This window comes from Taudactylus pleione, unplaced genomic scaffold (assembly GCF_031769625.1).
Source record: "Taudactylus pleione unplaced genomic scaffold, aTauple2 ptg000556l, whole genome shotgun sequence".
Classification (NCBI taxonomy): domain Eukaryota; kingdom Metazoa; phylum Chordata; class Amphibia; order Anura; family Myobatrachidae; genus Taudactylus; species Taudactylus pleione.
In genome coordinates this window covers 25,982,276-26,084,655 of record NW_028284958.1, presented here as the reverse complement: position 1 = coordinate 26,084,655, position 102,380 = coordinate 25,982,276, and the positions used below count along the sequence as shown (strand labels likewise).

Sequence of the window (102,380 nt, the reverse complement as noted above, 5' to 3'; positions counted from 1 at the left end):
TCTACAGGACAACGAATAGAGGTGGCCTCCGGCTTCCCAATATTCGGGGTATTACCACGCATGCTTCCTGACTAGAATACTGGTCTAGAACTGATACTCTGAAGCAATGGGTTTAACTATCCCCATTTCCATAGTTCCATGGCTACCTTCCCTCCCCAACTCCTCCCATCCTGCCATTGGCCCTACGCTATCTTGTTGGAGGTCCCTCCATCTTGTCTGTGACTTCCCCAAGTGGGGGCAAGATTGTGTCATTTGCTGATTTGCAGAGCAAATGGACCCTACCTCAGGGAGAATACTGGCGATATCTTCAGGTACACCACTTTCTCCATTCTCTGGACTCCTCCAACACCCCTCATTCCACTCCAATGCCTTTTCGAACTCCTATGTGCTGGTCCCTCTGCTCCCTCTCATACTATTTCACTGATATACAGTTTTCTCTCAGAAGATGCGAGTCTCCTCCCACATTTCACTAGAACTTGGGATCTGGAGTTGGCTGGGGACCTGGGGGGGAAGCCAACTGGGCTAAAATTATTTAATTTGGCACATGTTTGCTCACCCAGTGTTGGTGTTCGGAAGACCCAGTACAAGTTAATATCCCGTTGGTATAGGTGTCCGGATACTCTTTCCAGGATGGGGATTGGGATGCCCAACATTTGCTGGCGGTGCTCCAACGCCCCTGGCAACCCATTTCACATATGGTGGCAATGCATCCTTCTCCACCCATTTTGGTCAGAGGTTCTTAGACTTTCCGCTATTATTATAGGAGAACCGGTTCCTTCTGACCCGTTGTTTTGGTTATTCCATCTGTCCCCTGACCCTACCTCCAGATATAAAAAAAATCCCTGTTATGCCACCTAAACAACGCTGCTAAGTCAGTTGTACCGGTAAGGTGGCGCTCCTCCTCTCCTCCAACAGTTAAGGACTGGTTTACCAAAATTGACTTCTACATGGACATGGAAGATATTGTATCTTCTGCGGATGGGAACTATCCTGTTTTCAGGGATACTTGGTTCCGCTGGTTGGTTTTCAAGGACTCAGGGACCTATGGGGGTATTATCGCATCTCACCCCTCCTAATTCATTACCTCCTTATGGTATGTGGATCCTTCTGGTCCTCGGCCAATGGGTTTGGGCATTGATTTGGTCCTCTTGTACTTGGCGGGCTGCATTTTCTTTCTCTTTTGTTGTTTTTGGGATTCTGAGCTGATTTCCCCTTTTTTCTTCCTATTTTCTATCTATTTTTTTCTTTTCCTTTTTTGCTTTGGTTTTGTTTTGATTAAATTAGAGACTATTTTGTATGATTTTGCGGTTTCTATCTTTTTTTTTTTTTGTCTTCTATTTTGATGTTTCTATTTTCTTTCTGTCTGCAGATTGATTGAGATTTATATGTGTATGTGTGTGTAAAAAAAATAAAATATATATATATATATAGCTAAAATTGTTTTTGTTAAATTTGTTTATTATAAACTAATACAAATTTATTTGCACTAAAATCAAAGACTTTTTACTTGATACATTATCCTGATTTATGAAGATTTAAAGAGACTCAAATACACTTCAATTTAAAGTGCTGCCTTTATATCCAAGGTACAGTAACCACTTTATAATTTCCTGAAGATTCTACCAATTGAAAGCCATTTCTTAACACTTCAGATGCAATGTTACAGCAATTAAAGAACTACTTGAAGCTGCCTTGCAGTTTATTACTTCTTATGTTGAGAGGAGAGTCTAAAATGCCCACCTAAATTGATTAAACTTCTGCGTGAATGACTGAATTTCCTGGGACCAGTTCTGCTTTTGGTTGATCACTGGCAAAACAATACCTCAGTTCTCTTAAACAGCTCCTCAAGGAGGTAGACATTCTGGCAGAGTTCAAAGGGAAGGAAAATAACACAATGGAACTTAAGGGGCCTATCCATTAGCAGATAAATTTGAACGATTTATCGTTCAGTCGTTCAATTTATCTGCTAAGGGATAGGCTCTGAACCATAAAAATGCGCACTCCCGCAGCCAACAAATTGGGTCTTTTGTCTCTCCAACATGTTGGTCAAATATCTTAGATATTAGAAATATCTGTCGCGATAAACGACAAACGACTTTTTTATGAAAATGAATATAAACAAAAAGAATCCACTCCCAGAATGTCATGCAATATCGTTCGTCATTCGTCGTTTGCAAAAATCTGTCATGTACATGACAGATATCTGTCACAGCAGCCCCAGGAATTTTCAAAAGATAAATATTTTGTCTTTCAGAAAGATCTGCTAATGGATAGGCCCCTTAACGCAGTGCTTTCAACACTCCTTCTCTGGCATGGAGATAAAGGACACCACAAAAGGCCGTCACAGCCTAAACTCATTTAGTGAAAGAGACAATCAATTTGAGAGATGGGTGTCAGACCTAGATTCCTACTAACACACTGGGGAGGCTAATATATCAGAGATTCTCCAAGCTCACCACTATACAAGATCGACACAAGGGTCTTGACATTCGGCAACAAGAAAGTTACAGATTGAAGGGATTCCAGAGGAAGTATATTCCGTGACTCTTGACATGTACCTGAAAAGAAGAAATTTCAGATCCGTTACTTCCATCTTAAAGCATTTTAGTGCTTGCCACGGGTTAGGTACGAGATCCCGGCTGTCAGAATCCCGGCCGCGTAATCGCAACAGGGGAAATCATAACACATGCTGGTAAGTATTCTAACACCTTTCCTGCAGTCTACCCCCCCCCCCCTTCTTCCGCTCCCTCCTGCAAACCAACCCTAACTCTCCCCGTAGTTCCTAACCTTAACCCGAATACTCATCCTCGGGATTGCAGCCGTTGGGATTCTGAATGCTGTCGGGATTCCGGCGATGGGATTCTGTCCATCGGCATTGAGGGGGGAGGGGGGGGTGATGATTACATCTCATTTGCCACAGATGGAGTTATTGATAGCATCAATGACAGGCCCAGAGTATGATCTGTAATATCAGTTCTTATAATAGAGCACAGGTTCTCAAACTAGGTGCTCAGGACCCCAAACAGTGCATGTTTTCCAGGTCTCACAGAATTATAAGTGAAATAATTGGCTCCACCTGTGAATCTTTTAAAATGTGTCAGCGAATAATGAATACACCTGTGCTCCTGCTGGGTGACCTGGACAATGTGACCTCTGTGTTGTCCTGAGACACAAGTTTGAGAACCACTGTAATAGAGAATCAGCCAAATGCCTTTCTACTTTAAATTCTAATGATGAAATGTTCAAGCTGACCACAGAGGGTGCCAAGAAAAGAGTGGTATTTTGGAGTGATCGAAGAGCTAATTCTTGATCCTGACAGCTGTTTACATATGTCTGTCTTATTGCCAATAAGAGCTGGTTGCTGAGTACAGAGTGCATTAAAAATGCTGGCCAGTTCTGAATGTCGACACTCAGAATGTTGACATGGACAGAAGGTCAACAAGGAAAATGTCACATATCGACATGTTCATAATGTCAACATTTAACATTGTTTGGGGTCAATCTAATTAGTCACAGCCCAATCTTATCCCAGACTCGTGGATTTTCATAGGCTGTGAACAAACCCAGCAAGTCCGGAGGTACCATAAGTGCGGCATATAGCAGCACTTCCTCGCACTGCAATCACGGGCAATTGAATTGAGCCCACGTGGCCCAACCAAGAGAGTAAAGACATTAACATCAAATATATTCGCTTCAGCAGATGGAACATGTATGGCATGTATTATATAAAAAGAGCATTTTCCAAAATTATTTAAATTTGCTTTGCAATATTGACAAAGAAGTGTCACAGATATGTATTGGGAGGGCTTCACATTTTATTAGTGGCGGGTCCTACCTCTATTTCCCTGGGGTCTGCAGGACCGCAAATGTGCGCATGCACAGGATCATGATCCTGCAGATGCGCACAAATCAACAAGCCGACCTCTAGAGACTGCATTGGCTGCTGCCTCTAGAAGCCAGATAGGGCTGCTGTTATAGCAGAGGTGTGGCTTCCCTGCTAATTACAATCTGGACTGTAAAGCTGGGTACACATTAAATGATTTGCAAACGATCAGATATTGTTAACGATTTCCCTTGAACTCCCCGGAACTCCTGGACTAACGATATAGTGCATACACAATGCAATTTACTAACTTTTTCCAAATCGTCAGATCGTTAACTATATATCCTTTGAATGCCCAAAGACCTGTTGACCATCTTTAAGATTTCATAAAAAATTAAATAATGGGCTGTACTATGAGGCACAGATACAGCATGCAGGGGAGGCTTTGTGGGACCTGTAGTTCTACTGCAAAAGGCAATGTTTTTACATCTATTTTCATACTACACTTTACACTATCAACCCAGCACCCACCACCATGGGGTGCTATCAGCCCAGGCCTGGGGTGCTCTGGAGAGGGGGACCCCTTTATTGGGTCCCCACCTCCCCAGGGATCCCCGGCCTGGGCAGACCAGTGGTCAAGCGTAATGTTTTGGCCGGGGGACCTGGTGAAAGGGTTCCCCTGGCTGTGGCATTACACCCCCACTAGAAAGTCTGGTGCTGGTTATGGGAAATACAGGGGACCCTCATTTTGTCCCCTGTATTTCCAAAACAAGGACAGACTTGCTGAGCCCAGTGCTGTTTGTGCTAAATACAGGGGACCCCTACATCTTTTGTCCCCTGTATTTTCATAACCAGAACTGGCCCTGAAAAGTCCAGGGCTGGTTGTGCTTTTAGGGGTGGATTCTACGTCTTTTTTTATTTTTAACACCAATGTATGCGCCGCGTAATAAAAAAAAATCGTCACTTAACCTGCCCGGGGGTCTCCGCGGCTCTCGGTGGCCACCCCTCTATCTTCTCTCTGGAGAGGGGGCTGCTGGGAGATGTAGTTCTCCCAGGGCCCATTCCGGGGGGCCACACTGACACGGGACACACTTACACACACACTGACATACTCACTGCTGCTGCTGGAGTCCGGGTCCCGACGTTGGATGCAGAAGACATCACTTCAGAAGGTGAGTAATTACTGACTAATTAATCTAATTGGAAACTTTCAATTGCTTAATTAGTCATTAGGAGGGGTGCCGCCGGGGACCCAGAGCAAGTCCCACTGATTTTTCCTAAAATTAGAAAAAAATCAAACTTGCTCTGGAGGTGCGAGAATAAAAATCTCTCGGCACGCAAAATAGAAAAAAAAAAATTACTTGCAGGCAAAACCTCGCAGGTGCGGGTTTTTTGCTTTTCTCGCACATACTGTAATTGAATATGCCCCTATGTCTGGCAGCTGGAAGCACACATGTTTGGACCAGATCAATAGAGTGTGGCAGCTGTAATATTTTCCTGTCATTAGGTGTCTGAGCACAATAATATTTGCACAATTGGTAGTGGTTGGTGGTCCATGATGGAACACAAAGACTAGAAGCCACATCATGGGGACGAGATGTAGAGTATGTGACACTATTTGCCCCATTATAACATTTAAAAAAAAAAAAATAGCTGATGGGGAAGTGCAATAAATTAATGAAAAAAACTTATTTGCACAATATATGTAGATTTATGTTGATAAGGTAATAAAGAGAATGTGTATCCATGATCACCATAAGTTATGAGGAAATGGCTAGAGGTACATAAGGGAAATTGAACAAAGCAAAATTATTGTATCATCCAGTGGCGCTGGATATAAAATGTTGCAAAACACAAAGTATTGGGATAGTACTTAATCCTTATCAGAAATTTGAAATCCTGCTGGTCATCCTTTTGTATCTGGAGTTCTCAAAATCTTCATACTTTGTCCATATGATACATGTAACAAAAATAGTAAAGGAATGTCTTAATAGTCTGATGTAATTTTCCTATTAATGTTCATATGCAGAATGACGTTGTTCTTATCAAATAGGCACATATGGTTGATGCGTATCCCACTCACATTAGAAAGTGTGGTTTAACTCCTAAAAAGGTTTCTTTACTCTTCCTTCCTAATTGTTATTCAAAATAAGTCTTTTTATATCGTGACACACAAATGTTATGAGGGGTGAAGTGATGCGTACCCTACTCACATGATGTAAATGCTGTAACCTGCATATAATGGTTTCTTTTCGGATATCTTCCTGGAGTATCCTCGGGGTTAATTCCCATATGATGTTTCCTCCCAAGTCTCCTCCGGTATGGCGGGGGATCCAATGGGGTTCTATATGCTGGCTCCAGGCGTCTGGAGCCGGCCCCACTGACATCCCTAGTGATGTCAGTGGGAGTGCTTTTGGCTCTGATAGCCAAAAGCACTCCTGGGCTTGCGGCAGCGAGACCCTACCGCAGGGTCTCGTCGCAAGCCCGATGGTTGCGATGGTCTTGACCATCGCGACCATCATCATGGATGCTTGCATAAGCTGTGGGTGGTAACCCACAGCTATGCGAGCGTCCAAGAGGCCGCTCCATTTTTAGGTAGGAGGGCCCTGATTCAGAGCGAGCGCTCTGGTCAGAGCGTCCGGCTCTGAATCATGCCCTGTGTGCGGTTTCTTCCTGTTTTAAATGTTCCACAATAGAAATCTGCCATTTCGGGTTTGAATGACTACAGACCAATCACATTGACGTCTGTGGTCATGAAAACTTTTGTACGTCTAGAACTGAACCATCTGGAAGTGATGGCATGCCCTCGCTTGGATCCCTTGCAATTTGCCTATTGGGTGAATAGGTCAGTGGAAGATGCGATCAATATAGGGTTGCATCATGTTCTGCAACATATTGACCTGCCTGGTACCTATGCGAGGGTCTTGTTCGTCGACTTCAGTTCGGCATTCAATACGATTGTCCCAGGGATATTGTACTCAAAATTGTTGCATTTGGGGGTTCCATTATCTACCTGTGAATGGATAGTAGATTTCCTGACAGATAGGAAGCAGTATGTGAAAGCAGGGGGGTCACTTCAAGTGCACGCAGGATCAGCACAGGTGCCCCCCAAGGGTGTGTCCTTTCCCCAATGCTCTTCTCTCTGTATACCAATGACTGTTATGCTGGTGAGCAATCTGTGAAGTTCCCTTTTCAAATTTGCCCTGGGCTCCAAATACCCTAGTTACGCCACTGAGAGTTGCTGATTCTTTTTTACTCTGCTATAATCGAGCCGGTGTTATGTTCCTCGGTTATAGTTTGGTTTGACTCAGCAACCGAAAGAGATAAGCTTTGGCTCCAAAGGGTTGTGAGAACAGTGGAAAGGATTATTGGGGTTGGTCTCCCTTCAGTTCAGGAGCAGTACTTGTCCAGGGCGAGGAAGCGGGCAATTAATATTGTAAGGGATCAGTCGCATCCTGGTTGTTCCCTGTTTAAACTGCTTCCGTCAAGCAGGCGCTATAGAGCACTGCCTACAAAAACTTCTAGGCATCATAATAGTTTCTTTCCGCAGGCTATTTGCTTGTTGAACAATTGGCGGAAGGATCTTCTTAGTTTCGTAGTAGTGTTTTAAGAATAGGACATTTTCCTTTTACTGTCTGTTACAGATTATGTATTGTATTTATGTTCTGTGACTGGATTGTGAACTGTCATTTATGTGAGTTCTTGGTGTGCAGTAAACCGGACCTAAATTCCTGATATACGGTTGTATACTTGGCCAATAAAGATGATTCTGATTCTGTTGTTGAACTACAAATCCCAGCATGACTTGCAACAGTTTTAGCATGGCCAAACAGAGAAAATGTGGCAGGGTATTCTGGGATGTGTAGTTCTACAACAGCTGGGGGGCCGCCTCTTGCCCACCCCTATGCTAGGGCACCTGTTTGGCATCTAGGTGTGAAGGGCTGTAATGCCCCACTTACAGTGCTGCTGGACTTGCACATTTGTGTTCACAGCCCCATAGGGCTGCGAGCAAAGATGTGCGAGTCTGGTGTGAGAGGGGCCGCGAGGGGGGTGAATTGTACGGTTACAACAGTAACTCACCCCCTTCGCACCCAATTGTATCGAGACCAGAGATCCAAAGCAAATAGTTCAACTCAAGACCAGGCCATTGTAGCAGAAAGAGTTAAAAGGTGAATCATGGACCATAGAAAGGCAAATGGGTGGGATGGGTCCCTCTGGAAAGTAGGTAGGAGTTTGAGAAACAAGACTATGGTGTTATACAGTTGCTCTAAATTAGAGGCCGAGGGCCTGATTCACTACAGATCACAATATTGCTTAGCAACGCAGTTCAACTACGATAGTATGCTAATCCAATGTGATTGCAATGCAAACTCAGCACAACATACGGATGCCCAGTTTACCTTACACACATCCGTAATGTTTAGCAGAATAGCAAAACCATCGGTACAATAGAGTACCATCGCAGCCTCACGCACACTTTCACAAGCCCTGACCTTACTCAGGAATTGTGAACAACCACGCACGCTATGAGACCTCACGCTGCGTAGGGCATTGCAGTGGCTAATTTATGCACCAGCGTGCAAACGCAATGGCACGCCTGTGTCTCCCCGACCCCCCCCCCCCCGTCACCACCCACAAACGGTGCTTCCTGTCAATCACTCTGCGAGGGAGCTGCGTAGCCTCTGCGTTCTCAGTCCCGATCGCATGAGACCTCACGCTGCATACGGCATTGCGTGGGGCATTGCAGTGGCTAATTCCTGCAACGGCGTGCAAACGCACTGGCACGCCTGTGTCTCCCCGACCCCCCCCCCCCCTCCCCGTCACCACCCACAAATGGTGCTTCCTGTCAATCACTCTGCGAGGGGTCTGCGTAGCCTCTGCGATCTCAGTCCCGATCGCAATAGCTAGTTCGTGCACGCACGGAACTCAACAATCGCCCAATTGCGTGCGTATTAGCAACTGCGATACTTGCTGAATCAGGCCCCGAATCAGGAATTCTCCAGATTTTGATGCTTTTATATCTAAAACTGTGCCCTAGATCAGTAACCTTTTCATGGAGCGTTAACACCTCCAGTAGAAAGGCTGTAATGTGCATTTATTGATTTATTGTGCAAGGAAACCAGCTCTTCCAATTTAGTCTCAAACTAATCCCTCCAATCTCCAACCTCTGTGATTTCAGCAAATAAACTTTCCTGCTGATACAGGGGCTGATTCAGCAGAAGACGCAGATGGTGATATTCACGCAGATTCCAGATTATCGGGTTTATATGGCCGTAATGGTGATTCCAGGCTGCGACCGCAGATGCTGACAGGAGGCGCCTCTCCACTTCAGATGCCTCCTGCAGCATTTGAATTTTCTCTGGAAGGGAATTGCAAAGCCGCTTGTGTGCAGCTTTGCAATTCCATCCACTGCTGAATCAGCCCCACTGTCACTCTGTGGCCAATGAGCATTTAATGCATGGTTCTCACTGTGAGGAGAGCATCTGTAAACCCAAATCCTTCTGCTGCATGGGCACACCTGGGTTTCCCTTAGATGCACCAAATGGAGCTAAAACCCACTGGAGGAGGCAAGTTTGGTGACTTGTGGAGTATATCAACAGGATAAAGGAACTAAGGTGTGCCAATATAGCGGGGAGAAACTTAGAATGGGTGGTCAAGTCTGGCTGAGAGTCACTAGTATGTTGTAATTGCATGTGTTAGCAATAATAAATTATCCTAAGTGAACCATGGTAAAATGGGCACACGTGGTACTAAACAGGTGGGCAACTATTAGCTGTGACGCTGGGTTTGGAGCTGAAACTGTTGCATTAAAAGAAAAAAAAATGAAGTAACAGCTGGTCATGCTGTGGTACATGAGAACGAAATAGCTTTGTTTTTCAACATTCATAGTTTTGACATGAGAATGTCGACACTGATGAAATGTTGACATGATTAGTATGTCAACAAAACAGTGTGTCCTGGCGGTACGGCAATCACTTCCCTGGTTGCTGCTCCGGGGTTATAGCACTGTCTTCTGGGTATGGCGATCAGCTGATCCAGAGTTTTGTGGTCTGCTGACCCAATGGTGGTGAGTAACGCTAATCCTTAACCTTAATCCTAACCCTCCCATCCTGCAGCCTAACCCAATCCCTCCCATCCTGCAGCCTAACCCTAACCTCTGCTCCTGCAGCCTAACCCTACCATCCCGCAGCTTAGCCCTAACCCTCCACGCCTTCATCTCCTGACCATCTTCTCCTGCACTTTATCCCTAACCCTCCCATCCCTCAGCCTAACCCTAACCTACCCTTCCCGCAGCCTAACCTTCCCATCCCGCAGCCTAAACCTCTGCTCCTGCAGCCTAACCCTAACCCTGCTATCCCGCAACCTAATGCTAACAATCTGCTCCTACAGCCTTACCCTTACCCTACGCTCCTGCAGACTAACCCTCCCATCCTGCAGCCTTACCCTTACCCTACGCTCCTGCAGCCTTACCCTTACCCTACGCTCCTGCAGACTAACCCTAACCCTCCCATCCTGCAGCCTAACCCTAACCTTTTTACTCCTGCAGACTAACCCTAACCTTCCCACACCGCAGAATAACCCTAACCCTCCCATTCTGCAGCCTAGCCCCTCCACTCTTGCATCCCCCTAACAGTCTTCTCCTGCAGTTTATTCCTAACCCATCCCTCAGCCGGGATGCAGTCACTATGCCGGCGGATGGGATCCAGCCTAACCCTCTGCTCCTGCAGCCTAACTCTACCATCCCTCAGCCTAACACTCCCCTTCTGCAGATTAACCCTAACTCTCCACTCCTGCAACCTAAACCTCCCAGCCTGCAGCCTAACCCTAACCCTCCACTCTTGCAGCCCCCTAACCCTCCCATCTCATAGCCTAATCCTAACCTTTCGCTTCTGCAGCCTAACTTTTACACAGTCTAGCCCTAACCCTTCATCTCCTAACATCTTCTCCTGCACCTTATCCCTAACCCTCCCATCCCTCAGCCTAACCCTCCACTTCTGCAGCCTAGCCCTAACTTTCCCTTCCAGCAGCCTAACCCTAATCCTTCCATCCTGCAGCCTAACCCTCCACTACTGCAGCCTGACCTTAACCCTTCCACACTGCAACTTAACCCTGCTATCCCACAACCTAACGCTAACCATCTGCTCCTGCAGCTTCACCTTTACCCTACACTCCTGCCTCCTAACCATAACCCTCCCATCCTGGAACCTAACCCTAACCTTTTACTCCTGCAGCCTAACCCTAACCTTCCCACACCGCAGCCTAATCCTAACCCTCCCATCCTGCAGCCTAGCCCTAACCTTCCACTCCTGCATCCCCCTAATCCTCTTCTCCTGCAGCTTACTCCTAACCCTTCCATCCCTCAGCCTAACCCTCTGCTCCTGAAGCCTAACCCTAATCCTCCCATCCCGCAGCCTAACCCTCTGCTCTGCAGCCTAACCCTCCGCTATTGCAGCCTAACCCTATCCCTCCCATCTCGCAGCCTAACCCTAACCCTAATCCTCCACTATTGCAGCCTAACCCTATCCCTCCCATCTCGTAGCCTAACCCTAACCCTCCACTATTGCAACCTAACCCCAGGGATGGTGCTAGGGTGTTCGGCGCCCTCCTGCATACTATAAATTTGCAGCGTCTTTCCCATTTTTTATAAAGGGACAACAAAAAAGGGTCATGGTCTCACAAGAAAGGGGCGTGGTCACACAATAGTACCCCTAATTCAAATTACACCACACAGTAGCACAATGTTATTAACATTACACCGCGCATAGTGCCCCTGATTCACGTTACATCACATAGTAGTGTCCCTAATTCACGTTACAACACACAATAATGCCCCTTATACACAATGCCTACAGTACTGCTCCTTACACACATATTGCACACAGTAGTAGTGCCCCTTACACATAATGTACACAGTAATAGGTGCATACACACGTAACGATTTTTTTAACGATTTAACTATAACGACGTCGAGTTATAACGATGAACGATTATCGTTCATGTGCATTCCCGTTTGTAGTTCATTCTCACTGACCAATTGAACGATTTTCATTAAGGGAAGTTACAAAAATCATTTGTAGTTCAAAAAATCGTTCATTACACTTAAAAAAATCTGACAGAAAATCGTTGGTAACAAAATCGTTGTGTGTGTGTATGCAGATAATAACACACAGACACACAACACTGTATCTACCCGAAGCCCCGCTACTGCGCAAAATCTCAGCGGGTGCCCATCAAATGGCAAATAGAGAAGGCGACATCGGTGCATCTCCAGCCCGGTGCCTCCCTGCTGTGCAGAGGTGGCTTACCGTATCACACCAGCCCTGCCTAACCCTCTATTCCTGCAGCCCTCTAACCAGAGCCTTTTGGGAAGGGGCCCTCACCCAGCATATCACCCCCTTATCCCAGCACAGCACGTCATCAGCCCCCACCCTCATCCACCGCCCCTATCCCAGCAAAGCACCCCTCTCCCAGCAGTGAGCACCACAGCACCCCCGTCCTCTCCCAGTTCCAAACTTACTTTACTTGAGCGCAGCCTGCAGAGCTGTCCCTCTCAAGGTACTGCAAGCTGTGGGCGGCGGACCCGCTTTTCCCGTCTCAGGCTGGCAGGCGGCAGCTGTGTGTGATGATTGCAGGGGGTGGAGCCCAAGGCACGGAGCCGTAACTACACTTTTTGGTGCCCTGTGCCAGAGAGAGCATTGGCTAAACCCCCCCCCCCGCCAATTTTATTAATTAGGGATATAAGATAGTGCACTTGAAAAAGGGCCATGGCTTCATGGGGAAGGGCCAGGGAAGAGATAGGGTTACTCCTGGGGCAGCCAGGAGATGCTGGGGATAAAACAAGAGGAAGCTACAAGTGTTAATGATACTAAACAGGAAAATTGACAGGCCCTAACAGCGCCCACTCCCCAGTGGTGCCCTGTGCCATAGCACAGGTCACACTACCTTAGTTACGGCCCTGCCAAGGCATGAGGTGTGACTCCTAGCACCACAAAGGCCCATGGTGCAGCGGCCTTCCCGCAACCATTACTTAAAGTCCTGAATGAGCCTCTGCCCAAGCGCAAAAGCTCATTCTGATTGTGTGAAGCCTCCGAGCCGGCCCGGTCCTAACCACTAGTCACCGTCCAGGTGCTCTGCCCCTGCAAACTGCCGCCGGCTGTTCCGCCGCTACCCGCTCACTGTTTGCTGCTGCCAGGCCCGATTGGAGCTGTCAGCTGAGCTCCGATTGTGAATTCTGTGCAGTGGCAATAGCAGCTGCCAGAGGGCCTGATTCAGACCCGGTCGCAAGCGCTGAGCGCTCGCAACCGGGTTGATGGTGGCACAGAGCACATGTGCACGACGGAGCCAGCTCCATCATGCGCATGCGCGAGACCCGGATAGCGACGGGCAATCCGTCGCTCCGGGTCTCGCACCAAAGGGGGCGTGCTGTCGATGTTGAGTGACAGCACGCCCCCTTTGGTGGGCGGGCCGGGGGGGTGGCTGCCCAGACAGAGGTGTTCCCATAATAGATAGAACAAAAAAAGTTTTTAAAATATGATATCAGCCAATAATTGCGCTGTCTAAGCTGCAAAAAGTGATATATATCTCCCTGATGTTACCCTCACCAGACAATATGTAAAAAGAAAAAATAGGAGAATACCACTTTGCGCTTGTAGATATAGTAATATAATATAACTTATCTTATGCGATATCCCAATATATGAGAACCGGAGAACCTCTTCACAATAAATCCTCACTGTGATAGATGGGAGGTATATACTCCGGTAGTAATGGATATGTAAAAATGAAAAACAGAAGAATTCTAGTGCAGACACCTTACAACATATGAAATATAAATGAGACGAGGGTGTTTCTGACCAGACCAAAGGAGGAAGGTGCTGTTTTCATCTGTGAGGTTGGAGGACTACTGCGGGCAGTGAGACCATCCAAAAAAAAAATCTCTACATGCACAATAATCACCGGATTCTGGTAGGAGGCCACCTTCATCATTTTTAAAGTTATTTCTGGATGTACCAGCTATGGAAATTGTTATGTGTACCTGGCATTGAGGATCTCACCATTTGGGGAATACTTATTAAAAATATTCCTTTTTGGAAATTACTTTGAGCCTTATTGTGACATTTTTACTGTTGCGGACATTTATATTTCATATGTTGTAAGGTGTCTGCACTAGAATTCTTCTGTTTTTCATAAGTTATATTATATTACTATATCTACAAGCGCAAAGTGGTATTCTCCTATTTTTTTTTTTTACAGAGGCGTTCCCATGTTTGAGCCGAAAGCTCTCTGGGGCTTGCGGCAACGAGACCCTACCACAAGGGTCTCGTCGCAAGCCCGATGGTGTTGACCATAGCGACCATCATCATGGCCGCTAGCTATAGCTGTGGGTGGTCACCGGCTCTGAATCAGGGCCAGAGTCTCTGCCCAGCCGGCAGCAGGTGCCCCGGCCGTGCCAGCACCAAACTTCCACCGGCCTTAGGCGGGATTGGATGCCCCTAGGCCAGTGGTTCCCAAACTGTGCGCCATGGCACCCTGGGGTGCCTCGGGACACTTGCAGGGGTGCCTCAGGTTGATGGTTCAGCACCAAATCAAATTATTTATGGTCAATGTAATGTAAATATGTGGATGAACAGAAGATCAAACCTGTCCACAACTACATAACTGACCCTGAGGATGACAGGTAAGCACAATTTACTTCACTTTACTACTTTAATAAATTTTTCTGAATTTCTCAATAGCAAACATTTGGCTTAGGGGTGCCGTGAAAACATTGATACTCTAGGGCGTCCGTGATTCAAAAGAGTTTGGGAACCACTGCCCTAGGCATTTGCTTAGTTTGTCTATGCCTAGGGTCAGCTCTGCCTCTAACCTTCTGCTCCCAGCAGAATGTTGACATTTTACAATTCAACATTGTGAACATGTCGACATTGTGGTATTAACATTATTATTGTCAACATTTTGAATATGGACATGGTAACTCCATCCCCAAGAGAACTAAAGCTGGAGTTGCCAGAGTTCGCAGAGTAGTCAGCGTTGCGCTAAACTAGAGCACCTGGTTTGGGTGTGACAGAGAACACTGCAGTACTAATGTTGAGCAAAGCTGAAATAAAAAAATATACTGAATGTGGATACAACTGAAGCAAAGCTTGGATGACTTGGATACAGCTATAGGATTATACAGCAATAATTGACCACCAGATGGCAGCAGATCCACACAACACACAGGAGTAGATGATTAATTCAGCAAACCATTGCAAATAACTAGAAAACTGCTGAAATAACACACAAACTGGAGGAGAACATTTCATTAAGAAATATTGTAAGGAGGAGATTCAATTGTTTTGGGTGCCGCGATAATCAATGGGCACCTAATGTAGCTATTGAATTGTTTAGGGCACCGCCAGCTGTTCGCGCCCAGACAGAGCAACAATTGAATTGCTTCATCAGGCTCCCTGCACTGACAGCACCTGGGTGAAACATTTAGGAATGCCGGCGCTTAGAATACCGGAGACAGAATCCTGACATCTGTCAGAATCCCAGTGCTGACATACCGACCATCGACATTCTGAAGGTAAGTAGCGGGGTTTGGGGGAGGGTTAGGTCCAGGCACTGGGATGGGAGGGGTAGGGTTAGGGCACGGAGAGGGTTAGGATACCAACCGACAGATGTTGGTATCCTAACCCTGTCGGGATGCCGGCATCTGGATTTTGACCACTGGGATCCTGAGCGCCTGCATCCCATACTCATCCCTTTGAATCACCCCCTAAAAGTTTGAGGACCACGTTGAAGCATTCGCTTTTTATGATAGTACTTTATTGTGGGTCATCAGATGACTGTGTTCCTTGTTGGTCAAAGTAAATTGCAAGTGTGGGTTTCAAGTGTCAAATTTGTTGATCGAAACTATGTAACCCTTGCACATCTCCAGGTACTTATTCAAATCAATAAAATTAGTTCCTGTGCCAGCTTTACCACCCTATTTCATGCCCAAAACTTTATTGGCCAAGGCAAAGTGCAAGTTGCTCAGGTGTAAATGTTAAATATGTTGACCAAGACTTTTTAGCCTTTGCACAAACTACAGCTACTTATTCAAGTTTATAAATTCTGGTGCATATGCCCGCTTTACCACCAAAACCTTTTTGGGCAAGGCAAATTCCAAGTGTAAGTGACCCCCCTCTGTGGGTACCAAGTGTCAAATTTGTTGCCCAATGCTATTTAACTCTTGCACAACTACAGCTACTTATTCAAATTTATAAATTCTGGTGCCTGTGCCTGTAAATTGCACGTGGCTCATATGTTAGTGCCCCTGTGGGCAGAGGTGTAGCCATGGTACCCAGAGCATGTCTATGCTATGCTCTCTCACCCCTTACTGAATTTTGCTATAGTGGGGGTGGCCAGCATATGTGGCTAATTTGTCATTTTAAAATGAAAAAAAAATAAAAAAATCATGAATTGTCTACAGAGACCATCTTTTGCTGGATAATAAACACACCCTTTGCGCAATCTGCCCCTGTCCTCCCTGTGGCTTTGTTTACCCCAGCCTTCACCTCCCAGCGTACATTGCAATGTAGGAATGAACATCGGAAGCCATCGATGTTTCAGATTGGATGAAAGTACTTTTTCCATCGAATAGCGGGAATTCCATGGTTGCCAGCCATCGGATGCAGCTTTCTGATGCCCATCCGATGGCTGGCTGTGGGCGGAAACATACATTCTTGCTCTGCATAGCATGGCATCTATTCACAATGTAGGGGGAGCCTGGAGCAGCCCAGCATCTCGGAGAGTGCTCAGCACGCCCCTACAATGATGTGAACGGGGGGTGCTATGAGGCTTCGCACCCTTTTCCAGAGGCTTCATTGGGAGGTATTGCTAAAGTGCGCATGCGTGAAGCTATGACTGCTTCTGCGCATGCACAAAGTATAACAATTGCGATGGTTATTTATTTATTACCAGCTAGTTATATAGCGCACACATATTCCGCAGCGCTTTACAGAGAATATTTGACCATTAACATCAGTCCCTGCCCCAGTGGAGCTTACAATCTATATTACCTATCACATACTCACAAACATACACACTGTGGTTCATTTTTGTGGGGAGCCAATTAACCTACGTTTTTGGAGTGTGGGAAGAAACCGGAGTACCTGTAGGAAACCCACACAAGCATAGGAAGAATATAAAAACTCCACACAGTTAGGGCCGTAGTGGGAATCCAACCCACGACCTCAGTGCTGTGAGACAGTAATGCTAACCATTACATCATTATACCATCAAATGGCTGTGATGCGTTGGCTAGTTGCTATCGCATTGTTGGACTTGATGTCAGAAGCCCGGCAACCATTCAATGCAAAGTTTCCCTACTGCTATATCACCCACGGCTTGTCTCCCTAGTATCTGCCCAGGGGGGAGGGTCCGCTCACCTCACAAATATGTCCAATATAAATGGCACAAATATAAAAATATCCACTCAAAGGTAAATAGAATATATATCATGATTGCAAGAGTAAAGACTATCAAACTAAATATATAATGTTTATAAACCATAAAACACTATGGCCCCCATTTACTAACGAGTTTTATCACCAAAATGAGAGATACATTTCACTGTGTATGATAAATGGTGCTCCAGCCAATCAAACAAATGTTGGCTCATTCCTTGGCTACAAGACACGTGAGTGCCAACGCTTTGTAATATATATATATATATATATATATATATATATATATATATATACACACACATACACACAAACACACACACACACAGTATGTGTGTGTATGTATATATATATATATATATATATATATATATATAACAATCCAGATAAGCTGCACTCACTTGAGAGAGTGTAAAGTCCAGGGTGCTCCATTAGAGACAATAAAGTCCAAAATCCAATAAAGTAAATTGGGCACTCACCGTTCAGTAGAAAAATGCTTTAATAGCTCATAAATATCATACCAAAGCCGACGTTTCGGTCCCAAAAGGACCTTTGTCAAGACAGTTCACCATCACACAGCTACCACCACGCAGACCCAGCATACTGCAAAAGCAACCAAAGAGTTTTTTAAGGCTAAAAAGTGGAATGTTATGCAATGGCCAAGTCAATCCCCTGACCTGAATACGTTTGAGCATGAATTTCACTTGAAGAAGACAAAACTGAAGGGAAAATGCCCCAAGAACAAGCAGGAACTGAAGACATTTGCAGTAGAGGCCTGGCAGAACAGCGTCTGGTGATGTCTATGCGTTCACTTTAATGCCCCCATTCCTCTTTTTTTCTTTTTTTGTGTGTTTGTGATAGCAACTTCGCTGTCCTGTTATTGTTCAGTGACACTGCCGGCCAGACCGCAGTTTATCATCCACGTATTGTGACACTATAAGTCGTAGCACAGTATGTTATTCTTATTCATAAAAAATATTGTGACACTGTAAGTGGTAGCGCAGTGTTTTACTCATAAACATTCTCATGACACTGTAAGTGGTAATGCAGTGTAATATTCAACTTTTCACTTCTTTCCTCAATCGTGAATAAATGACTAGTTTACACACCGACTACAAGACCACAACAAAGTGCTAAATAACATGCGTTATATATAAAACATAATGACATCACTGTAAGTGGTAGCGCAGTGTGTTATTCTTTTCTTATTCATAAAAATTCTTGTGACACTGTAAGTGGTAGCGCAGTGTGTTATTCTTATTCATAAAAAATCTTGTAACTAAGTAGTAGTGCAGTGTGTTATTCTTTTCTTATTCATAAAAAATCTAGTGACACTGTAAGTAGTAGCACAGAGTGTTATTCTTATTCATAAAAAATCTTGTAACTAAGTAGTAGCGCAGTGTGTTATTCTTTTCTTATTCATAAAAAATCTTGTGATACTGTAGGTCATTGATACCGCAATGTAATATTTAAAACTGGTACAAATTGATCAGTTGAGAGGAGAGCAGGAACCATATACTAGTGCTGGAGCTGCTGCCAGTGCCACCAGTCATGACGATACTAGTCCACCTACATAATTTACTAAAGCCGATGCCCAAGGGCATACAGGGCTTAAGTCAGGGCATCTAAAATCAAGAACCAATCTTTTACAGTGGTAAAGAAAAAATCAAAGGTAAAGTTAGCTGCAGAAAGACATAAAATTGGCAATATGCCTTTCACCACAGAAAGTGGCAAGAAAAGGCTAAGGCCTTGGCCTTTATTTATGACTGGTGGTTCTGCCTCTTATGATGATGTAAGCACAAGTGAACATACTGACATAGAAATCGAGGATGCTTCTGTGGAAGTGCAGCAGGATGAGCAGGATATTTGTTTAGCTGACCCTAATAAGGATATTGTTGATGAGGATGTTGTTTGTGTAAATCAGGCACTAGTGGAAGAAACAGTTGTTGCCCATGATGATAAGGAACAGCCCATTGTCATGCCTGGGCACAAGACAAAAAAAATCCACTTCTAATGTGTGGAATTATTTCTACCCAAATCCGGATAATTGTCAACCCAACTGTACCCTTTGTAAAGCCATAGTAAGTAGAGCTCGAAACCTTAACCATCTAGGAATCTCCTCCCTGTTACGTCATCTGCAGCGCATTCATCCAAAAAGTTTTTTCAAAATTCAGAAACTTTGGATAAAAAAGTACCAACAAGCAGTCCAGCATCAATTAGCTCCCTTCTCTCTGCTAGATTCAAGCACCTGCCATCTTCAACACCTTCATCAACAATATCAATCATGAAGTAATTGGTTTGTTTGGGCCCCCACAAAACAAGCTATCAATATTGCTGGCAATGATCTCTATGTGCACAAACTGGCTTTTACAGAGGCAAGGTGTTGTCACCATCATCATCATCCAATTCCTCACCCTCATCAGTGTGTACATCATCTTCACAGAATATTAATTCGTCCCCGCTGAAATCCACCATTACAGGTGCCTCTGTAATTTTTGGATGTAATTGGCATAGAATTTGTAGTTCATTTTGATGGACATTATCTTTTCCACACTTTGAGGAAGTAGCCTCCTACACCGAAAACTCTTTCAGAGTACATACTGGAGGATGGGCAGCTCAAGTAAAGCAAAGCCAGTTTTTGCAAGGGCCTCCAAATTGCCTTTTTTTCTTGCCAGTAGTCAAACGGACTGTCTAACATGCCTATTTGGACTCTATCATTAGAAAATGTAAAATAGTCCTCAACCATTCTTTGAATGGTGACCATATCAGATGGAGTCATGGTAGAGATCTCATTAATTGTAGGCAATTTTTTAGACCCGACCAGGTGTCAAAACTTGGTTGTGTTGACTCATCTGCATCTGCAACTTTGGAAAGTTTAATTTTTTCTCAGCAGATGCACTTGCTGGAGAAGCCATCACTGAGCTGACAATTTGCTTACCAACAGCTCTTTGCATCTCTTCAGTTCTGTGTCCGTTGGGAAGAAAGACACAATGTAGGACTTAAACCTTAAATATTGCATTTGCTCTGTTCTGCTTATCCACATATCTGTGGTTAAGTGGACAGTGGGTACAACAGTATTTTGGAGGCCACTAATTAAGTTTTTTTTTACCGTCCCTGTACAAGTTGGGAATTGCTTTTCTAGTAAAGTGGAACCTAGATGGGATTTGGTAGCGGGGACACAGGACCTCAATTAACTGTAAAACCCATTGCATTATTGTCGGATATTGGAAGGACATCTAATACCAGCATAGATGTTATGACGTCAGTGATCCACTGTGCAACTGGGTGACTGCTGTTATACTTGCTCCCCCTTGCAAAGGATTGTTTAACAGTCAATTGTTTTTTTTTAAAGTACTACTAGTAGGCTTCCTGGTCCCCTTTTGGGATGAAAATCCACTGCCAGCAGCAGGAGCAGGCATGGCACTCCAGGATTCTTCTGGGGCAAGGACTGATGTGTGATGTGAATGATTTAAATATTTTTTTGTAAATGCCTCCCCTCCTCTATCATAAATTTGCTTCGTAATCAAATTTTTTTATTCAATTTACTACTAATCAAATCATCCTTTCCCTGCCTTCAACTACATACATACTCCAACTCCCTCAAGCCTATTGAATAATAAATTCTAGAGAAAGAGAGTACATCTGCACACTCCAATAGATGACGAGTTATGGTCATATATGAGGCCCCATAGTAATTAGCAACCAGTAATGTTCAATTTATGGGGGAGCAGCCCTATTCCAACCAAGTTAGATTATATTAAACAAAACAGGCTAGAGGCTAGGCGCACATGTACAAGATATTGATGGCATTGTCCGAAATCACGTCTTAGATCCGAACTCACTCATCTCTAGTTATTATTAGATATATTGAGTATACATATTTCATATAATTTTTCTCTGGTTCAATATAGTACATTGCTTTCATAATACTGGTAAATTGAAATGGTGGACCCTGCTTTTTTATACACTATTTGTTCACATTTTTTTATTTTTATACACTAATCTATATGTATGTTTATCAATTCAATAAATACATTTTTAACCTCTAATTTTCACTGTACCATTCCCAGTGAATGGAATTTTTAGTATAATAACTAATAAAAGTCAAGTTTTAATGTATTGATTTTGTGAATGTGCGCCCATCTCTAACAACCCCTTTTGTTTACTATTGAATAATAAAATCATTTGTTTCCTGATGTGTCATGTTGGAAGTTGAACTACCACAGCTGCTGCAATCTTTGACATGCGGTTGCTGTTCGGAATAAAAAAAATAAATTAAATTTACTGCCAATCTACCCTTCCTGTCCCTGCCTTCAACTACATACATACTATATCTTCCTCAGGCCTCTTGATTAATGAAAACATAGGTTTCCTTATGTGCCATATTGGAAGTTGAACTGCCACGTGTTTGTGTCGCCCACTACTGCCACTTAGCTTAGTCAACCAGCTAGCTTGGTGCAAAATGAGCTGTGAGGTGGTCAAAATTGACTGGAAATGAGTGGAAATTAATGTTATTGAGGTTAATAATAGTGTAAGCACAAAAAAAACTAAATTATGTGATTTTTAGCAGTTTTTTTTATCAATTCTTGACAAAAAATACAGATCCAACATCAAAACCAAAACACGCAAGGGCGGTTTTGGGAAAACCAATCCAGATCCAAAACAAGAAGGAGATACAGATCCAAAACACAGGGGTCGGCGCACATCCCTAATATATATATATATATATATATATATATATATTTATATATTTATATATATATATATATATATATATATATATAAGAAGGGGTACCTTTGGTGCACTACAACTTTGAGTATTAATTGAATAGAAGAAATTTCCACCACTTAGGGGGATTTATTGCAATATTAGCTGTTGGTCATACACAACCTTCTAGTTAGTCTTCAAATCACCATAAGTTTATGTTTTCGATATTGTTCATAAAATAAAAGCCCTATGGTAGCCCATAATTCTTATACCTGAATATTTTATTCTTGGTATATCAACAGAGGTAAAAATATAAACAATTTACAATACAAATCAATACATAAATAGCATAAAACAACTTTTAGTAAACACCTGCCCCAGTACAGAAGGATAGATGTTATCTGCCACCTACACCTTTACAGGTGTGAGCTCTTAGGTGGACCTCTTATGTGGTAGGTGCAGGTTTTTCAAAGCGATGACCCTACGCTTTTCGTCCACCTACAGGACTTCATCAGGGGTAAACACTTTAAGAAAATAAAACATATGGTGATAAATACAATTGCATATTTACAGTGTATAACAGATATATCCATAATTATGTACTTGTAATCAATTTTGATTAATATTTATACAACATGAAGACAGAAGAGAAGGATATCCGGCGAAATGTGCATCGGCACCTGAGACCGCTGGGTTAGAAGGACACACATGTCCACACTGAAATGCTTTGATTAAAAGCTAAATAATAGACCCCTTATATATTAAAACACAGCACTGATATGAACTCAAGGAGTTAGCTGCAATAAAGCTCTGGCAATCCATGCCGTTTTTTTTTTTATACTCCAGAGATCACCAGTGATTTAGGATAATACGTGCTTGCTTAATACTGTATGAAATAAGCTGCTTAATAGCAATGATTTGCTGATATCTGCACCTCAATGATAGCTTTATATCAATATAGATCTGTTGTGAACCTGTAATTACTCATTAACAGAGAATCGGGAACTAACCAGCACAATGAACGGCTTCACAGACAGACATTAGAAAGGCAGACTCAGCTTCATTCTAATTGTGTAACACTGAGCAGGAATAACTAAGGTATAGTGAAAGCTTTCTGCGGTGCCTATCTAACACCAAGTACAACAGTGATTTAACAGCTCCATATCAAACTGGGTCTGTGACTTGTCTGTATTAATCTATTAACAGAGAAGTCTCTAATCGAATTGCATAAAGAACAGCAGAACAGCAGAACAGACATATGCAAGAGACAGATATAGCCTCATTTTAACCACAATATGATCAATGTGGGATATATATGAATGATTCACACCGTGGAGACAACTATTCTGTAATAAAATATCATTGCCTGGTAATATACTCAACTAATATACCAAACATCACAGCAACTATAGTGGTCTAGTTTAATAATAAAATTATATGCACAATTAATGAATCATAATTAATGAATCATAAGGGATCTATCAACTGTAAATAATGCAAAGCATATTTTCTAACAACAGTGATTAAACACAAGCTAATGCATTTTACACCGGGTTAATTGTGTGTAGTAGCCAACAACAGGGAATAGAATACAGAATAATACACTGTATCAATCAAGAGAGAACTGTGGTGACTGTTTGCAACAATTGTTGCCACTGACTCATGGTAGTCTTCATGCTGCTCTACTAAACAGCAAGAATTAATTTTTAGAATAAATGAGCAGTTACACACACTCTGTGCCTTTATTCAATTTAGAATAATTATTCAGAACAAAGCAAAGGACCCAGCGGTCTTATCAGGATTTTTTAAACACTTTTCCAACTTTATATACCACTTCTTTAAATTTTATTAATGATATGTTACAAGTGTTTATATATTTTTAATGTACTAATAAAATTAAATTTTTAACATAATGATGATTTTTGTGATACAAACATAGATTGGAGTCTAGCTCTTTTTCCCTTATTCGCCCAAGAGTGCACCCATTAGTCTCACACACTTTTTTTCTTTCTTTAATCAGTATATATATATATATAGTGAGAGGGGTAGCACCTCTTCCTGCATTCTTTCCAATTAATAATGGAAAGACAAAATATGATTATGATCTGGTGAATACAAGTCCCCAAAATAGATAAGATAAAGGAAGGGCGAAGAGTTTAAGAAATAATTATTAGGATCAGTGCGGATTCATTTCACATTTTTAAACCCCAAAGCAGTTAGTAAGATCTATTTGTTGATGAAACTGATACTTTTCAGAAAATGCATGTAGCCGTAGGGATCATTGTGCCTTATAACTAGAGGTGTGCGGGTTCGGTTTTACACAGTTCTTTTCGCCAAAATTATTGCAAGTTCGGATTATTTCGGATTTATTTTTATTGGCTATCCAAAACACGCGATAGCCGATAGCCAATAAAATACAGTTTTTGAGATCCGAGTAAATCTGAACCCGCTCATCTCTACTTATAACCAATGCAGGGATATAATACAAATGATCCCATTTGAATGTTTATTTCTCTGGGGTTTTTTTTCTATATAACAACTACACAAAGGGGGTAAGGTGCAATCAGGGAGATTGCTAGGCTCTTCAGGGAGACCAGGAGATTGTTACCATTTCAGGGAGTCTCCCTGACAATGAGGTAGAGTTGGCAAGTATACACACACAGTAATATATTTAGTAATAGTCTTTATCATGCTCTTTGATGCTTGTTGTATACAGTAGCTTTCCCCTCTAGAAATCCTGCATTTGACCCTGTGTATATATAAATAGACTAATAAAAAATAGATCTAGGCAGACAACATTTCATGAAATCTAACTTCTAGGCAGGTTCTAGCATTACAAAGTGTGTTACACTCTAGTGATTTTTCCTGACTTCTAATTAACCAGTCTGTAATTAGAGATTTTCTCACACAATTGACCTTCTTTGTTGCTACAACACTATTTTGTCACCATTCGATACCAGCTGGACTTTTCCTGACAGCAGAAAGAGGCTCCTATTGTACAGTATCTGGGGAACTTCAGGGTCTGTCACAGACTCGGGGTTTTTACTATGTGCATTCTTCAGACCAGAGCCCATCACCTCTATAATCTAATAGTCTTTATTATGTTACAATAATTTCATTTGTATATTGCAATACAATTATTGTCATTTCATCTAAATATTTGTTTAATTCATATATCTCACTTTTTAATAAACATATATATAAAGCGTACGTGTTAAGTTGATGTACAGTTAAATAATTCAAGAAGGTGTAAGACAATCATGAGGACGGGCGGTGGAGGGTGTGTAACTGCAGCCAAAGTACAGTAAGGGTGTGTCCCACAACATGTGTGCCACGCTGAAAACGAGAAAGTTGCCTGTGTACATGTATGGAGGACGATCACTTGGGGGTGCTCTATGCCCTAGTGCAAAATGTGAACTGATGATGATTATCAGCAGCGGCTTCTGATTGGCTGAATACCTCTGAGTTCCACCCACTTGTGCTAATCATGTAATGTGGATGCTGCTTATCATTACAGCAATATTAGCCATCAGTGTGCAGCAATAAAGCATATTTCCATTTGATATTTCAAAGGTGAATTTGACAGATGTGTGTATTTAAACTTAAATAAAACTTTCATTTTGTTTTTGAGTCTTAGTTATTATTACTAACACTGTCCAGTCAAGTACTACAATGTGTATGAATTGTGTACTGTACTTTTAACATTTACTAATATCACTCTGAAGCCAAACCTCTTGGCAGAAACCAGGACTATATACTAATGTACTCTCCAAGTGCAAAGCAGCCGTATACTGTACCCTTGCTAAGGTGGACACATCTTGTGTATATGACCATATCTGCAAGTTACGCTTAGTTCGCCTTTTTCTGGGGAGAAGTCTGCACTTTTGATTCAGATTCGGAAACTTTTTCCAATTCAGCCCGAGCCCTTAACTGTGCAGGAAGCCAGTGTCTTCATTTCACTTGTTTAACTTTGCAACACAAAATAATTGTAGTATTCTCGGGACTCCGGACAGGTAAGTATAATTATGGGTGCAGGGTGTTTGGTGTGGGCCCCCTAGGAAGAGCCAGCCATAGCCAAATTAGCGCCCTAGGCAAGAGTTTGGGTGGTGCCCCCCTCCCTGTAAGATCCTGAATAGGGGTTTGGCCAGCACAGCACGGTATAAGCACCCACCCTCACCCACCACTCCTATCCCAGCAGAGCACCCCTCTCCCAGCAGTTAGCACCACGGCACCCCAGCCCTCTCCCAGTTTCAAATTTACTTTACTTGAGCAGAACCTGCAGAGCCGTCCGACTCAAGGTACAGCAAGTCATGGGCGGTGGAACCGCTTTTCCCATCTCACTGGCAGGCCGCAGCAGTGTGTGATTATTGCTGGAGGTGGACCCCAGAGCCATGAGATATGACTTACTACTCCAAGCTCCGCAAAGGCCCATGGGGCAGCAGCCCTCTTGCAACCACTTTCTTATAGTCCTGAATGAGCCTCTGTCCATGCGTAGAAGCTCATTCTGAAAGTGTGATGCCTCAGAGTCGGCCCGACGCTAACCACTAGCCGCCGTCCAGGTGCTCCGCCCCAGCAAACTACTGCCAGGTGTTCCCTGCTCACTGTTTGCTGCTGCCAGGCCCGATCGGAACTATCAGCTGAGCTCTAATCGTGGATGCTACGCAGATGTAGCAGCTGCCAGAGTTTCTGCCCAGCCTGCGGCAGGTGCCAGGCCGTGCCTGTACCAAACCTCCACCGGCCCTAGGCAGGCTTGGATGCCCCTAGACATTCCAAATGCCCTAGGCATTTGCTTAGTTTGTCTATGCCTAGGGCCGGCTCTGCCCCTAGGACTCAGGGGCCCGTGTGCACAGCACACCCTGCACCTATTATAGATACGCAAGTGGCCTAATCAGGTATAAACTTCATTCACTAAAACACCTGGAATTGCAACCACATACAAAGTGTTTACTACAGGGGTGTTTCTAGACAGGAGGGGGCCCATGTACAGTCTCTGACATGGTCCCCCTCCTCTCCGCCCGGCGGCCAGCAGCGCACTGAGCTGTGTGCGGCCAGCGCGGAGTTATAGACTCTGGGCACTAGAGTGTGCCCAGAGTCTATAATGTATGCACAGGTCACCGGGAAAATGGCAGCAGCGGCCATTTTCCCTGTACTACGCATGCGCAAACAACGGGAAAATGGCCACCGTGGCCATTTTCCAGTCGTTTTACAGCACCGGACCCCTCACGCCGATGTGGGACTCTGGAGAGATGAGTAATATTATGGGTGCAGGGTGTGCATTGCGGGGCCTCCTTGGACCCAGGTGCCCGTGTTCCCCACACACCCTGCACCCATTATAGATACGCCCATGGTTTACTAGCTTAAGATGGGCAAAAGTATCATATATAACTGATTTACAGCATACTTTCCAGACAGTTACTCCACATTCTCACCCATGTTTTAAACCATTTATTCACTATGCATCAGACACATTTGCTTTTATAGCCTACTGTACATAAACTAAAGTTAGAAAACCTCTGTAATATAGCTGAAACAACTCAGGCTCATGTACAAACGTTATGCTTAAACAGGTACAGAAAGCATAATATATTCTGCATATATGCAGAGTTTCTGATTGCCTCCTCCTGGTGGGAGCAGCCAGGTTGGCACTGCAAGGGGCGTGGCGGCACAATGGTGGGCGATGTGAGGGTGTGGCAGCGCAATCGTGTCATTATGGCCCCCACTATACAATGCCAAGATTTCCGGCATTGTAAAGCAGGGGGCGGGGCTATGATGATGTGATTCAGTGCGAATTGCGTCATTCCCCCTGGACAGCCCACTTTCACTCATTGAGGGTGGCACGTGCATGTGCAGTAGATTCTGGCATTAAGCCAGAATCTACCGCGCTCTGTGCGCTGTTAGAGAGGAGGGGGCCCTAACGGAGGCTGCACGCGGGCCCCTTCCTCTCTTAAAACGCCCCTAAGCGATGGGCACCATCATCGTCCACTATTTGCACCAGTCCTTGACCTCCCATAAAGAATACGATTTTCTCAGGCTTATTTGCCTCTTTGTACCAGTCTGTGTATGCAATTGCACAAACTCACCCTTCTGTACACAGCCTACTTAAAAATGAGCTTGTCTCACCTATCTAGCCCTAAGCAGATGTAAGTGTCAGATCATTCTAAGCTGCATGGCCGTATATGTGAGTGCCCACTGTTCTAGGCAAGTGCAAAGAGAAATCACACAAGATATGCTATACTAGGGATGTGCGCTGACCCCCATATTTTGGTTTTGGATCTGTATCTCCTTCAAGGTTTTGGATCTGGATTTGGTTTTACAAAACCACCCTTGAGTGTTTTGGTTTCGGATCTGTATTTTTTTTTAAAATGATATAAACCAGTGGTTCCTAACCTGGGTGCCTTGGCACCCTGGGTACCTCAGGGCAATTGCAGGGGTGCCTCGAATTGGTGGTCCAGTACCAAATAAAATAATTTTTAGACAGTGTGATAGGCAAAACCAGTGCTAATGACTGCCAGTAAAAAATATATGTGGACAAAAAGAAGTGCAGCCCTGTAAACCACCACATAGCTGACCCTAAGGGTGACATACTGTATAAGCACAATATACTGTACTTCATTTTCTCAATAAGAAACTTTTGGCCCAGGGGTGCCTTGGAAAAAATGCTGATACTCTAGGGTGCTGTGATTTGAAAAAGTTTGGGAACCACTGATATAAACAGCTAAAACCACATAATTTGGGCTTGTCTTTGTTCCTACAGTAATATTAACCTTTATAACAATCATTTCCAGGCATTTTTAACCACCTCACAGCTCACAATATTGATTTCATTATTTTTCACCAATAGAGGCCAAAGGCTGCAGCCAGGGGCACAGAGAGGAGGGGGGAGTGGGTACTAATTACTCGGGCCTGGGCTTGCTGGAGGGGCCCAGCGGAGGCTCAGGTCCGGCACCGCTCCCCCATCTTGCATCACAGCAGCCCAGCACACTCTGCTGTGTGCTGGGTTGCACTGGGAGACTGCTCACGGCTGCTAAGAAGCATCCACAGCAGTCTCCTATGCCTGTGGGGGGAGTGATCAAGCTCATCACGCTCCCAACTGGTTATGCACCCGGCTGAGGAGGCTCACTGCGCCCCCCTCGCCCGTACGCAGCGCCTCTTTGCGGCACTGCAAAACTGTTTTGTTTTTTTTAATCTCTGGGGGCGTGGCACTCCTGCTGCAATTAGGCCACGCCTCCTTTTACCTGGCACGGCTCTTGGCGGGCCTGGCTGCTGCGAGCTGGCTGGCTAAAGTAAGCGACAGAGCAGTGGCACAAACGTACAACAGTTTAAAAAAATATAGGACATCTATGAAACATATCATAGAGAAAAGAAAAAAGCTGGCACTACCAATATTAAAACACCAATCAATGCTAAGGAAGATAAACCACTACTGCTGCCCCCACAAGGTGGATCTGGATATCCACCTATTAAAAATGAAAACCCAATGAAAAAGAAAGAAATCTGAGCGCTGACAGTGGCTGCTGGTTTAAAAAATATTAATAATTTTATTGCATATAACACAATTTAAACATTAATTCATCAAACATGAAAATACAGATGGATTTAATTAATTGGGCTTTTATTGTCACAATTTTAATGCACGGATCCGGCTCCACTAAAAATATAAAAATAAATATTAAGATATGGAATTCCCTCGAAAATTAATAAAAATCACTTAAACATACACATTGGAGTGAAACGAAGCGTGAATTAGAGTCATTAATCACAGCCAGCCAGCATGAATTAATTGCTGTTAGTATTGATATCCAGTCATGCCCAGTTAGTATGGAGTTAATGGGTGTAGAGAATAGAACACAGCTATTTCAACGCAGATTAGAGTGTTAGTATTGTAATGGGAAATGGATAATTGCTAAAATGAGTACATTACCATCCATCCATTTAGATAGGAAAAACGGGATGTGCTGCAGCAGTTAACCTCTACCCCAGTCCCAAGGGGAGGAAACTTATGCAATGGTCGTCTGCTCAAGGATTTATGTGGGTAACAACCAGATGCTTATTCCACTGTGTGCACCATGTGGTCTGGAGGTGCTTGTGTCCTCAGGCAGAGGGACCTCTACTCCTGGATCCTGGCACTTCTTGCCGCTTGTTTGGGCCCTCACAAAACATTTTTTGGAAAGACTACCATCAATTATTAAGGAAGAGGTTGATGATGAGGGTGTTGGTGGTGGAGATTGCATGTACTGTCCAAACTGCTGGTAGCTAATACTGGACCGCTTGTTATTAATTTACAAATTATTATAATTTTTTTAAATAAATTGCATGAACTCGCTGCAAATGATGTAACAGGGAGGTGGTGCCTAGATGGTTAACGTCCCTTCCTCTGCTAACTTTGGCTTTACAAATGGAACAGATGCCTTCACAACTGTTGTCAGAGTTTAGATTAAAATAATTCCACACACAAGACGTGGCTTTTCTGGCTTTCTTTTTATCATGAGCAAGAACTGCTGCCACTGCTGGCTGATTTACACAAACAATATCATCATCATTATCATCATCAACAACATCCTCATTAGCGTCAGATAGGACAGAGATTTTCCCCTCATCCTCCTTTTGCACTTCCTCCACACTATCATCCTGATTTGCTATTATTTCACCAACTAATACTAGCACAGCCGTCATGGCATCAGTGATCCGCTGTGCAACTGGGTGACAGCTGTTATACTTACTTCCTCTATCAAAGCATTGTTTAATAGTCAATTGTTTTTTTAAAATTACTACTAGTAGTAGTCTTCTTGGTTCCTTTCTGGGATGAAGATCCACCCCCAACAGCAGCAGCATCAGCAGCAACAGGTGTAGCACTCAAGGATCCTTCTGAGGAATCATGGATAGGAGAATAGTCAGTCATGCTTATGAAACTGGATGCAACAGGACTACTTCTGATCACGATTGAGGATGCTGATGATGCAGGTGTTGGTGGTGGAGATTGCAGCTGCTTGGATCTAACAGAGAGAAGCAGCTAGGTGGCGCTGGACTGATTGTTATGGTTTTAGCCAAAGTTTCTGAATTTTGCAAACACTTTGGAATTTGATGAATACGCTGCAAGTGATGTAACAGGGAGGAGGTTCCTAGATAGTTAAGGTCCTTACGTCTACTCACTTTTGCTTGGCAAACGTTACAGATGATTTGACAACTGTTGTCCGGATTTGGGTGGAAATAATTCCACACATGAGAAGTGGATTTTTTTGTCTTTTGCCCAGGCATGACAATGGGCTTTTTCATACCATGGGCAACAACTGTTGTCTGATGAACACAAACAACATCCTCGGCATCAACATTCTCATCATTAACATCCTCATCATCCTTGTTAGCGCCAACTACAGAAATATCCTTCTCATCCCCCTGGTGCAATTCCACAGCAGCTTTCTTGATTTCTACATCAGCATGTTGACTTGTGTTGCTCATCCCCACATTTGCAGAGGGCACACAAATGGTTGAAGGAGGATCCTCTTCAAGTACAGTATTAGAAAGGTCAGGCCCACACATGGCAACCACTGACACACTTGGACTCTCCTCGGGGATCTGTGACTTTTTTGAGCACACAGTTGGTTCATGTGCCCTAGGGTTTTTTTTATTTACACCTCTACAGGGAGAAGGGCTTACACCATCATAAGATGCAGAACCATAAATAATCATAAATCATAAATAAAGTCCAAGGCCTTATCCTTTCCTTGTCACTTCGTGTAGTAAATGGCATATTGCCAAGTTTTTGTTTCTCTGCAGCTAACTTAGCTTTTAATTTTTTTTCTTTAACACTGTAAAACATTGCTTGGTTGATTTTAAATGCCCTGACTTAAGCCCTTGGGCATCGGCGTTCGTAGATTATGTTGACGGCCTTGCATTGACATCATGACTGCTAGCAGCAGCTGCAAGACTGGTATGTGGTTCATGCTCTCCTCTCATTTGATCGTCCTCCATATCAACAAACTTACACTGTGGTCTGACCGTCAGTGTCACCGAACAACACTGGGGAAGAGCACCCGTGAACAAGGTAGCAGCCCCTTGATGAATAACACAGACAGCACCCTTTATTTATGGACAACAAAGCAACACTGATGAGTGCGGACAGACCACCTGCAGAGTCACAAATACATGGACGATAAATTGCGGTCTGGCCGGCAGTGTCACCAAACAATAATAGCGCAGCTAAGTTGCTAACACACACAAAAAAAAACAATCTTTTTTTATTTTTTGTGGATTGATATTAATTTTATTTCACTTTTATTTTATAACACTGGGGAAGAGCACCCCTGAACGAAGCAGCAGCCCACTGATGAACAACAGACAGCACCCCTTGTTTATGGACAACTAAGCAACCCTGGCGAATGCGGACAGACCACCTGCAGAGTCACAAATACGTGGACGATAAACTGTGGCAGTGTCACCGAACAATAATAGTGCAGCTAAGTTGCTAACGCACACACACACACACACACACACACACAAAAAGGCAAGAAATAAAAAGAGAACTTTTCTTTATTTTTACACTGGGGAAGAGCACCCCTTCTTCATGGACAACAAAGCACCCCTGCTGAGTGTGGACACACCACCTGCAGAGTTAAAAATACCTGGACGATAAACTGCGGCAGTGTCAACGAACAATAATAGTGCAGCTAAGTTGGTAACGCACACACACACACAAAAAAAGAAAGAAAAAGAGCACTTTTATTTTTTTTACACTGGGGACAAAAACACAGCAGCAGCCACAGATAATTGACTGGACAAGTGACAGAGCAGCTGCAGAACCTACTGAAGGAAGCCCCCTTATGGACAACACAGCAGCAGCCTTTAACCCAAGACCCTGAATGGACACACTGAGTGACTGACAGTGACTACACGTCTGCCAGCTTCTCTCTCCACAGACAGAGTGAAAATAGCGCCAATCGCGGGAACCTTTATATAATAAAAAACCTGCGAGAATCCGATAGCGCGAGGATGACGTTTTGCGATCCAAGTTAGGTGGGAGAACCCAAGCCGGTCTTGGATCCGACGCAGAATAGCAATGTTCGGGTGGGTCCGGTTCTCTGAGAACTGGACCCGCTCATCTCTAGCTATACTAACTGGTATAGCATCCGCTCTGCTTCAGCCGTAAGGTTCCTCCAGAACGGCCAGGCGATGGCACATTGTGACCAGTATGTTTGCATATTTTTCTTGTACCCCATAGAGGTGCGCAGAAAAATGAGTGAAGATTGTATAACAGATGGTAATGTGCACAGTCGGGCATCATGGTGTTGTCCAGCGGAACGCAGGCACATCACAGGGCTTAGAGTTCCCCCTATATGCTCACTCACTCTTACCTTCTAACTGCTCTCCATCTCCATATATATGTTTTTCTCCAACAGGAGCAAATATGTTTACTATAACTCTGTAAGAGAACATCTCATTGTGGAGTTACTGTACATAATATTACCCTAATCCAGTAACCTGAACCCAAGTTTCTTCTGGTTAATATGAGCTGAGGAGATAGCTACGTCCTTCAGGTGTCATCTCTTCCAGGCACTTCAAAGTGTATATTATTTATAACCACATAGTGAACAGGAGCTGTTACGACAGAGGGATATCTCCAGATGTATCTGAACCTCTAGCATCTACGGCAGCATGGCTTGACAAAGAAACATGTAATCAGCACCAGTGACAAATCTAGGCTGTCTTGGCAATAAGTGAGTACCCAGAACACTGAGTGATCCAGGGTCACTGGTTGGACTTATATAATTTAATAATAATTGAAATAATTTAGTTACATTAATTAGTATTCTTTCTTGTGAAATATGTATTGTATGTAAATGTACAGTATTTGATACTAGATTGCAGAGGTTAGATGGTAGTAGTAGCAGTAATAAGTACTTTTTGTTGGTGAAATGTTTTGTGGGCTGGAATTAGAGGGATTAAATTATATATATATTTTTTTTTTTTATTATTTTTTTTTATTAAAGTCAGTCATTGGTGAATTGTTAGGGCTATTCCCAAATGTCCCATCTAATTTTCAGGAACAGTCCCATCATTTGATTTGTCCCTATAAGCATTTTCCCTGATTGCTCAGACTGCCCAGCTGCACAGTGCCACTTCTATTCTCTCTTTATACTGGGTGCAGATCTGTAAGTGACTGAAAATATTTATGTTTTATTTTGTTTGTTTTTTTATTATTATTCTTTTTACATGCAAAAAGAAAAACGGGTTTTTCCATTGCTAAAAAATAAATATACCACTGGGTGCCAGAGGAAAGGATGTCATAGTAGGGGCATGGTGCCAGGGAAATGGATAGGGTATGAGAGGACTGTGAGAGGGAGCCAGGCAGGGAACATGGTTCCTGGAAAGAGGGGAAGGGGCAGAGGACAGTGGAGAGAGTGTCAGGGGTCAGGACCCCATGGGAGAGAGGCCCATTTGAGAGTAGATAGAATATAAGGAAATAGGTGTCATCTGTTAGAATGGACGCATCTCCCATTTTCCAGCAGAATGGGCATGCGTCTGAATTGAAAAATATGGTGTGCACAAAATTTTGCCTCTAACTCTCACCTTTACATCAGGTTCCTGCAATTTGTCACACATACCCTGTAATATAGCACACATCTTTGGAAACAGATCCCCTGTAACAGCACACAACCTCTCTAAATGGGGCACACATTTCTAGTAATTCTGCACACTGCCTTAGACACATAGCCCCTGTGATACAAATCACTTCCTTGTGCACACAGCCTCTCATGTAACCAACAGTGTGCTGGAGAGTGTTACCTATTATCCATACTTACTGACTTTGAGGAAGTGCTTTCCGGGAGCAGCCCGGAGAGCTGCTGCAGCAGGCCGGTAAGGGGGCGGAGCCAGACGGTTGCCATTATTATGCCCCACCCCTTTCCTAGAAATGTCTACGATTTGCGCGAAGGGTTAAATAATGCAAACTGTGCCGTTTAGCCCCGCCCCCTCCTTGCGGACCCACAAATTCCTCATTAAATCTCCCCATCCTGCCCGCTTCACTAGGAAGTGGGCAGGATGCAGGAGATCTGCCTTCACTACCGGGGGTGCGGGGGGCTACCCAAAAAATCGGGAGCCTCCACGACTTCCGGAGTGTAGGCAAGTATGTTATTATCTTGTAGCACACATCTTTATACTTCTCTTCCCACTTTTCCTCTATGGTGGGATGAGAGTGATGACATCATCACAGGCTTGCCTACCCTCCCGATTTGGTCGTGAACCTCTCGAATATCGGGTGCCGCTCCCGACCCCCCGGAAAGGCAGGCAAGCTTCCTGGCTGCCGTCTGCACCCCCGTCCACTAATAGAAATCCCTGCAGCGGCGGGGGGCGATGAAGGGATTCGCGCTGAATTCGCGCGTCATCATGGCCCCGCCCCCTGCTTCACAATGCCATTAATTTTGGCATTGTGAAGAGGGGGCGGGGCCACGATGACATGATCGTGCGCCCCCGCCCCCGGCTCCGCCTCCAAACCGGCATCAGTGTCTGGCCACGCCCCCCACCGTATGCAGGCATTCAGCTCCTTCCCGGAAAGAGGGATCTGAATATCGGCAAGTATGCATCATCACTGTGTTATGCTCACCTGGCCCAGACTCAGGGAGAGTGCTATACTCTTCAGGGAGATCACCACTATATCAGGGGGTCTGCCTGACATTCAGGCAGAGTTGGCAAGTATGACTTAAAATTCTGCTTCTTATTTGCAAAGCTCTCTAGAATGCTGCACCTTCCTGCATTTCTAGTCCCTTTATCCCTTCATAATAACTCGCTGAAGTCAAGGCCATGTGCCTGTCATCTTCTCTTCCACCTCCAAGACTTCTCCCTATACACTGGCAGACACACTTTGCTAATTTTTACATGATACCTGAGCATACATTTTCAGTACCCTTTTAATTATCTATTGTCTTTAAAAGGAATTCCCAAAACGGCCAATAAATCAAATGGAGCAAGTGGTGTCCCTACTTCTCCTGGGACTTTTGTCAGGTGAGTACATTTTCTTTCAATCCAAATCTAGTTACCAAAAATAAATATGGGGCGATACAAATACGAAAACAAGTGGGTCTACTTTTTAACAATGCCATCTACACAACAGGTGTAGAGATGATATTATTTACTATTGTAGTTGTACATTTTACCCCCCAGTCTATATCTAACTAGGAAGTGTTGGAACCTGACCAAGTGATTAACCCGCCAATGACCATCCCTATCATGACACTGTATATATAAACTAAGGGGTTGATTCTGGGTTGGGAGCAAAGCAAAAAAAAAAAAAAAGCAACTTTGCACCTTTGTAAAACCAGCAGGTGGGGCAGATATAAAATGCGCAGAGAGATTTAGGGGCAGATTCAATTAGCCGCAGGATTTACCCCGCGACTAATTACCGGCCTAAATTCCCGCGGCGTGGGGAAAAGCTATTCAATTAAATAGCTTTCTTCCCGCACCGTAAAATCGGAACTCACGCGCGGAAACACACCGATTCCGTGTAAACTGCGGAATCAATGTGTTTTTTCCTCGCGCGCGAGGTCGATTGGGTCATTTGGACACGGCTTTTACATCGCACCTAGATGAGGTGCGAGCTAAAAGTCCGACAGCGGGGACTCCCCGCTAATTGAATAGGTCCAGCGCGGCAATTAGCCACGGGGTAAATCCTGCAGCTAATTGAATCTGCTCCTTAGATTTGGGAGGGGTGTTTCCAAACTGAAATCTAAAGTGCAGTGTAAAAATAAAGTTGTCTAGCATTTGTGGGCTACATGCAAAAACAGCCAGTACTTACCCAGCATGCGAAATAAATGTATATACCCCCCCCCCCTTGATTGCAAAATGGTTTGTTCCGGATACAAAGTAACTTGCTTGTTTTGCTTTGCTCCCAACTCAGAACCAGACCCTATTTGCCTGTTTTGTATGTATTTTTTGCAGTATGTAACAGATAGTCCTAAAAGTGAAGCTAATGCACACTAATAAAATAACATGTCCCAAAAATTGAATCTGCGGACATTCAAAAAGATGTGGTCTTTTAGTAATTAACTTTTCCAACTTAGGGCAGGGGCGTATCTATAATGGGTGCAGGGTGTGCTGGGCAAACGGGCCCCTGGGTCCAGGGGGGGCCTGCACCGCACACCCTGCACCCATAGTATTACTTACCTCTCTGGAGTCCCACATCGGAGTGGGGGTCCGGCGCTGTAAAAACGACTGGAAAATGGCCACCGCTGCCATTTTCACGTCTTTTGCGCATGAGCAGTACAGGGAAAATGGCCGCTGCGGGCATTTTCCCAGTAACCTGTGCATACTCTATAGACTCTGGGCGCACTCTAGTGCCCAGAGTCTATAACTCCGGCGCTGGCCGCGCACAACTTAGTGCGCTGCCTGCCGCCGGGCAGAGAGGAGGGGGCCCGTGTCGGAGACTGCACACGGGCCTCCTCCTCTCTAGAAACTCCCCTGACTTAGGGGTATATTCAATTAGCCAAGAAAACTCCAGTACTTTTCGCATGCCAGACTTATCACCGACATCGCTGGTTTTCCATGCGGAAAAGTATTGTGCTTGTCCCCACTTATTCAGTTCCAAATCAGCTGAAACGGAACCCAGCGAATTAGAAACCAGCGAAAAGTCCTGTCAGATTTGGGGAAATCAGCCTGACACCCCCAAAAGATGCACTGAAATTGGGGACCCGCTTATCCCCATATTCAATTAGAAATCGTCGAAAATGGCACCCGGCGAAACGCAAACAGGCGAAAAGTCCTGTCAGATTTGGGGAAATCAGCCTCACCCCCCCCCCAAATGATGCACTAAGATTGGGGATCAATGTAGATGCCCTCGAATAGCCCTGCTGAAGCTATTTGGGGTACTTAAATGCTCTCATTAGCTGCTAATTAGCGTCTTTGCACAAGTGGTGAAGAATAGCATTTCGTTGTTTTTTTTTGCAGAAAATAAGTAGTCTCAGCAAATTTGGGGTACATGACAATGGGTGCTAGCATATTTTGAAGTTGCTAAAGTGAAGTTTAAAAAACGTAAAAAATCCACCTGCCGCAAACACCTGCAATCTTAAAAACACCTGGGCCATACTTGGGGACACCCCTGGAGTTTATTTCGCTAGTTTTTAAGTTCGTCCCCCAACTTTGGGGTTTTTTTCTCCCCCAAAATGAAGTACTTTTTTGGATGTTCTTTAGTTTTTTTTAAACTTTTTTTTGACACAGATTACCTTTGGGGGGCTGTCCCAAGGGTGGGTGGTTTCCGCAAATTTGCACCCCAAAACCCCAATTCTGCACTTTTTTTCGACAGCTTTCATAGGCAAATCTTTTTTGCCTATTCCAATGTATTGACTTTCCGCACTGGCGAAAAGTCTTTGGAATTGAATATGGAGATAAGTTTTCACCTGGCGAATTGACGTCACCGGCGAAAACTTTTCACCGAAAACGGCTTATCGCGGCTAATTGATTATGCCCCTTAGTAAGCAGACGGCTTCACAGTACTTGTTGAAACAGTGTTGTGACTGCCAACGTGAAGACAAGTCAGGGGTGTAGATAAAAAAAATAGCAAATTGTTATAGTAATGCTTGGTACACATTAGGACGATGGATCAGTCAGTAGACCGATCCGTCTTCCGAGCGGCCAATGTGTGAGCTATATACACTTACGGATCGGCCGCTCTATATTTCTGGCCTGATATCACAATTGGGTGGGCATTTAAATTTACCGCCAATATGTGATGTCAGTGTCGGCATGTCGCCTGTACACCCGTGCTGATGCACTGATATATCTACATGATATTTCGGCATCGGTTGTGCTGCCGGTCGACCTGATATGTCTGTGAACTACATCGTTTACAGACATATCGGGTGTACACACCTGCCAGTGCACATGCAATATATCGTTCATCAATGAAAACGAACGATATATCATCAAGTGTGTGCAAAGCATCAGGCTCAGAAGGTTGTATGAATAAAATATAAATACTGACTGGATGTTGGAATAGGTTGCACATGTGTAGCACATGACATTTCCTCTGAGTGGGCAGACACCTGTGCATGCACCAAGCTATAAAAACTGAGCAATTAATCCCCAAACTGCACCCCAACCCCCAACCCTTAGAATTCTCTTCAAATGCAGGAAACTATGGGCCTGATTCAGACCCACTTGCAAGCGGCTGTCCGCTCGCAAGTGGGTCAATGTTGTGCACTGCGCATGCGCACGACGGCGGGAGCTCCGTCGTGCGCATGCGCCAGACGCGACGAGCAAAGGAAAGTCCTTCGCTCGTTGTGTCTGATCAAAGGGGGCGTGCTGTCGATGTTGATTGACAGCACGCCCCCTTTGGTGGGCGTGCCGGGGGCGTGCCTCCCTGACGGGGGCGTTCCCAAGGGAACGCCTACCGTCAGAAGCCGGCCCCACTGACATCACTAGTGATGTCAGTGGGAGTGATTTTGGCTCTGATAGAGCCAAAATCACTCCGGGCCTTGCGGTTGAAAACCTCAACCGCAGGCTCCGGCTCGCAGTTTCGATGGTCGCGATGGTCACGACCATCGCGGCCATCAAACTGCACGCTTGTATAGGCTGTGGGTGGTGACCCACAGCTATACGAGCGTCAAGGAGGACGCTCCAGAATTATGGAGGGCGGCCCTCATTCAGAGCGTGCGCTCTGCTCAGAGCGTACGGCTCTGAATGAGGGCCTATGTCCTAAATATTTCCTTACGTATATTAGCTGATCATGACCAGCTATATATCAATTTCTTGTTTCTCTTTCAAGGTCTCGTCATATACTCAGAGCCATCCTATACAGGTTTTCCATTTGCTTCTGTGGCACCAGCGTGGCCTCCACGTACTGCTAAGGACTTGGTTCTACTCTTACAAGGGGTAGATCCTTCCTGCTCTGGTCAGACAACCACTCCATCTGTAGCACTTGAAAGGTGGCGACACCTTCTTGGGTTCCTGCCCCAGCTCATTGTGGGTGGAAGTTCCAGAGGCCGGCTCATTGGAGCTTTGAAGACATTCTTGAATGCTAGCAGCTCCCAAGGTAAGAAGCTTAGTGAAATGACTGGAGAAGAAGAGACAGTACAACGGGTGGGTAGGACTTATAACAGTTAAAGAGAGACGGTCATTGTCTACAGTGTAATGAAGCATTATATTGGTTATTCATGAGTGAGTCATATGTGCAGGCCTGGATTAACTCCTTCCAATCTACTGGGGCATTGTCTAAGTCACTTCCTCCACCTCGTTGTAACAAAGCTCCATACTGACAAGCATCAGCAAGTTTTACCTTGTATTAAAATAAATATATATATAAAAATAAATATATATATTCCAACTTGAATTAAAGCTGGTAGATTTTATATTGACAATACGAAAACATGATGGGAAAAAAAATTCAACTTGCTTCAATTTGGCCAGGTAAATCCAGGCCTTCCTGTGTAATGGTTGATGTCTAGAGAATGATGATCACACTTCATCTCAAATATCTTGTGTTCCTCTCTTGCAGGAGATCTGAAGCATCTTCTGTTATGGTGAATAACTCTTGTACAATTGTGTGCTTTGTGCAACTTTATCACTCTTTATGATTTCTTCCTGTGATGTCAAATCATACTTCACATAACCTGATTATTAATGTATGTTTTCTCTCTTTCTATCGGCTATATAAATCAACCTAGCTTTTTGCTTGTCATCACTTTGTCTCATTACAGGGGGATTTCTCAGAATCTGAGCTGGGGTTTTCTGGACTTGCCACTGGTTACTCCTCTATCTGCAAATTCCCAGATCCTTAGTGTGTCCCTAAAAGCAGATCTTCCGACTTTCCTACAAACCTGCTCTGGACGCTTGCTTCCTGCATTGAAGAGCACATGTAAATCTGTGTATGACTCCATCAGTGGCAGCCTTCAGTCAGCATGCTTGCTGCTCACATCTGCTACTTGGACAGCCCAAAACAACACCCAGCTCTGTAGCTTTTTATTCTCATTCCTTTCTGATCTTCTAACTGACCCATGCAATGCCAAGGCAGTCAGAACTGTGAGATCTTTGGCTGTCAGCTGTACATATGCCACGTGGTATAATTCAAACACAGTGTCTTCATCTGAAGTGTCCACATGTAGCGAGAGTGACAAACAAGGGTTTATACACTCAGTTTGTGGGGATCAGGAGCTTCTAAATCAGCTTGCCGCTATTCCAGAAAATAATTGGTTGCAAGGATTCTGTGCTTACAACACAAACCCTGAGAACATGTGTCAATACCAGTCTTGGGTGGGTAGTGCTGTCTCTGCTTTTTCTGTGGCATATTGTTGGCTATATGACCAGGATCAGTTTATACTATTTCTCTGTACAAATCCAAGTCTATTGAATCAGCTGCTACAAAGTCAGGACAACCAATGGCTTGATCCAACCTGTGCAACTGTGTCCCCCACAAATACAGTCAATCCTACTACCATACAGGATCTCTGCAACTATCATCAGTGGCAACTAGAAGGAATGAATCCTTTCTCAATAGCCTTCTGTGCAGAAACAGACAAAGATGAGTTAAAAACCTATGCATGTAACTCTGCAGGGGTACTGCAACAACTGCTCATCTATGAGTCCAGTTCCTGGGTAGCTGAGCTATGTGGTAGTGTTACATCAGTGGCTTCAGATAATAACTGTAACTACTCAACGTGGCAGCATATCGATAACAGCAATCGGTCAGTATTAACTGTGGCTTCACCGGAAGTTGCACACTGCAGCCAGGTAGATGGTGAACAGTTTGTGTTGTCTGTTTGTTACAATCTGAGTCTCTTGCTCAGTCTGACTAAAGACACAAACAACAGTTGGGTGTTGCAGTTCTGTACTGACCACATATGTAACTACACAACGTGGAACTTGAGAACACCTGAGCCTAAATCTGTGCAGTTCTGCTCTCAGTTTGACCAGAAACAGCTCAGAATATATCTCTGTAGCCACCAAGATACCCACCAACAGGCTGAGCTGAATGTAACCTCGAATCTATCCTGTCCTGGGAATAACACAAATACAACAGTCTGCAGTATCAGTGTCTGGACTTTGGCTGCGATTAACTCATCCATGTTGGGTTACTGTGCAGTTCAGGATGCTTTCCACTTTCACCAATACATCTGCGGGAATTCCTCCCTGGTAACACAGCTCACCAATAACACAGAGAATGTCTGGATACAAGTGTTTTGCTATGGGAATGTCAGCAGCAACATCTTCAGCTGCAGCGATACTGTCTTCAACTTTTTTTCTTCAACCTGTTCGAATTGTAACAAAGCAGAGCTAAATAACATGGCCCTGTCCATTTGTGCTGGCCAGGATCTCAGTCAGGTTTGGGATCTCTTCTGGAACTCCTCAACATTTATCAACAAGTTTATTGTGTGGAATTTCTGTGACTATTCCTCCTGGGGGTTACAGAGTCCTCCACCATTTCTGGTGTCGTACTGTTGGAATTTCGACAATATAAACTTCTCAGAATTTGTATGCAGTAATTTTGAGCTGTATGATCAGCTGTCAGTAGATAACACCTTTGTACAGGTGTCTCCAAGTTGTCTAGCAAACAAGACATGTCGTTATTCTGCATGGGATCTAACAACTCTACAGAATTCCTCATTACAATATTGCGCTCAGTGGGATGCCCAGAATTTCACACAGAATATCTGCACAAACAGCAGCATTATTTCATTCGTAACTGAAAACCAAAACATGTCATGGGTCAGAGCATGGTGTATTGGCTCCAGTCCACCATCTGAGGAATCAGACACCTGTGCTTACACAAAGTGGCTTCCAGGTACACAATGGTGGTTGGGACGTGTAGATTTCCCCACAGTGTATTATTGCAGTACGAATGATACAGCTAACTTCATGATGAGTGTGTGCAATAATTCCAGGATCCTGAGTGGCATCAGTGAAGGTTTAGCCCTTACATGGACCTTCAGCTTCTGCTACAAACTATCTGATCCTAATGTTCTATCACAAATACTGGTAAGGGATGTCTGTGACTACTCACCTACTACTGCTCTCACTCCATTACTGGTGGAATTCTGCTGGTTGCATGACCAACGGAACTTCTCTTATCACCTTTGCTCCAATTCTTCACTCTATAAGTTAATTAAGTCACAGCCACAAAACTTCTGGCTAAATCTAGGTTGTTCACCCATTATTCCTGTATCCCCAACCAGTATGTTAAATGTCTCCCTTGTTCAGTGTCATTACCAGCAATCCGATTCATCCCATTGGGACATTTCCTCAATAAAATATTGTGCCGAGTATGACCAGAAAAACTTCCTGATGGCCTTTTGTAATGCAACAGTGTCCCCCCAACAGATAAATGGTAGATGTTCATGGGGCGATAATCTCTGCTCTTACAACAGTTGGCATGGGACCTATATTCACCCAATAGTGGTGAAGACTTGCTGGGCAATGGACCAGTTGAACTTTATCACAGGTGTGTGCATGGATTCAATACTTCTGACTGCATTATTGATAGACTCTACAAACTCATGGCTCAGACCTCTATGTGGAATTCAAAATGAAGACCAAATTGGTGAGTTGGTTAAAGCTGTGTGCAATTACAGGCAGTGGGGGCCGCTACAGTCTGTGCCTGGCACCATAATAGCATTATGCCAGACATACGATCAGGTTCTTTACCTGCACAGCATCTGTGACAGCCAACAGGGGGCGGTTTGCAATGACTCAATTCCACCATGGTGGAATCAAACTCAAAACTGTGATTATGCCAGTTGGGAAAATGGCTCCACTACTTCGGACACGATTGTGATGTGTTGGGTACAAGGGAAAGAAAATTTCACTGCTAATGTATGTGCACAGCTGAACCTGCTGTCTAAGCTCTCCAACGATTCAAGGACCTCATGGGTAGTCCACACCTGTTCCATTACCAATACACTCAATGAGTCTGTTACCTGCCTTTTCGAGAACTATAAGCAGCAACTTCAGTGGAATTGCAGTGTTGATCTGAGCTTGGTGTGCCCAGGATATGGGCTCACAGTATTCAGTTTCCTGCCCCTCGGTGTCTGCTACCTACAGAATGCCGGCCTCACCCTGCCGACTCCTGGTATCACTGCACTATACACACAAGTCGTGGACACCACTGTGATTCTCCTACTTTTCCTAGAAGAGATGCAAATCCTGTCTTTATCCAGCACATATTTAATCCGAGTTCAGGCTCTGTATTCTGTGCTGAACTTCATCATCAAAGAAACATTCTACAGTGAGCAGAAGACAGAATTCCTACAGACATTTGGCGTAAGTGCAATAATTTCATTTAGTAATAATAAAGTTTATTATTATTAGGAGGGAACTGGACAGATCAATAGAACAGGAAAGGGGTGAGCTTGGACAGCACACTCTAATTTTAAACATAATAAGAGGTGCTACCATGCTGAGACATGTAGTACCATGCAGGAAAAAAAATACAGGTGCACACTCAGTCTAAGCACTAAGGCCCTCATTCAGAGTCGATCGCTAGATACAAGCGGTTGCTCTGAATAAGGGCGGCCGCTTGTGATGTGAAGTGCGGCCTCCTGGTCACTAGCTAAGCTGTGGGTTACCACCCACAGCTCTAGCGAGCAACCAGGTTGATGGTCGCGATTGTCAGGACCATCGCCACCATCGGGGCTTGCCTCGAGACCCTAAGGTTGTGTTTCGGCAAGTGCAAGCCCCAGGGAGCTTCCTGCTCTGATCGAGCAGGAAGCTCCCCACTGACATCATTGCTGATGTCAGTGGGGCCGCCCCTAAACGGCAAGCGTTCCGTCGGGAACACCTCCGTTTGTCACCCCCCCTGCCCGCCTCCCAAATGGGGCGAGCTGTCAATCATCATCGACAGCTTGCCCCCTTTGGTGCGAGATCCATAGCGACGGAGCGCCCGTCACTAGCCGGGTCTCGCGCATGCGTACGTCGGAGCTGGCTGAATAAGGCCCTAAGTGCTTTGCTGTCTACACATTAGTATGGGCACTATTATGGCAAGTCCTTGATAAAGTGATATAATGTGTTAGTGTTGGTGACGTTAGGGACCTATCTGATGGGGTTCACTGTGACGTGGTGGATGGGTATGCATTTCTGGCCAAACATGCTAAGAACTCTGCATGTTAATTGTAGAGTTTATCAAAATGATTTTGACTATCAGTATTCTTAGTGCTTAGAGTGTGCACCTACATTTTTTCCCTGCATAGACCAATAGAACAGGTAAGATTTTGTAATGTCAGATTTGGCATAGGCTTAAAAACCAATTACGTCAGAAATACTGAATTGCATGCTGGAGAGCCAAAAGCTGTTTACATCTGGTTATTAATTATACTGTGTGTCAATTTTGTCTTTAGAAGCTACATTTTGTATAGCAAATTCAATGAACAGTCAGTAGGCCAAGTATGCACACTTTTGAAACCACCGTTTATGTTTGTGCTTTGCAATATCCTACCTTAATATACATTAAGGTAGAGCTTTTCAAACTTTTAAATGAAAAACTGGTACAGATATGTGGCTGTAAGTTTGTTTAGAGCATACAATTTAGGTCATCCTTCCTTTAATGCCTCATATAAGAAAACTATTATTGGAAGTTGAGCCTATTCTCCAGACCTGCATTTGGACAAAGCATTTGCTCGAGCCTGCATATCTTGTGGAACATCGAAGTTATTCTGTATGCAGGGATCGTTTGCATGTGGTTCCTCTCACTTGGCGGCTCATCTCACATCCCTGGCAGAAACCCTCGGGCTGTGTGACGCTGTAGAGAAGATGTCTGTGTAACCGTCTCAGCCACTAAGAACCCAAAATCACAGCAACTACAGCTTCTTATGGTTTTACTGACCTAAACCCCTCTGCAAAATTTTAAAGATACTGTACAAGCAAAAATAGCCATCAGTTTTAAGATATTGTGTAGAATAAAGGGGGTCAAGAAGTGAGTGGACTAGGCATATAGATTGTTAGCACAAAAAGCTAAGAGAAGAACTTGCAAAAGATTAGCATAACCCTATTATTCACATTATGGGGCATATGTATCAAAGCTTGATGTGAGATAAAATTGTGAAATATATATCACCAACCAATCAGCTCCAAACTATCATTTCTTAAACACAGCCTGCAAAATGTAAGTTAGAAGCTGATTGGTTGGTGATATAAATCTCACAATTTTATCTCACATCAAGCTTTGATACATATGCCCCTATATTACAAAAAGTTATATTGTGCATCAGAAACTGGACATCAGGTAAGTACCTTGGTAAAACTCTTTTGAACAGCATTTGGTGATAAAAGTAATACAATTGTACAGAAACAATAAAGAATAATACAGGAGGTATGCAGCTCTTCCCATGTATTCATAGGACATGTGTACATAGTGGAACTGTTCTGGAGTAATGAATAGGTTTACTCCTTTGAGAAAAAGTATGTTCATAAAAATATTCACAGCTTACCCTTCTCTTGTGTAATACAATCTTCATTCACAGAATACTCTGATTCTACTGGCAGGAGAACAAACAACATCCCAGTCTTGGATGCTAATTAAGGTACATGTCAAACACCTGCGTACTAATGACAGATACATATAATGATTGTTCATGTTATCACATTTGTCTCCAACCACAGCAATTACTCAACCTGACAATGTCTGACCTGAAAGTTTTCATCTCCTCTCTCGACCCAGAGGCTGCTAAGATTTTCCTTAATATCTTAGCACAGAATCAGGCCACCTCACAGGTATTGTTCCAAGTCCCATACAGACACCGTTTTGTAGATTGGCAAATATATGAAGTCTTATATGTATACTCTGTGTCAATGTACTTGGTGGGAGGAGGGTGATAAACTTCACAGTGAGGGCAATTTCATCTTTTTATGAAGTTCACAAATGTAGTTCCGCTAACAAAATCATGGTCTTTCTTGGGATGTAGATGTTGGCAAGGTCCTCCAGGGTTTTATTTGGTAAACCTCTGCTCAACTCACTCACACACACTCCAGGACAGGCCTGGCCAACCTGTGGCTCTTCAGCTGGTGTGGGATAAGCTACTTTTTAAAATCACTAAAAGGTTTGGTAACTTAATGGCCTGAAAACCCTATAAATGGTTGGTGACGTCAGGGCTGCCATCAGAAATTGTGGGGCCCGGTACTGACAAAATAGGCAGCCCCCCCATGTATAGGGTAGAGTTGGGTGGAGCTGTGTGTAATGTGGGTGGAGCTTCTTCAGGGGAGATTGAAACACCTTAATTCAATAATTAACAGGTGTGGCCAAATACTTTTGTCCATATCGTGTATGTTGAGTTTAGAGACCAGCTTACCTGCGAATCTGCGATGCCATATAATTTTTTACCAAATATTGAATATGTCACATAGTATATACCTGAGTGTAAATGTACGCTGTGTGATCCATCTGACTGTCGTTCAGCCAACTTCATGCTGTGAATAGAGATTGCCTCCATACTGACATGCAGCCATGCAGCCTAGGGCCAGCTCCAGGCTTCCTGTAAATCAGCCTTTGAAGCAAATCTTGGTGGTGGCAGACAGTCTCAGACTTAGTAGCGTGTGTGCAATAGAATTTTTGTGTTGCTAATAATTTTAAACAAATCTGGTGGTGTTGTTGTGATTAACCCTTTGCCACACATACATGTAAGGCAGGCTCTGGTGAGTGCTGCATGTGACATGGGTGAAAAAGTTATCACCTGCTAAATGTATATTCTGGACCATATATAGCATCCTAAATGAGGAGAAGATGAGGTAGCCATGTATACTGATGTCCTTTACTACAGTAATGACAAAGATAATAACTAAGAAGAACAACGACAAATCTCTTAGTGTTAACAATGATTAAAAAAATAACTCTCACTTAGAAGAAGATAATGTTGATAACATCTAGTATGAAGAAGATGATAATGTTGTGGGTAGTGTACCCAGTTCATATAATGGGCGTGGTATGATATGTAGATAGTCATAATTTCGACATTCATCATGTAGACAATGTTGACATATCGGCCCTGGTGGCCGAGCAGTGATTTGCCTGCTCCCAATGGCTGCAGCGAGTCCAGCGTGGCTTCCAGGTCCCGGCGGTCATGTGGCTCTCCAGGTCAGAGTTGTTATTACTTCACTACCCGACCCTTCCTCTAGTGCCTAACCCTAACCTTCACCCCCACGACCCCAGCATATAGCTCAGGACTTCTAATTTGTATAAGGTGGCTCAATGTCTAGCCCCTCTGGATCAAATAGGCTGCAGTACTATGGGCCTGATTCAGAGAAGCATGTTATGCCGATGTTTTCGCAGTTGAACGATAATCGTAAACTGCGCATGCGTATGTGTTACACTGCACATGCATCAGAGACCATTATGGTAGTCGCAAGCAGCGACTTTTTATTTACAGAATGATTGACAGTTAAGGGCCATTTTGGGGAGGTAACGGGGTGTGCCGACAAAAACGCAGGCGTGTCGCAACCTTTTGTTCCGGGTGTGTAGCTACCTGCGTCTATGATCCCGTACACCCAAAACATGGCTCCGGCATCTCAGTTCATGCGGCCATTCTGCTCGTCCATAGGGTTACTCAGGAGGCTGATGTAAGTATTAGTACGGAGTTGCTTATATTTGCTGTGGCGCCTGCAGGCGCTTCAATACAAATGCCAGCGTCTGCAATATTAGCATATCTTCAGATATCCTCTGTGTACAAAATTGCATCAGCGACGGCAATAGTGTACTTCTCAGAATCAGGCCCCATGTGTGGTGCTATGCAGCATATGCCAGGCTGCTCATGCTTGCAGCAAATACTGATCAATTCTGGGAATCAGAGGGTTCTTTACACACATATCAAAGGTCTTGGTGGCTCTTCAGTGACTCTTTCCTTTGAATGGTAAGAAAGCTGTAGCATTAGCAACATGTTACAATGCAAAGATAACAGGACAATCTGCAGAAAACTAAAACAACTCCAGACACCCCTGGACCGCGTGACTGCACCAGGATTCCAGTGAAATAATTGGCTCCACCCGTGGATCTTTTAAAATGTGTCAGTGAGCAATGACTACACCTGTCTACCTGCTAAGTGACCTGGAAAATGTGACTTGTGTGGGGTCCAGAGGACCGAGTTTGAGAACCACTGTTCTAGGCCACAGGTTCTCAAACTCAGTCCTCAGGACTCCAAACAGTGCATGTTTTCCAGGTCTCCTCACAGAATCGCAAGTGAAATAATTAGCTCCACCTGTGGATCTTTTAAAATGTATCAGTGAGCAATAATTACACCTGTGTACCTGCTAAGTGACCTGGAAAACATGACCTGTGTGGGGTCCTGAGGACCGAGTTTGAGAACCATTGCTCTAGGCTGAAGCTGTGCTTCCATGGTTCTTCTAGGAGTTTGTACAGGATTCCTGGCAACGCCTCAGGGTATAGCAATGGTTTCAGCAAAGGCAACACTACCAAACATCTCCTCTATGGTACCAAGCAATTCATGGTTGGCAGGCGCTGACATAATTTTCCTTTCATTACTGCTCTGCCATGCTGGGATGTGTAGTTTTCAGCATTTCATTTAGCGCCCCCTACTGCTACTGCCCCCCATACATCAGAGATTGATTGCAGCAATCGTGCAATTTGCAATCGATTGTGTATAAAAATCTTTCTCTTTTTCAATTGATTGTGGCAATTCTGCAATCGATTGAAAAAGGGAAAGATTTTTATACACAATCAATTGCAAATTGCACGATTGCTGCAATCAATCTCTGATGTATGGTGGCCTTTACTTTAGGCTTCCAGTCCCCCCTGGAAGTCTCAGTGGTGGTGTTAGGCTGGCACCCACATTTTTTTTATAGGGGTTGGGCTGAACCCTGCACACGTGAACAGCTTTGCAATGTCTCCATTTATTTGGCAAGGACATTGTACAGCCCTCTGTTAGATTATACAGTCACAACTGTCTAGCATGTTAAAAAACGTCCAATTATTCAAATTATTATATAGCCTGGATATTAAACAGTAGCACATTGGCAGCCTTTTGTATAGCCCCATTATCAGGTGCAAACTACCTTAACTTTTTTTCAATGCAAGTTATGGGGAATGCGCTGTGAGCAAAATGCACGTTTGTCACTCAGATGATGTCAAACTATTTGTGTTTCATAGTGCTAAAGCCTGTGGGATGATGTGAGTTGACATGTGGTAACTTATTTATATCAAGTACTGTTTTATTGGCAAGAACCCAAGTAGAGGATAAACTGCTCTAGACTGCAGCCAAGATGATGAAACTTCAGCCTGATTGTAGATTAACAGACTACTTATAAAGTAAACTAAATCAACTTACAGTAGCAAGTTGTCATTTGCTTCCTGAATATCCTCTTAGGCGGTTCTCAACGTACCAGATGACTATTACTCCATGATTGTGTCTACGCTGCTGACAGTCCAGACGACCTCTGACCCTCTTCTCTTCTGTGACTTTGTGCCCTTTTTACGTTACCTGGAACCTGATGAAATTATAAGAATTCTCCCCCCACTACAGAACAACAAGGAGGTGTAAGTTTATCTGCACATCATAGAGGCATGCAAGTATTATCTAGCCTATTGCTCCTTGAAATGTCACTGTTGCAACATACTATTTCTGCAACATCCACTTCTGTTTTGTAGGTCAGACATACCTCGATAACAACCTTTATAGTACAGTTGTCGGTACACATTCTACATTATAGTTGACTTTCTCAGATGATAGATGGCCATTCAGCCAGATAGGACAGCTGATTACAATACATTAACATTTTATTCAGGCTATGGGGTAACAATAATAAAGAGCAGTTTGCAAAAGCAGCCTCTCCTCATGGGAAGCAATCAGGAAGCCGACTGCCTATATACCGGCAGCCGGCTTCCCGACTGTCTTATCCCGGCATGGGTGAAATGCCGAGCATCTAGATGTAGACGCCCGTATTTCCCTGATGCCAGGAGACCGGCGCTCGGCATCGTGATTGTAGTGATGCCGGGCGCCGTGAGCGGACATGCGGGGGGGGATGGTTAGGTTTAGGGCTCCCCGGGGGGGACTTAGGGTTAGGCACCCCCCGGAAGGGTTAGGGTTAGGCTAGGGGGAGGGAGGGTTAGGGTTAGGCACCCCCGGGGGGGACTTAGGGTTAGGCACCCCCTCGGGGGACTTAGGTTTAGGTAGCGGGGAAGGGGGTGGTTAGCGTTAGGCATTTAGAGGGGGGATTAGGGTTAGACACTTGGGGGGAAGTTAGGGTTAGGCACCCCTAAAGAGGGTTAGGGTTAGGGGGGTTAGGTTAGGTTAGTGGATACTTATACTTAACTATCCACGATCGGGATTTCCAGCACTGTCGGGCTTCCGCTGCGTCGCACTCTGCTACTGTCGGGGGGCCGCTGACGGGAATCGAACCGCCGGCCTTGCGGCCGGTGGTATTTCATACCCATTCCCTCCTCATTGTGTTTAAGCAGGCAATGTAAAAATGGCAATTTCATTCAAAGCAAACACTGTGTTTTTAAAAGACATAAACAAACTGGTTTTGCTTTTTTTTAAAAAACTGCCACTTTAAAGGCGCACATCCACTACCCGATATTAATGACCGATTGCATGATTGCAAAATCGTAATGGTGCAATCGCTCATTAATCGTGCACTCTAATGTCAGAAACGACCAGCGATGCGTGCTCCCGCTGGTCGTTTCCGACATCAATCATCAGGTGAACATGCTGGTCAATCTGTAGATAACGACAGATTGGGCGTGTTCACAGATGATGGAGGGTGCCTACATTGAATGACAAATCATTCAGTGTGGGCACTGCAGGAGAACAGCAACAACGGTATGATTACAATGTTGTAATCGTACTGTCGTGCTGCCATCGCCTAGTGGATGTGCGGCTTAAGTCTAGCAGCTAAATCACTGAAATTTTGCTGCTGCCCACAACTCACAGGCTATTATATTTAGGTCTCTGTGGCCAAATTATTTAGCATAGGTAGCTCAGGACATCTACTCTGTGTTATCACCACAAACACAGGCAGGGTAAGTGCTGAGTTGCTGCAATAGAGCAGATAAGTTCTGTGAATGCCGTAAGCAGCTTTTTTCTTTTTAATGGTAAGTAAGCATTGCTTCCTGTTACTCCATGAGAAATAATCTTCAAAGCCAGACACAAAGCTGAACTTTAAAGATTTAAATTCTCTTAGCTTTTCAGGTAGTTGAGTTTGAAATATTATTATACTAGTGACTGAAGAAACTGCAAGGTAATCATACCAATCTTATTTATGGTCTGCCCAAAATATTTAACAATATTTCCTGTTTTAGTCACATTAAGCATGTAATATTGTGCTGAATATAATATATCCAGACTTGTTTAGCTAACTGTGACATAAGCATCTCCTGTATTTCCTAGTCTTGAGGCCCTAAATCATTACTCTGGATCTCTATCTGATAACCAAAGACTCGCCTTGAGGTTCTGGCTTAACACCTCAACCATATTTCAAAATGTACCTGAACTGAATGATTCCTTTATATGGCGGATAGGTAATCTCCTCCCTCTGCTCTCACTGGATGTATTTGTGCAGCTGAATGTACAACAGGTAAGAGACCGTAACCAGTGAGGAAAGGAACAATTGATAAACACATCATGCATTAAATAAATTGCAGTTATTAATTTTATGTTCATCTTGTTACACATCTCTGCTGTTGATCAGGTTGTGAGTATCCTCCCCTCTCTCCCAGTTGATTTATCACCTCCATATCAGAGGATTGTGGCATCCAGAGTGTTACAGGTGCAAAATATAACGGTGCAGGATGTTGAGCTGTGAGTATATTTCTTGACAGGCTAGGGGTTACCCAGTTACCGAGTGTCAGACGATCACATTGGTTCTCATGAGGATCACTGGCACCTTCTCTTGTTCACAGGATGGGGCTCTGTGTGTGCCAAGCAAGTGTGCAGGATTTGCAGCGCTATCATCAAAATGTGGATATTTTCTTGGTGCTGAAAAGAAATTTATTACAGTGTGTAAGACGAGGTGACCTCTTCCCGGACTCTGAGGTGAGGTTTAATATATCAACCCCAAGCAGAAGACGACACAATTAGTTACTATGTTAGATATCACCACTGGATTGGAGAAAGTCTAATATAGACAACACACACAAGTTTGTACTGCTGTAAATACCTTTATTGGATTGGAGATGGTAGGAGGGTGCACAGACAATTATTGTGCTAGATATCGTCACTGGATTGGAAATAGTGGAAGTGTATACCTAAAATAACTGTGTTAGGTACTACACCAAAATTTAATATAGTGGAGGTTAGACATAGATTCCAAGGGACACATGGAAATGGCACACATGATTAAAGTTCAGCTGTTTCAAACAGAAACTGAAATAGTGTCCACCTTATCCTGTATATAAAACACTACAAATATTATTTACCTATGGGTATGATGAAAAAAATATTATCACTTTAATCATATCAAACCTGTTGAATAAAGTACCTCTCCTCATTCCTCTGTTGTCTGCAGATGTTGGATTTCCTAATTGGTGATGTGAACTGGCAGGACCCTCAAACTCTCAGCTGGCAATCAGTCTCCAATCTGTCCGTGGTGATACCAGCTCTAGGTTACAACTTCCTGCAGGCTTTGCGCCCAGACCAACTGCTTCCTGCTCTGTCTGATGTGGGATTGGTGACCATGACATCTGCCCAGGCAATGCCACTATATTATTATGTGATTTTCTGAATAAGGCATTTTATGTATCCTTAATAATATTTAAGATCCTCTACATACAATTGCTGAAACAAGAAATAATGGGTTTAGGTATTTTGTAAATGGACATATATAGATGATAACTTTAATTGTCTCCCAAATATATGAAACTAAGCTGAAAGTTTTCAAAGTCTGCGACCCAAGGTTATAGAGTTTACAGCTAAAATGACAGGATCACTCAAATGAGAGTCACGCATATAAGTTTCACCGACTTTTGAGCCCCACCGCCCCTCACTATGGGGAGGGGGTGATGTATTAAACCTTCTAAGATATAAAGCAGAGAAGTTGCCTATAGCAACTAATCAACTTCTAGCTATAATTAATCAAGTACATTCTATAAAATGATAGCTAGAAGCTGATTGGTTCTGCTGTGCACTTCACCTCATTACATTATATAAATCTATACATAAGGACAAGCCTGATAATTTGGGTATATATTTTCCCTTGATACTATATTTGTATTCAGTCACAATTGATTTTAAATTTTTTTAAAGCTGCAAGTAAATACTGTGATGTAGTTTCAGCAAAGTACAGCTTTGTGCTTAGGAAAACTTAGTTAAAACAACTTCTAAAAAATGTGTAGCTGGGCATGCATCATAAATATACTTAGTGTCCACTAGATGTCAGCTGACAATGCAACGTGAAATGTTATTTATATTTGACTATTTAGCAACAGAAGCGCTGCAGAATCTAACAATAATAACAACCATAATAATAACAATGATTTGCAACTCGCAGACTTCGTACGCAAGCATGCACCCGAGAATTCTCCAATCCGATTAGAAATGCCTATTTGCAGTACTTGCAGCTGGGGTTTGCGAATTGACTGCCAAATATGATGTCAGAGAAGTGCATGAACAAGTGGGGAGAGCATCTTGGACCCGCAAAATTGATAATTTCGTTAGCAGGACCATATAGAAAGCTGTTTGTGGGCATAAGGAAAGTAATGAAGGTTTTTAAATCAATGAGTCAAAGGGCTGATTTGTGCTTTTTTTTTATGAAAAAGAAAATGATAAAGAGCAAACTTTTTTTCGTTTAATCTCAAACGAATTAAATGAAAAATGGAAAAAATAAGTAGGAAAAAAGGAGATTTGGGGTACTTTGAGGGCACTTTAAAATATGTAATATACATACAGGGATGTAGTCAGCATTCCGACGTGCGGGATGCCGACAGTCTGAATACCGGCGCCGAAATCCCGACAAGTCGGGATCCCGGCACCAATATCCCAACCGCTGGAATCTCGAAGGTAAGTATCGGGGTGTTAGGAGTAGGTTAGGTAGCGGGGTTAGTCTAAGACAGGGATGGGGAACCTCAGGCCCAGGAGCCGTATAAGGCCCCCGGAATCATTTGGTCTGGCCCTCTGTGCTTTTTTTCTGCTAGCCTCATCTGGCTAGCAGGGAGCCTAGAATGGCACCCTGCAGCCAGAATCTATGCAGCAGTGCCACCTGTGGCGTCCTTGGGATGCTTCAGATGGTTACACCGCTACCCTTACAAGTTCCCGGAGCATCCTCAGGATCTTCCTGGCATTGCTGTAATCACCAGCATTTGTGCCCCTGCTCCATGTGACATCACATGGAGGGAGCATGGCCTGCACCAGGCCCACAAATAATGTTATATATCTAAAAGTGTCCCTCGACAGAAAAAAGGTTCCCTACCCCTGGTCTAAGGCATTAGGGGGAGGGTTAGGCACCGGGTAGGGAGTGTTAGGATTAGGGTGCAGGGAGGTTAGATTTAGAAACTAGGGGGGAGGTTAGGTTTAGGCACTAGGGGGGGAGGTTAGGGTTAGGCACCGGGGAGGTTGAGTAGGGGTTAGAAAAATACTCACCGTTACTTCCTATGGGTGTCGAGAATCTGGCTGTTGGGATGCCGCTGTTGGTATTGTGACCAGCAACATCCCGACAGCCAGGATTTCATACCCAACCCATACATACACACACACACTTACCTGTAGGTATTATCGTGTATGCCATCCACACCCGGTGGAGACAGTCATTCTGTGGACATACAGTAGCTTCTAGCAGTGAGCAATGAGGCACAAAAATTCATCTTGTGTCATGGAGGGTGTGATCAACGGCCATTGAATATGCTGTTCTGTCTCTATTTCAGGCTCGGGTGCTTGTTCAAAAAATATTATCCAAAGGAAATGTAAGTTTAACCCTATATGTATCACCTAACCGCTATCTACAAAGCGAGTAATGTACAAATCAATAAAAATAGCAGATAGCGCCTATGTTCCGCGCATACATAGTTACATGCCCCATCCATGGTGCATATTTAAGTGCAGGTTCTTTGCATGACCAACCCTGGGATTGCAGAATCAGCTGCATTACTGAGGCTAGCCTGCAGTCAGTAAGGGACACATTGGGGCTGTAGTTGCTGGCAGCTGAGGGATCCTTATTAACCATCTTATGCTAATGTGACTATCCATACAACTAATGCATGTGCAAGCGGAAAGTTGTGCGCCCATTGACTGTACATGGCTGTGGCATTATTAGTATCTGCTCTTGCACCAGCCCCATGCTAGTGCAACAGATACGTCTGAACAGGCTTCTCTACCCCTTACGTATGATTCAGCACTACACTCCCATGTCACCGTTAAGTTCAAACCCAATGTCATGGAAAGGCCAAGTTGCTTCCGACTCAGGGCCTGATTCAGAGCCGAACGCTGAATCAGGGCCCTCCTACCTGTTTTTGGAGCGGCCTCATGGACGCTCGTATAGCTGTGGTCAAGACCATCGCGACCATCGGGCTTGCGACGAGACCCTGCGGTAGGGTCTCGCTGCCGCAAGCCCAGGAGTGATTTTGGCTCTATCAGAGCCCAAATCACTCCCACTGACATCATTACTGATGTCAGTGGGGCAGGACTCAAACGGTAGGCGTTCCCATCCGTCTGGCAGCCACGCCCCCGGCATGCCCACCAAAGGGGGCGTGCTGTCAGTCACCATCGACAGCACGCCCCCTTTGGTGTGAGATCCATAACGACGGCTTTGCCTTCGTTATTTGGGTCTCTCGCATGCGCACGACAGAGCTCCCTCCGTCGTGCGCATGCGCATTCGCCCAACATCGACCCGCTTGCAAGTGTCTGAATGACCCCCTCAGGGCGGTATCCAATTAGCCCCGAACATTATTCGGGTGTGGTTCCCCCAGGGTAATCCAATTAGCCCTGAAGTCCAGCTCGATGCTGGCACTTATCGGGGATATTTTCCTGGACCTGATGTGTCCCGAAAAATTATCCCCAAAAACTGCAGTTTTTTCGCTAACGCAGTGGAAAGATCTCGAGATGACAGAATTAAACAATGTTATTGCTGATCAGGAACAATTTCGTAGAGACATATTTTTCAATAGGCCTCTTACTCTGGTGATGAGTCAAATTTTTATTTAAAAAAAAAAATTACTCAGCTGCATTAACAATAATGGCCCACAGTGGTGTCACTTACGGTGTACCAGTCTTTGCAGATGTGTACAAGGTGGCTTTGGAATAGCGACATCGCCACCCCTTTCAGACATAAAATCCTGGCTTCAACCCGGCTTGGACCCGGGACACTGAGCACGAGTTGAAGCCGGGGTTACCCCTTTCACACATGGGTGGCCACCTGGGTTATTCCCGGGTTGTCATCCTTCACACCGAACCCAGGTCTTCCGGCATTCAGTGGGAGCTTGGAGATTATGTAATTTCTAAGCGCTACTGTCCCCAGCCAATCATTTATTTATTTTTTAAATAGGATTAATTGCATAAGGCAGCTGTACCTATAACCTAGTGCTAATAGGCCTCTTCACACCCTGATGACAAAGTCGTTCAGGCTTTGAAACGTCGGCTTAATAAATGATATATGATTAATTTATAAAAGACTGAGTGAGTGCCGCCTGCTTCCTATGGGAGAAACTGGACAAGTATATGTTGATTTCTAGGAAGGCACCCCGGCAGTTCTATAATTATTCTTGGAGTGCCCTACCACATGCTGCTAGTGCTAATAGACATGTATTGTTTCCTATTCATATACACCTCTTCTCTAAATAGGTCTCAGATGAGATACTTTCGGATATAGGCTCTTTGGTGTTGGGATTTAGTCCTATATTTCTTCAGCAATTATCAACCAATCAGCTCACTCAGCTGCTGCCTGCCTTGACCAATCATGCAAGTTCTCTAAGCTATGCACAGACATTGGCTGTTATCAGGACATTATGGGTATGTGTTACTTCTGTGGATATTGATATCTATAATTGAATTTTTGTTTAGTTATCAACATACAATGCATGTTCCCATTGGTTATGCATTTCTTGTTTGCAGGTTTCATGGAATGTCACACACAAATTTAATGAGCTGGGTCCTCTGTTATACTCATTACCACTAATCCTGTTACGCTCAAGAAGCAAGGAAATAGTGTCTAACCTGAGCAATATGGCTGGTGTGAAGTGGAACCATCAACAGGTATTACACGACTTATCAAGAATCACTTATTTTATGCCGTCACTGGAAGGCAGGCACTGATAGGGGGAAAATTATGTAAGACTTTCAGAGAATTGTTGCTGCTTCATTCAGCAATTTCATTAATTATCAAGCATATTATATACACAATCCTTAAAAGGAATACACAATATATTCATATGGCTTGGCCAGCTATGTTGGTAGATTTCTTGTTCTGTTAGTACCTAACGCCCCCTATTAATCCGGTGGATTCTACGAACCTTGGGGGTCTATTTAGTAACCTAATATTGCATTTCCAAGCATAATAGCTGGACAATGGGCTAGTTAGGTTTTCACAATAATTAAGGTGAGTGAAAAGCCTAGAGTAATCAATCACTGATTTCTCAGACTATTCACTGGTCACTGAACAACCTGCAGTCCCCATAGGATGTAATGGGGGATTACGTCTACCAATATATATATATATATAAAGTGAAGAAGAGACGTTTATCTTTTCTTTTTTTTTTTCAAACAAACATAACATCTCTAAATGGCGTTATGTATACTTTCATCTTTAGTACCTTCAAGCTGTGCTATGACACTGTGAGCTTTGGCTGACCGGGGACTCATTAATTTGTCTCCTGTAGTTCCCATTATGCCTTGCTTCATAGGCTCCGGCCCTCCGCTGAGCTTGCCGGCAGGCAAATATTGCACAGGTGAGAGAGCTGTAAGCCATACTCAGAACTCGCTGGGACAGCCCTTTTCCACTTTGGTTGTCCCTGGGGATAATTTAGATTACATATGGAATTATTTTACGAAAAATGCAGATATTTTATAAAATGCAAATTAACTTTATGAAATAGACCCCTTGGTGAGCGAATCCCATTCTGGTCTGAATCTGAACACGGGCTAACTCTTGGACTGCACTTTGACGTAGCAGTAATTGATATTAGTAGCTTGCTATACACTTTGTTGTCTGTCATCGTTCTTGAAACTGCTCTCGTCTATGTATTGAGGGTATCCGGTCAGAATTTTGATATGTTCTAAATGTCAACAGTCAGAATGGTGACGTTGATGCAATGTCGAAATTTTGCATGTCAATAGTTAAAATGTCTACATAGCATTTAATGTTAAATTTAGGGTTAGGTTTATTATTATTATTGTTATTATCCTTTATTTATATGGCACCACAAAGGTTCCGCAGCACCTTACACAGTACATAAATGAGCACACAAGAAAAAACAGTATTAATAGTACAAAACAATGCAGGACAAGGACATGGTTATAAACATTGCTGCAAGCAGGGCATAAGCAACCAAGAGTTAGGTGCCAATTGGGGAGTTAGGAGCACATGATAGTATAAGTAAGGGAGGAAAAGCACATGAGGGATGAGGGCCCTGCTCGTGAGAGCGTACATTCTAAGGGGGGGGGCAGACAGACAGGGGCAACCCAGATGGGGTAGATAGTGAGGAAGGAGCATGGAGCAGTGGGTTAGGATATGTGCCGCGGAATGTGTATAAGATGGCCTTGTGTTATGTCAAAATGAAGTCCTTCATTCATCTATCTCTATGACAAAAATAGATTTTATTTATGTGTTATTTGCATGAGAAATGTACAAAATAAAGTAGTTTGCCCTTTAATTTTTGTCGGTTACATTTTAGCATCTAAATACATCCAGCTAAAATGTGGCTATTATGGGACTACCCCGCCATCCTAATAGTGAGTACTATAGTCCTGGCTGCTGGATGCTATGCCATGCTCCTGTTAGTGGGTGCTTCTTACATGCTAGGCCCATCCACAGAGAGGTGCAGCCATCCCCAACATGCAGTGGCCATGCCCCCTCCAGGGGGGGACCCCCAGGATGTTGATATACCCTGGTCCAGGATTTCTCACGGCAGCCCTAGAGGGCACTGGCAGAGACAGTAGGGAATAGGGCTTAGTGGTGGGATAGCAAGTCCATGGAGTGAGGGAGGTAGTTAAGAGTGGAGGAACAGGAAGGGTGGTTGAGAGAAGTAGAGGGTTGTAAGGGAGACTGGTGAGAGAAAAAATGTGGAACAGCAAGTGGAGGAGACTAGAGGGGGAGGATAGGGGTGGAAGAAGTAGGTAAAGCAGAGGATTATGTAGACACTGAATAAGGGGGATGATTGAATTAAAGGTGTTCATGCTGTGGTAATAAGTGAGGTGAAAACTGGAGTGGAGGCTGTGTGATGTAGGGACAGTGTGGATAAATGTGGTTAGATGGTCAAAATACAGGTAAAAGAACAGCGCTGCCAATGTATGAGCGCAGCTCCAAAAGTGAAATATAAAGAGAAGTAGGTGAGTAATGGGTGCAGGAATTAGTTACTAAAATAAGGAATGTTAAAGTAGATAGTAGTGAAGCAGTGGAGAGAGGCAATACAATACAAACAGGATTTTCAGTAGCATGAAGGCAAAAATTACAATGTACAGAGCCAATCTAATCAAAGGTGTTTTGAACAACAAGAGCAATCAGTAAGGGCAGCACTTGAAATGTTTAAGCAGGGAGTGCAGTAACGAGTTTCCTGGATATACATACAGCAGCTGTTAGAGATGATGAACTGGCTTATTCCCACAAGTATGTTTGATGTCCTTCAGAAAGTGTTCTGGCTTTCAGGATGTTCTCTTTCAGTTTTCCACCAGCATAACTCAGTCATAGTTATTAAATTGTAAGTACACTTATAATCTCACACTTTGATACTAACACTAACCTTAGCAGCCTAACAGGTCACTAGTAAGTATAGCTACAAACATGTGTCTGTGTGTTCACTGATTGGGAACCCTCCCCCAGTACTCAACACACTAGACTGGGATGCAATAAAGTCTAAAGGTGCATACACACACAACGATTTTTTGAACGATTATCGATAATGATATCATTTATCGTTCAATCGTTGAAAAAATCGTTCACTTTCTGAGTTAAAACGATGAACGATTATCATTCATGCGCGTTCACGTTTGTAGTTTAGTCAGACTGACCAACTCAACGATTTTCAGTAAGGGAATATGCAAAAATCTTGTGTAGTTCAAAAAAATGTAGTTCCCTTGAAAAAATGAACGAAAATTGTTTACTAAAATCGTTCATTTACTAAATCGTTGTGTGTGTGCAGCTTAAGATAAACAAAAATTGAGATGGGAGTAGACCATCACAAATTCACCCCCAAAAAATAAAAAATCCTTACTTCATTTATAGCAATGTCAACTAATATAAAAGTAGTAGTAGATTACCTAAATTAATTTTTTAAAACTGCGCAATGGCAATCATGGTAACAGCATCTGATGAGAACAGAAGTAGTAGATTACCTAAAATAATTTAGGCTAAAACAGTGAAAAATGCTTTGTCAACAATTTAACTGTCAATATGCATAATCTTGACATAATGAACATGTTGACATTATGCCCATGTCGACATGTTACTTTCCTTTTTTTTTTTTCTAAACCAACAGTATCTTCCCCAGTGTACAGGTTTGTGAATGTTTAATCCTCAGTCATTTATTTGCGCTGGAGCCCAGGAGCTAATGTACCAATATGGCTTCCAGTTACTGAAATGTTCTTCTTTCAAAGCATAAATGTTGGTATGACATTTAGTGCCGAATTCAATTAGGTGTGAAAAGCAGTTTTCTGCAGAAATGTATCGCGAGTGATGTCATTTCGCCATGCGATAAGTTTCCTCCGTATTCAATTCCGGAGACTATTCGCCGATCTGGAAACTCAATGCAATGGAACCGGCGAAAAAGTTTCGCCTATGAATAGGTGTCGGAAAAAAGTGCAGAATTGGGGTTTTGGGGTGCAAACCTCAGAAAACCCCCCTGCATCCTTGGGACAGTCCCCCAAAGGAAAACTGCGTAAAAAAAAAATACTTTAGATCACCCCAAAAAAGGACTTTCATTTTGCAGGTGAAAAAGTCCAAAGTTGGGAGACAAACTTAAAAACTAGCGAAATAGACTCCAGGGGGTTCTCCAAGTATGCCCCAGGTGTTTTTAAGTTTGCAGGTCGTTGTGGCAGGTGGATTTTTTACGTTTTTTAAAAGTTCACTTAAGCAACTTAAAAATATGCTAGCACCCATTTTCATGTACCCCAAATTTGTTGGGACTACTTGTTTTCACAAAAAAACTGCTAAATGCTATTCTTCACCACTTATGCAAAGACGCTAAGTAGCAGCTATTGAAAGCATTTAAGTACCCCAAATAGCTTCAGCTGGCCTATTATCTATAGTGATCCCCAATGCATCTTTTGCGGGGTGTCAGGCTGATTTCCCCAAAGCTGACAGTACTTTTCACGTTACAGTTTCGCCAGGTCCCGTTTTGGCTGATTCCTAATTGAATACGGGGATAAGCGGGGACGAGCACGATATTTTTTCGCATGGAAAACCAGCGATGTCGGCGAAAAGTCCGGCATGTGAAAAGTACGGGACTTTTTGCGTCTAATTGAATATGCCCCTTAGATCTAGATAAATACATGTTTTAATTTAGCTGTTTATCTGCTGCATATTGTAGGCGCTGCTGCTGCTTCGAGAGACCAGACAGATTCAAGTACAAGGTGCACTAAGGTAAGTTTGTGACTCTCAGTTTCTGCCCACCCTGCACATTGTCATTATTATGTTGAAGCTACTTCTGTAAAGTTCCTTATGTTAGGTCTTTTTTTTGGCTATGTCATGTTCACTAATGCTTTTCTGGAGCTGACCATAAAAACAATTATGGTCACTCGGCCTAACTGCTGAATGAGCCAAGCGCAAATATCTGGTATTTGGGTCAGGTGGATGACTCATTCCTATAAATCTGCCACTCTGTTCAAAGCCAGGGGGGACAACTTACCAACTGTATGTTTCCTGCTTCAAATCAGTCATTAGGTTTCCTCCTCACAGTGTTTTACCAACGCTTTTTACTCCAATATATGTTTTTAGTGCGTCATATCCTTCATTTCAAGTTCTTTGCATTCTCATGGGTAAATTTATTAAACGTCTGCTTGTCTCATTTCCAAAACTGACAGACGATGGGTACTGACGTCGGTTTGCAGACTATAGCCCCAACATTTACTATGCTTCGGTTTTGACTGTCATTTAAAAGCCGATTTTGAAACCTTTTTTTAATTTCTTCCTCCTTTTGCCACAGCAGATCTGACAGCAAATCCACCATCATCAGGTCTATTGTTTGCGCAGGTTTGCTGTCGTTTTATAGACAGATTTTAGTAGTTTTGCAACCCTATGCTTAACAAATCTGAGGCTTGTATATATCTATGTAAAATAATCGATAGTTACTCCAATACTCTAAAGTAGGCCATTTGTATGTTTTTCCATCAGTTTTGCCTTTAGTAAATGGACGGTTTACAAAACAGATGGAAAAACAACCAAAATACCAAACTTGACCTTAAGTAAATTTAGCCCTCAGTGTCAGCGGAACCTCTCATTCTGACTTCTAGGTCATCAGGAAATCCAATTATTACAACTAGCTGTGACTCCCTGCAAAACTTGATGCAAAATGACACCATACAAACCATGAAACGCTACCGAGACATCATCTATTCATTGCCCACACAAGTGGTGAGAATTGTACAGTAGTACTTTTGGAAGGAGATGTATGGGAAGGATATGTTTGGTAAGGCTATATAATCTTGTCCTGAATTACATTTCTGAATGTCCCCTCCAATAATCTTACTCTGCAAAACAAAATCTAATTTCTTTATTGCTCCAAAACATAAGGAGAACATGTGCACCTACTCTGTACTTTGCTATGGAACACCCCAGCTACACTCTACTCCTGTCCCCGCAACCCCCTTTTATACTTTAAATGTTGGCCAATGCTTTATAAACCAGGTTCCTCAGACGAAATTTAGCACACTTGTACAAATTACTCTGTGGCATCCTAATAGGGATCGCAGTGGTTGTAGCAACTATCAGGCCCTGAGCTCCTGGGGCAGCTTCCATTGCAGCAGGTTTTAGGCTTTCTCTTGCACTGTCTTGTCTCCCTCGAGTGGAGCAGCACACTTTGATAACAACAGCAGTATGGCTCTCAGGTTATAACAACACTGTTCAGTGGTACCTACAGAATAAGATATACCTGGGATTGCACAGATTTCAATGCCTCCTATACCCACTACAGTACCCAGGTCGTGTGTTCACAGAAAGTACATATACTGTGCAATGCCATCATATTGCATGCCAAAATAGAAAGCCTGCTTTGCTATTGGAAGACAGAGTTCCTGCACCAAAGAATAAGTCGGCCATCTGTACCTACCCAGCTGTTACAGATCTACAATACCAGCATGTTCTGCCAGACTCACAATAAATGGTATTGCTGGGAATTGCAATGTCACAAGATTCCAGCCGCAGGTTGTCCAAGATGTTTAATGAGCAGGATGCCAAGCAACTGCAGTTAAAGACATCCCCTGCTGCCAATAATGTTGTGTATGTATGTATTAATGTGTAATATTGTAATGTATAAAGCACTACTATTACTTCGCTTTAATTGAGTACCAAGCCACTGTGGTGGAGGTTGGCTGGGACCCACAAACACAACACTTTGTGGGACTTCAAATGGTAGCAATTGCCACACTTTTCCTTAAGTGCTGGAGCAAGATTTTGCCCAAAAATACTACAAGGAGTTAAAGTTAGGAGATGGCTCAAGAAGCCCTATACCAGCATGGAATACTTTTGTTCTTCATCATTGGCGACCGGACTTCCCAGAACCAAGCACTGCAGGGGAACTGCTGCCTTCATGTGGACAAGGGAGGACTGGTGACAGACCCTTTTGGGGACACCAATATAGAGAGTCTACGCTATCTAGTGCTCATCTCACTCTTAGTCACACCTCTGTGGGAATTGGACCACAAATCAGGGGATCTCTCATAGGAAACAAGATTCTTCTACAGGGACAAAATTACTGGGCTAAGGATGCCTGTTAGGCTGGTCCGGGTCGGTAACAAAGCTATCTGGGCATGACTTTGAGACTCCGTTGCCAGGGTCACAATGGACTTGGTCACTATCTTGCCAGCAGAGGAATAAAGGCACAGACTAATGGCTCTGCTGGATCAGCACTCCCGGACTGATGACTACAGCTCCTCTGTGATAGGATTGTAGGTGTTTGGTGCGGTGAACTCCATTGGGAAATTATCTGTAAAGTGTTATAATATCTTTCACAGTGTTTTGTTAGTACATTTTTTACCAGGATACTTGCCTGCAGAAAGGCCAGCTCTGTGAGTGCCTTAGCACCCCCAATAATTCTGCTACCGCTGACACTAACCATTTCAGTCTGTGGCATTTTTCAGTCATATTGAGTGGACTAACATAGGAGGTGCTTTTTCGGCACTTCTTATCAGCTGGCACGGTGTGAAAAACCCCCCAGTATCCTGACACAAGGTGGGCAAGCAGTTACACGGAGACATAGGGTGACAAGCAAATCAGTGATAAGGGGGGTGACAAGAAGTGTAATTGAAGAGGAGGATAGACAACAGAGAACCGACAAGGGGTGACAGAACAGAGGGGCATAGTAGGCACAAAAAGTAACAGAATAAGTTATCAGATAACACTAGAGGGCAGATTGCAGAGAGCCCCCACAAAGGCAGCCAGCATTGCGTATTGATTCCTGGATAATGTAGGTGTGAAGCATTTGGTGTCTGTGAATTTAAGTGTTATTGGGGGGTTACTGGCGCTAGTGGGACTTAGGAGAATAAAAAATGTATATGGAAAAAAGATTCCAAAACCTGAACTAGTAAACTTGTTTTATTCAAGTTCTAATATCTCTGGACCTGTAATCAAAATAGTTAAAAGTTATAATAAGATAATGGATCTCACTGGCCACTTTTAAACATTTGCTTAACCCCTGATTACTTAATGATGATTTTCCGTCACCCCATATCATCAATTAGCAAATTCAATGATTGACTGATACTCCGCTGCAAAGAGTCAAGTCGATAGAAACTGGAAGACTCCTCTCCCCCCAGAAGTGAATGCTGTTACTGCCTGTCTGAACTTGGTATGTTGCTCCCATGGAGTACATAACCAATATACTGCACAACAGAATTAGAAATGACCATGGTGTCTGGGAATCCTGGTAGTTTTATAATAATTCTGCACTCCCCGGGTCCTTAAAGATTTTATTACTGTATTAACCGGCTCATAAGCCTGCAGTTACCTTTCCTTTTGTTTCACAGCTTTATGGTCCTTTGCTTTTTCATTTGTGCTTTCATTTGCCCATTGGGTGCAGAGGCAAATTATCATACCTACGTCTGGGGCAAAAATGTGTCCACCTCCACATGAGCCCCAAAGTGCTGGGTTCCCCTGTCCAAGCTACGGGACCTGAGATGTATTCTGTTTTGTGATGTTTGTTATGACTGTTTTGAAGACTCCCAACGTTCTTCTTGTTTAGGTTCGCTGTGTGCTGGATAAAATAATCACTCTTCCTCCAACCCTAAAGCTGTTAAAAGGTTTAAGCTCACAGAATATCGCTGAGATCCAGTAAGTGAAAGACTACTATAGTTTTAGTAACATGTTGTTTAAATGACAAAGTGACACTTGAATTTGCAGCCACATTAGGTTAATAATAATAATAATAAAAGCAGGCTAATGAGATCCATGATAACAGCAATCGTTGCCTTGCAAATAATAACCACTAGATCCACTTTGTCTTTGCTGCTTGTTCCAAAGGCTACAGCCCTTTATGTGTCTACATTTCTTTAGAATTAGTAAATACAGGGGTTTACTTGTGAAAATCTACTATTACAGCTATTTAATAAAAAAAAAAAAAAAGAAATCTGCCTAGCAACGGTAAGAGGAGAGAGTATTGGAAGCCAGAAACCAGGCAGATTCAGTGTGTGTGTATATGTATGTATGAATATATATATATATATATATACATACATATAACATATAACGGTATATAGGTCAACGTTGACCTATATACCGGCTCCGTTTGGCCACATTATTTATCAGCTGTACAGTCCTGTTGAGTGCCTGCTGTTTTTTCACCTCATGCATTACCCCTCTGGTTGTGCACCCAGGCAAGTTGAGTTGTGCATATCTTTGAGTGCCGGACCATATTCTATTATCTATATATATATATATATATATATATATTATATATATATATATATATATATATATATACTATAATGAGGCCCTCATACCAGAGTACATCCATAATTATCAATTTGTTTCCATTCTATTAATACATAGTTTTATTAAAAACAAATTTTAACTTGCTGTCACCCGTAACAAGGGCGAGCTCGTTGACAGCTCCTTCAGCCCACTTTAGGTCACGGTAATGTATCACCCAAAGCGTTTTGTTGGTAGCGACCTCATCAGGAGTGTCTTAAAACAGAAATGGGTGTCTCCTGAAAGCCATTGTGATATACATACAGTCATTGATGAGAATATATATAATAGCAGTGGTATCCATTTGGATGGTTAATAACAAAATAGAGCCATATAACTTAATATTGGTGGTATCCATACATACAACAGAATGGGACATATAACTTACAATGACATAAATAATTAATGTTAGTCAATTGTAAGCCTCCTTCAATGGATATGAAATAGATCTATTCGATATCCATTGGAGGCTTATAATTGATTAACATTAATTATTATTTAATGGTATAGATAGCTACACACACATATGACATTTTCTTTTCTATATGTCTGCTATTTCTGTTTGGCATTGGCGTGTCCTCATATGTACAGTATAAATATATGGAGAATGTAATGTGGCCTGTTTGTACATTGGAATGTAGAATGTGTGTAGGAATGTGGAACCCTCTCTCCATACATTATAGCCAAGTGGTAAACACCATTTTCTTTTGCAATCTAACCAAGTCTCTTATACTTCTTATAGGCCCAGTGCCGTATCTCTCCTCGCAGTGAAGAACTGTAGATATGTGCTGCACAAACTGAAGTCAAACGCTCAGTATGTGGCCAGTCTACCTCAGCAGCGTCGCTCTGACTTGCTAGATGCATTGATAAGTTGTTTGGTGAGAGGACATTAGTGTGTCTTTATCTATATGAAGTGTAAATGCAAGAGTACTTTGTTACCCCAAAATTATTTTTCTTTGAAGAGTTCAGCAGGGGCCACTTCCCCACTGCAACAATTTGTGGCCCTTGGCGTCTTAACTCCATTCCTCAAAGGGGCAGTCTACATTTCGGTGTTCAGAGGGCAGATAAAGCAAAGCGTAGAAGATGTGACTAAATATTGCTACCCTCGAGAGACACAGATGCTGCTATCACAGCTACTGGAAGATCCAAAGAGCTTTGGGTGAGTGACAGATGTGAAAAGAGCCACAATTGTCTCACTGTCAGAGAGAACTATACTGATGGATGTGCCAATTACATATACTGTAACAATTTATAAACCAGTGATAAAGTGGACCTGAATTAGTACTGCAGCCGCCTAGACTGAAAGTAAGATGTTGAGATGTCGAGGGCATAAAAGGGCTGGCCGGCCATGTTTGAATTCATATGTACTATACATATTTTTATTCACTTTTGTATTCAGGTCTACCAAACTCTGGACGCCTATGTTACTAGAGCGCTTGGACAGACTAGTTTTTCTGCTGCCACTCAACTCGCTGCAGACCTTAAACACAGTAAGTCCTGGCTTATTTGAGAGAGTACATATTAGGTCTGATTCTGATTTTAATGCAAGGCCGCTGTTCACGGAGCTGAGTGATACATTGCTACTGTGCGTGCGCAAAAATCTCTATAACCTCCTATGACGCATGCGTTACATTGGGTGCACACATAAAGGAGCAGTTGCCAATGAGAGGCACAGTATAAGGATTGTCTTGGAAATGTGCTGGGCTCTCCTGGGCGGCGGCTGGTCAATTACACAAAAATTGTCCGTGTTGTGGGAGTGTCGCTGATTGGATGAGTACACAGGCGATTAATCCCTACATTGGAGGCCATACTCAGCCGGAAAATCTGCACCTAGCATGGGGCTGGTGCAAGTTTCCATGGTGTGACCGATGGTGTCGTCTAAAGACGCTAAAGTGGCCGCAGGAGAGTGCAATTCAGAATCAGCCCCAATAAAGTCTCCTAATAGGGCCTACTACTCCTCAATTTATATCATACAGTTATTTGTTCCCATCATTTTATAAGTTCCCTGACTGAAATGTGACCACTCCAACTATATCTAAACACTCTAAAATTTAACATACATTCATATCACAAGTCAAATATAAAATGTATATAGATAAAAAAGTACACAGAATTTCCGTACAATATATAGAGGGCACAATTATCAACATAAATATATAGAAGCACTAACTAATATCTGATGTTGCGTATATAAAGTCACTAGTTGGAAGTAATCCGCTGTGAATAGCACTTATTCTACGACACTTTGAAACAGTGGGCCTGATATTTACACAGATTGAGCGACTATTTGCTGCATGTGTGTAATTCGCACTGCGTACGCGTCGTGATTGCTTTGCGATTACGTACGCACAGAGGATCCATTCGCAAAGTGAGTGTCATGTGGCTAGCGTTTGGGGGAGGTAACAGGGGGGTGGTTAGGTAAACGCAGAGGTGTCTGACTGTTTAAACGCTGTGTTATGGGCGTGCATTAATTAACCATTGCAATTACATCCGCAGCATGAAAGCTTTCTGCTTGTGAGGAGAGCTGCAGTGTTTGCGGCTGGTCAGACTGGCCGTACATGCTGCGTGACTGCTTGATGTGCGTCGATGAAACTACACAGGAGTGCGACATTGGGTGGATATGAGAAGGCAGCAGCTGGTGCCTTTATGCCGGCTGTGCATTAGGAGGCATTAGCATATTGTTGCAGCTGCGATCACATCAGCATCCACTGCTGAATCAGGCCCATTGCATGTTGTACAAACACTCACATTCACAAAGTCAGTGGGAACGGAGGTGGTCTTGATGATTACATGCACACCAGCAGCATAATGTTTCTTATCCTCCAAATCTTAAGCACGTCCACATTGAAATAATGAAAAGGGATTCTCTTACGGGTACTTGCGCTGTGACTGAGATTGAGGCAATGTAGATAATTAGCTGCACACCAGCAGCACAGTGTTGTTGCTCCTCCATGTTCTCAGAATATCCCATATCAAATGTGTGGGAGAAATTCTTGCCGGTCAATCAATGGCAAATACCTTTAGATGTCCACAGTTCCTGACTTTGTCATAGCGTGGTTATGTCCAATACAAAGATCCACATGTTGGTGCACAGAGTATCAGGGTAATTGAATGACTGCCCTTATGCCACTCTCTTCCTTAATCAGGTGCATTTGCTCTTGGTCCAAGACTTTGAAACAGGATTAGGAAAGAGAGGTGTGCTGCCTTACAGAGCGGATTAGTCCCAGCTATTGACTTTAGAATTTATATATGGAAGTGGTTCTCAATCATTTTCACCTGGGTATCCTCTGCCAGCCTATTTGTGTTATTATTTGTGTCCCCAACAGCAAAACACTTATAATGAATATAATTGCTATTAGATACAATGTTTAGGCACCACTATATAAAACAGCAATAGGCTATAAAAAAAGATAAAACAGGAGACCATAGAATAATTTGTACATATATAAATCTCACATATTATAATTTATAAAAAAAAAAAATTGTTAAAAAACTATAGTCCCCATATGCTTTCTTATACAGGAATAGACTTTTGAATTTTGTTATCAGGGTCGTACTGTGATGCATGGAGCTAGAGACCCCTAGGACACTGCTTTCCTTATGTGTCTAATAATTATCACCTGGTCCATAACAGACAACCCCTGAACATCACAACGAGTAGCCCTGGGAGTGTTAGTACCCCAGGTCAGGATGAGAAACACTGATATACAGTCAGGTGCATAAATATTGGGACATTGACAGAATTTTCATATTTTGGCCTCTATTCACCACCACAATGGCTTTGAAATGAAACAAACAAGATGTGCTTTAACTGCAGACTTTCAGATTTAATTTGAGGGTAATTACATCCAAATCAGGTGGACGGTGTAGGAATTACAACGGTTTCTATATATGCCTCCCACTTTTTAAGGGGCCAAAAGTAATGGGACTATCAACTCAACAGCTATTTCATGGACAGGTGTGGGCTATTCCCTCTTTATTTCATTATCAATTAAGCAGGTAAAAGGTCTGGAGTTGATCCTAGGTGTGACATTTGCATTTGGAATCAGTTGTTGTCAACTCTCAATATGAGATCCAAAGAGCTGTCACTATCAGTGAAGCAAGCCATCATTAGGTTGAAAAATCAAAACAACCCCAACAGAGAGATAGCAAAAACATTAGGTGTGGCCAAATCAACTGTTTGGAACATTCTTAAAAAGAAAGAACGCACCGGAGAGCTCAGCAACACCAAAAGACCCGGAAGACCACGGAAAACAACTGTGGTGGATGACAGAAGAATTATTTCCCTGGTGAAGAAAAACCTCTTCACAACAGTTGGCCAAATCAAGAACACTCTCCAGGAGGTAGGTGTATATGTGTCAAAGTCAACAATCAAGAGAAGACTTCACAAGAGTAAATATAGACGGTTCACCAAAAGATGTAAACCATTGGTGAGCCACAAAAACAGGAAGACCAGATTAGAGTTTGCCAAACAACATCTAAAAAAGCCATTACAGTTCTGGAACAACATCCTATTGACAGATGAGACAAAGATCAACTTGTACCAGAGTGATGGGAAGAGAAGAGTATGGAGAAGGAAATGAACTGCTCATGATCCAAAACATACCACCTCATCAGTGAAGCATGGTGGTGGTAGTGTCATGGCGTGGGCATGTATGGCTGCCAAGGGAACTGGTTCCCTTGTATTTATTGATGATGTGACTGCTGACGAAAGCAGCAGAATGAATTCTGAAGTGTTTCGGGCAATATTATATGCTCATATTCAGTCAAATGCTTCAGAACTCATTGGACGGAGATTTACAGTGCAGATGGACAATGACCCGAAGCATACTGCAAAAGCAACCAAAGAGTTTTTTAAGGCTAAAAAGTGGAATGTTATGCAATGGCCAAGTCAATCCCCTGACCTGAATCCGATTGAGCATGCATTTCATTTGATGAAGACAAAACTGAAGGGAAAATGCCCCAAGAACAAGCAGGAACTGAAGACATTTGCAGTAGAGGCCTGGCAGAGCATCACCAGGGATGAAACCCAGCGTCTGGTGATGTCTATGCGTTCCAGACTTCAGGCTGTAATTGCCTGCAAAGGATTTGCAACAAAGTATTAAAAAGTGAAAGTTAGATTTAGGATTCTTTAGTTTGTCCCATTACTTTTGGCCCCTTAAAAAGTGGGAGGCACATATAGAAACCGTTGTACTTCCTACACCGTTCACCTGATTTGGATGTAATTACCCTCAAATTAAATCTGAAAGTCTGAAGTTAAAGCACATCTTGTTTGTTTCATTTCAAAGCCATTGTGGTGGCGAATAGAGGCCAAAATATGAAAATTATGTCAATGTCCCAATATTTATGCACCTGACTGTATGGGACTTCATATCTTGAAAGTCAACAGTTGCTGCTCCTATATTTTTAATGATCACTGCGTCCTTTATGTATTGTATTTAAATCCTCTCTAATTGTTTGCATCTACTAATGTTATATGACAAGTTTTATGTGAATACTTAGTGTATTAAAATATTTGTGTTTTTTGACAATGTACATTAATGACTTTAAAATCACTGTCTTCGTTAAGAGTGTTTTGAGCTTTTGATGAGTAGGGTACCTCAACCATCGACCGTAGCTGGTTTAATTCTAGTAAACATAATTACATATACATTTTTTTATTATATAATCCCTTCAATGGCGCCTCAATGCACACATGCACACATTCTCTCTCTCCAACTAGATGGATCAAACTTTCTAAAGAGGATAAGTGGAGAAGTTGCCCACAACAACCAATCAGATTATTTTATAGAATGCACTGTATAAATGATAGCTAGAAGCTGATTGGTTCTCCCTCTTCAGGTGCATTTCTTACAACGATCCTAGTTTTTTTGTAAACATGTCCCTTTTATTCAGACATCCCCTGTCCTGGGGTATCTATAAGATTATTCATGTCCTTATTTGGAATTCTCCTTATTCGTGTGCACGTCTACATTTAAGGCTGCAATCTCGAGCCGCTGGCTAACACAGACATTGTCCGAGGAACGAAAATGGAGGAAATCTTACCTGGGTGCTGCCTGCAGAGAGACTGAGAGCACAGCAGAGAGCACAGAGGGACAACGAACATTGTTACAGCGTTTGTATCCGGCTCATCCCTCAACACAGATTTCAGGTGACAAACATAACACAAAGTCACTTCCCAATAATGCCAACCACACTCAGGTCCATTCTGCTGTCAGCTCTGGTGCTGAGCTTCAGGATCAATGTTAAATTTGCCCGAGCACAAAAATAGTCAAATTGGATGATAAGTCACCTTCTTCCAACATGCCACATATGCTGCAATACCATAGTGTTGGCTGCCAGCCTTACTCTTAAAATACCAAAGTTCTGAACCCAAGTTCAGCATTTTCCTCTAGGCTACATGGAGCAGGTGCTGTGATTTGTTTATTTCCCTTGAGTCCTGTAAGTGCGTTTTGTTATCAGTTGGGAACTTCTGCCTGCAAATGAGGTTGGTTGCAGTCAATTCCTAACAGCATTATAAAAACTGCTTATACTTAGAGCTGGTGAACCATGGCACAGGCTGCACAGATCAGTCTGTCCCCGGGGTGGCTATCGCTCTTTTGCAGATATAAAATTAGTGTAACATGGAGCACAGTTGAAGTACACATTATACATACACGCACCTATCTCCACAGGCTTAACCTTTACTTCAACATAACTGTTACTCTCCTCTAATGGAACCTGGGCAACTACTCTGACCAAAGCCCACACTTTGAGCTCAGCTTGGCCCATGGCAGGCTTAAGTTAACTTCTCATTTTATCACAGCACTTATTTGTTGTCTTGCTGATGTTCGCCCCCTTGCATTCTAGATATCCCAAAATATTTGCTAACCATCTTATACCAATGCACTACCCCAATAGTCTCTGATCTCTGATTTAAGCTGTTATTTCCATCAACTATTGTAATTTCATCCTTTAAGTCTTCGTCTCAGGGTCAGCAAAGCCTATTTTCAATAGATTCCATCATAAGCCCAGTGACATTAACCACTCAATCACCTGATGGGTGGAATCTAGCTAATAACTCAGCTCTCAGTTGCCTCAATATGTATTTTTCTCTAGTTCTATTTGCACTCCAAATCACTGGCCCCCTTCATCATGCTTGTTATTTACCCATAGCTCTCTTCTATATTTATCTTTAGCACCTGACTGTGGCATTCTCCGTGGTAGCATTGTCTCTGCATGGGGTGTAAATATACTTCTACAAATGACACCGGTGGATTTCATGGACTGTCTTGAAGAAATCGGCCAAGATCCAGATATTCCAACCAGTGAGCTGGCTCCTCTGTTGGGCAGAGTGCTAGAGGTATGACCTGAGTTGGTTTTGTGGACATAAAGTATAAATAAAGAGATAAATTGGAAAGTCACTGTAGGTGTACAGGGTTTTTTTTCACATTATTGTTTTTCAACAGATAGCAGGTCCAATATCCGTTCTCCCTACAACTGTCCTTACCCGGCTTGGCCGCTTGGCAACTCAGTTTAGTGAACAGCAGCTACAAAAGGTATCTTTGGCAGATTTGCAAGTGATAGAAGCTTTTGGAAAACAGAATGACTGGACTATGAGTCAGGTAATAGCATACAGAAAATAAGTGCACACATGGAGATTGCTTTTTCCTATTTATCTGTATCAAATACTACATTCTTGGATGAGATTCCATTGCTTAACATTATCACTTCGCCACTTGTGACCACACCTGTTTATTCTGGCCAGCATTTTCCTTTGTCCACAGCTTCACTTTTCTATGTGAGCCTGTGAATTGCTTACATCATGTCTGTGGGGCTCATTTGCTATAGCTGCATTTAGGTCCAACATTTACACCAGAACATAGCAACCAGACAGTTATATAATTGTCCAGGTTGCACTAGACAGATATACAGGGAGATGTACTAAGCTCTGAAAAGTGATAAAGTGCAGAGTGATAGACCACCAGCCACTCAGCTCCCATGTTACAGGCTGTGCTTGAAAATGACAGTTGGAATCTGATTGGCTGGTGGCTTTTAACTCTCCAGTTTATCACTTTCCAGAGCTTAGTACATCTGGCCCACAAGCTGGTTGGTTCCTGCGGCTTAGTGCAAAATTCAGTGTTAGTAAATTAATTATTGTGTGAGTAGTTCCCCTCTGACTGCCTATGAGGGTCCTTTCCATCCAAAACAGCCGCTTATTTATGGTAAGTTCTGTATCTAGTCATCAATCACACCCATGTGATAACTCACGTCATAAGATCTTAGTAAGGAATTATTTTCTAAAGCATTGTGCTTCAATTGTCTTCTATTCCAACAACGGTTATGTCTTACTCTCTGTAGTTAAAGACTCTGGTCAGTGGATTTATGCGCACTCATAACATCACAGCGCAGAATCTAGATGCTCTGCACTTAGTCACTCTCGGGTATGTCATTTGTGGCTTACCAGAAGGAGACTTGAGACAAATTAAACAACTAGATTTCTGGTGAGTGTTTTTGCTTTGTTTTCTGATTTTAAAAAATTACCGTCCAATAGTCTAATGCCAATTTAGCCTAAAATATCATGGCGCTGGTCACATCTGCTTTGTTTTAGCTTAGCCGTGATGTATCTAGGCCAACTTGCTCTGCGATGCACTGAACAACAACTACAAGCTCTTACACAGCTCTGCGCACAGAGTGACATGTTTGGACCAATCAGTGGATGGACGGAAGATATATTTCGGGAGATTGGATCTGTGGCTGGTGAGATAAGAATCTTCTGAATTACTCAATGTACAGTACCACCTTCATTTGTCTACGTTATACATTTGCTTTTATTTCTAACTTTATTATTCTTACCTTGCTGCCTGCTACTTAGCACATGAATGGCCGTATATCTGAGTGCGCATGCTCTTTCCGTTCTTGCGGTGCTGGGTCTCTCCTTAGTGACATCTCACATCTCCCTCTTCCTGTTTCTCACAGCTGGTCTGCAAGACATGGAACTATCTGCCTTGGTCCTAGGGCAGATTCAGGGTCTTACACCTCTAGCTATATCTCTCATCCAACCTGAGAAGTTTGCGGTAAGTACAGATCTGGAAATATTTAATATAATCCATCACAAAAATACTTGCTTCTCCAAATGTTATGCAAATGTGACTTCACACCATTTAGTTCTAAAGTTCTTACTTCTACATTTCATAAAAGTTGTATCCAATAAAACGCCACCCATCAGGGCAGACACGGATTGGCTTCCCCAAACTTATCCACTTTCTTCCACCTATTGCATAAAATGAGTACTTCAACTGAATGCTGTACTAATAGACTAATAGGCAAAAGCTGCACTTTTGCACCTGTAAAAATCAAACTTACCCCTTCAGCTTTTCTGTACAATTGTTTAGATACACCTACGACATTTGACTATATGTACAAAGTTTAGTAACAAACATTGATACACCAAATTCTCTCTTTCTAGGGTAACCAGGGTTCACCCTAGGGTCAAAAACCCCTTTTTCTATAATTGGTATTTGAAAGGCAAAGCTCATAAATGGACTCATTATGGCCACTTTACATACACTTCTAAATAGCTAAGGGAAAAAATATTCACTAGCGATCTCATTTTTTGTATCTATCAACAGGCAAGAAATTATGCTAACTATTTGTCATTGGTTAAGCTAGACATCTTTAGTTCAGACACAGTGGAAAACATTTTACACATTTTCAAAAGAGAGTGAGCTACAAAGTGAGTGTATATTTACACAAACATATAAATATATAGGGGGAAATACTATGCTTACATAGATATGTACACAGAACCTGGAAGACAGAAATGGAGGAAAGTCTTGAGAAGAGTGCAACTATAGGTCACTTTGACCAACACATGGTACCACAACCAGATTCTTACCTTTACCAAATGTATCCTTTGTGATTGGATTTAGCTAAATCCGCAGTGTATGAGTGAAGTGATAAATGAGGGAGTAGAAGTCATCCGGTATCTTCAGCAGGTATAGAAAAGGGAGCAATGCAATTCTGAAAGAAAAGGGAAATGTAATTACAGATGTGGCCTCATACACTATAGATCAAGTCACGGCAAATGGCCCCTCTTGACGCATCAGGTCCCGGGTGACTCGGCCGCACCGAGCAACTTTCTGGCTCAAAATGTACATCTTATTCGCAAAAATAAAACTAGTAGTGACAAAACTTCTTTGCTAGAAAACACTAATCAATTTGATATGTGACATGCAGGGGCGTATCTATAATGGGTGCAGGGTGTGCGGGGAACACGGGCCCTTGGGTCCTGGGGGGCCCCGCACCGCACATCCTGCACCTATAATAGTACTTACCTCTCCGGAGTCCCACGTCGGCGCGGGGGTCTGGCGCTGTAAAACGAATGGAAAATGGCTGCGGCGGCCATATTACCATCGTTTGCGCATGCGCAGTACAGGGAAAATGGCCGCCGTGGCCATTTTCCCGGTGACCTGTGCATTCATTATAGACTCTGGGCACACTCTAGTGCTCAGAGTCTATAACTCCGGCGCTGGCCGTGCACAGCTCAGTGCGCTGCCGGGCAGAGAGGAGGGGTCCCGTGTCGGAGACTGCACACGGGCCCCTTCCTCTCTAGAAATGCCCCTGGTGACGTGTGTGCGAATGAGACTGAATCTGTACACTAAGTGCTACGATGCAGTGCCTGCTGCTTTCTGTTATGCTGAGTGGCTTTTGTTTGCAATGTGAATAAGGCACAACATTTAAAGAAAACAACGGTACACTACACCTGGCAGAGCGTCTCAGTCGCGTCAGGTGTCTCGCGCTGTATGGCGTATAGATGCTAGGTGTAAGAGGACACATCTATAAGCCATTGGATGAGCCCTTTCAAACTTCTGCTCAATATTATTTCATTTAGTGTCATTTAAAAGCAATTGTTTTATTCATTCTTTGCACTGTGATGTGAAACTCTATCTGGTCTATTGGCATCATCTCCTTTTCTTACTGTTAGTGGTTTTGCTTTTCTTTTAAATTTTTTTGTATGTTTTGATCTTACACACAATAGTATAAAATATAATACAATGATAAAAAAAAAAAAGACAATTATTTTCTTTCTGCAAGCTGCCTATAAAAGAACAATCTGCAGGCAGTGACAATAGAAGGGAATACACAGTCAGACGTCGTTTCTGTCCACTTCACTCTTCCAGGTGTCATTCTCAGCACAGCAAATGCAGATGTTCTCCTGGTCTCAGGCCACAGCAGTAACTATGTCACAGAAGAATCTACTAGATAAGGAGCAGCTGAGAGCTCTCACCCTGGCTCTCAATGAAGATAACGGTAACCAGACACAAAGAGGTAGGCAGTGTCCTATTATATATTATAAGTACGTGTCATGTGTCTCCCACAATAACCAATCTATTGTGTTTTTAGCAGGGAAATCCCACGCTGGACCTTGCTTGCTGAGCTCTGTGCTCCATCTCTGCACTCTGCTACCAGTTCTGCATGTGCTGTACATTGTGCGACCCATTGCTGTCCTCAGCCAGAAACATCCAAAGCGATCACACACCTTGTGTTTCCCCCAACACAATAACTAACAATCATTTGGGTCTCCAGCTGTGTCTGCCATGGTACTGTTCTTGATGTCTTCATTACATGTCATGTATGTGATCAGCTACAAAATTATTCTGGGATTGCACATCATGTATATTTCTGCAACTGTACATTCACTTGCTTAATTCCTTTCTCTGCGTGGCTGGCAGGCTGTAATCATTGCTTAGGTTTTCCATATTTCTCCTGCCGAATTCCTTTGCTCGGTTAGAATAGTTGCCTTCTTTTACATCAGGAAACAATGTATACTGCAATTGCGGAACAGAATACTCAGAGAAGCTGCTGTTATATCAATGCCTGCACTGACTGTCACATAGGACATGCAGAGATGCACTTAGTGTTGGACACAGTGCAGCTTATTTTGCTATTGAGTGTGCGCCAAAGCCGCACTAATCACGCACAATTGGTTAGTGATGGCGGTCCCATTGAGAATTTATTCACAAAGTGAGCGACAGGTAGTCAGCTTTTGAGGAAAGGTTCGGGGGGGGGTGGCTAGAAAAATGCAAATGTGTCAGGATCATTATCTGGGTGTGCCGTAGGGAGCCTCTGTGAATTTGTATGCAGCTGGAGATGCCCCGGGGTCTTAGGTGAGATGCTCATTTTGAGACAGCATAGGCTTGCCCAGAGATTCAATAGGCGACCGATGTTTCAGATGTACTTGCTTTTGCATGTAAGCAGTGGATGTGAGACCCCAGAGGTGGGCGTCTCTGTGCACAAGTAGCCGGTTAAGTCATTAGCATATTTTTGCAAGTCCACTGCATATGGGATCATGACAGGCATTGTGTGCATATCTGAATCAGCCCCATTACCCCATAATACCCTCAGCCAGCTAGTGGATGTGACCAGCACCAGTGGATTCTGCGCCTGAGTCAGAGAAGGATACAATGCCGATGTTTATGTAGTTGAGCGGTTCATTGGTGATCTGCGCCTGCATCGGAGTTGCACTGTGCATTCTTCAAGTTTCATTACCAGTGTTGCTCGCAGTGAGGATTTATTCACAAAGTGATTACACAGGCAGAGACCATTTGTGGGAAGCAATGGGTGTGACTCAAATGCAGGGAACTGTCTCTGCTTTTGACCTCGTATGCAATAAAAATGCTTCTAGCGTCTCAGATCCTGCAGCCATAAGGTTACTCAGAAAGCTGATTACACAGGCAGAGACCGTTTGTGGGTGGCAGTGGGAGGGGGGACTCAAATACAGCCGCTGTGTGCAAATTCGCAGCAGCGGTGACATCAAGTCCTCTGTTTTAAAGTGATCAGATAAACCCCAAGTGGCTAAAACAGAAACACTTCAATGGAACCTCAGGGCCTGATTCAGAGCCAGACGCTATTTGCGGACACTCGTTCTGAAAAAGGGGCCGGATATTTAAATTGAGCGCTCGCTCTTTGCGATCTGTTGACGCCTCTGTGTCTGAGAGAGCGTCCGAAACATGCGCTCGCTATTTTGTAAAGACGCTCCTTGGCCGCTCGCATCATACGTCATGTCCGCTATTTATTAGATTAATCGAGTACATCGAAAGGCTCAAAAACTGCTCGCAATTCTTGTGGTAGGATTTTCCTGCCGCTATGACTGCGAGCAGTTCAGGCTAAAAGACAACCAAGTGACGTGGTCAGTGACGCTGCTTTGTTAATTATGCACTCCCATTAAACGCCCGTTTTGACCATTTGGCACGCCTGCGTTCGGATCTCCACTCCCCGTTTTCAAGCACCTTCCCCTGTTACCACCCACAAACGCCTCATTCTGTCACTCAAATTAGCAGCCCCTCGCTAATTTGCGAGCGCACGATTTCCAAACCGCAATGACTGGTCGGCGCATGCGCATTACGACCCATACGCATGCGCAGATGTGCGAACATTGCTCGGAGCGAACGAGCGGCCGCTTACGAGCGGCTCTGAATCAGGCCCTCAGATCATTAGATTTGTCTGACTGCTGCCCAAGTACCAACACTTTTTGATGTTATCTATGCTGTCTTGTCCACTGCTATGGAGTCACTTTCATAATATCAAATAGAGAAAAACAATCCATATAGTCAATATGAAAGAGGCTATTTTTTATTAGTTATTATGTTAAAATATTATGTAATGTTAATAAAACATTAAGAAGAAAAACCTTAGTTCCTTATTCTGTAATTGTCATGCTTTGCCAATTAATAACAGTACAATAGTGCTCATGATTTTCTTAGTTCTCCCTGATGTATAGCTGAAGCTGTAATACTTCTTTATGCTCTTAAGCTAAGTTGTTTTGTTACATAACTGCCCTTGTAGTTTGTCCTTCTGTGGATTTCATTTCCAAGCCACTTGAAAGATTTCATAAGTGGGTTTCTGCATAGGTTACCCAGCCCATCTCTATTTTTTTGGATGTGATATGACATGTTGACATTCAGCAGGTCAACAGTCAGGTTGTCGAAATGGACCATATGTTGACAACCAATGTCGACATGGTTAAAATGTCGACACATTCAGATTGTCAACACCTGAATGACATTTGTTTTTTTGCTTATTTTAGCATAAGCCTAAAAACAAAAAAAAAACATATGTCAACATGTTAAATGTCTACATGATTATGTCAGCATTTTAATCACGTCGACCTAAAGGCCATGTCGACACACAGAACATGTAGATTCTGACTGTCGACCTTCTGAATGTAGACTACCGGAACACAAGTCAATGGACTGCATTTACATATTCTAAGAGGATCTTTATTTCAGTGGTAAGTGGCACGAAATTATAAACATATGTCAGAAGTCAGTTGATACATAGAGCCTGATTTAGCAAGGAACACAACTGGACTGCGAAACTATCAGTACAGCAATCGAGTACCAGCGCAGGCTCATGCACACTTGCACAAGCCCTGACCTTACTCAGAAGTTGCTAACTTCCACACACGCTATCAGGCCTCAGGCTGTGTAGGGCATCGCAGTGGCTAGTTTATGCACGCCCCTGCAACGCCGTTGAAAAGCACTGGCACGCCTGCGTTTGCCCGACCCCCCCTTACCACCACGCAGTGGTTGGTTCGCGCACTGCGATGCATACACAGTATGCAACAATCGGCAGATTGCGTGCGTATTATCAACTGTGTTCCTTGCCGGATCGGGCCCATTATCATGCCAGACTTGTTTACAACATGCCACGTTTCACACAACACAACCAATTTAACCATATAATTTTTCATTTTTATATCAGTGTGTTGCATGACCCGGACTTTATTTAAACAATCAGATACCTGGGTGACCACCCACCTGGAGTTGCAGCAGCAGACTCATAAAACAATTTCAAGCATGAGCGGCACTCCCCAGCTTTTTCACATACGAGGGTGGATCCAAAAGTCAATGTCCTGACCGTGAATAACAGAGAAATTTAAGTTCAAACTGCATTTCTTTTTCGACATAGCCTCCGTTTACTTCAATACACTTCTCCCATCGGTGCTCCAGTCCTGTACAGCGGTCATGACATCATCAACAGAAGCAAAAGTCTTCCCACTCCCTTGAGCTTTGGAAAGAGAAAGAAGTCACTAGGGGACAGGTCTGGTGAATATGGGGGATGGTCAACCAATTTTAACATTGCAGCTTCAATAGCAACCATTGCAACACGATTCTTGTGAGCTGGCACGTTGTCTTGGTGGAATAGTACCCCACATTGCAGTTTCCCCAGCCTCTTCTCCTTGATTGCCTCACAAACTTTTGGAATCAGTTGTGCATAGTAGTCACCAGTTATAGTGGCTCCACAATCCAAATAATCAACTAACAATTCCATCCGCATCCAAAAAACCGAGGCCATGATTTTGCCAGCCGACGGCAGAACCCGAAATTTCTTTGGTGGAGGTGAAGTCGACTGTTTCCAATGCATGCTCTATCTATTCGTCTCTGGATCGAAATGGTGAATCCACGTCATGTACATCATCAAGAATCGCTCCAAAAACCCGGTTGGATTTACATGATAGGTGGCTAAAAGACACTCACAACATGTCAGCCTCATTCGCTTCTGATCAGGCGTCAACATTCTCAGAACCCATCTCGCTGACACTTTGTGCAGTCCCAATTTTTCAGTCAATATGGTTTGAATTTGGGTAGATGAAATGCCATTAACCTCTTCTACATGTCAAATGGTCAGTCGACGGTCAGCCATGACAAGGTTGTGGATTTTGTTGACATTTTTTGGAGTGCTCACTTCCACACGACTTCCACTTCTGGCACCATCTTTGCACGACTGCATTCCAAATCTGAATTAATGGCACCACTTTTTCACTGCACTATATGATAGAACAGGCTCCCCTAATGTGTTTCCATGTGAATTCAGTAAGCGTCATCTTCTTCATTTTCAGATATTTAAGTATTATTAATTTTTCACTTTTACTGGTGTTGTTCTATTTATTATTCAATATCTGCAAAAATAAAGAAATGTGTGTAATTTTTTCAGTGTTCTACTAAGACCTCTAGTACATACATACATATCGTAATAAGTCACACAGCACATGCTGACTATGCCAGTGTTTCAGATGTTTACTACATATTTCCCTGATGAAAAAATTTAATAAACATTTGAAATGTTGGCATAGTCAGTATGTGCTGTGTGACTTATTTTGTGGAAAAGCCGGGGAGTGCCGCTCATGCTGGATATATATACAGGTATAAAGCCAGTACTCCACAAAAGTAATCACTAAGGGCCTGATTCAGACCCACTCGCGAGTGGCTGTCCGCTCGCAAGTGGATCGATGGTGTACACTGCGCACGCGCACGACGGAGGGAGCTCCGTTGTGCGCATGCGCGAGACGCGACGAGCGAAGGACTTTCCTTCGCTTGTTGTGTCTGATCAAAGGGGGCGTGCTGTCGATGTTGATTGACAGCACGCCCCCTTTGGTGGGCGTGCCGGGGGCGTGCCTCCCAGACGGAGGCGTTCCCAAGGGAACGCCTACCGTCAGAAGCCGGCCCCACTGACATCACTCCGGGCCTTGCGGTTGAGAAACTCAACCACAGGCTTTGGCTCGCAGTGGCGATGGTCGCGATGGTCAAGACCATCGCGACCATCAACCTGCACGCTCGTATATGCTGTGGGTGGTGACCCACAGCTATACGAGCATCCAGGAGGATGCTCCATAATTATGGAGGTGGACCCTGATTCAGAGCGAGCGCTCTGGTCAGAGCGTCCGGCTCTGAATCAGGGCCTAAATGCCTAGGTGCCCTCAGAGGGGTATTGTCACATACCTAAACAAATGCAAAGAAAAAACTGAGGCACTCACAGGTCCTTTAAATGAAGACTCCAGACAGTACTGTATCAGCCTTGGCTTGTAGGGCAGGATAACTTGGCTTGCAGTTCAATATGACAATATAACAGACTTGCTTACAGTGCAGTGTGACAGGATAGCAGGTTTAGTCCACTTGCCACATGAGCTAGGCTCAGTCTCTGGCACCATGCACCGATGATCTGGCCAATCTGATCAAGCTGTCAATGACTGAGCCTAGCTCATGTGGCAAGTGGACATCTTTCCTGGTGGAGGAGCACTTTATTCTACAATATACATTTTTCTGATTTCATTTGTGATTGGTGATTATCACATTATAGAGCTGCATCTCACTGTGTGGATCGCAGGTGTTTTTTTTTGTTCTGAGATTTTGTAGTACTGTATCAGCGTTCAACATTCAAGCCTATATGACTTTTATCAAGAACGTTCTTAATAATCATATGTGTGTGTGTGTGTATGTGTATATATATATATATGTAGTGTCCATCTGCACTGTGAAGTGCCGTCCAATGAGTTCTGAAGCATTTGACTGAATATGAGCATATAATATTGCCCGAAACTCTTCTCTTCCCATCACTCTGGTACAAGTTGATCTTTGTCTCATCTGTCCATAGGATGTTGTTCCAGAACTGTAATGGCTTTTTTAGATGTTGTTTGGCAAACTCTAATCTGGTCTTCCTGTTTTTGAGGCTCACCAATGGTTTACATCTTGTGGTGAATCCTCTATATTCACTCTTGTGAAGTCTTCTCTTGATTGTTGACTTTGACACATATACACCTACCTCCTGGAGAGTGTTCTTGATTTGGCCAACTGTTGTGAAGGGGTTTTTCTTCACCAGGGAAATAATTCTTCTGTCATCCACCACAGTTGTTTTTCCGTGGTCTTCCGGGTCTTTTGGTGTTGCTGAGCTCTCCGGTGCGTTCTTTCTTTTTAAGAATGTTCCAAACAGTTGATTTGGCCACACCTAATGTTTTTGCTATCTCTCTGATGGGGTTGTTTTGATTTTTCAACCTAATGATGGCTTGCTTCACTGATAGTGACAGCTCTTTGGATCTCATATTGAGAGTCAACAGCAACTGATTACAAATGCAAATGTCACACCTAGAATCAACTCCAGACCTTTTACCTGCTTAATTGATAATGAAATAAAGAGGGAATAGCCCACACCTGTCCATGAAATAGCTGTTGAGTTGATAGTCCCATTACTTTTGGCCCCTTAAAAAGTGGGAGGCATATATAGAAACCATTGAAATTCCTACACCGTTCACCTGATTTGGATGTAATTACCCTCAAATTAAATCTGAAAGTCTGCAGTTAAAGCACATCTTGTTTGTTTCATTCCAAAGCCATTGTGGTGGTAAATAGAGGCCAAAATATGAAAATTCTGTCAATGTCCCAATATTTATGCACCTGACTATATATACACATACAGGCACCAGGGCATTATATCAGTGGTTACTGAGGGGTGCTGGCTTGTGGTATGTATGTATGTATGAAAGAGGATGCTTTCAAAAGTAGAAATTTATTTTAATCAATTAACAATATGCAAAGTGAATAAACAGAAGATAAATCTATATCAAATCAATATTTTTGCCTTTAAAACAGCATAAATTTTTCAATTCTTCTAGGTACACGCAGTTTTGGAAGGAACTCAGCAGGGAGGTTGTTCCAAACATCTTGGAGAACAAACCACAGATCTTCTGTTGATGTAGGCTTGCTCAAATCCTTATGTCCCTTCATGTAATCCCAGACAGACTCGATGATGTTGAGATCAGGGCTCTGTGAAGGCCATATCATCACTTCCAGGACTCCTTGTTCTTCTTTATGCTGAAGATAGTTCTTAATGACATTGGCTGTATGTTTGGGGTCATTGTCTGCTGCAGACTAAAATTGGAGCCAATCAGGCGCCTCCCTGATTGTTTTGCATGATGGATAAGTACCTGCCTGTATATCTCAGCATTGAGGACCAATAATCCTGACCAAATCCCCAACTCCATTTGTTGAAATGCAGCCCCAAACTTGCAAGGAACCCCCACCATGTTTCACTGTTGCCTGCAGACACTTATTATTGTACCTCTCTCCAGCCCTTCGGCGAACAAACTGCCTTCTGTTGCAGCCAAATATTTAACCTTTTGACTCATCAGTGCAGAGCACCTGCTGCCATTTTTCTGCACCCCAGTTCCTATGTTTTCATGCATAATTAAGTCGCTTGTCCTTGTTTCCATGTCGAAGGTATGGCATTTTGTCTGCAATTCTTCCATCAAGACCACTTCTGGGCAGACTTCTCTGAACAGTAGATGGGTGTACCTGGGTCCCACTGGTTTCCGACAGTTCTGAGCTGATGGCTCTGCTGGGTATCTTCCTATTTCGATGGGAAGTATGATGTGTCTTTTATCTGATGCACTAAGTTTTCTTGGCCGACCATTGCGTCTACGGTCCTCAATGTTAGCTGTTTCTTTGTGCTTCTTCAAAAGAGCTTGAACAGAACATCTTGAAACCCCAGTCTGCTTTGAAATCTTTGCCTGGGAGACACCTTGCTGATGCAGTATAACTACCTTGTGTCTTGTTGTTGTGCTCAGTCTTGCCATGGTGTATGACCTGTGACATGAAATGGTCTTCCACAACCTCACCTTTGTAGCAGAGTTTGGCTGTTCCTCAACCAGTTCTGAGACTCTTAAACAGCTATTTCTATTTCATTTAATGACTGTGTTTCAAATTACATATGCAAATTATGATAATTATCACCAGTTTAATATGATTGGTTAATCATACTCCTGACAATAATCCTACAAAATCCCTGACTTTGTGCAAGTGTACCTAGAAGAATTGATGCTATTTTGAAGGCAAAGGATAGTTACACCTTATATTGATTTGATTTAGAATTATCTTCTATTAACTCACCTTGCATTTTGTTAATTGATAAAAAAAAATAAAAGATTAACACTTCTATTTTAGAAAGCATTCTTACTTTGCAGCATTTTTTTTCCACACCTGCCTAAAACTGTTTCACAGTACTGTATATATTTGATATTGCAAAAAGTCTGGCACTAATTATCAGCAGGTGTCATCCAACCAGGTGACCTTGTAATCATTCCATAAGGCGGTTATATAAAATACCTCAGACGGCACTCTGAATAAGTTTTCAATATTTGTTGTATATCAAATAACAATAAAGTGTCCAGAAGCATATAATAACGTCTGATGCTTGCAACAGTCTGATGCTAGAAACAATATAACAGATTTCAAAATAGACACTTTGTTTCCAATCCTTGTAAACAAACATACATTTTTTTTTAATGATCCTAGAAGCATAATGTATCGAAAGGATTGATCCAAAAATCACAATACTGTCAACAATATTCTCCTCCAGGTTCCCTGTTGTCTTCATTCTTACTGAGTATGTGTGACTTTTTCTTGAGCGACCTTTCACTAACACCCCAAGAAGGCATACATGACAATAATTTAGATCCTGGAGATGTTCAATGTAATTTTCACGATTATTCTTACTATGAAATACAAGGATGCCGATCCTGTACTGTTGCAAAAGACTGATACAGGACTGCCAATTGGCCATACCTACATTACAGAGCAATGACACTGTGCAAATGAGAGAATGAATGAATGAGCTATACCACGGACACCTCAATGGGCTACAGGATACTTAACATTCATGCTGAAAATCAAAAACCATAGAGTTTGTGTACAATATTGTATTCAGTACGAGCCAATTTATGTAAATGCTACTTTATATATACAGTACCTATCTCAAAAGTACAAGTCATACGTGACCATTAGCATCAACACACAGGTTAATTCACACAATATTCACACAATATACTATTCTATTAGCCACACTATAAATGTGGACGTGATTATATCTTTTGTGTATCACATGAAAGACTGACATCTTACATACCACATAAAATTGGAAATGTTGAATATTACATATTATTATTATGAGGTCTAATTTCCACATATAACAGGTTTCTCACTCTACAATAATAGGGTGAACAGTCCTTTAGTTAATAACCACGCATACATGAATTAAACCTGACCTTATAAAAAAAACAGCTCTTATATATCACTTTTGTTATATATTACTTGCCATATATTGAATTTTAAGAAACACAATAACAGTTACATATTAGTTTCCTTTAATGCATTATCTTTTTAAGTAATTGCTATGACTACTGTGTTATGGGCATAACTTGGTATTTGAAGGCCCCATAGCAAATGTTTGTTAGGGCCCCATGTAACACCCAATGGTGAAAAATATATATACTGTAACACATGCAACTTTGACAAGGAAGATGGGCCCCCCTCAGCTCTGGGCCCCATAGCAGCTGCACCCCTTGCACCTATGGTAGTTACACCCATTGTTATATATGATATAAACTACAATCTGTGAGTGCCCATTAACAGAATAGTTGCTCTTTTCTTATGTATTCCTGATGTATTTATTCTGAGGTACCCACCGTATGAATAGGCGTGATAGTCAAGTATAATAATGACAGTAGGCAACAGATGGAATTGCCAATACCCTGTAGACTTTGTGTTGCACATTTTTGCATAAAATGTTCATATTTAATTATTTAATAATTTCGCAACCTTGTGCTTAACTGATAAAATGGCTACCTTTGAAAACTATCGTTGCCCCCCCCCCCCCCCGCAAACTAAATTTGCACAATCCCTCCCAGTTTTTAGAAAGGGAACGCGCATTGAAAAAAAAAATTGTGGTCTCAAAAGGAAGGGGCGTGGTCACACAATAGAACCCCCAATTTAAATTATGCCACACAGTAGCACAATCTTATTCGCATTACATTACACATAGTGCCCTTGATTTACATTACACCACATAGTAGTGTTCATTATTCACGTTACGACAAACACAGTAGTGTCCCTTATACACAATGCCCACAGTAGTGCCCTTATACACAATACCCACAGTAGTAGTGCCCCTAACACATAATGCCCACAGTAGTAGTGCCCCTAGCTCAAGGAGTAACCACCATACTCAGAAGTAACCCAGGGATACAGTCATGTGACCGGAGGGCGCAAGGTCGCCGATCACAATCCCGACGGCAGAATGCCGGCTAGGGTTTATTGATAGGCGTCGGTATTTTGACGCCTATCATAATCCCAACGCCGGAATCTAGAACAATGCAGGACCGAACGAGGTAAGTACGGTCCACACGTCCTCATAGCCGCAGGGGGAAGGGTTAGGTTTAGGGCACCCTGGGGGGATTTAGGGTTAGGCACCCCCCCGGGAGAGTTAGACTAGAGGAAGGGGGATTAGGGTTAGGCACCACTCCGGAAGGGTTTGGTTTAGGGCGTGGGGAGGGGGGATTAGGCACCCCAGGGGGGAGGTTAGGTACTAAGGGGGAGGTTAGGCACTCCTAAAGGAGGGTTAGGGGGGGAAAGGGGAGGGTTAGGGAGTTTACTCACTTCCGTCTGGATCTCCGCTGTTCGGCCTGCCGGTGTCGGCATTTTGACCACCAGTCTCTTGTCCAGCAGTCATTCATACTGATCCCGTAGCCACCATAATATACAGATACTGCAGCATAGTTGCTGACCTTTTGGCTGGCACCTCCGGGAGGAGGCAGTCAGGTCGGCACTGTGGGGGTCGGTTCTCAGCTGAGTTGCGCGGGCGATTATGGGTGGGGCTTGGCTGAGCTGGGCGGGTTTGGGGCTTGACGATGCATTCACATCATTGTATCCCCGTCCCCGCTATGCAGAGATTACCAGCATTGTGGGGAAGTGGGTGGCCAGAGCCTGGTGGACCCAGCCCCTGGGAGACTTGTTCACCTTTCCGGGTGGCCGGGAGTGCCACTCGATTTTCGGGAGTTTCCCAGCCATTCCTGGAGGGTAGGCAACATACTGTTGCAACTTAATAACCGCTGTATAATCCAAAATGCTTTGCAGTGATCTCCATATGGTATAAGAAACATCATAGTAAGCACAGTACAATGGGTTGTTAAAGTGGGAGATAGCATGAAATGTGATGACGAAAATGAAGAAATATGTTATCTCAAGTCACAAATTACTTTCAGTAATAATCACTACTATACTAGCATCTTACAAGACGAATAATAATAATATAATAAAGGAATTAAACACTGAACGCTCACTCAATCTGGGTGTACTAAAAGGCAGCAAAATTGCAAGAGGGGGTACCCCAATGACCACCGTTTTAAGCAAATATTGTGTAAAATATTGCAAATTGCGCTCCAGGAACTTATACCATTGTGTATATGGAAATAGCGCCAATATAGATGAGAGTACAATGGTATTTGTTAATGATAGCTTTACTTATAAACAATAAAAATTGTAACATGAACATAAGATTCCTATCTCATCTGGAACATGAAACAAAAACAAATCCTAATGCTGTTCTGATTACAGTGTATCCAGGACAAATGACTACAGACTAACTACATCAAAGACAAAAAAAATAAAAACTTATTGCTATATCTAATATGGTTCCTAATTAGACCAACAATCTAGCCATCAAAAATAGTAGCATGTATAAAATGTGTATTGTATATACATTTGATGATAAAGTCTTATGTCACTCCTCTAGATGGTATGGGGTAAGTGGCAATATGTCTCGATAGAGGGTGGCGTCCCACACCTCTAAACTGTGAAATGTTTAGTATCCCGGCTTGAAAGGGGTGCTGAAACACGTTTAGGAGAAGGGTGCTTTGGGTTGCACTGGGCAGTGGTTTGGTGGACAGACGAGGGGTACTGTTTAGGATGGTACTATTAAATGCTCCAGGCTTGTCTGTCTCCCTGGGGATCAGGTTATCAGAGATGTGCCGGAGATTCCAGCCCGTTCCTGACTCTATGGTTGATGCTAGATCCTATGTGGCTAAAGGACCTCTGTGATGTATCAACCACATGACCGCTGCTGGAGGCTGGACCGTTTCTGTGTTACCATCCACTAGGGCATAGAGGGGGAGTAAATATTTGTGGCGAGTGTAGCGAGCCACCGTGCCCGAAGCGTGGCGAGTGTAGCAAGCCCGCGAGGGGACACTTTTGGCCCCCCGCTCTCATCGCTCTCATACTTGCCCCTCCCCCTTTCATCACCGGTCACGTGGATGTGACATCACAGGTCCCCTGCAGCCCCCTATTGTAGTCATAACCCTGACTCTACATCCCCCAAGTAGCAGTTCCCGGTGCTACCAGGTCTCGACAGGGTGGTCATGTGATCGGGGACACGGTGTTAGTCTGGGAACACAGCAGAGTTGTTGCCTCTTCCCCAGTCCAAAACCCCTCTCTTGAGATTTATATGTAGAACTGACTTGTAGTTCTTGTTAGTTAGATGCTCCTCCGCATATTGACCCGTGTGGGTCTTCGTCAGGGAGTCTGGTGGCGATCTTGCATGTGGGCATTATATGCCCAGATCCTGTGACCTCATTCTTTTCTAATTGGTCTGATTTGCTGTCAAAAAACACTGCAGTGTCTTCCATGTCTTGCTGTGTTCCAGGTTAATCACAATACTCTATATGGCTAACAGTTGGTATATTGAAAATAAGATCTACTAAATCACATATATACATATAAATATGTATACATACGTATACATATATATATATATATATATATATATATATATGTACCCACATGTAGTTAGCATGAAATAAATTAAAGATAATAATGACAAATATGATTCATAAAATATAGCCGTAATAATAGTAAATATGAATAGAAATAATAATAAAAATAATAAGTATAAAAATAATTAGAAATAAAAATAAATATAAAAATAATAATGATAATAAAAATAAATATAAAAATTATAAAATAAAAATATTAATAACAAAAAGAATAATTAATAAATATAACTATAAAATTAAATGATAATAATATAATATAAAGAGGGGGAGGAATACTAACAACTTAATTGTGTGTAATGGTATCTGAAAAGGGATTAATGTGGCCAGGATTGATTTAATACTGTTAAGTTTTTACCCTGTAATTACTGCTTTTATTTAATTGTCTGCATTCAGACCATATGGTTTTAGTGTGTTCAAGGTGTATATCCACTTGAGTTCCTCTTTATTTTCTTCTCAAAGTCTCCTCCCCTCCAATTCTGTGTAACCTGCTTGATTCCTATGAACTTCAAACCGGTAGGATTTTGATGGTGTCTTTCTTTGAAATGGTTCGAGAGGTGGTGTCTCTCTAAGCCTTTCTTCACGTTTCGAATGTGTTCTGATATATGGATTTTTAGTGCTCTGGTCATCCTACCAATGTATTGCAGTTTGCATAGACAGTCGATCAGGTATATGACACCCACACTATGACATGTAATATGTTCGCTGATGTCGTAGGATATGTGTCTTATTTGATGTATAGGACGTGATTTTCTTTGAAGCAATAGTGTGTGTTCTGCAGAAGCTGCAATTTTCACAGTAGAAAAAACCTTTGCTGAGTCTTGTGTTATTCAAGGTTAATTGCCTTGTGCCCTGCTTACTTACAGTAGATAACTGTGTGTCAATTGAGATTTCAGATCTGTAGCTTTTCTATAAACTACCTTTGGTCTCTCTGTTAATATGTCTGATAGTGTCTCATCCTCTAAGAGGATGTGCCAATGTTTTTTAAGTATATTTTCTATTTTCTTATTGTCTTGGTTGAACTGGGTGATGAAAATTGTCTTGAAATCTCCCTCTTTCTTTTCTTTCTCTCTGTGTGTTAATAGGTTCTCTCTTTCTGTATGTAATGCTTTTTGTAAGTCTATGTCCAAATTACTGTATGTTCCTTGTATCCCTTCTCTAGGAATTGTTGTTTCATCCCTATGGCTTGTGTCTCAAAATCTTCAACTTTAGTGCAATTACATCTCACGCATTTAAATTGACCTAATGGTACGTTCCGTAACCAGTTGGGATGGTGTCCACTCGTCATGTAGATGTAACTGTTCACATCCACACTTTTCTGATAGGTTTGTGTATATAGGTATTGTCCTTCTACAAAAATGGTTAAGTCTAAAAAATTGACCGACTGTTGGCTATAATCGGTAGTAAATACCAGATTGTTCGGATTGTCATTTATGTATTGTAGAAACTCCAAAAGTCTGTCTTCTTTGCCGTGCCATATGAAGATGACATCATCGATATACTGTATATGTGAGGTCTCAGAACCACCCTAAGTACACCTGTATTAGGGCAGATTGTAAAGAAAAGGGATAGATATACACTGACAGATGAGAGAATAAAGCACAGACAGTCAGCACTAGCATAAGTAACATACAATGCACAATATATATACATAAACATTACATATAATATACTGCAAATGGCACTACAATCAACTGCCCAGATTCAGTGTCTGGGAAGGCTATAGCGCTGTGTACACTGACCCAATAGGTGAGGTACGCAGGGGACTGTACCAACTGCCATCCTAGGAGACCTGCGATGCACTACAGTAGTAAAATGGCCGCCGGAGACCTCAGAGGAAGCGTGGCCCAAGGAGTAAGCAGTTCAGCAAAGCCAGAGCTTAGACTGGAAAGGCGCGCTGAGCTGATGGGAGGAGCCGCTGTAACAGGGAAGGCTGCCTCCCCTGGCCGGCTATTAGCCCCCGGGACGCCATATTGCTAAATATTCTGCATATTTTTTATATATACATGTATTTTATTTTTTAACATAATAAAAAATGTTTTATGTTATCAAACATAGAGTCTCTATTGCTTACTGACTGCTACTTTCACAGGGTCCACACATTATTACTGATATGACTGTTACTGTCAAGTCCTGCTGGTGCTATATAGCACTGCTGGTGCTATATAGCAGCTAGACACAATCAGATTTTATATACGAGAGAGAGAGAGAGAGAGAGAGAGAGAGAGAGAGAGAGAGAGAGAGGGAGAGAGAGAGAGAAAATTGTCCAGAGCCACCAATCGGCTTATAACTGTCATTTATCTAGCACAAAATCTGAAATGACAGTTAGAAGTTAGAAGCTGATTGGCTGCTCTGGGCAACTACTCAACTATATCTCTCTACACAACTAATGAACGACTGAAGGATAACAAAATCATTATCGTTCATTATACTGTGCAGTGGATATTGGGCCTGATTCAGCAAGGAATGCACGGATGCAGACGCACGCAGTCAATGGTTTTGCTCTGCACATGCTTCGCAGTGCGCAAACCAGCCAGTGCGATGGAGTATGAGTACACAGGGATTCCGCAGCCCCAGAGACAAGTGATTGACAAGTGCCATTTGTGGGTGGTGGCAGGGGAGTGGTCGGGCAAACGCAGGTGTGCCTGTGCGTTTGGACGGCATTTCAGGGGCGTGCATAATTAAGCCCTTGCGGCGGCGGATGCAGCCTGAGGTCTAGTTGCACACAGGATGCTATGTCTGCGGGAGGGTCAGGTCAACCACTATTGTGCGTATGGGACCGATGGTTCTCAATGTTTCCGCTCTCTTGCCAGATATAGAGGATACAAGGGAAGTGGGTAGTATTAGGTGGTGCTGGGCCATGCGAATGCATTCATATTCTCGCAACGACCAGCAGGAGTGCGCATCCCTGGTCATTGCCGGCATATTCACTGCACGACTAATGAACTATTGAACGATAATTATGACGTTATCGTTCAATTGTCCATTTACATCGTATAGTGGATATGCGCCTTAAGGCTTGATTCATCTCCTCCCCAGAATAATGTTTCCTTTTCACTTAATAAGCAAGTTAAATGTATAAGTTATCATTGACCATGTCTTTGTCTTGGTAAAAAAAGGTAAGAAATGAACAGTATAAAATAATGTTAAAATAATAATTCTCCAATAGGTCTGAAGGTGCTTAAAAAAGAGGTTACCATATTCAGATAAGTTTGCTTTATCATTCAAGCTTCTTCTATGCCAGAAAACATCAACTACAAGCGGGGCCCAACACAAAAGCATTCCTCCCAACATTTGTGTTAAGGGAACCGGGACATCCGCGCGTCCAAAAAGGGTGTGTGTCTTGTTAGTAAACGAGTGTGGCCTGATGACACGCTCCCATTTACATCACTAAGGGGCGTGCCCAGCATCTCAGAGATGCTGGGCTGAACCCAGGCTTACCCCCCGCACTGCAGCATTTATTCTCTCTCTGCTTACCTGCTGCTCTGCATAGCAGAGGTGTGTGTTCTCCCCCCAATTTCCCCCTCCATGGGTGGCACACGGGACAGTCCCACTGAATGCGCAACAGTTGGGAGGTATGCAAAAGTAGGTAGAGTTAGCAAATTGTTAGCATTAGCCACAATGGTTATAAGCAAGACTACTGCAATGTGGTAGGCGGAGTCACAGCACCTGCAGGAGGATCCAGTTTCCTCCTGATACTAAAAATGTGCAGCATCCATTCACCTCAACACTGCATGGCAGCGCAGCACAGGGTGACAAGTGTGTCCCCCCCAACATCCCAACTCATTGAGAGTGGGACAGCAGGACAGTGCCCAAAAAGTGGGACTGTCTCACTGAAATCGGGACGGTTGGGAGGTTTGCTCATACACAATGTAATTGCTCTCAAAGGTTATATGTACCTCTGGCCTTTCATACAAGTAGTGAGGCCCATATAGAGAACAGATGATATGGGCCATTCCAAAGAAAGTGAAACCAAATTGACGAAAAAATACATTTTCAAAATAACTGCTTTTGTAAGGTAAATTTGGTGTAAAAAAACATCAGTGTTTCCTATACTGGTGAAGAGATGTGGCAACACTAGTATTTCTGTAAATGCTCACTACTCACTACTATTGGAAACAAAGGCATGTGAATAGCAGTATTTCAAGAGGAAGTTTAAAAGGTTTGTTATGAATCAATAATAATATAAATGTTATTTCTGCTTCAGGGTCCACAGGGTTGACCTTGGGGTAAAGCTGGATCTGGATCCACGGGCACCACGCAATTAAAGCTTTAGCTCCCAGTATGCACTGGATCCATCCTCCCCTATACCCCGCCCCCCGAGCCACCTCAGTTTTAGTTGGTGCCCGGCTGGAGTCGGATCACTGTTAGCGCAGGAGGGCTGATTAGCAGCCCCTAAGCTTAATTTATTTTATGAGTTTTAAAATTTTATTTTTACTGCTCTTCAGAGCGGCAGCGTCAGACTGTCCATTGGACGTCCAAGCTACCGCTACTACACCCCGCCGGCGCTGCGATGCCAGTACAGATCTGGGGTTAAATGCTAGCCAGGGGAGCCTTCCCTGTTTAGCGGCTCCTCCCCTCAGCTCAGCGCGCCTTTCCACTCGGGTCTGGTGTCACAGAGCTACTTCCTCCTTCTCTACTCTGAGGTCTCCGGCGGCCATCTTTTTTTCTCTGGTGGCAGTGCATATCGCTCAGGCGGCGTATGGACCGGTCCCCCGGTTTACCTCTCCCCTGCTAAAGGTCAGTGTACACAGCACTATAGCCCTCCCAGACACTGAATCTGGGCAAGTTGATTGTAGTTGTAACGGTGCAGTGAGTAGTCTTCTGCATGGTATGTGACTTTTTTGCTAGTGCTGTTTGTGCTTTATTTCCTTAATACTGTCAGTCTATACCTTTCTTTCTTTCTCCTACAGCCCTGGCAGGTATGTGGGGGAAGGGCCTCTCTCTGATCTCACATATATATATTCAAGTATTTGTGAGGTCTGTCACATACAGTTGCTTGCTAAATAGTGCCATATCTGTGGATGTGTGTTGCACGCTTGTTGGTTTTTCCAGTGGTCCACCTTTGTGCTTCCCATTTATTTATATATCTGTATATAAATTTATATTATGTCTGACAAGGAAGTAGAGCGCTTCGTTGCTCCCACTCTGTTCTCCTGCAGACGCTGTGCTGCGGGAGTAATTAAGGAGGATTTATCACAGGATGGGCTGTGTATGAGGTGCTTTCAGTTGCCTGGGCCCTCCAACCCCTCAATTATGGGCACTCTCTTCCCAGTTGCTGGCCTCCATAGCGGATCACCTGGCAGTCTTAGCACTCCAAATGGGGTTACCCCAAACTGCAATTTTCCCTTTGCAGGGTATCCCGCAATTATTGCAGTCTTCCCCTGGGCCTCAAGCTGTTATTGCCTATCCAGGGGTGCCGCTATATGTGCAGCCTCCTCAGGTGGCGCATCAGTCGGTCGTCCCTTTTCAGGGACTCTCACAGGGGGGCAGATACCCTGGGTGGATGTGTTTTCTAGTTCAGTCCAGAGTTTAGCGGCTTCTTCTTCAGCTTTTCAATCTATGCTAAAGAGTGACAAGCCCCATAGGGCATCTAAACGCCCTATTGTGTCGTCCCAGTCTACGTTATTGTCAGACTCGGATGCGTCCTCAGATGACGGGGCATTATATGAGGACTCTGACTTGGATTCTCCAGTCCGGGAGGTGGTAACTAAGTCTTCTATTAAGGTGACAGCATTGGTATGGGCGGTGCGATCCATCCTTGACATAGAGGATGATGCCCCGGCCTCTAAATCCAAATTTCAAACAGACTAAAGTGTATATAGCTATTTTTCCTCTCGCTGACCAGTTGACTGACCACATGGCGGAGGCCTGGCAGTTGCCTAGTAAGAGGTTCCAGCCACAGAAACGTTTGGCATCTAGCTACCCGTTTCCTGCAGGACATTGCAAAAAGTGGGGATCGCCACCTGCGGTGGATTCTCATGTTACTCGCTTAATCACAAGTGCTACACTGCCCTTACCCTTCATCTCCTCTCTAAAGGATTTTACAGACAGGAAAGTGGAAATTTGCGTAAGGTCAGATTATTCTCTCTCAGGGGCTGTGGCTCGTCCGTCTATGGCTATCTCCTGGGTAGCTAAGGCCATTGAGAGCTGGGCCAATGTACTTGAGGACAACCTTACTGAGGAAGCTCCTGAGGTCCAGAATGCTGGTGGGACAGATGAGATGCCGCTACCTATATAGGGCTTTGGATGCCAGTCTGCTAACCTCCAGAGTCTCGGCCGCAGAAGTGTCTGCCCTCCGCCCTTTGTGGTTACGTTCTTGAAGGCCAGATGATGTTTCCAAGAAAGGCCTGGAGGCCTTGCCCTTTAATGGGGAGTTATTGTTTGGTCCTGATTTGGACAAAATTGTAGACACCCTGGCAAAGTCTAAGTTGGCTTTTCTGCCTTCAGCTACTGCGCCTTCCAAGGTTAGGACCTCTGCATCTCGGTCCTTTCATGTTTAAGGAAAGTCTAAGGGTCACTCCTTCCCCAGGAAAGCGGCCACTAAGGAAGCCTCTAAAACCAAGAAGCTTAGGGTGCTCGACACCCTGCTTCCAAACCGGTGGATCAACCCTCTGCCTGATGGGACGGGCCTCCCTCTGGGGGATCCCAGAGTGGCAGGCCGACTTCTTCTATTCGCCCAGTCCTGGTACAACACCACCACGGATGCCTGGTTACGAGAAGTGGTCTCTCGGGGGTGCATCCTCTCCTTTCGTCACAGGCCTCCCCACCAGTTTTTCTGCACAGGTCCTCCTTCAAGCGAAGCCAAGGCCCTGCAGATTCAGGAGACCATAGAGTCCTTGCTGAGAGCAGGGGTTGTTATTCCAGTCCCGCCTTCTCAACACGGGACAGGTTACTACTCTACTATGTTTCTGATTCGAAGCCCAATGGGTCTCATCGGCCTATTCTCAACCTGAAGTCTTTGAACAAGTTCCTCAGAGTGCCCAAATTCAGGATGGAAACTTTGCGTTCCATCAATCTGGCAATTGACCCTGAGGACTACATGGTTTCCCTGGACATCCAGGACACATACCTTCGTGTTCCCATAACGCCTTCACACTAGCAGTATCTGCGGTTTGCTATATGGCAGAACCACTTCCAGTTTCGGGCTCTACCCTTTGGCCTCTCCATGGCCCCAAGGGTATTCACCAAGGTTATGGCAGTCAAGGCTGCCCATCTTCGGAGCAAGGGTATACGGCTTTTTCCATATCTCGACGACCTCCTGTTGCTGGCAGGTTCTCCAGAGGTACTTCTACAACATCTACACCTGACGATCCCTTGTCTGCAAGCGCACGGGTGGCTAATAAATTGGAAGAAATCCTCCCTAATTCCCTCACAAAGGATGAACCATTTGGGAGCCCTTCTTGATTCTCTGCAGCAGAGGATCTTTCTGACTCCAGAAAGATCTCCTCCCTGCAACTGCGGTTGCATAGTTGCCTGAACAGTTGCAGTGTCGGTTCACTCGGCAATGCAGGTTCCGGGGTCCATGGTGTCGACATTCGACATGGTGGAATATGCCCAGTTCCATTCCAGGTCCCCTGCAGGGGCAGATTCTATTCAAATGGAATGGGTTGCCACACTGTAACTCAGATGCTGGTGTCAGCCATCTCATCTCACCAACGGTTGCCCCTTTCGGATCCCGAACTGGGTTTTCCTGACAACGGATGCCAGTCTACGGAGTTGGGGTACAGTGACAGGTTCACTCTCACTTCAGGGCCGTTGGACAGCGGAAGAAGCAATTCTTCCGATCGACATTCAGGAAATTTGGGCCGTGTATCGGACCTTCCAGTTGTCAAGTCATGTTCTTCACGGAAGAGCTGTGAATGTACAGTCCGATGACGCCACCACGGTGGCGGACATCAACCATCAAGGGGACAATCGCAGTCGGGCAGAGATGAGAGAGGTGTCACGCATTCTGTCTCAGGTGGAGTGCCATCTTCCAGCCATCTCGGCAGTGTTCATTCCAGGAGTCCTCAATTGGGAGGTACACTTCCTCAGCCGTCACGATGTGCGTCCCGGGGAATGGTCGCTTCACCAAGAGGTGTTTCAGCTCCTTGTGGAAAAGTGGGGCATGCTGGAGGTGGACCTCCTGGCCTCCCATCACAAGTTGCCCGTGTACTGGTCCAGAACAATAGACGCACAAGCATGTCTGGTGGACGCTCTGGCGGTCAGGTGGACCTTCCAGTTTGCGTCTCTTCCTTCCGATATCCCTTCTCCCTCGGGTTCTTCGGAAATTGAAGCAGGACAGTGGTGAGCTTATGCTGGTGGCCCAGGTGTCCTCGGTACTCAGATCTTCAGAGTCTCTCCATCGACACTCCGTTCCTTCTGCCTCAACGTCCGGACCTGTTGTCCCAGGGTCCCTGCCTTCATCCGGACCTTGGACGTCTGTCTTTGACGGCGTGGCTCTTGAGACATCCATCTTAAGGTCCATTGGCATGAGGCTTCGGGCAAGTAACCCTGCCTCTGCCAGGATTTACCAGAGTGTGGCATTGTTATTTTCCATGGTGTGCCTCGAGACAATGTGTCTCGAGGCGTATTGTCATGTCGTCCTAAGCCTCCTCATCCGGTGGTGGGCCAAGGTCCGTCTCCCAAGAAGATTCGTGTGGATTACGAGTTGAAAAAACATCATCAATAAGGATACTATAAATTTGGGAAATCATTCCTTTGGACATGGGATGGAACCTGCAGAGGCGTTCAAAGTGGGTGAGGGCGCGTAGATGTGAATCTTGTGGCATAGATTGTAGAAAGTGCCGTATTTGGTTTGCTTTTGACTGCAATTCTGAGAGGGAAAGCCAAGGTCCATCTGCGCTAAAATTCACAGGAAATTTGAGGGACAGATGTGTCCACCATGTCATGCGGGTTGTTTGTAGGCCTGGTGGAAAACAGGGATTGTTCCATATGGGTGTGAGGGGAGATATAGATGTGATCGAGAATTTAACGGAGTATAGATTCCACAAATGTAGTAGGAATTGAAGAGTAGATGGGAGACTGGAGGAGGGGGGGCGATATCTCTTTTGTAAGCCCCAGAGAGAGGACAGGTCTGGGAAATTAATAATATTGGCTTCAATGTCAAGCCAGGATGTTGTTCCAGGGGGAGAATAGGAGGAGGCAATTTGAGAGAAGTGGGTAGCCAGGTAATATAGTTTAAAATCTGGAAGGCCCCTACCACCTTTAGATATAGGCTTTTTAAGAATAGCAGAAGATAACCTGGGGGTTTTACCATTCCAGATAAAGCGGGTAATGCTCTTCTGAATTTTATGGAGGAGAGAGTGGAGAACAGCTATAGGGAGTGTTTGGAATAGATAGAGCCATTTAGGAAGGATATTCATTTGAACAGAGATGATTCTGCCCAGCCACGAAATGATAAGTTTCTTCCAAGAGGTCAGGTCTGCCTGTAGTTTAGCGAAAAGTTGTGGGAAGTTTTCCTGATATAGCAGGTTATAATGGGAAGTCAGGAAGATCCCAAGGTATTTGAGTTTTTTATGTTGCCATTTAAAGTTATAGAAGGGCTTAAGGGATTCAGCGTCCCGATGTGGAACATGAAGAAGCATGGCCTCCGACTTGGAGTAGTTAATTTTGTACCCAGAAAATGTGCTATAGTTATCCAGGAGTCCAAAAAGATTGGGCAAAGAGATCCGAGGTTGAGTAAGCGTAAGCAGAATGTCATCCGCAAAGTGGGCAATTTTAGAGATGTTCCCGACCCGCACACCGCTGATTTTAGGATCAAGGCGGATGAGGGAGGCTAGAGGCTCAATTATCAGGGCGAAGATTAGGGGGGAAAGGGGACATCCCTGTCTGGTACCGTTGGAGATGGAAAATATATCAGATGGGACTCCGTTAATGGAGACTCTAGCTGAAGGCACAGAGTAGAGGGCCATGATGCCCATCAGGAAGTTCCCAGATAACCCAAAAGATTGTAGGGCATGAGACATGAAACCCCAGGAGATCCTATCAAATGTTTTTTCAGCATCTAGAGAAAGAATAATAGCTGGGGATCTCCTGGAGTTAATAATATGGAACAGATCTACCGCCCTGCGGGTATTATCCAGTGCCTGACGGCCTGGTATGAAACCAACTTGGTCACAGTGGACCAAAGAGGGAAGGACAAGATTGAGCCTGTTAGCCAGAATTTTCGCGTAAATTTTAACATCAAGGTTGAGCAGGGAAATAGGTCTATAGCTCGCACAAATACTGGGGTCCTTGCCCTCCTTAGGTATCACAACAATTCGGGCCTCCAGCATTTCTGCAGGGAAGGATCCCCCCTGCAGAACATTATTAAAAAGGGAGTGCAAGTGGGGAACTAAAAGACCTCCAAGCTTCTTATAATATGCGGCAGTATAGCCATCAGGTCCAGGAGATTTACCTGATTTCTGCTTTAATAGACACTAGTATTTCTTCCCCTGAGATCTCTCCACCCAAGTCATCCAGGGCCTCCCGGGACAATTGAGGGAGGTGGGCAGCAGCAAGAAAGTCCTGGATTGCTACATCAGTAGGTGGGGTAGAGGAATGGAGGGAGGTAGATTGCAAGTTATATAGCTTGCTATAGTAGTTTTGAAATTCAGATCTAATGGCGGCAGGGTCATGGAGGTGACTCTTAGAATTTTTGATCATAAGAATATTTTTGTGGGTACACATTGAACGAAGCCTAGAGGCCAGGATTTTGTCTGCCTTATCGCCTTTTTCATAAAATGTTTGGCGGAGTCATTTGAGGCGTTTAGCAGTATGTTGGGAGAATAGTAGGGCAAGAGAACGTCGAATAGTGAGGAGCTCCATCAAGATAGAGGGGTCTTG

General features: G+C 43.4%; 1 protein-coding gene and 1 pseudogene across 1 annotated transcript; both read left to right on the top strand.

The window, feature by feature from the left end:
* Positions 1-9,913: 9,913 nt before the first annotated feature.
* Positions 9,914-11,442, top strand: LOC148482007 (uncharacterized; annotated as a pseudogene).
* Positions 11,443-33,626: 22,184 nt separating this feature from the next.
* Positions 33,627-99,984, top strand: LOC148482006 (uncharacterized). The gene is made up of 36 exons (XM_088452706.1): positions 33,627-33,675; positions 35,890-35,959; positions 39,714-39,980; positions 40,443-40,467; positions 40,645-44,200; positions 46,396-46,455; positions 46,535-46,633; positions 50,245-50,414; positions 52,267-52,453; positions 52,568-52,677; positions 52,779-52,911; positions 53,384-53,566; positions 55,734-55,772; positions 57,646-57,813; positions 57,916-58,056; positions 62,544-62,596; positions 63,466-63,586; positions 66,411-66,499; positions 67,878-68,013; positions 68,098-68,294; positions 68,535-68,625; positions 73,115-73,265; positions 74,180-74,206; positions 74,314-74,477; positions 74,584-74,739; positions 75,476-75,618; positions 75,726-75,874; positions 76,094-76,191; positions 78,298-78,445; positions 78,521-78,606; positions 96,464-96,472; positions 97,170-97,289; positions 97,399-97,620; positions 99,304-99,513; positions 99,640-99,839; positions 99,945-99,984. Exons 2-36 carry the CDS (start codon positions 35,917-35,919, stop codon positions 99,982-99,984), a joined length of 7,791 nt encoding a protein of 2,596 aa, XP_088308832.1. The 5' UTR covers positions 33,627-33,675; positions 35,890-35,916.
* Positions 99,985-102,380: the final 2,396 nt, after the last annotated feature.

Excerpts from the sequence above, each read along its gene's own strand:
- LOC148482006 (XM_088452706.1), top strand. The coding sequence starts at position 35,917 with ATGGAGCAAGTGGTGTCCCTACTTCTCCTGGGACTTTTGTCAG. Across the intron at positions 50,415-52,266 it reads CTACAGAACAACAAGGAGGT|TCTTGAGGCCCTAAATCATT; the intron begins GTAAGTTTATCT and ends TGTATTTCCTAG. Across the intron at positions 68,014-68,097 it reads ATGCATTGATAAGTTGTTTG|AGTTCAGCAGGGGCCACTTC; the intron begins GTGAGAGGACAT and ends TTTTCTTTGAAG.